Source organism: Aristolochia californica, unplaced genomic scaffold, assembly GCF_029961685.1.
Source record: "Aristolochia californica isolate CCGP_79_NKW_82.1479 unplaced genomic scaffold, dmAriCali1.0.hap1 SCAF_16, whole genome shotgun sequence".
Lineage (NCBI taxonomy): Eukaryota > Viridiplantae > Streptophyta > Magnoliopsida > Piperales > Aristolochiaceae > Aristolochia > Aristolochia californica.
Genome location: NW_027181837.1, coordinates 3,214,271 through 3,325,152, shown reverse-complemented (window position 1 = coordinate 3,325,152; position 110,882 = coordinate 3,214,271). Strand labels below are relative to the sequence as shown.

At 38.9% G+C, this 110,882-nt stretch overlaps 8 protein-coding genes across 15 annotated transcripts in view; 3 read left to right on the top strand and 5 right to left on the bottom strand.

Annotated features, from left to right (window-relative positions):
* LOC137953455 (cyclin-D3-1-like) overlaps window positions 1-569 on the bottom strand; it is a 1,822-nt gene extending 1,253 nt beyond the window's left edge. The window contains exon 1 of the mRNA XM_068800874.1: window positions 1-569. This exon is cut by the window's left edge and continues 114 nt beyond it. Within this exon, the coding sequence (XP_068656975.1) occupies window positions 1-369 (369 nt within the window). The 5' untranslated portion in view covers window positions 370-569.
* Window positions 570-5,971: 5,402 nt separating this feature from the next.
* LOC137953896 (protein DCL, chloroplastic) lies at window positions 5,972-12,426 on the bottom strand. The gene is made up of 3 exons (XM_068801445.1): window positions 12,041-12,426; window positions 8,921-9,035; window positions 5,972-6,425 (listed from the first exon to the last, which is right to left on the bottom strand). Exons 1-3 carry the CDS (start codon window positions 12,358-12,360, stop codon window positions 6,255-6,257), a joined length of 606 nt encoding a protein of 201 aa, XP_068657546.1. The 5' UTR covers window positions 12,361-12,426; the 3' UTR covers window positions 5,972-6,254.
* Window positions 12,427-21,186: 8,760 nt separating this feature from the next.
* On the bottom strand, window positions 21,187-23,677 carry LOC137952771 (probable indole-3-acetic acid-amido synthetase GH3.1). Its single transcript, XM_068799835.1, has 3 exons — window positions 23,325-23,677; window positions 23,116-23,217; window positions 21,187-22,994 (listed from the first exon to the last, which is right to left on the bottom strand). Exons 1-3 carry the CDS (start codon window positions 23,645-23,647, stop codon window positions 21,611-21,613), a joined length of 1,809 nt encoding a protein of 602 aa, XP_068655936.1. The 5' UTR covers window positions 23,648-23,677; the 3' UTR covers window positions 21,187-21,610.
* Window positions 23,678-30,015: 6,338 nt separating this feature from the next.
* On the top strand, window positions 30,016-32,326 carry LOC137952772 (probable indole-3-acetic acid-amido synthetase GH3.1). Its single transcript, XM_068799836.1, has 3 exons — window positions 30,016-30,416; window positions 30,517-30,618; window positions 30,755-32,326. The coding sequence occupies exons 1-3, from the start codon at window positions 30,097-30,099 to the stop codon at window positions 32,139-32,141; spliced, it is 1,809 nt and encodes a 602-aa protein (XP_068655937.1). The 5' UTR covers window positions 30,016-30,096; the 3' UTR covers window positions 32,142-32,326.
* Window positions 32,327-35,526: 3,200 nt separating this feature from the next.
* LOC137952953 (cyclase-like protein 3) lies at window positions 35,527-42,081 on the bottom strand. Of its 3 annotated transcripts, none has more exons than XM_068800090.1 (8): window positions 41,952-42,081; window positions 41,252-41,705; window positions 40,182-40,226; window positions 39,219-39,291; window positions 38,737-38,834; window positions 36,888-36,958; window positions 35,839-35,974; window positions 35,527-35,697 (listed from the first exon to the last, which is right to left on the bottom strand). In XM_068800090.1, exons 1-7 carry the CDS (start codon window positions 41,958-41,960, stop codon window positions 35,849-35,851), a joined length of 876 nt encoding a protein of 291 aa, XP_068656191.1. In that variant the 5' UTR covers window positions 41,961-42,081; the 3' UTR covers window positions 35,527-35,697; window positions 35,839-35,848. The 3 variants fall into 3 exon arrangements, with proteins under 3 accessions (XP_068656191.1, XP_068656193.1, XP_068656192.1); XM_068800092.1 differs by lacking the exon at window positions 41,952-42,081 and adding an exon at window positions 41,884-41,924 and having other exon boundaries at window positions 41,252-41,700; XM_068800091.1 differs by lacking the exon at window positions 41,952-42,081 and adding an exon at window positions 41,832-41,887.
* A 2,873-nt stretch (window positions 42,082-44,954) lies between these two features.
* LOC137953554 (cytochrome P450 734A1-like) lies at window positions 44,955-47,218 on the top strand. The gene is made up of 4 exons (XM_068800984.1): window positions 44,955-45,557; window positions 45,722-45,969; window positions 46,112-46,472; window positions 46,805-47,218. Exons 1-4 carry the CDS (start codon window positions 44,955-44,957, stop codon window positions 47,216-47,218), a joined length of 1,626 nt encoding a protein of 541 aa, XP_068657085.1.
* A 2,427-nt stretch (window positions 47,219-49,645) lies between these two features.
* LOC137952952 (homeobox protein HOX1A) lies at window positions 49,646-103,866 on the bottom strand. 6 transcript variants are annotated; one of them, XM_068800084.1, is made up of 12 exons: window positions 103,727-103,866; window positions 95,746-96,469; window positions 86,742-86,907; window positions 86,528-86,651; window positions 86,301-86,413; window positions 78,058-78,630; window positions 76,099-76,455; window positions 66,633-66,722; window positions 66,370-66,555; window positions 50,728-50,817; window positions 50,144-50,642; window positions 49,646-50,024 (listed from the first exon to the last, which is right to left on the bottom strand). In XM_068800084.1, exons 2-11 carry the CDS (start codon window positions 96,264-96,266, stop codon window positions 50,187-50,189), a joined length of 2,676 nt encoding a protein of 891 aa, XP_068656185.1. In that variant the 5' UTR covers window positions 96,267-96,469; window positions 103,727-103,866; the 3' UTR covers window positions 49,646-50,024; window positions 50,144-50,186. The 6 variants fall into 6 exon arrangements, with proteins under 6 accessions (XP_068656185.1, XP_068656186.1, XP_068656184.1 ...); XM_068800085.1 differs by lacking the exon at window positions 103,727-103,866 and adding an exon at window positions 103,590-103,636; XM_068800083.1 differs by lacking the exon at window positions 103,727-103,866 and adding an exon at window positions 103,280-103,315.
* A 3,294-nt stretch (window positions 103,867-107,160) lies between these two features.
* On the top strand, window positions 107,161-109,786 carry LOC137953121 (putative cyclin-A3-1). The gene is made up of 8 exons (XM_068800354.1): window positions 107,161-107,550; window positions 107,653-107,885; window positions 107,972-108,047; window positions 108,133-108,209; window positions 108,635-108,668; window positions 108,775-108,924; window positions 109,007-109,141; window positions 109,290-109,786. Exons 1-8 carry the CDS (start codon window positions 107,233-107,235, stop codon window positions 109,359-109,361), a joined length of 1,095 nt encoding a protein of 364 aa, XP_068656455.1. The 5' UTR covers window positions 107,161-107,232; the 3' UTR covers window positions 109,362-109,786.
* Window positions 109,787-110,882: the final 1,096 nt, after the last annotated feature.

Sequence of the window (110,882 nt, the reverse complement as noted above, 5' to 3'; positions counted from 1 at the left end):
TGCAAGGAATCGATCGAGGTAGTTCACAGAGAGAACCGCAGTGAGAGTCGAGAAGGAATAATGGGCAGTCACTTTAAGCATCCATTCAACAGCCTCCCTACGGGCAGACACCAGAAAAGGGTCGCCCGCGAGATAGTTCTGGAGGAGCTTGGAAGTAGCTTCGTTCTCTTTGGAGGAAAGCGAGAGCAGGTCCTCATCTTCCCAAAAGAGGTCCTCCTCCGATAAAAGAGAAAAGCTACTGCTTTGGCTCTCCGGTTCCTCTTCCTCTACGTCAGTCCCTCTCTCATGTTCTTCCTCCTCCCAGCTCTCTTCTTCGCAGTAGAGAGCGTCGACGAGGAAGAGGGTGTCCTTGGATCTTTGCTGAGCCATCTTCTTCCGAGAAGAAGAAGGGAAAGGCTTTGTTCATTGTAGGGTGGAGCAGGCTGCGTCCATGGCCTTTTCTCTCAAAAGAGGGAGAGAGGACAGAAAGAGAGAGACAGAGAGAGGGAGAAGCAGGGAAAGTCCTGTTGGAAAGAAATAGAGAATTTTATTTAGAGAGACGAGCGGGATGCTCCTGCAACCTCACTCACACCTGTCTTTCTACATTATAAAGACTAATATTTTACTCCTGTTTGTTTCTCCCTCTCCTCTTTTGTCACAGATTACAGAATCCTTTTTTTCTTAGTTTTAGCTTGCTTTTGGCCTCTTTGAGTTGGCATGGCAGGATTGTAACTTGATGGCACACACACCAAGCTGGACCCATGAAAACAACCCCATGAACAAGAAAATAAAGAGGTCATTTAGTGTTTAGGGTGAAGATAAAAACCTCTTCATGTGTTACACAATGTCGATTCAGTTTGGGAGTTTCTAATCCCTACTTTTTCGTGCTGGATTGGAGAGGGTTGAAAAAAATTATTTCGTGAGAAACATACAAATAATTTTTCGTATTGGATCAGCCCTGTTCGATTGGATTGAAGGCCTTGTTATCATTTTCTAATTTGTCAAAGATGATTTTGGGTAATGGATTTGGCCTCCCTCTCATATTAGGTTTCTTGATCATTTCCTTGAGCCAAGTTTGCTTCTTCACATATTGGCCTTCTAATTTGGTTCAATCTTGCCCGTGTACAAAGACCCTCAATGCTTTCAGTTGCATTTACAACAGAAATGGGCGAGTGGAGCTCATTCACTTAGCCAGACTCGCTTTTGTAACAATCAAAACAGGGAATAGCAGTGAAAGCCTTTCTGTAACAGATGATACGTTTTCCTCAATAAAGAAACTGTGAAGTGCAAGCGAGAGTGCTGCCATGAATTTCCCCATTGAGGTTGCAATTTTGGAGTTTGACATTAAAGAGCTATCGCCCCATTATCTATCCCAGCCGCTTGAAATAAAGAAAAGAAGATCATCCAGATGCTCTAATCCTCGCCTCCCTGTATTTTCACTTGAATGAGGACAGAAACCGACTGATCAGTTCAATCTCCGAAAAGGGTCTTATCTTTAAAGCCATTTTCTTGCATCTGCTCCATTTCTGGGCGCGTCCAGGAGGCCAGGACTGTTCCTTCCCTCCGGTCTTATTTAGTGGAAAGCATGAATTGGTCTAGTAATGGTAGTGGAGTTCAGTTCTGAAACAAACCCAGATTGAAAAATAAATAAAGTCACGAGTATCGCCCTCTTTGATTCGCTCCGGTAAGCCTTTCTGCTTGAAGGTTCCCGTTTCCAGCAACGCTCCACTCCAAGAGAAGATGACAACTCAATACATGGTGTGAAAAAGAGACGATTTCGGATTTGGGGGAGCGAGAGAGATCGAGGGAGGGAAAGGAAAACTGGAAAAGAGATTGGGTTTGTTCATGGGTCCACTCGGTTGCTCTCTCCTCTCATGTCGCCGTCTTGTCTGCCTGTCCCTGCTACAGACATACGACGTACATTGTCTTTCACGTTCCTCTCTCTCTCTCTCTCTCTTCTCAGAAGCTGAATTTTTTCAAAAACCAGAGAGGGAAATTGAAGGGACTGAATCCTTTAAATGAGGAGAAAGAAAAGCTGAAGAAATAGCAACAATAAATCGGGTTGTGTATGGCCTCTGTACCCTCTTGGCCCCCAAAACCATTTTTGTTTTGTTATGTTCTTCTGTGCCCCCCACTACTGCTACCATTAATGGTTGAGCTACCATCCTTCCCACTTTACTTCACTTGCTCAGCTCCAGACACTTCTGATTCTCTTGCATTTATAACCAACGGAGACATTAACTAACCTGATTATAGAATAACCATGAACATTATTCACTAATGGATCAATCATTCCAAACAAAAGTGAAAAATCTACACCCACTGTGGCATTTGTTCAAACACTTGTAAGGACTAATTGGTGGAAAAGATGTCTAGAATGGACAAAGACGTGTCACCTGCTTTATGATTGTTGGCCCTCCTTGTACCCATTCTAAATCTACAACCAGTCCACTATGACATTGAAATCAACTTTTTCTTATGGTTGACCTCTTGAGAGAAACAGTTTTGCATTATGTAACCAAGCTTGGACTTGTTATATATATGATTAATGTCAATAATGTGCTTTCTGAAGAGGCAAAGACACTTTTTCACTGTGCTTATTATGGAGGCAAAGGGATAGCTAGTCCATCAGAGAAATATGTTTATTAGTACTCTTGTTTGTTACAAATGGAACAGTTTTAAGGGAGAGTTATATTTCTTGTTCTTGGTTTAGGGCAGTGTTGCCCATGTTACAGATATAGTTTTGTATTAGGCTTTAGATTTTAGGGGTCCTGCCCCTAATTTAGTCCTCCTTTTTGTGGAAAACTTTACTGATATATAATGTCCCATGGAAATGGGAAGATTAAAGCAAGTCACTGTTAGAATCTGCTAAAAGCCTGAAACAAACTACAGGAGAAAGCAATTATCCATATCTTAAACTTCATTAGACCCCCTTTTAGTAATCAAATCCATTCATTAACCAAGAGAAGTTCAGCAAGCATCAACAGAATAACTCTCCAGCCCCTACTTGTCTCCTCTATCACAATTCTTTACTGCTTTAAAGTGCCGAAGTGAGAGTGAAAGAAAAGAACCTTCAAATGTTTCCATGGAAGCATTAAATGGTGTACTTTGGCTAATGATGTCCAGATTGTTACAGAGAATGATAGGCTCCATTAGTGAGGGTGAACCCAATGCCAAAATGTGTAAATCCTTGCAATTTATGTTGCAGATAGTTGGCATGAATGCCAGTGTTGTTACATGTAATGGAACTGTTGCAGTTCGGATGTAATGGAAGCAGAACTAAAGCTTTTTTAGCATTAATGGAGTTTCAGGCGATAATTATAAATGCTTTCATTTTGTTGCAATATGTTCTCTTCTGTAGCTCTAAACTGCCCAAGTAGGGTATTCTAAGTGTCCTACGCCATAACAGCTGCAGTAATGTCGAAACCATCATGAGCTTCCTGTGCAGTGTTTAATGGCCGTGAATTTAAGGCAGCAATTGTTATAAACTTGTAACTGAACAGATACTTAAAAGCATAACTTTTGATAAACATTTAACTGATCAGAACAGATGTTAAACGGATTTATGACAACAGATTAATATAATTACTCGAAACAGTACACGAAGGTGCACTAAAATGGAGCTTGTAGGTCTGAAGTCACATCTGGAACTCAATATTCTGTAAGCTTATCATGCATCATCTTCTGCATTTGGAGCGTTTCTTTACTGCTCAGAGACTCATAAACTGGGGAATCGGCTCTGATATCTGTTAGCAAGAAAGGGAATCTGGGTAATCCAAATTAATGTTTGTTTTTGAAAGTCATGTTCGAAAGCTCTCCCGCCTGAGTCTCAGAACTCGGCAGCCCGTCAGTGCAGTCAGGCTTTATTTTAACGGAAAGAAGAGTCTGGTTGTTTCTCTGTCTGAATCTGAGTTAGTGGTAACTAGTAGAGTTTTGGGAGGGGTGAGCTCCGATGAGAACGAAAAGAAAGGATATGATTAACAAACAATGGATCTGATCTTTTCGATAGCTTCAGAGAGGGTCACGTTAAAAGCAACAGAAAAAGGCAAGTGTGAGTAAATTTTGTAGAGAAGGAAGTTACAGAAAGTAGAGTGGCATTATTCTTCAGTCTTTTGTAATGCATTTTCCCATGCATCTGCCATTTCCGGATGCTTTGTAATCCAAACTCTGCCTTCTGTCTACAGGGAAAAAGAGACTCAGAGTGAGATGGAGAGCATTGGGAAGGAAAAGAGAGAAAGACTGTGAAAGCAAGAGAGAGAGAGGGAGGGTCATTTACTCTGTCATTGTGAGAGAAGAAAATGGAGCTCTCTCTCTCCATGGCTTTCTCTTTTTATTTTTTCTGGGCTCGAGGTTCCAGGAGGGGGGAGAGAAGTGAAGGAGAAGAAAGCATGGAATGATGAAAAGGAGTGGAATCCAGCCCAGAAGGCAACTTCTTTTGCATCCTTATGCTCAGTCAAAGTGATTCTTTCCTTCTTTTTTTACCTCTCCACTCTCTACACATTAATGCCAAAGTTATCAAACAGAAGCATGCCACACACCTCTTAGCATCATTTGGGTCAAACACTCTTTCAATCCACCACATGCCCATTAATTCTCTCTCTACTTTCGGAGACTTCATTATTAGCAAATTGCCATCATAGGAGCAATCTTCTTCTCTCCCAAGGGAAACCAAACCCTTCAGTCCACCAAATTAGATTGCTGGAGATGTCTTTCTTTCAACCAAAGGATAGGCTCCATTCATGGCGTCAGTGTCATGTAGCTGTGTAAACTCTAAAATAGTTTGCAAGTTTAAATAGAAGCTGGGGTTTCTAATTAGCTCGTAATTGAGATTTGAGCTCATAGTCCTCTGTTTGAGTTAAGGATTGTCAAGAAGAACTTCAGTGAGACACAGATTGCTTTCATTCAATTCTGAATTGAAAGCTTCAGATTACCCGACACAATTAGAATCAAACGAAATAGTTTGAAATCTCCATAGTTGATATTGCTTAGCCTTTACAATCTTCGATTATGACAACTTTTGAAGTATTACACTGTTTCATTTACAGAAAGCCAGAAGCTGCTACGACGAACTTCCTGATCTCTGGTTTGCTTTCCTACGCATCACACGATTCTAATCAAATCCCATTTTCGGCCACTTCATTCCCTTCATGCCCAAGTTATCAGCTGCACGAGTCCATCCAGCCTTTTTGTGTTCTTTTTAGGTATTTCAACGATATCAATCCAACTACTGGATGGAGAGGAACGACAGCAATTCTGCAGGGTGCAATCGATTAATCCATCGCAGGCAGGTCAAGTTGTTGTCATCCACTGCTTTTCGGTTGATCCGAGAGCGTTGGGGTGTCACCATTGTCCCCTCGAAAGCGAGAGCAACAATGATACAGACGGCCTTTTGGGAGGACGCCTGTTTGACAGGGGAGTGAAGACGACGATAGAAGTCTCTCTGGCACAGTAAATTTGACTGGGAACGAGAGCGAAAGCATGCAATGATGCCTCCCCTTTGCTGCTGCTGCTGAGAATGGGATAATTCTTTGTGTGCGTGGCTGTATCATGGGTTCCAGTTCCAATTCCAGAGTTGACTTGTATAGATCGACGAATGAATTTGACTGGAATCGCTGTGGACAGAGAAGATCAGGTTACTTTGGGGCCAGTCAGATTCAACTCTGGAATCATAATGGATTCTCATGTCCCTGGATTGTATAAAGATTTATATCTTCAAGGAGCTTTCAAATAGATTTTTCTAATCAGTTCTTCTGTAACTCTGAAATAAAAAAAACACCCTTCAAGCACTCCATTCAAAATAATGGCAATAACAATTAATAATAGTAGTAATAATATAATTATAATTAGAAGTGTGGACATGATTCCTGTTTCTGATCATACCAAGAAAACTATTATTCAACTGAGCATCTTAATGAGTTATTCTTGTTGGTGATTAAAAGAAAGGTTTTTTTGGTTCATATCCATGCATAAAACAACAAACCTCCCAAATTACTCTAACGAAGCAAAGATGAAACCGAAAACAGGATTTAGTGATTTGCATCTATTCGAGTTGTAGAGCATGTTTCAATTTTCATGAACAGAAATATTACAAAATCCATACACTGAAGCAATTTAACTCGACTACCTTAGCATCACTTTCTTGTAGCCCCAGGGCCAAAGCAGGCACTTCAAGAAAGCTCAGATTCAGTGATGAGCAAACTAGTTGAGAGTAAATTGGACTATCTCAGATGATGATATTCTCAAAATTTAGTCACGAGCTCGATTGGGTGGAGCAATCAGCCACTGCTTCGTTTGAAGTGTTCACGTATGAACCTTTCTGCGTAATTTGGATACTTTTCACGTATGTATGCTCGCAGACACTTCTGGTAGGAAAAGTCTATCCATATGCCGTCGGTTCGTACAACAAAAAGGCATCTTGAGTTCATGAACTGAGGATGACGATCAACCTGTCGTTAAGATTGAATCAAAAGATTAAAATGATGAAGCCGGGGAATTGAGAACCTGGATGTCAGGTCTTAATGCGACAATTAGAACTCAGAAAAAGTAGATACAAAAAAAAAAAAAAAAAAAAAAAAAAACATAATTTGGACCTAGAATTTTTTCCCTGGTTGGGGGTGATCATGGGAGGTTAAGACTAAATTACTACGAACTACCTCAGGGAGAAAAATTTAAAAGACTAACTAGTAAACCAACCACGGATTAAAACAACTCTAGATTTCAGAGAACAATCCTGTATCATTTAATGAAAATACAAGACTCATCTATATATCCTAATCTTGGACTTCTACCCAGTAATTAATTGAATCTTAAAATTTAAAACCTGTTACACCAAATACAATAGTAAAAGATTGAAAATTTACCCAATTTCTCATAGCAATAAATAGGGCCAGTTTCTGGTGGTTGAACAGAAATAGTCCAACAAAATGCAGAATGATGGCCATGTCTAAATCTAGGTGCTGAACAGATCTACTAACCAAAATCATTCTGCATGCTCTTCCAGAAATTGCAGATCACGAGCAAGTGACACCAATTATATTTCACAATGCTCATGCAGGTGCTGCTCTGAAAATAAGAACCAACCACAAGCAGTAGTTGCTATGACATCTCATAAGATACATACTAAATGATGCAAGAGGTCTGAGATATCATGCAAGTATATGACCAACAGCTGGTCCTAGTCTTCCTGCCTTGAAAATGGGGAGCAAATAGGTAATTGCCTTCAACCCATTTATTAAGAAGGGCATGCCCGTGCAGCTTAAGTAGGATATATCACCAGGTAAACTACCATGAATATGCACAGAGTAACACTGTCAGAATAGGTGCATCATCACATACAAAAAGTACACCATTACACAGCACAAGCATCTGACCAATAAACAGCCTTATTGTTAGACTGTTTTCTCAACTCAATATTTCTTACCATTTGAGCCCAGACAGTGAAATTCACAAAATTTCCTTCTCGTAAAGAACGTCCCCGCAAAGTTTTAGTGATAAAGAAAATATTAAAGAAAGGTGAAATATGTTCAGAAGTCACTAAAGAAGAAGCGAGCATGAGAAGGGAAGGGAAGAGGACAGAAACAAAGAACAGTTCAACAGAAGAAAGATTTAAAAGAGTACTGTAGTCAAGTTTTATTTCGTGGGCTGCTAAAAGATATGTAGGACATTCTTGGGAAGAGGTTTTGCCAAAACCAAAAGCTCTCTAAGGTTTATGACTTGTGCTTCGAATTCGTCTCTATGCAAAAAGGGGACAAGTCCATAACTGAGTTTACTGGTGAGATGGATGCTAGGCAGGAATTTGGTATTTATCAACCATTCACTAGGGATGAACGGGAGGTTCTTAGGCTAAGAGAGGAGATAAGTGAAGCTCCATTTCTCTTTAAGAAAATAGCTGCCCCATTGTCCAACTCAATAGGATTAGAGTCATGATACAAGCAAAGAGAAATAGATAACCCCACATTTTTTACTTATTGAAAGTCTGTGTCCGATTGAGTGCTTGTTCTTGGGACACCTTGATGGAGGAGATACTTATTACAACTTATTTTTTTGTTTCAAGCTGGGATTATTGCCATTATTTCCCAGTTTGAGGGGGGAGAATAGAATGAGAAGTATAAAGGATAGGGTAGGTGACAAAATCTACCATGAAGGATTCTACAAGCTGAATAAAGTGAATGAAGTTTTTCTCTTTTCCAGAAATTCAACATAAGCAAATAAACTCAACAAACCATAGGGGGTCAGAATGCAAATATTGGCACTTGTACTCACTCCTTAGATCCGATGCAGAGCAGTCGGAGGATTAGCTATTGTCTGAGGGTTTTTTGGTTGTTGTTTTGGGCTTTAGGGACCTCCTCACTGCTCATGATGTACATAAATACTTATATAAGAAATTAAGCTTATAACCAAGAAAACCAAAAACACCTAAATTTTAAACACTGAAATGTAGAGGAACTGGGAAACCGAGAAAAGTCCAAAAATACATGTGAAAATAAGAGAAAGCCATCAAACTTGTTTGGATATGTCAGATGAGACAACTCTACAGCTGCATCTCCGGGTATGACCTTGAAAATATCAGTTGATGGACTGCAAGAAGCAGAGGAAGGCCGAAATAATATGGCTACACAGGAAAGATTTACAGAAGGCTAAAAAACGGATCTAGTGAATGATACATCCAAATAGAGGAAAGGATTCATCCTGCCAACCCCAACATACTGTGACAAGGTTCTAGTGAGACCAAGTGCTATACTTCTTTATGTTTGCTTTGAGTGTTGTACCTCAGAGAGTGGTGAGGCTTAAACTCAAGACCACAATGTGGCCATTGAGCCAAAGGCTCGATGCACATAACAGTAAGATTACCTCTGAAAGAATTCATAATAAAACAGAAATGAAAACAAAGTAAATAAATGGGACAAAAAGGAGAAAAGAAATTCTTCTAAATGCATCTTACCATGATGTAGTCAAGTCCAGAACCAATTTTATCTTCTGCATGTGGGTGATAGGCAAGAAGATTTTCTAACACAACTTTCTCATCTTCATCTGTTAAACGCTCACCATCCATATACCTGCTATCAAGTTAGCAATAATCAAATACTCTCCCTCAAAAATAGTGTAATAGAAGAAAAATAAAATCTAAAAAAGTGAATTTGTGTGAGACCAGAAACTCACGTCATCCAGTGGAATCCAATATGGTTTTTAACTAACAAACTATTGAATTTTGTTAGGGAATAGTCCCACATGGATTACTGAGTACAAAGATCTTGAGTTTATTAGCTGGAAAAAAGGTTTCCTAAGTTAGTTAATCATTTTGGGATAGGGCCTTTGACCCAATTTAACATGGTATCAAAGCAGGTACTCATATGTGGGCCTGCACTTAAAAACTATCTACTTGTAAAGCCACAAAAGAAGGCCTACACTTAAACTATCCACTTGTAGAGCCACAAAAGAAGGCCTACACCTAAAACTGCCTACTTCTAAATTATCCACTTGTAGAGCCACAAAAGAGGGTCTACACGTGAGGGGGAGTGTTAAGGAATAGTCCCACATGGATTACTGAGTACAAAGATCTTGAGTTTATTAGCTAGAAAAGAGGTTTCCTAAATTGGTCAGTCATTTTGGGATAGACCTTGGAACCAACTTAACAAATTTCACATACAAACAAAACTTTTCTGAATTATTAGAATTTGCTTAAAAACAAACAAGCTACCAAGAAAGCTAAACTCCAACAGTAAAAACAAGGGGAAGCCAGAAAATGCAACAACACATAGTGAAACTATGACACAATTATGTTAGTAATTTGACCCCTTTCTAGCAAGAGGGTAATCTAATGATAGCGCACAAGTTATGATAAGCAATGTATCTCGAAGAGAGTGTGCAATATCTTGAAACTCTTAAAAAAGTCAAGGGGCCAAGGTGGAATTCAGCTATCAACACACCAACCAATATATGCACTTTCGGAAAAACAACACACCAACCAATAACCACCCATAAATCACCTTCCACAAAAGGGGGGAAGGCAAAGGAGCCATTACTATTTGAAGGCTTTGAAATAGGCTGCACCTCCACCCAAACAAAAGTATGGTAAGTAGTTCCTCAATTATACATCCAACTGGTTTATGCTTGGCAACAAATGTTTTCTTTCACCACAAGTAGTAGGCTTGTAGCTTAAGGACAAAGTGGAAATTTCCTGTAGAGCCACACAATGTAGCCACATAACATCACAATATCATTCTTGCACATAAACTGAGAAACATGCCCCAAAAAATCTACTTTTATTGGTTCTCTTCTTCATTGTAATTAATGTGGGCTGTGAAGAAACACTAATTTCACATGCCACTGCGTAGTTTAAGAAAGTAGAATTTTCAGTTAAATTTTGCCTCAAAAGGTTCATTTGCAAGCATGACAAAAAATTGTTTTTTCTGAAAGTTGATTTGACATGCTCACTACACCCCTTTCCCCAATGAGATTTGAACACTAGACCACACACTAGAAACCCCTTATTGTGGCCATTGAACAGAAGTCCCAATCCAACTAGGCATGACCAAAGATATTCTCTTCATAGGCCTGCATGTGAATGGTCCTTAAAACTCTCCATAAATGGAGGAACAACGAGGAAGGATGTGATGAAAGCACAGAGAAAATAAGAGAAAAGTGATTAGGCAAACTCAGTAGTTAGCCAGGGAAGAACTATGTGCTATAGCTCTTGTTTGAATAATACCCTAGAGATTCAGGATCACAATGATCTTGTACTTATCAGTTAGGAAGAGACTTCTTCCTAACTTTGGCTAGTTATCTTGGGAAGGACTTGGGCAGAATATTAACATTGCATCAGAGCCCCTCCACAAAAATTGTCCAAGTATAGACATCATAAAGATGGCTCACACATGCGGGTTAGTGCCAGAATAGTCCCACAAAAGATCTAGGATTACACAAATTTTATGTTTATTAGTTAGGAACAGACCTTCCTAACTACAGCTAGCCATTTTGGGTTAAAACTCAGACAGAACTTTAGCAACTTCCACATGGAAAAACAAAGTTAAGACCTAAAAAAACAAAATTGCTCCTAATTTTATAAGAAATCCTGTTTCTGATGGATGAATGCGCTACGACGAGAAGTTGATCAACCAGCACAGGTCTACGACTCATCATCATCATCAAAGCTTCGTCAGACTTATATCGGTGTAGGGCTTATAATGAGTTGTACAGAATCAGAGTTTGGTATCTTAATTGGATAGTCTAACACTTGCATTTATGACAGACCTTTTGCAAATTCTATCTCTAATGTTTTATAGTTTTTTCCAACATTTTTGAGAATGCAATCTTTTTATGTTCTAAACAAAGCATATGACACTGAAAATTTTCACTTATAGTTAAAAGTGGGTTTCACCTCCCCCATTTGGTAAATCAACCGACCGTTCAGAAGGTCATCAGTTTCTACAAGGTTCGCAGATATCAACACTCACCATTCTAAAAGTAGCTTCAACATGATGCATCAATCATTTCCAGTGCAAGTCACATAGTAAGCTAAGCCTTGCCACCATTTTGTAAAATTGACAACTTATAAAAGAATTGCAACAAGATAGCAGGCTTCCTTCATCTAGGACAGGGGGCTGATTCCATTCTTCTGCGTAGCTAACATGTATCTAGAATTTATACTCCTCCAAGACAGGATTCGAAATATTGAACTATTATGGAAATCAAATTCAACTAATGATGGATAAGCACTCAGTGAAATGTTGCAGAACTTTTCGAATTTAATCATTGAGGTCGACAAATTTTCCTTAACCCCCTCCAGTTTAATAGATGAAAATCAAAAGAGTTTCTTTAGAAAATAAACTAAAAAGTTGATTACTTGAAGATACTCAATTTGTTGAAGAACAATTGTGTGACCCCTATGATTAAAAACCAGAGGAATTTATGCCCTACAAAGTTGGTTTATTGATACTTTTCCAGCACTAATAATCTAACAACCCATTTTTAATTAGAGAACTCTAAAGTGCCAAAATATCAACTTTAAACTATTTAGTAGAAGAGCAACTAAGAATGTCTAAAATAACAGAGTATTCCTTACTTTTTGGAATGGATAATCTCTTTAGCTAGAAAAGTTACGGGCTCGATATCTTTAAGTATTTCCTCCTCTCTATCCTTCCACCGGCGGTAGTCAGGGTGCTCCGACCGTGAGAAATTTAGCGGGTCTTTATCTCCCCAGGTGGCGGCAGAGTCTGCCGTCGCAGCCGCAGGAGCAACATTATCGCGAGGCAAAGATGTTTCGCTTGACGCCCTTCTTGTGGGAGAGAAAAAGAGGAGGATACAGCGAGAAGTGGCGCGTGGGACAGGACAACGGAGAGCGAAGAAGGGAATTTGTTTCAGAAGCGAAAGCGAATAGGCCATTTTTGAGAGAACGACGAGAACCAAACTACTGGTTCAGTTCAAAGGGAGCCAAGTTGCAGAAGCAGTAGAGTGGCCGCAGCAGTCCTCCATTTCCACTTTCCAGCAAATGACTTGACGACAAAGCCCACTCAGCCCATCTAGAGAGGAACCTGAGCCATGGCAGTGGACCGATTATCATATTAGGCCTATGAAAATGGGTGGTTAATTGTCTGGGTCCACGAAGGTCAAGCCCAGAAGCTATAGAGAGAGGGAAACTTTTGTATAGAAATTTTACTCAATTATTTATTTTATTATTTTATCTAGCAATTTAAAAAATAGGAATGGAACAAAAATATTATCCCACATACAGGATTGATTAATAATATATATTTAGAGACAGATAGTTAGTAATTAATAATTCTTTTTATTTTTAAGAATATTTTAAATAAGGATAACTTAATTATACAATTGTATTTGTCCCTTATTCACTCCTGCTAGGGTGAAGGGTACACTTGTAATTTTTTTTATTATTGATATCTATAAATAAAACTTAAGAGGGAGGGTTAGTACACAAGTCCACAACCCTAATCCTTCCTCTTTTTTTTCCTCAGCGTGCTCAACTCTTCTCTCCCTCTTTCTCTTTGTCATCCCCTTCTTTCCTTCTTGCTTCTCTCTTTCGTTACCTTAAAGTTGAAGACCTTAAAAGCTATGGAATCTTGAAAATCAACACAGTATCATATAAGTGATTTCAGGATGCCATGCTTGCTATTGTTCTGTTGAGTACAAGGAGTAAAAAATTTGGTATGGTGGTCTTAATAGAGCAGTTAACCGTGGTAGTTAGATAAGTTTTTTTTTTTTTTTTGGTTATTGACGTATTATCTTTGGAAGACGTGATTCTTTGCTACTATGATGCACATAATCCATATTTTTTTTGTTAATCCCTCAAGATCCAGCCCATGGTAGTGACTGCTCATCACTCGATTTCTATTGTTGATGCCACATATTTTGATTTTTGGTTCATAGCAAGGTATGGCTTGTTGATGATATCAAACTTGACAAACAAGTAGTTTAATCTAGTACTACTGGTTGAAGTGTTGGAATATTGAATGCTGAATTGTTGGAATTTCGTTTCTTCTTGATGCTTCATTGTATGTAGTTTTCTTCTTCATTTTTTGTGCTTTAGAGATCTGGACGAATTCCAAAAAAATGAGTTTCTTTTTCTGAAGCTTCTCTAAATTTGGCATATTGGTATGATATTTCTTCTATTTGGAAACAATTCCATATTCAAAGGTGCTGCTAATTAAGGCAAGATCTATCAGTAGAAAGTTTCTGGTTTAAATCAACAAAATCTGGAAAGTATCCCAGATAAAATATTTTGAAACTTCTATTTCCAGAAACTTTCCTATGATAATCTGATATCTTGATCAAGCTAAAGATACTTCCTACTTCTAAGATATGCACTTACCAAAACAAGACTCATCTTTCCTTTGCTACTTCTTGATATGAGGAAAGTATCTACAGACTGCTCTTGCCTTAAGCTCGGTTTTAGAACTTGTTCTAGTTCTGTAATTATATCTCTAAGACACCAATCAATACAGCAGTAAGGTGGAGCATATTAGAAACAAGAGAGTATTATATTCTATCATTGGTTGCTAATCAATTGGTTTAATGTGGCTAGTTCTTGGTTTCTAGTTCTTGGTTTCGTGTCTAGATTAATCACTGATGCAATAAGTGTGGAAGTAACATTTGTTACTGGTTTACTCACCCTTCTGTTTTTGAGAAATCCTTGTAGCAGCCCTCGGGTCCAATATTCATCACTCAGTTCAATTTTTTTTAGAAGTTAAAGTGTCTTCTCTTGGTTCAACAACACTCAACTATTTTTTTTAGTATGAGAGTAGCCCAAAAGGATGCAATTATTCGCCTTCGGGGTCCAATTTAGTAGTATATAGGGATGTAACATGAACAAAGCAAGTGCACCCAAAGATTTTTAAAGGAAGGGAAAATCTCTCGTCACCTTATTACCAAGAATCGAATAAATTAATCTATTAATGAGAAACAAATGTCATGAGGATGACATGTGGCCAGTAGAAGTGAGGCACAAACATATGGTGCAGAAGAGCCCAGGCAACATCAAGAAGGTGTTTATTCTTTCTTTCAGCACAACATTTTGTTGTGGTGCATAAATACAAGAAGTTTGGAGAAGGAAAAGGATTGGAAGTCTCCTGACATATATTCCTTGGCATTATTTGATCGAAAAACCTTCAAGGTAGTATTGAACTGAGTAGAAACCATAGAAACAAAATATTTGAAAGTAAGTAATACCTCCGGTCTATCTTTAAGTAAGAACAACTATGTAACCCGAGAGAAATCATTAACAAATGTAATAAAGTACTTTGAACGCGAAACATTAGAGATGTTCAAGGGTCCCCACACATCAATATGCCCTAAAGAAAAAAAGGAGCAATACCTTTAGTTTCACATCGAGGGGAGTAAGTACTCCATTAGTGTTTTCTTACTTGACAATCTTCACAATTCAGACTGAAAATGGAATGTAAGAAATAAACCATATGTTTGAGAGACTGCAAGGATGGATGACCTAATCTATTATGCCATTGAAGATCTATATGCTGAGAGTTGGATGTGGCTATGACTGCTAGTGAATTTAGATAGTAGAGCCCCCCACTGTTCACAGTTTCCACCAATCACTTGTTTTGTCTGTATTTCCTAAATAGCACAAGAAGTAGGAGAAAACGTAATGAAAAAGTTAATTTTTTGTTAATTGACGGATAGACAAAAGATTCAAAATAAACTCGGGAAGAGAAAGAACATCTTGTAAGCGAAGGGTAGATGTAGCAAATGTGGACCGCATCCTATGCACCTTGGTTTGGGATCCATTTGCTATAGAAATAAATTTGTCAGTCAAACAAGGAGAGATATAACTCAAGAGGTTACCGTTACCTGTCAAATGCTCAAATGCCCTAAAATCTATAATCCAAGATGGAGAAGGTGAAGTAGACGAGACCATACTGGTTATAGTAGTAGGAAAAGAGGGTGAAGAAACCTTCTTTGGGAAGGTTTGGTTTGTGGAAGGGGGCATCATATGCTTTATCCTTTGAAGTAATTCAAATCCCATTTCAGAAACAATCTTCTTGCGGGTTGACACCGCCATATGCTTTATCTTCTGAATTAATTCAAACTTCTCTATAGAGATAGTCTTCTTACCTTTTGGGTTCTTAAGAGCCATTGTAAAATTTAACTCTTTGAACCAACTGAATCCTTTATAAAAGAGTTTATGTCAAGCCGACAACATAACAATCAACTAATAATGAATTGAGGATAATTAACTGAGGAGTTTCTTCTTCAATAATAATGTCTCAACCAAAGAGATACAATAGTAGTCGTTGTAATGAACCAAGGCCCAAATAGCACTCACGCTGAAATGAGAGTAACAGGAAGCTCCAGAATTAACAACAGATAACAATACATAGTAGCATATAACATGTAAAGAATTAAAGTCCTTAAGGCTCTGTTAGTGCACCAGGAGAGTAAGTGAAAGTGTAAGCGATTACAATCTCACTTACCGAAAACTGTTAGTGCTCACACCTGAAGGAAAATGAAAGTGAATGAACTTCATTCACTTTCACTCAATCCTGTGTAAAGTGAGTGAATCTGGATTCTAACCCAATTCCTGGTTCGTCCACTTGAACTCGTTTGCTCGACGCTTTCTACGTCCTAGACTTTCTTTGCTTTTCAACTTTCTCTCTCGGCCCTCTTTGTCGTCTCTGCTAGTTCGCTCGACCTTCTCTCTCGGTCCTCTCTCGCATCTCACTCTTTGTCGACTGTTGGAACCTCGTCTTGGCCCTCTCTCGTCTCTCTCTCTCTCTCCCTCTCTCCCCTTCTTGCCTCTCACTCTTTGTTTCCGTTTCCCCCTCTCTCCTATTTATTTATATAAGATAATATAGATATTTATTTATAAATTATAAAAATAAACATATTTTTTTATTTTTAATTAAACTAATAATTTTATTTTTACGTAATTATATATTAATTTATACTATATTAAAATCTATCTTATGTTATTAATAAAATAATATATTTATTTGTTTATTATATTCATAATTGTTATTACTATATTAATTTAGTGATTTAAGAGTGATAATTAAAATATTTTTAAAGTAAGCATTTGATCAAGTATTTTCTTTAATTATTCTATTTTATATAATTAATTAAACTAATGATTTTTAATTTTTTAGAAATATATTATTAACTTATACTATGTTAAAATCTATCTTATGTTATTAATAAAATAATTTATTTATTATATTCATTATTGTTATTATTATATTAAATTAGTGATTAAGAGTGATAATTAAAATATTGTTAAAGTAAGAATTTGATCAAGTATCTAGACATTATAAAAGTATACATTTTTTAAGTATTTTATTTTTTATAATTAATTAGTGAACTAGTTAATTTTAACACATAATTATTGTATTAATTTAGATTACATTGCAATCTATCTTAATTTATTAATGAAATATTTTATTTAATTAATTATTATTTTAATATTATATTAAATTACTTATTATAAAAATAACCATGTTTGTTTAGGCTCATTATATGTTTAAGTATATGATCTATTTAGGTATATTATACAAAGTAATTCAGTCTCTTCTTTATACTACATTTTTCATTTTGGGCACTAACAGTGCACTTTACATCTAGCACACTAACGCGAAAAAATGATTCACTTTCCATTTCACTTACACTAGGTAATTCACTTTCACTTTCACCTTCACTTTTGCTCTGCACCTTAAAGTGCACTAACCGCATCTAAGTGTAATAAGGAAGAAAGAGACAATTTGCAACGAGTTCAACTGAGTTGCTTCTTTCTAACTTTCAAAAGTGTGTTGAATGTTACTGAACCGAGAAGGAGAAATAATAATGAAGCTTGATAATTAAACCGATAATGAACTGAACCGAGTGCTGCTAACTTTACAAAAAGATAAGTTGAGTGTTGTGTGCTGGACCTGAGAGCTATTGCAAGGACTTGTCAAAATGTAGAGAAGAAAAACACCCTTTTAATATGATCCTAAATTAGAATCACTTGCCATAGATACTTGTTCAAATTGAACAACGTTAGAACAAAAAACTTTTGTTTGGGAAACCAGCCTTAATCCATAATAAGCAAACCTCTCATTTTGATAAGTTTATGAAAATAAAAGTGATCCTCCTAAGGACCCTTTCTAGATATTGTTAGTAAAAAAAACATAAACTTTCCAAGGATAGATCTTGAAATACTTTCCTAGTTAAGCAAACAATAACAATTTTCCAAGAATAGAATAATAACCTTCTAAACATTGAATATTGCCAATTTATGGTTCCTTTGTCAGCAAACTCAAGAGAGAATTGTTAATTGAGGGAATGAAAGTAAGAAACTTTCCAAGACAAATAATAAACTCAGTTGAGCATGGTGTTGTTCACGTCCTTGGATAATGAATCCTTCTGAATTTTGTTCCAACAAGAACTCAATACCAGTTGAAAATCCAAGAACTCAATTCTGACGAGTGCTAATAATAGCAACTTTGAATATGTCAAGGAAACCTTCCAAGGATCCTCATACCACATGAGAATTCATCGAGTCATCAACAGAAGTTCTCAAAACATCCCTCTCTTACAACTTCATTTTGTTTTCCAGAAACGAAGAAGAAGATCTTTTTGTTGGTTTTAGATTCAATGAGAACCAGACATGAAGTAGATACCCAAGAACAATCTTACCAATATCAAACCAACAAGATCACTAATAAAAACAAATCGGTAAGGGATCAGTTTATCAGGGCCACCAAATCTCTTAGTTTTTTTTTGTTTTGATAGAATGAGAGATTCGTAAAAATAACCTTGAACAAACATGCATGGGCTCACTATCAACCAAACTTTCTAATATATGTGTTGTACATATCCATGAGATATGGAAGATAGAAGAAAAACCAAGAGAAATAACTTATCTTTTTTGAATCAGTTTAGGCAGCTCCTCCAAAATTGAATAACCCACGCAATCTTCACATCTTCAAAGCTGAACAACTCCTTCATATCTCATAAGTCGAGTAGAAAAAAAAATTGGAATCCTAAATCACTATGATACCGTGTTGATTGCAGGATTCTATATTATTAAGTTAATCCCCCCCTTAAGCTTTAGTTATAGATGCTAATAATATGATAATTACAAGTGTACCTTTCACCCTAGTAAGAGTGAATAAGAGACAAAGATCATAGGAAAAATTACATCAATAAGTTACACATTTTCTTTGAGACAACAAAGATACCATGTTATGATATTAATGTTATGCATATTTTTATATTTTTTTTATTTTACTTTATCTCTGTGAGATTGATTCTAGCTAAGCCTTTGCTTGATATGGGGTCTAATTGAGTCAGTCTTACAATCCATAGATTGAAGTTTGAATGCCAATAAACTTAAGTCCTACAAAAAAACATAATTTTTATATCATATTTTAATAAATTATATAAAAACTATATGATGAAATTTTAATTAAATTCTAGGCAACTTCAAACTAGGGTACTAAGAAGATCAAATTTTATATATTTCTTGATACCCCATAATTAGGAAAAATGTTTTAGCTTTTCCTACGATACATGTCCAACCAAGGGCACTAACATGCCCTTAGAGTTACATTAATAACCACAAATTTATGGAAGATTGTTCAAGTATGCTAATATTTTATCATATAAATTAACTTAGACAGATTCACCCTAATCAAGTTGTTCTCTCTCTCTCTCTTAAAAATAGGTAAACTCAAACACAACCTATTTATTAAACTATTTAACATATAGACCCACTTGAACATCTATAACCTAAAAAATTAATCGACTACATATAAAGAAGGAAAATGAGGATTAGACTTAAATTTATTGATAGACAAATTATTTAAAGTAATATAAAATAAGAATAGGTGGTATGGTCTAGTTTGATGTGGTTTAAATCAATTAGGCCAATTGTGTCTCTTAATTGCCATTGTAAACAATTGATAATCTAGGATAGGTTAGAACTTGGTATCAAATCCTAACCTTACCCAATTACTAATCAGGTCAAGTAGATAAACCTAAACCCTACCCGTTTACCACCGAGGTTAGGTTACTATGTTGGGTAATGGAGGTTGGGCTAACCTAAACTAGTAGTTAAATGGATCAATCTAAGCCTGGCCAATGTATTAAGAAAATAGACCTGAACATGGATTAGGTTAAATCAACCCACTCTAGAAATACATATAAACTTTAGAGAAAAATTGCTAGAAAATTTTTTTATTGTTGGGCAAATTGCTATAACTAGTAACCTAAACGAGAATGAGAATATTCAAATCGAGCCGCACTACACATATAAAAAATAAAAAAATATGTAAAATTAATAGAATAAATCGCTAGACAAATTTTTGTTGTTGGACAAATTGGTCTAACTAGTAAAAGTATAAGAACGAGTGCTTTGGTTCAGTTTGGTCTGAAGTTAAGATATCAAACCATGAACGACTCCACTTGAACTCGATTCAACTAGCCAGTTAGGTTCATGTTTTATAACATCTATAATTTTAATCTTAAAATTTCCAATATCATAATATTTTCTCAACATCTTAGTTTTCATTAGTTGAAGTTATCATTATATGAAGCTACTTTTACTAAAGTATTTCCAATCTTATTCTATTAACTTAAAGATACAGTGGGAAATTATCTATTTACAATCATCCAACATTTCATAAATGACTTAAAAGAAAGTAGCAAAATGAAATTTATACATATTTTATAGAATAAAATCTGTGTCCATTAAGATGACAAACTCTAAAGAATCTAAACACTAGAAACAACCCTAATTTATTTCTATCAGTTTACATTAAGCTATTTACATGAGAAAATCCTAATGTATCAACTCTTTTATTCATGTTCGATTACTGCTATTTAACTTAGTTAAAGTTTAATTTATAATCATATACACATGTTATTGATGGGTTATAATCTCGCACACAAAGAGGGGGAGTACCGACACCTTCCTCTCCCTTTTTGGAATGGGAGGAGAACCCTTGCCTAATTATCTCTCTTGTTTACTTATTCTAATTAATATATTTTGTTCCTTGCTCTATCATTGTTTAAAAGAATAGTTGGAAGGATATTCATCTTCTTAAAGGGGAAGTTTTATAGCTTTGCTTTTGATTAATGATACTGAGTAGTTTTCCACTTATTAGTCAAGGATAATTACCTTTTGTTGTTATTGTTGTTGTTGTTGTTATTGTTGTTGTTGTTTTCCTTCCTGTGTTTGATGATATTTGGTTTTCTTGCTTCATATTTTAAACTTTTAAGTCATTATCGGGACTGCTGAGATGGTTTTTAGGTACTTATTTGTTTACGGGTTTATGAAACTTTAGAGATTGAAGACAAACAACAAAATATTTGTTCAATCTATTAGTGTTATGAACAAATGAAGTAAGCAAAGATTAGAACTGGTTTTTCTTTTCGTTTTTGCCTGATGTTTTTTATGGATTATGCTTTTTATCTCTTGGTGTTTTTTTCTTCATCTTTTCTACTCTCCAAAACCTAGAAGATCCAAGTTGACATGAGCATAGATTCAATTTTCACACTCCCAATCTACATTTGCATTTGATTTTGGGCAAAAAAATATAGAGGAAAAGGCCCCATGAAACAACTTGGAAATTGCAGCTTATGTGAAGTCCTCTTTTAAAGTTCAGCCTTTTCTTTTTAAGTTTTAAAATAAATAAATTATATTAAAAGTAAAATATTTTAAAATTGAAATTACTCATTTATCCTCACATTATAAGGAACCCCTTAGCTGGATTCAAAATTCGACTCTAGACAGAATTACGACTGCCTACGTGTAACAAAGGCTGACGTGCGCCCTCACGTGAGGCGCTTCCCTTCTTCCTGTTGCAGGATTTTCCAGGGATCCAGAGCGGCAGCTCCAGATTCCATTTCGATTTCTTCTCACTTATTAATGCAAAAATCCCCCCACTCACCCTCTCGTCATCTCCGGCGGATCACATCAGAGCGCATTTATTTCCACACGAAGAAGATGACATGAACAGCAAACTAAACATTCCATATTTCTCCAAGCCCAAACTTCTAAAGTTACAGTTACAGAAATGGGACTGTTCAGAACCAGAAACTTATTGACACCATGAACACAGATCACAGGCGAAGAGAAGTAGAGCTGTACTTGTATAAGAGAGAAGCGAAGAGATTCCTCCAGGCTCTAGCATTTTCTTTCTGGGGTCCACTGGGGGCATGTCGGGCTGAAATGAGTAGAAACTACTCTGGAGTCCAGAAGCTCCATTATGGGGGTGAAGCTAACGCATCTCGGTACTTTGTACTGGTTAATGGATGCTCCTCTGGATATAGCATAATCCATTAACTCCTCGAAAGTTCCGTTCTTCACCACCCTTATCTCCAGTGGTCCAATCGAGTTATCCGCGACTCTACTCTGTCGGTACACCGAGTTCATGGACTCCTCCATGGCCAAGCAGCACTGCTTCAGCACCTCCTTGCTCGGCCCCTTCGAGGGGTCTTTTATCAGGAGCTCCCAGTAGATAACGTAGTGACCCGGAATGGTCTTTGTGTTCGCGTAGCTGGTGTACTCCACCACGCTCGTCTCGAATTGCTTGATCAGCTTGGACGCGTTTTCCACGGCCTTCTGCAGCTCCGCTTCGTCGGTCTTGTCCGCGTCTATGCTGAGAAGCACGTTCTTCCGCCGGACAAACTGGAACTGCGGAGCCGAGTTGTGGAACCCGGTGACTCTGAGTATGTCTCCCACTCGGTACCTGTTGAGTCCAGCGTATGTCGTGATGACGAGTTCGTACTCCTTGCCGATTTCGACGTCGGCGAGGTCGACAAGGCGTGGAGGTGAGGGCTTGTTGAGGTCAGTGGTTGGGGAGGAGGGGTTGTGGGGGAGGAACTCAAAGTAGCCCATGTTGGGCATGATAGTGTAGGAAACCTCGGAAGGCTTGCACATGGGGTTCAGATTCAGACCGAAGTAGCACTCAGAAGAAGCATACATGGTGCATGCCTTGGGTAATCCTCCGCTATAGTAATCCAGGGTAGGGATGTACTGGGCCATCGTCCCTGTAACGATCACGTCCAGGTACTTGGTGTTAGGCCATATTCTGGTAATGATCCCTTCCCATTTTCCTGTCGAGCACTCGTCGGCGATGAATTGGGCGAGATACGGGTCCTGTTTCTGCAGGAATTTAAGCATCACTTGTCGGATAGACGGGTCAGTGATCTTGTCGGTAAGGACTCCGGTCTGGATATCGTGGGCGAGCTCCTGCCAGTGCAACTGGAGGAAACGAATAGCACGGAGCAGACCGGAGGCGAAGACGGCGCCCACGCGGAGGACCTCTTCTCTCTGGAGGAGGCCGCAGAGCATCTGAGAGTACATACTCTGGAAGGAATCCGTGCAGAGAATGGCTTCGTTGGGGCTGGTGTAGACGTTATAAGCGTCGTAAGGGCGGGTTTTGAAGTGGTTGCTCTTGTAGTAGCTGGTGAGTACCGGCCTTGCGGTGAGACCACCCGGCGTCTTGGCCTCCGATTTGATGAACAGGAAATAGAGACCCTTCCCTTTGTTGAGATCCGGCACGTAACTGTGGAAAATTAATATCCACAAATTAAATTGATTCCACCGTAAAAAACAACCCGACTGATAAACAGATGAAATTAAACGTCTGCTCTCAGCGGAAAAGATCAAAATGAGGGATAGCTTACAGGTTCATAACAGGCATGAGAAGGTTATAGAGCTTTTGTCTTCTATCCAACTCGTCCTCAACGGTGGGCATCAACTTCCTTTCACCGGCGGAAGTTCCAGAGCTGCACAACAGTAGAGAAGTATCCATCTGTCAGTTTTACCCTGTATGGTATCAAAACGACAAAGCCTTCCAAAACAAACCAAATAAAGCGGCTCCAGTTCCAGTCACCTGGTGAGAAATTCAGAGATAGGATGGGAGGAGAGGATGGGGGAACGATCGCCGTTCGCGATGCGCTGGATCTCCCTCTGGAGGTCCTCGTAAGTCACCACAGGGACCCATGCCTTGAAGCTGTCACGATCGGTAGCTCCCCCAAGGTGGTATCGAGTCAGGTACTCAGTCTCGGCATTCCGCGTGAGTATCTCAGCCAGCACCTTCTTCTGGACCTCGTCGGTGCTCCGGGTCATCTGATCTATCAGCTCCAGCGCCTTGGCGTCCTTCTCGCATGCCGGAGCCTTTCCGAGGGAGCTCGTTAGCGTCGTCTCCACCGCCATGGAATCGGAGATAAGAATGAAGAAGTGAGAAGGAAGGGAAGAGAGAGAGACGTGAGAAGGAAGGGAAGCTGGTAAGCTATTTATAGAGCGAAGCTGCAAGAGTGATGATTACCGAAAATACCCTTGCCGTTTCGCGTCGCAAATGATGCGGGGCGTTTCGGGGTGGGGCCGGGGGGAGACATGGGAAGGGAAAGGAGAATTAGGAGCCAGGACGGGGAGTGTTGAATGTCAAGGGGACAGGTAGGCCCCACAAATGGGGTTCTGTTTCTGGCCGTCCCCGACACGAGGGGCCCGGAAGGCGAATACGTGCGGGAACACGGTTGTTTTGAAGCCATGCAACACGAAGACGACGGGCAGCCGGCATCCTTTGGTTAATCCGACCTATGCTTACGTGGCACTTCTTAAAAAAAGATTAGTTGAGATCCAAAGCGTTGCGTACTTTGCTTATGTTTGTTAGCTAGCACAAGGCCTGATCTCCCTCGACGGCAATTCTAGCGGGTCCCAGTGAACAGCCCGGTGGGGACGGTGCTGTCCACCCCATTTCCACACTAGGATCGGGAAACGCAAGTGGGCGGTCACCGGACTTTTGTTGGCCCTTCCCGGGAACTCGACTGTTTACACCATGGCACAGCTTTTAAGCGGGAAAAGCAGCTTGACGTGAAGACTGGAATTAGCTTAGATGCTCTCCTCGAATAATAAGAAGAAGAAGAAATCCGTTTCGAGTAGTTTTCTTTCCCCCGAAAATCATAAATGAGAAGGTGAAAAGAGGGGAGTCAAGGGAGCAGGTGACGCATAAAAGAGGGCCAGTGAGGAAAAGGAAGATTAGGCAGTAGGCGGCACAGCAGACAGGGTAACTTGTCGACTGATTAGAATCACGAAGGAGTGAGAATTAAGCTAAAAATGGCCGACTGGTCTCGTTTTTCACTTTTGAACGGGGAAAAAAACTAAGAAAATTGTTCAGAAAACGGAGACGGGGGGTGGAGCACGAGAGATTTGGTTGATTCAGGGACCCGCAAAGATTACCAGTACTGGAGGTCACAATCATGGAAAGCCGCACGAGGGTTTTAATGTGGTATCGGCGGCGGAAGCGAAAGCGGAACCTCTATTCCTGGTCTTCTCCCTCCCTACGACTGCCGTCCAGCCACCGCCACCGCCACCACAGAGGCCCTTTGTTTTATGGGGCAGTAACGGCCCATAATAAACAAAATGGGCTTTTATTAGTTCATCAAACATAGATCCTCGGCCGATCAAATAAGATTCTACAATTGAGTGGGCCCTCAGCCCGGAAAAAAGGCAGTTCTCTTTTCGCACTGATCGGACCATGAGATAGGGGGAGGTGAGCGCATACAATGAACGGGACAGAGTGGACCAGGCCAAAAGTGCACGATTCTCGTGCTTTATTTGTTAAAAAAAAACGAATGTGTTCAGTGGTCCCACATTCACCTTTCGTGCATCGAATGGAGCCATCTCCGTCATTTGGAGTTCAGCGTAACTCGCAATTATCTCCAGGCGCCCCTAATGTCGTAGCACCGTGCTTTTTCATTAATGTGCTGCGTCTCCTGGGATCCCAAATTCCCGACCTCTTAAATGGCCTCACACTTTGTCCACACGCCATAAATTGGGGCCCCACCTAGATTATCCACACGTGTTTTTAAAGTAGTACTTTTAATTTCTATTTTTCTTTTTTATTATTTACAGTAATTATCATAATAACAATTAAATTAAATTAAATTATTAAAAATTAAGTCCATATAAATACACCCAATTTTAAAATAGAAATAATGTATTATTATACAAATAATTAAATAAATGTCATTCTTCTGAATAATCTGGCTTTTTAACGGAAAAAAAAATTAGGTGTAATACTCAAATGTGAAACTTTTATTTATCGAGTATCACCGATTAGTAATGTTTCTAGTAACATAGATATTGGGTGTATAACATAATACCAATATGTTATGTACATAGCCAATACTATCGACGCGCTTGCTCTGATACCAAATGTTATGTACCTAGCTAATATTATCCAAAAGACCAGTCTATTTGGTAGCGGAAAAACAAGTGCTTGACCTAAGATCATAACACAATATGGTTATATAATACCGATATGGGATTTGATCACTTATGTGAAACATAAAATACAATACACATAGCAATGCAGGGATTGGAACGAATATAATAACAATATCAACAATAACAATAACTAATAATAATTTTAATAATAATAATAATATATAAAAATCCAGTTCTCATGGTTGCTTAATTGTAATTACAGATGAGGAAATGCAATAGAAATATTATGTCGTTAGATATTTAAGCTGTTAAGCAAATCAGTGAAGTGAAAATGTTTGGAATTTGCGAGGCAGATACGAAGAAGACGACGTAAAATTTAGATCAATAATAATGCAGGTGAAGACGAAGAGAATCCAGAACCTTTTTCTTCATTTGAAGCACCCATGTTTGAAGTTGCTCTTCTGTGCACGTCGCAATTTTTGCCAGTTATGTACAGAAGAAATCTGTTTCGCAAAGAATGAACAGTCCCATTTGATGCAGGAAAGGGAGATGGAATTGAATGCATGCAATGAATCCATTTTCCGCATCTCATCGAGGGTCCATCTTGTGCCCAAATATGGAAGCATCCGTCGTCCCACCATGAAAATTGAGGAGCCAGTGAGAGGTGTTCTTCCTTTGCCGATTTAACGATCCTTGGAGTAATTAAGAAGCGTGGCATGCATCTCCTGTTTCAGCAACCTCTGTCAGTCCCGTCCTCAATATCGATATCAGACCCAACAGAGAGAGGGAATTTTCCACTGTCTGGACTTTTCAGCACAGATGAGGCAAAAGTGACGAGTCGCCTTGCAGGGAGAGGAAAAAGCAAGGGAAGAGAGGGGGAAAAAGGGAGGTGAAAGGGAGAGGGAAGTTGACAGGAGAGTGAAGGGAAACTTCCCAGAAAAATTTATCAAGAAAAGTGGAAAAAAAGTAGGTGAACCCCTTCAAAATTTAACCAAAAAAAAAAAAAAAAAGGTTCATGGGAAGAATCGGGAAAGAGAAGACGTGACTTGTTAGTGTAAGCAACGCTGTCGTTTTTGGACTGAAATATTTGTCACTCTTTGTGCCATCCTCGCGTGATCGAGCTTATCCAGCTATTCCTTCGTGGGGTTCCTTTCAGGTACCGGCCGTGTCTCTGGTTCTCGGGACCACGCAGCTTCTTTATCAATCATCTGATCACTGATTAACCCCTCCAAACGCCATTACTCTTCATTCTTGTTAACCTAGATATTCAACACTGATCATTCTGTAGAAAGCAGCCGCTGCTGAGGAAGATCAGGGCGACACAGGGGACCACTTTCTCTGTGTTTCATGGGTTAGAAGGAGATGTATGTCGGGTGTTGAATCAGATTTTATTTGCTTCTTCAAAGAGAGAGAAAAGGTGGTCAAAGGGAGAAGAAGAAAACCGCAGAGGATTTCAGATTGTGCGTACCTGTCGACTTTGTCGATGAAAGAATCGCAGTAGAACCAGCCGAGAAAGAGAGAGACGTGGAAACCTGGGGCGAGCCCCACAGGACGATGGGGAAACAATAATTGAAAGCCCCTTACATTTTGGTCCAATTTCTGCGTTGCCCACGGAGGAAAATTAAAAAAAAAAAAAAAAAACATGTTTCAACACGATTACAGACAATTTCTGTCCCACTTTTATGACTGTTTGATGAAATGCGCAAAAGGGATTTGTTCAAAATTTTCAGTTTTAACTGATCACGAGAAGAACTGAAAAGGAATGATAAATTCGATATATATTCACACCGTGTCAATGCGGTTTTTTGTTAGGAATCCATTAGTTGACTCGCCAAGTCAATCAAAGTTTGGAATTTCTTGAGTTTGAATGAATTTACTGGAATCGTTAAAGCTTTGCCGTTCAATTTTGACTTGTTAATTGCATTTTGAAACTCCATTGCGTCCCGTCTCTGCAAAATCTTCAACGTTACGTAACGTAAGAAGAGAGTACCGTCATGGAAAGCTTTGACTTGAGATCTTCATAGAAGTTCTTGACGAAAAGCAAAGTCGATGAGGAAAAAAGAAGCAAACGAACAAAACTGGGGGCGGCAAGTCCACCATTATCTGATAACCGGTGCTGACTTCCATTGTTGAGCGTCATGGTGGAATTGTTCCAACGAACACAAACGAGAGAATCACCTTTCTCTCTCTCCCTCTCTACAGAAAAATAAAAATAAAAATCTACACGATAACGATTGTAACGTATGGATTCAGATATTGCGGCAGCGATATGTTCGGTTAACTGCACTACTCAGATCTTTTGAAAGCTGAAAAGTTTGATGATCGATCAAGAAGAGCTCAAAAACCCGGTAGGTGAAGCTGAAGTTGTCTTCTCCGATTAGGCAGAATCTTAGGTTAACGCCATTGTCACAACACAAACAGTCAGAGACCGTAACTTGTTTTCTTTAAACAATTCAGTTGCAGAGTTTAAAGCATCTCCTCTGAAACAAAAACAAAAAAACAAAAAGGAAATTTGTTAGATCAGTTGGAGAAGAAACGCATCTCATTAATGTTGCTCTCTTCGTCATTGTGGTGGCGTGCTCACACTGTATATGGAAAGCCCTTATCTCACCATTGCGTGCCAAAACTCCATTTATGAGTTTGGCAAACGTCTGATCAGTTTCGCTACCTCTTGCCGACCATAAAAAGGAAGAAATGAACCGACCATGTTGAATGGAAGCCATTTTGATTCATTATAGGACTGACGTGATATTATTTTTGGTTTCTCTCGCTTTCTCTTCCCATCATTTTGTGGTTTACAGAGGTGCAGTTGGCCTAACCTAAACCAAAGGGTGGGTATTCTCAGATCCCTTTCCTATTTTTCTTCTTCTTCTTCTTCTTCATCTTCATCGATATAAATTTTGAGAGAATCATGAAGATAACATCATTCTTTGCGTCACACTAAGAGTAGTTGTTGGTTCTTACTATATAAACGATATATATATAGATATATATGTTCGATTGGAGGTTAGGCTAGGAGTCGTCTATTAGTCGATGACCCAACTACTAGTACCCTAGCGGAATATTATGACGAAACTAGGCTAATTTTATATCTTATTTATGTGTATGTTTTCACTAAACTTGCTTATGTTCTTTTATTTGGAAACATGTCACAAGATTATATAATAATACCTCGAGTCACATTGTTTAAAGTCTATATATATATATATATATATATATATTCAAGTCATCGATTGTGTTCATTTTCCTAATGTAGCATGAGAAGCGCGACATGGAGCTTTCGTCTCTACATGGATTTCGATATGTTGGAGGGGGAAAAAAGAGTGTTACTTCGTAATGACACATAGTCATTGGTCATATGAATGCGACCCATTTTTTTATTTTCTTAATGAAGGATAGTGGGGATACACCGATAATTGAGGGAGAGAGTGAATAAAATTACATAAAATACCCCAATTCTATTAAAAAAAAACCCGCGAAAATCGTACTTTAATTTTTGTAACGAACACGCGGTGTCTCACCATTGGTGCTTTCCTTTACAATGAGTATCAACACCTTCCTTTTTCTCCTCATTATCCTCTCTCCTAACTACCAAATAAAAAAAAAACACACACACCTGAAAAATCCTGCAATTGGAGCTGAATGTTGAGGCTAAAGAGAAAGGCTTCATTGTTAATTACTTGTATATTCACTAAATTACAAAGTGATTAGTTGAGATGTAGTAGTCGAGAGTAGTTAAAGCAAGCCCTGGTCGCCTTCCATTATTCTGACCACTGCTCGAAGCTCATCGGTCGTGCCCTAGATTATCCTTTTCATTAAAAAATTAATCGTGATTAGACAAGCATTATTGTCTGCACTACAGAGCCTGTACTTGTTGTACTCTCGTGTGAGTGAGAGTAGAGGAAAGAGAGCGGGAAAGGGTGATCGTGATAAATGCGTGCGACCATGTCAGCGAGTACAACGAGTAAAAAGCTGTTAATCGGGTATTTGAAGCGGTTACCGTCTGCGTGGCCGTCAAAAGCGACGGCAGGCCGTCGCTAAGGCGAGGGCGCGTGGCTTTCTTCATGCCGTCAGAGGTAGGCCCACCTGTCGGGGGAATGTAACCAATTGCTGACTTGTGGGTGGCCCACCGTGTTGTTACATGGGGCGACATTTAAATTTCCTGTCCCTTGACTTTGCATGGCTCCAGCAGAGTCGTGCCAAAGCCTCTCGTCGGTGTTCTGGTCTTGCCAAGTGGCTTCGGACCCACTGACTACGTGTCTTCTTTGTGGGCCCGTCGCTGAACGTGGCTATAAAAAGCCTTCCACGGTTCAGAGCTCTCTTCACAAATCTCCTCCCCTCGGAAGTCTCTCTCTTCCTCTCTCCCGCTCTCCCGCTCTCCCCTTCGTCTCACTGAGAATTTGGCTTTTCTTTCACTGCGGCGATTGCAGATAACTATGGCCGTTGAGTCGACGCTCTCGAGTCCACTCGGTCCAGCTGCCTGTGAGAAGGATGCGAAGGCGTTGCAGTTCATCGAGGAGATGACCCGGAACACGGATGAGGTGCAGCAGAAGGTGCTGGCGGAGATCCTCTCCCAGAACGCCGAGACTGAGTACCTCAAAAGGTACGGTCTCGCCGGGACCACCGACCGGGAGACTTTCAAGTCGAAGGTCCCCGTCGTCACCTACGAAGATCTTCAGCCGGAGATCCAGCGTATCGCCAACGGCGACCGCTCTCCCATCCTTTCTTCTCATCCCATCTCCGAATTTCTCACCAGGTGAGGCATTTGCTTGTTTACATTAGTTAGTCTTTCGGATATTCATTAAAGACGGTAGCGTTGACATGATTGTGGCTTTTTATTTCTTTTTTTTCTGCAGCTCCGGAACATCCGCCGGCGAAAGAAAGCTGATGCCTACCATTAAGGAGGAACTCAGCAGGAGGCAGCTTCTCTATAGCCTTCTCATGCCTGTAATGAACCTGTAAGTAATCCCCATCTTCCCACCACCATGTCTTCGTTAAGAATATTTTTTTCCATTTGCGCTTATTAAAATATTATGTTTTATGACTATTTTAGCGCGAGAATTATTAAAAGGGTTCCTGAATTTGTTATGACAGTTATGTGCCGGGTTTGGACAAAGGAAAAGGTCTTTACTTCTTGTTCGTGAAGTCTGAAACAAAAACACCAGGAGGTCTGACCGCGAGACCCGTGCTCACCAGCTACTACAAGAGCGACATCTTCAAGACCCGCCCTTACGACCCCTACAACGTCTACACCAGCCCCAACGAAGCCATTCTCTGCTCCGATTCCTTCCAGAGCATGTACACCCAGATGCTGTGCGGCCTCCTCCAGCGGCAGGAGGTCCTTCGTGTAGGAGCCGTCTTCGCCTCCGGCCTCCTTCGAGCAATCCGCTTCCTCCAGCTTCACTGGCGGCAGCTCGCCCTCGACATCCAGACTGGCGTCATCAGCGACAAGATCACCGATCCTTGCATCCGGCAGGTCGTGCCCAACTATCTCCAGAAACCGGACCCGCAACTCGCCCAATTCATCATCGACGAGTGTTCCACGGGAAACTGGGAGGGAATCATTACCAGGATATGGCCGAAGACAAAGTACCTGGACGTGATCGTGACAGGGGCGATGGCCCAATACATCCCCACCCTGGACTACTACAGCGGGGGACTACCCAAGGCTTGCACCATGTATGCGTCTTCGGAATGCTACTTCGGTCTGAACCTAAACCCGATGTGCAAGCCCTCCGAGGTTTCGTACACCATCATGCCCAACATGGGCTACTTCGAGTTCCTACCCCAAAACCCCTCCTCCCCGGCGACCGACCTGGTGGGCCTGGCGGAGGTGGAAATCGGCAAAGAGTACGAACTGGTGATCACGACCTACGCGGGACTGAACAGGTACCGAGTGGGAGACATACTCAGAGTGACAGGGTTCCACAATTCGGCGCCCCGGTTCCAGTTCGTGCGGCGGAAGAACGTGCTTCTGAGCATAGATTCGGACAAGACGGACGAAGCGGAGCTGCAGAAGGCAGTGGAGAATGCGTCGAAGCTGCTGAAGGAGTTGGAGACAAGGGTGGTGGAGTACACGAGCTACGCAGAGGCGAAGACGATCCCGGGGCACTACGTCATCTACTGGGAGCTGCTGATGAAGGACCCGTCAAGGGGACCGAGCAAGGAGGTGCTGGAGCAGTGCTGTTTGGAGATGGAGGAGTCGTTGAACTCGGTTTACAGACAGTGTCGAGTGGCGGACAACTCGATAGGGGCGCTGGAGATAAGGGTTGTGAGGAGCGGAACTTTTGAGGAATTGATGGATTATGCGATATCGAGGGGAGCATCGATCAACCAGTACAAGGTCCCCAGGTGCGTTAGCTTCACACCGATCATGGAGCTTCTGGATTCCAGAGTCCTCTCCGCGCACTTTAGCCCCACATACCCCACATGGACCCCACATCCAACTGACAGAGCCACCGCTCGTCGGCCGTCAATATAATTACAAATTTCTTTTTCTTTCTTTTTTTTTGGTGGGCCCTGCTAACGGGTTAGATCAAGATGCGCATTAATTAAATTTGAAGGGTTATTGATGGCAGAAAAGATGGAAAATCACGGAATTCAATTCAGATATCATTAGCTGGGCTTCTCGGGCCCACTATCATTTACACGTGAATCATACCTAAATCGATTCTTTCACTGGATGCCCTCAGCTCCGTCATTCGCCAACCAAGCGGAGATTTTTTTTTTTTTTTTTTTTTAGAATTTTTGAAAAAAAATGATTAAACGAGTTCTTGCAAAAAATTTGATCAGGATGAGAGAGTCGCAGAGATGATCATTTAAAAGTGTCCAAATAAGAATTTAGATGGGGAGAGGAGGTTGGCTCCTTCCCTGCCTTTTGTCCAAGACTGTGGGAGGTGCCCTTGTTCCAACGGAAAGAAGAGGGAGAAGTGGAGAAGACGAGTACCCCTCAACCCCTCTCCTCCCTCATCCTTTTGCATGGGTAAGAGAGGACTTTATCCCAGTTATTTTTCAACAAGAAGGTTTTCTGGCTTAGATCTCTACTGTACAGAAATGACGAAATACGACAGAAGACTTGTTAGACATAGTGGAATTTCATTTGAAGAAGAAGGCTAGGATAGACTATAGGGCAGTGATAAGAGAAAGGCGGGATTCTTAAAGGAAAGGAGCAAAACATATTAGCTTTTAAGGGGATCTTCCAAAAAGTTTGTGGAAAAACTGTAATCATTTGATTTTGATTAACGTAACCATAAAACGGGTGTTCCGATAAGATTTCTAGGCATCTCAAGGAGAACGTACATGTAAAGATTATCTAGTTTGAAATGCGTCCTGGTCTGGATGAGTTCATTTTATCCGTTTCAAAGAGGACAAAGAAAACAAAGAAAAAAAAAGTTCTTCTCTTTCAATGATCTTAGGAGGACTCGGCAACATGAATTGCTTCCAGCTTGCAAAAGCTGAAAATTAAGGTTCAGAGAGGAAGTGCTGGTCATTTCTAAACAAAGCTAGAATTATTTGAAGCTACCTAATGATCTAAAAAGTGTAGCAGTTGTGAAGTCTGATTTCCTCCTCTGTGTGAAGATTGAAGTCTACGTTAAATTGTCCCATAGGCATGTGCTTCCTGTACCCTCTTTTCTGGACATACAGGAGATGAACACAAGGGATTATCAAACAACAGTCATGGGCAAGTGAGGACCTTCCCCTCATTTTCAGGAAGATTTGAGGTTAGGACTTGATTTCATGGATAAAGCCTATCATTATTGAATTCTAAGGTAGAACCAAGCACCTGAATGCTGGCCTCACCACTCAGTTTTTGTTTTTCATTTAGGCGTGTAGGTGGGGAATTAGGCTCTTGTCATTATGGATAGTCGATGATTGATATATTCTCTTTCTTGTTATTGTTCTTGTTAGATCCCCACTTATGGGAAATAACCCACTTGAATTTCAATAAAGGAGATTGTTGAAATTCAGGTCTCGTTACTGTGAGTTTGATGGCGATTTACAGCTTATCTAATAAATTAGTAGTGTCTCTTCAATGTAAAGTCCCGTGACACAGTTCATTGTATCCACCGGATAAGGGATTCCCTAATCTATGTTCTAGCTTTGGGTTATCATCTTTTGAATCATTCGTCGAGGGTGGATGAGACCTGTTTTTACTCCTGTAAATCGGTCCCATCCACCTTTTCTTGGTGATTTGAAGGAACGAGCCCAGATGCTAGTTTACGGATTACGATCAAACATGGAATATAATTTCGGGATCTTTTCGCAAAATGTATTGCGGCGACACTGCAAACGCCGGATGTTATTTGAGAACAGACTAATCTAAGAACGGAAGAATAACGGAGTGAAAATTGATAAAGATGATTAATTACAGTAAAGACTGTAGGATAATATCTCTTCTTACTTTTTTAAATGGTTCTTCTCAACAGTGGCGAGGAAATAATGAAGGGAAGAACATTTGCTTCAATGGACATCTCTGCAAATTTGGATGGTTGTATTGATTTCCATTGATTTCTCCCATCTGGGTTTATGTGCATGCCCCACGCTGTTTTCAATTTTCATCATCTTCTTCTTCCGATGTGCGGAGAGAAGATGATACCAAAACCAGTACGTATTCATCTTCTTCGCCTGTTAGCGAATGGAAGGTGATGACGAAACCAGTAGTTAGTAATCACTAGAATGATGCTTCTTTTTGGATGGCTAAGTGTTTGAGGAATTTGGCCTAAACTGATACCTAACTTTAACCCGTCAATGACACATGTGTACAATCAATAGTGACACATCAACTTTGACCGCTTACATGCTACAATGCCATCACACCAAATCAGCTTACATGGCACATTATGATGTGGCATACAACATGGATAATGACAAGGTTGTCGATGATGATGTGTTATTAGGTTCTTTGGGAGTTGATGTGGCATGATAAAATGGCTCTATGGTTGAAACTTACATGTCACCTTTGACTGTACGCATGTGTAATTAACCTATCAGAGTTGGCTATTTGGGAAATTAAATTGAAAAGTTGGTTATTTATGCTATTATTTTAAAAAATTCTCTAATAGAAACTTATTGCAGCTATTCTGTAACAAAACCTTGTCAAGGCTTAAAAGATCACCTTTTGAGGAATGATAGTGAAGTGGAAATGATCAAACATGCATCCAAAAAGTGGAGATAGAGAAAGAAGAGCTATTTCATCCAATCCAAGGACAAGGTAAGTAGTAAGTCAAAGTGCTACTCTTAAAGCCTGATTTCCCAAGACAAAGGGCTGCTATGAGGCTTGCCTTTCCCCAATGGAGTGGCATTAGCCTTTCTCGCGGAACCCTCTCGCCATCTCAACTCCTCTCTTTCTTCCCCTTCTCGACGTTTAAACCCTCTTCCTCCTTTCAGTTCATTATCAAACATTTTTTTTAATAAATTATTTTATCATGGCTTTAAAAGTATTAACCTAAATACTCTCTATCAGAGTTTTTTTATTTGTTATAATTATTTGAACTAATAATTTTATTTTATTTTTAGTTTTATTATTAATTTATACTACACTAAAATCTATCTTATGTTATTAATAAAATATATTTTTTATTATATTCATTACTATTAATACTATATAAAATTACTAATTTAAGAGTCATAATTAAGATATTGTTAAAGTAAGAATTTGATCAAGTATCTAGACATTATAAAAATAAATATTTTGTTTGAGTATTCTATATTTTATAATTAATAAAATTCATTATTTAATTTTAACTCTTAATTATTATATTAATTTAGACATAATTACAATCTATCTTAATTTATTAATAAAATACCTTATTTAATTATTTATTACGTTAATACATTTTAATATTACATTAAATACAAGAAAGTACTTGATAATTATTATTATTATTGTAATCATTGTCATAGTAGTTTTCAGAGCAGGAAAATCTACAAGAATAGTCTACCATACAGTTGAAAAGGATTATAAACCTTTCCTCGGTATAGATCAGCATCATATCAAAGTGACTATTATTGACAATCCGCCAGTTTGATCACAGCACCTGTGGAAAGTTCATCTCGATCAAGATTTAAGTTAACAGCTATGAGGAAACTAACTGAGCTTGACAGAAATCAAGAATCAATGGTGATACAGAGTTGAGATTGTTCCAGCAGAATAACTTTTGAGAAGTTCTGAAACTTACAGTAGGTTTATCATTTGATAAGGATGCATCTAGTTGGTGACCCTTCAGCTCCGAGTAACCTAAGAGGCAAGCAATGCAAAGAGTATATTCCTGGCTTTATGTTATCCAGTTTGAGAGCTTCAACTAAGATGATCTCCTGTAGAAAGTGTTGTAGCAACGAACTTTGATCAGTCAAATCATGAATTCTGAGACCTCTGAAGGCCAGAAAATCTCTATGAAGACAAGCAATACCAGATGATCCCTTTTGGTAGAATTAAAGCATCTTGGAGGATGATGCAGAAAATTGAAGAAGTTTTAAAAGAAAAAAGTTAAATGCACTGAAAGAGTACTCAATCAGAAACTAAGATGCAGGTGTCTCATGCAAAGTGCTTAATACCAGTAATTTAACATCAGACTGCAAGATAATTCTGGAGAATATTTCTGGGATACAGTTAAACTTCCAAATATGATAGAAATAAAAAATTGATCATGAAGCCAATTTCATTATGAATCATAGTGGAAAGAATATCCATGCAGAGATAAAATTCTCAGATAATTTCAGTCCACATTGATTTTCATTGACTTAAAACATGCAAGTCCAAGGAGAATCTAGTAGTTTTTTTTTTAAAAAAATATTAATCTAGTTTGTTTTATAACGGGGACAATTTTGAAAGGAAGAGAAATATTTACACCCTTTTTATTTGGTTAGCATAGTCAAAGACTTCCTGAAGGCCGTGTGATCTGATGGTATTCTCTTTACAACCAGAGCGTCAGGTCGCGACTTCAAATCGCGCCACGCCCTCTCAAAAAAAAAAAAAAAAAAAAAAAAGACTTCCTGAAGGTAAATGTCCTTTAGAGTTTCAGACCAAAGCTACCTCTAGATTGACCTGAGACAGACTTAAAATTGAATTTAATGTCAAAATATTTAAATTTCTTTTTATGAGGAAATCCCCAAAGAGGGGTGAGTTCTAGTACAAACAGACTTGCATATACTGTCATATTTTGAGAAAAAAATATTGTTAATAATGTATGAATAAATAAAACAAGATTTGCAAAGACAGGCTTCTTACCCTATTCTTCAGAAAAACCAGATGTGAAGGAATCAAATCATCATATGCAGCAACTGATAAGTAATCTACTCCTGTAAATTCCATGGCAGAAGATATTTCAATATGGTGATTGGTTAATTGGCACAATAAGTAGGGAGTATTTTTTTTTTTAAATGTTAGAAGGAAGTAAATTGAGTAGAAGAAAGTTAAAATAAGAAAAATAAAGAAGGTTGAGAAAGAACATGTTTAAATTACACTATACTGTAAAAATTTCGGAACAAGGAGATCTTATGGTCTTTTTGGTAGGAGATCCAAAAGGGGTAATTCACCCACTACAATCCTCATATTTCTATTCTTAATGAGTTTCATGAATGCTTTTTTGCACAACTTCTAGTACTGATCCATGTTTTACTAATTCTTGTTTGTGCAATTTCTAGTGCACATCTATTTTTTTGTAGAATTTATGTATGCATTCATCCATGGCTTCTTGTCTGATGCAAATCCTGATTCTACTTTGCCTTTATAAATTGATGCATAGCCATCTTACCAATCTGGTGACAAAAGAAATTGCAACAGCTCCTTCCACGTCTCCTTTCAGAATGAAATGCTTATATCTCAGGGTACACATGATCGAAGGATTCCACAAGCTGGACTTCTATAGTGTTGCAAAGGGGATTCAAACCCTGCCATGGAGGCAGTGTGAAGGAAAAAAAAACAGGGATATCCCATTCGGGTTCATTAGGATGCACCCACATTGCAGAGGATAAGCTGATCTCAATGACTCAAGAATTCACAAAAAATCTGTCACATGACCTCAGAGTTTGAAGGGCCTCAACAGTAATTCATGAGTTGAGCTTAAGAAGTTCTTCCTTCTGGTGGAAATTAGAGCACTATTTCAAGAATAATCAGGATCACTTATCCGTCTATTGACGGGTTGCAGACTCCCAACTCTGCAAATTCTATTGCAAAGTCACTAGCAAGAAGTAGAGCTATCCTCCAATATCTGCTCATAAATAACTTCCCATTTTTGTTATCTTTGCAGTGGTTTTCTGCTTCCACCACAATGTTTCATCAAGGAGTATGACATTCAAAAGAAGGAAAAGAACAAGGATAATAACATAAACAAAAAGAAGAAGAATATATTCATCTCTTGGTATTCAACCTCATTCACTTTTACTAGTCACAGCAAGTATTTATATAAAATAAACAAAGATGCAAAATATGATCCATGATTGTCTAAACCAATGGAATTATCAGAACTGCAGATTTTGCAAGAACATACTGAACATAAAAGACTACTTAAGATATTGGGTAAGGTACAGAAATCTTAAGCTCAATAAGGATTTGAGGGTTTTATAATCATATAGTATTCTAAATGAATCTAAATGGGAGAGATTACAGTTAATTCTCTGTCAATTGCCATTCGAATAAAAAAGAAAGAAAGAAAATCTCCACCACTCAACAAAAAAATTTAGCCACTATACTGGAGTTGTAGGAGGTCTGAATCTGACTGGCAACATAGGATTCTCAATTTAGTGCCCGCCATGGTCACTAGAAACTCTTATGGGTTAAGATATCTGTTTAGGAAATTAATGAAACTTTACTTTTAGAAACAAATTTGTAAATTTCAAGAGAGCAGGTCAGGACATCACATGTGGAATCTATACTGAAAGCTTACTAAAGAAGTTCCTACAATTTTTGTCACCTCATATTTAAGTTACAATTCTTAGTCACCATAAATTCTTTCCAATATCAACAAAATAATTCATATTATAACAGTTATTGCTAAAAGGGGGTTAAAATATTGACAGATCATTTCTTGTCCAATAAATGAAACCTCCCAAGTACACAACAACAACAAGCAACTTACCGACAAGCTTGATATCTGTGTTTTCTACCAGCCATTGAGCACCATCCTCCGTAAACCCCACATAGCTTGTATCAAATTCTCTTTTTTTCATAAGCTTCCTGAAGAAAAAAAAAAAAAAAACAGAGAACTTATCTTCTTTGAAATGTCTGATCTATACACACTCCACCGCAAAGCCCCTGTGAGACTTGAGACCAAATCCCTTGTGTGGTTGTAAAGCTGAAGGCCCAATCCACAACTTATACTCTCAAGCATCCCAAACAAACTCATACCAAAACAGGAACCATATTCTGTGCTTATCAATATTCCATATTGACATTAACAGCATCAAAAACACTTTTTGCTCATAAGATACTTATACATAAATTGAAGACAAACACCCTGAAAAAAAAATGAATCTCAATACAACATAAAAAGTTCAAGAGTATTCCAAAAATAAATAAGTGAAAACTTGTAGTTCTCAGAAATAATCCAACAAGTTATACCTGTCTGTGTTTAATGTTCTGAATAGAACCCTCCTTACTCCTTTGGGAATATTCAGAGACTTCATAACTTCAGCTGCATAAATGCAAGTACTAAATGTTAGAATATAAGCCAGAGAAAAGAGAAAATATTTTAAATAAAATTACATCTGTATAGGATTTCATTTCCAACAACACTCTTACATCAGTATGTTGAAATAGTCTTCATCTTTATAACCTGCAATTACAGTGACTGAACATCCCTACTTCACTGCAAATGATGATTATATTTGAAGTGATTACTACGTCTTTCCAATAGAAAAACTCTGAAAGTTCTCAAATCTATGACATCAGGAAAGTGCTTCCTTCAAGTAGCACAACTTCCATAAGCATATAGAATGTTTATAAACAGTTCCTCCTTATCCAGAGCCCAACATTAGTTGGATGTAGTTTTTTCTTTTTCTGAAAGCTCATCTTTCAGCAGTCCAACTCCAAGGTCTCCAAGATTATAATTTTATGGTTGCACTCTCTTAACACTGGTTTGGAGAATCCCATCTCTTCTGTTGATCGTGTTCTCGTTTCCTCTGAGTTTAGGAGTATCTCTTTGGTTCAGGTGTGTCATAGACATTGTAATTGGCCAATTTCTGCATAGTGAATCAGTTTAACTGGGGCCATTTATATCGTTGTTCATGAGAGAGATAGAGGATGCATATAACTATTATCGGTATGAAGATAAATGAGAAATTCTACTCAATATTCTAAAGAAATGGCAGCTTTAACTTCTCTGAGTTTAAACAACTGCCACCACTTGAAAACCTAACTTATATACCTGATAAAGAGACATGGGGAGATAATAGCATATGAACCTGCTCCCATCCCTCATATGGTAATATGAAAGAAAAAAGACTTCATGATAGCCAAATAAAGTTCAAGATCAAATCCTTGCAGATCTCAAATATACATATGAAAGAAAATTAGAGAACTTACCAGTTATGTTCTTATCTCTTGGAACATCTACTAGGAGTGCAACACCTGTAAAGATCAATTAGGTTCAGTAGCTAATATTCAGTATTCTGAATCAACAGAAAACGCAGTATAGTTTGCCTGAGAGAAAAACCCATCTTCCTCTGAGACAAACAAGGTGCCATCCACAGAAAGGATTACCAGATGACTGATCTAGTAAACCCATCACCGTTTTCTTATTAGAGGATTAGCACCGACTGATCAAACAGGGTAAACACCGACTAATTAATAATTAAATTCATTTTTATTTTTATGTTACGTATTTAAAATAATTCATAAATATTAAATTATTTAATATATAATAACTTAGTTAATTCTAAATTTATAATCATAACCTTTTAAAGTGAGTTAATTAGAATTTATGAAATGAAATAAGTTTGTCTTCATAAAATATTATTTTAAATAGTAATTTTATTTACTTAAAATAAATGTATTAATAAATTTATTAAATTATTAAATTACTTAAGAATTGATTTTGTATAGATAAGTAACTAAATAAAAATTATTTTCATTAATAAAATAATTTTACTCCTTAGTAGAAATCACATTAAACTAAAAACAAAGGTAGAAGAAGAAGAAACCTCCTGCCAAAGGTAGGAGGAAGGGCAAGGGAGCCCCTTCCCATCCCCTTGTCCCCTTCCTGTTCTGACGACGAGAAGCTGACAACGGGAAAAGGAGGCCCTTCCCGTCCCCTTGTCGCCTTCCTGTTCTGACGACGAGAAGCTGGCAAAGGGAGAGGGAGCACCTTCTCATTGTCGTAGAAAAAAAAAAAAAAAAAACCGAAGAGAAGGAAGGTGGGAGATCGGTTCGCACAAACGATCAAATAAATTCTATGGCAAAAGTTATGAAGAAACAGGGTAGTTCCCTTTGGTGAATTTCAACCCAACATTCTGGGTATATTAACGTATTTTTGTCACTCACTCCATGGATTCTACATCCCCCTCTTAACTTTCCAAGAACATGAACAGTAAAGAGTCTAAAGATTAAACACTACTGAACAGAGTTAAGAAAAAAAAAAAGGGGAATTTAAATACCATTCAGGACTTCGAGGTCTAGAGTATCAACATCGAAGCCAGCTTCAAAATAATGCTGGAAGACATGTCCAGGAGAGTCAACGTGCGTGCCACAGTGTGCAGGCAACTTGAACTCGGAAGAGTAGAAAAGAGAACCGTTTTTCATGCTTTGAAGAAGCCAGAGGAACTGGCCGAGACCGTCGGATGAGTCCCATCTGGGCATGTCCTCCGTGTAACGGTGCGTGATGTCGAGAATCCTCCCACCATCATACTCCTCGCGCCTGACAACGAGAGCCTCGCCGGCGGCATCTCCATAGGCTGACGGGTAAGCTTCGGAAGCTAGAGTAAACGGGAAGAGGTGATGATGGAGGAGATAAAGAGCGAAGATCAACGACAGCTTCATTTTTGCGACGAATGTCTGAAATCTTGGAAACTGGAATAGGCTCTCGTTGGTGCTGTGGAGACGATGGCTTTCCTAAAAACGATGATAAACATGAAAACCAGTAAAATAAACAAGAAATATGTCACATATGGGAAACACTTTTGGGTGGTGTGGTAGATGTTTTAACAATTTTTAATCGCCTTGCTAAAATAAAATTACATCTATGGTTGACAACGGAGGCCAGCCCGTAGAAATGTGACAGTAGACAAACCCATAATCGGCGCAGCAGTCAGCACTGATGTCATTCAAAAGAAAAGAAAACCTTATTCGTGATCTCACTTCTGTCATGGACGTCAATCCAAGTACAGCGTTTTTGGAGAAAAGTTGAGGTCGAGAGGCCGCCCAGTCTCGAGATGGAAACGCGGCAGGTGATCGGCACTTTTAATCATGGGTAAAGAGAATTCAGCCATTTCTTCACAGTAGTTGCAGTGTTTTGCTCTTCGCTTCTTTCTCATTATTGTATTTATTGCCCTGGATTTGGAGGAGGGAGATGGCGGAGAGGGCTGCATCACCAAGAGCCTCCCAAACAAGGCACCAAGCCTTTAATCACAAAGGTTCACCAAGAACCTCCAATCAAGGCATCAAAATATCTAATTAGCCATTATTTGCAAGTTGAGAAGCAATAAAAAACTCAAGTATGAGTCAAATAGCTTAAAAGTTCTTGACACTTTGGATTGACCCAAATACTTACAATAACTTCTTGGAATTTACGAGGTGCAACCAAAAGATGTGGGTTGACCCAAATAACTTCAATGAGCAAAAAAAAAAAGTATTTGTATTTTTGCCAATTTTGGGTAAAAAAATGTTAACTTGACCTTGGCATAAAATGACTCTTTAAACACTTGATGGTCTTCCACTTAAACTCGTCTTCTTCACTACATCAATTCTTCCATCTTTAACTCTAGGGTCTGCAACCTTCAAGTTACACATTTTGTGTTATCATCAAAATAATGATGCCCAACATGCGAAAAAAAAAATTCCCGAAAAAAATAGTTTTTACTGGTAATCAATGTTCTTTAACTAATGAAAACAAGTTCCACTAATAAATTATTTGGCTTATCAACAAACTCTAATTTTTGTCGAGAAAGTCTTAGTCGACAACTTCCTATTAATGTTTTTTACCAATGAATATTGTCATTAGGAGAAGTATGTGTTTTTCCAACAAAAGCTTTCATCAATAAGATTGGCTTTTTGTTATAGTGCTTGCAACTGTATACTGGAAAACAATATTGAAGTAATGACAAAATTTGGACAAGTAAATAAATTACTTTCTTTCAACCTATCTGTATTTCACAATGAACCCACTTATAAACCAACATCATTTATCCTCAGGTATGACGAGGGTCATTACAACCCAAATTATTTTGCATTGAACTTTATAACTAGCCAAGCATATAGTATAAAATCACAGTGTGATATCTATCATGTATTCAATAAATGACTACAAGTATTAGTGTTAAAACCAATCTATAATTTATCATAGATTCCAAAAATAATTTTATTCTTCTAAATTTTTTAATGAAAGATATTAAAAGTCATTATTTGAACAATATTTTTTTTTTTTTTTGCCTTCAATGGTTTCTATAATAACTTGAAATTCACCACAACCTATTTTCTTAGTGCTATATATACCTCTACTTTCGATTAGTTTAAGAGTAGGAATATTTGATTCTAATACACTCTGAAGTTATCTTTGAATGTTACAAATAATAATACCAATAAAGTTCCCTTGGAATCTATTCTATAATGGAAATATTCTCTACTGTCGTTCCTTAGTTGGCTAAAATTAGAATCAATAACTTATCATTGGGTGTTAGATGGGCCACTCCTAAATCTTTTTAGAATTCAAAGTAGCTATCAAATCAAAAGACAATAGTCATACAAAATTAATGAAAAGAATTTATCCGCCAAACAAACAACTAAACTTGAACTAATTTGAAGAACAAAACATCCAACAAAATACTTGATGTATTCAACCATGAGATAATATTGTAACTAAAGGGTAAAAAGTTACCTACTAATGTTGCATTTTTGTGGCTTCTTGATGAGAATGTTGATTAAAATTCTAATCCAATTCTGTATAAAAAAAAACCTTAATTATTGTCTAATTTTTCTTGAAAAGAAAGTTTTTTCATGAATATTCTTTATGAATGTCTAAACAAATAATTTCCTTTAAGATCAAACATTTTTTTCACATCTATTGAGTACAAAAGTTGGTTGATTGATGAAGAGATGTGACTATAACTATAGTGAAATAAACTATATAAAAAAACATATTTGTAGGGTCCAATTATCTAAATTCATTCCTCTACGCCAAGTTCTACAACAATCTGTGTTGGTCCTACGACTAAACCAACAACTAACGTGATCCCCTTGATCGACTAGTGGCTTACACTAATTGATCCTCGCTTTGTGATATTTGATGTAGAAATTTTGATATCAATTACAATTAGCAACTTGTAAAAAGCACAATAGGGTTTCAGTAAAGTCTCTCTTGTTGTTATGAAAAAAAAAAATTGTAAAACTTTGAGTAGGCCTTCTACGATTGTTAATTCAAACAACATTAGTTGAATTGATCAACTTCCTACTTTGGTTGCCAAATTGACTTGTTACTAAGCATTGTATGACATTTGACAAGAGGAATTTGGTCCCATACAACTTTCAATAGCTTCAAAGAAAAACAATTGTTACAAGCTCTATATCAAAATTTTGAGAAATTTTCAATTTTTGGGGGGATTTGGAGTCCTAACGGCTCCAACAAATCTTCTTTCCTTCTAACACATCATTTTTTAATAAACTAACATGTCGTCTATTTCATAATAGTAGGGCCTAGTTTTAGTTGTCCTGATCTAGACTTTCTGCTATGGTCCAAATGTTCGAAGTAGTTATCTAATATGACTCTTTGTAATGGTCTCTCACCTTTGGCTCGATCATGACCATCGATCAAACTTTTGATTCGATTGTTTTCTTCTTTTTGTTCTTACGTCTACAACATCACTCTCGATGATAATCCTAATCAAATTTTGAATTACTGAGCCACACTTATGCAGTACCCAACAACTCTTTTTTTAAATCATCCTAAAATTTGACTTATCCTAGTGACTTATGGGGATAATTATTACTAACATACAAAAGCAAACATCACCGGCTCCATTAAAGAACATTAACAACAAGAAGATTCATGATTTCTGCTAAAACAATAAGAGATGATGGCAAGTAAGGAACAGTAAATGAAAATCAAGAGAGTGATTTTCTCTTTCAAATCTTACATGGGACCTATTAATGTACAGTAACTTTTTCTTGGAGAATCAAAGCTTCTCCCGGGTTTCCCTTATATTTTATCGTCTCATAGGGAACCACAGCCACTCTCTGGTTCTCCCTCTTCCTGACTACTCAATGCTTCCTTCGCTTCTCTCAGTTATCTTCCTCTGTTTCCTCGTCTTCCTCGTCAAATCCCTGTACTATCTCATCTGGGTGCCATGGAGGCTTCACATCCACTTTAGTCGGGAAGGCCTGAAAGGACCCCCTCGCATGCTGATCGTCGGGAACTCCAGAGAAATCCGGCAGATGAATGTTAAGGCTCAGGCGACGACCTTGCCATTTCACCACAAAATATTACCGAGAGCAGATCCGCTCTACCATGAATGGTCGATCGACTACGGGAGGACTTTCATTTACTGGTTCTGGTCGACGCCGAGGATCGCACTGGGTGAACCGGAGCTGATAAAGGAGGTGTTGCTGAACCCGAGCGGCGCGTTTGGGAGGGTGAATTACAATCCGCTCTCTAAGCTGCTTTTCGGCCAAGGACTCGTGGCCTTGACCGGGGAGAAATGGACCCGTCACAGGAGGATTGCCAATTCGGCTTTCAGAATGGAGCGAGTCAAGGTGAGTTGGCCACTCGTGGCACTTTGATTCAACTTTACAATGACGAGTCAAACGGTCTCCACTAGGGGTGGAGACCCAATGAGTTGTGGACGCCAGCATGTTTTAAACCAGGAGCATAGAACGAAGCTTTACCAGTGGAATGTTTTCTTAATCGTCTTCTCCAGGACTTGATACCGGAAATTGTTGCAAGCACTGCAAAGATGTTAGAGAGGTGGGAGGGGAGAAGCAAAGAAAGGAGTGAGCCATTTGAAATCGAGGTGCACAAAGAGCTCCATTATCTCACAGCAGATATCATCTCTCGCTCGGCATTCGGAAGCTCCTACGAAGAGGGAAAGCGTATCTTCCAGCTGCAAGACCAGCAGATAGAACTGGCATTGGAGGCACTACGAAGCATATATATCCCTGGCTTCAGGTCAGTAATTGATATTCTCAACTTCCATATTTTCCGGATCCTTCGTCTCTTATTGGTCAATTCAGCAGCACTTCTCGAATCAATATATACACGAATTTCATAGTTCCTGGTCTGAAACAATGAAGTTTGGTAAAAAATTTAGGTTTCTGCTGACGAGCAAGAACAGGAAGAGGTGGAGAATAGAGAAAGAAATTCGAGAAGCCATCCGAAAGCTAATACTTGCCAATGGAGAAGCAAGCGAAAATTCCAAAAACTTGCTTGGGCAGCTGATCTCCACAAACAAGAATCAGGAGAAAGAAGACAGAATTGGAGTAGAAGATATAATAGATGAGTGTAAGACATTCTACTTTGCAGGGAAAGAAACCAGTGCCAATCTGCTCACTTGGGCTCTCCTTCTACTAACAAATCATCAGGAATGGCAGACTAAAGCTCGTGAAGAAGTCATTCGAGTGTGTGGGCGGAACGGAGTTCCTACTTCAGAGGGATTGACTCAGTTGAAAACTGTGAGTAGCATGCAAGCTTCTTATGAACTTCTAAAACATAATGAAATTTCCGAGATGATCGTCGATGGAAACGTCGAATAACCTCTCTGTTAGACCAGATCATTTACTTAAACTTTTATTTTCATAAAAGTACCTGTTACAAACGACGACTACCACCACCATCCAGGGAAACTACCTGAGATGGTAATATTCATCTTTAACATTTTAATACAATCATTTTCTTCTTCTCGTTATTAGTTAAAAATGGATAAAAATTCTGTAAAATTTATAATTCTTAGAAGCAAAAAGGGGACCCTCTTGATCTAACTTAAGAGTGGTGGCTGCAAATGTAGGTAACCATGGTGCTTGATGAAACACTTCGGCTGTACAGTCCAGCAGTGATGCTGAAGAGGCAGGCATACAGGGACGTGAAGCTGGGCAACTTCAACATTCCATCAGGCACTCAATTCTACATTCCAACCATCTCCCTTCATCGTGACACTCGGCTGTGGGGAGAAGACTCTGAAGAATTTAATCCCCAAAGATTTGAAGAACCAAGAAAGCACTTGGCTGCATTCTTTCCTTTCGGTCTTGGTTCAAGGATCTGTGTGGGTCAAAATCTAGCCATGGTGGAGGCCAAAGTTGTTGTGGCCATGGTCTTGCAGCGATTTATCTTGAGTGTTGCACCCACTTATGTCCATGCCCCCACGCAGCTTGTCACCTTGCAACCTCAATATGGTGCTCACATTCTCTTCCAAAATATATGAGTAACAAGTGTAGTCTTTGAGGTTGATACAATTATGTGTACCCGGATATCGTTTATTAAATTGAATAGATACCGGTATAGGTTATTTTGTTTATGATTAATCGATGATCCGAACAAATTAAACCCCCCATTTAGGGTAAGAAAAAACCTCTTTATATAGAGAATATTTAGTTAAAGAGACTTAATTATATGTTTTAAGCAATATTTTTATATGTTTTATAGTATTTTTTTGTTATTTTATATTTCTTCATTATTTTTATACTAGGTTTATTTATCCATTTACCTAAAATAGGAAGAATAATGGGATGTTACCCTACCCCTCTTGTATTCTTCTACAAAAGAGAGTTGTCTTTCACTAGTAACAGGAGCCAAAGAAGAGATAAGACTTCTCTTTTTTTCTATCATGTGTCGGAGAAGCAATGCTACCGCTAACTAGGCCGTCTTTATGTTGGCCCAAGTGGCTTCTCAAGAAGAGTGAATTGAAGATTACAAGTTAAAAATTTACTTAAGGTGTGGAAATAAAAATTATGCAGACATGCAGATGTTGATTGATCATTCCAATACCAGTTCATCTAATGTACTTCTAAAGCATGAGAATGAATGATCCTAAGTGCTTCTAACATGTTTGGAAATGTGTATATGGTAGATTTAAAACATGTTTAGATGCATGTTATGTCTTAAAGCTCCAAGTTTGTATTGTACCTCAAGTTGGAAAGAGTTAAACAACTTTTTTTTACAAATATTGAGTTTTGACATTTCTTAGTAGGTCCTAAAACTCTAGTCTTCAATGTCTGACGGTGCTTCTTCAAGATTTCTTGATTTTTCATTATGTTTAAGGTATTTGGGAAGCTTAATTCGTTTTGATGCTTTAAATCTTAAAATGAATGTCTTTTGAAGAAAACGTATATGAAATACTAAATTTACAAATGTAAGCTCTATTAAGTTTTATTATCATCAAAATCAAGAAGAAAGTCAGTATACCTTCTAAATAATGGAAAAAGGAAAGAAAATTCCCTTCACTTTTCCATCATATGGAAACGAGGTGCACCAATATTACCCTTAGAATTTATTCCCTACCATTTACAGGAGGGAACCCTTCTAATTGTTCTATCATATATTATGAAAAAAATAATTAAAATACTGGTTAGGCTTATTCTTGCATGCCTTCTAATAAATAAAAATGTGCTCATTTTTAAGAGTACAATTTATTGTAGTGTACAATAGTGTGAACATAGAAATAATATCATAAAAAAGAAAACTTTGACCGAATGATCAAAGTCAAACACTCAATGGTCAAAGCAAATAGGTTTCATCAAATAATCAATCAATTGTCAAAATTAGAGTTTCATTCAAACAATCTGGATCAATTGTTGACATTAAATCTTAATCAATGATCAAGATGAAGTCGATTGTATAAAGCGACCATCAAAATTGAATTAGGAGAGAATAACAGGTAAGCATTACTTAAGCAAATGAGGTCGCACATAGTTGGCATATAGCATTTCAAGAGAGAGACACATCAATGGCACTTGCTCTATAAGAAAGCTCCACCTAAAGAAAAGAAATTGCACTAGTTTAAAATGGATAATGTGAGGTGTCATGCTCTCATGGGAAAAAGGGAAAAAAGTCTTGCCAAGTGTGATTCTACCCTTACATATCTAGTTGGTCAAGTGGAGGGAGAAAATAGGGGAGAGAAGAAATGAGGTGTTTGAAACATCCCTAAGAACTTTTTTTTTTGAGGAGAGATTTTCAAATGGAAAAGTGTTGGAGAAATATAAGAGATCCAAATCTCAGACTCTGCCTAAAATCCTCATAGAACCTACAACAAGTAGAAATCCTATTGTACTTTGTCATATCTCCTAAAGTAGAAACCCTTTTGCAACTCTATCAAAATCCTTTTAAAGTTGTCATGGAGCTTGCACCTAAGCAAACACTTTTTTGGAATTCTATCATCCCTAACGTCTTAAAATTCAAGTTAGCCTGAAACTCAGACCAAATTCTCTACAATAAAGGTAGTAACAAATAATTATCTTTGTCACTACTTTATGACCATCATTGGATCTATCAGACGCAATTGATACAATGAATTTTGGTTTTGGTTTAGAAAGAATTGATTATTCAAGAACATAGTTGACTGGCAATTGGTTTGATCGATTCATAACAGAGCATTTTATGAAAGAGTAATTGTCAAATAGGGTCCTCTAGATGTCATAAATTTAAATAGCCATCTACAATAATGAAAACTAAAAACAAAATTAAGAAGAGAAACCGCCATTTTTTGTTACTTCACCCCTTTTAAACAAGTCCTGTTGGAAAACCAGTCTGGTTCCACAGTCATCACACTGCATTATATAGATCTAAAACAGTTCACAGAAAATGAAAAAATAAAAATAAAACAAAGACAATAAATTTAGAACAATGCAGCGAATTGCAGTATCTGCAAGTGGGGTGATTATAATTTTTTTAAAATCCTTTCCGAGGCTTTCAAAATTATTCACCAAAAATGGCAACATAATTCGTTCTTGTCAACGCAACAGAAGGTTGTAGTTTGTAAAATATATCTAGACGGCCTCTTTTTTCTGACATATCTATTGAAGCCTCCCCCCACTAGCCTGCTGTTTCTTTTATGGCACGGCATGATCTGCCAAATTGTAGCAAAATTTACCAGCACTGCTGGTATTTTACACTTGCAGAGGTTTAGAACCTGGACTCAATGGTGGAGTGTCTCCACCACGCCTTGCTTCAAGGTTTAATAAATTTCCGCAGCCTGTCAGTCTAGGCATTTTGCTACCACACAGGACTGCAAGCTGCAAGCACAACATGAATATCAAGATCAAACACCAGCAGCAGAGGGTACAATAACATTTATTGACCATAATAAAGTACACAATAAGAATATTCTTAATTATTTTTGTCATGACTTTACCAATATATAGCTGCTATTTGTAAATAGGTTGCAAATGAGTCGGTCAAGACACTGATTTTCTACTTCTAGTCTGTCTACGCAGCTGTGTTGAGCCTGCACTATCATTTTTCCCATTCTCCTGAGGTAGCTGAACATTTCTGTCAGTTTCTGTATCCTTCAATGGATTAGCAACAGCAGCCTCCTGGTCACTGGATTTACCCTTTCTTTTTCTCAATGCATGTCTTGTCACACTCCCTCTGTTGATACATCCAGATTCATTTCTCCCACCCTCCACAGGCAAGCAGCTTTCAAGCAAATCTATTGCATTATCACCTTTAGCTGATTCCTTCTCACCATCTTGCTTGCAAGTGGGCGTCTCACTAGCCATTTCTCCTAAGTCGTTCTTTCTATTGGCTTCATACGGTGTAATCTCCCCTGGACCAGAACTTTCTGTTCCAGTTGCCTCATTTGTTGAATGCCGCCTCAAGCCTCTACGAGCATGTTCAAACCATTTACTAACCTGAATTTAACAAAAGACACAAACAAATGATTAGTCACAAATTGCCCTTCAATTTCATAAGGGGTCAAATCATAGAGTGGCCCACCTGCGGAACTGTGATTCCGAGTTCTTCTGACAGTTGTTCCTTTGTCTCCCTGGACGGATACATATTTTCCTTCAAGGATTGGCAGAGTTTCTGCACAGAGATCAGTCCCGTGAAAATAAAAGCACATTTTTATAGTAATTTTTGAATTCAAAAAGAACAAGCACATTCTAATTTGTTGGTGGGTAGAAAAGTCTCTCAGTTTATGGTTGTAGACGTGTTCCACGTATAAACTTAGTTGTTTGGATGTGAGAGTTACGATATTTCGGAAAATAGTCCCACATTGGCATGGGCTTGAAATGATCTTATTAGTTGAGAAGAGGTCTCCAAACTTTGGCTACTCATTTTAGGAGAAACCTGTCCAAATTTAATATGATATCTAACCCACCTCGTGTTTATGTTGTATGTGACCTCTGATTGTATGCTTGCTCACCATGTCATGAGCCAGGTTGCCAGTTTATGCAAATTTGATGGGCTAAAAAATCCACCTATCTTAGTTATAGACATGCCCCATGTGAGAAGTAACTTGGGAACTGTGCACGAATTCCCTAGACTTCTTAAAAAGGTGTTTTGATTTAAAATTACAAAAATGCCCCTATACACTTAATAAACCTTAATCTCCTTATATCTCCCAAACTACAAATCCTATGTACATGAAAATTTAACCACTGATATAATTTAACATGTAGAACAAGATTAAATAAATAAAATTAACCATTGAAGTGGTAAAAAGACCAAAATACCCCCTGGAGGGTAAATGACCAAACTACCCCTGGTTGTATTTTCTAACACTCCCCCTCAAGCTGGAGCATATATATCCAGGAGTCCCAACTTGTTGCAGAATTATATAAATTCTCGTTTGCCCCGCTCCCAACTGATCTCTAGACCAAACAAACGGAGTCACTACCGCCTTTTTCATCACCGCATTTCGAACGAAGTGGCAATCCACTTCTATATGTTTAGTTCTCTCATGGAAAACTAGGTTACTTGCAATAAAAATCGTAGCCTGATTATCATAAAACATGCTCACCAGCTCATCTTGGTTGAAACCCAACTCTCGTGAGATTAACCTAACCCACATCAACTTGCTCACTATGTGAGCCATCGCCTTTTATTCAACTTCTGCACAAGACCGTAGGAAGGCACAATATCCAAAGGTTGATATTTTGTCCAGTTTGGACCCTGCATAGTCTGCATCAGAGAAAACCTCTATCTTCCATATGATTGTTAGGTCTAAAGAAAAGAACTTTTCCTGGTGCTCCTTTCAAATACCTCAAAACTGTGTAAATTCTAAGTGTACTTACTGAGGACATTCCATAAACTGGCTCACTACACTTACTGCAAAAGATATGGCAGGTCTAGTCACTGTTGCATAAATTAACTTTCTCACTAACTTCTGATACTGTGTTAAGTCATTTAATTCATCACTCTGCTCATCATGGAGATCATGTCCCACTTCCATTGGAGTATTAGCTGGCTTGACTCCCAACAAACCATACTCTTGAAGTATATTTGTGACATACTTATGTTGTGTCATCACAACGCCTTCTTTATTGTTCGCTACTTCAATGCCCAGAAAGTATTTCAACGATCCCAAGTCTTTAGTATGAAAATGTGCAAACAAATGAGATTTGGTATTCTCTATACTAGATAATATAATGTCATCTACTTAACCCAAAAGCACCACAATTCCGAAGGACCTCTTCATCACAAACAAGGAGTGCTCACAATGATTCCTAGAGAGAATCCAATAATTACCACAACATGGCTGAAATTTTCAAATCAAGCACGTGGATTCTGCTTCAGCCCATAAATCGCCTTCTTAAGTTTGCATACTTTATGTGTCTCCCCCCTGAGCAACATATCATGAATGTTGCTCCATATATACCTCTTCTTCTATATTACCATACAAGAAGCCATTTTTAATGTCCAGTTGACGTAGGGACCACCCCTGATTCACTACAACTGAGAGCAAAATACAAACAGACGACAAACAAACAACATGCAAAAAGGTTTCAAACACATCAATACCAAAGGTTTGAGTATACCTCTTCGCAACCAACCGAGCTTTATACCGCTAAATAGAACCGTCTGTGTTATACTTGATAGTATAAACCCAGTGGCAACCAACATCTTTGGCCCCATATGGTAGATCACACAATTGCCAAGTGCACATATCTATCAAAGTATCCAATTCAACATCCATAACTTGCTTCCAATGAGGAGACGAGAAGGCCTCCTACACTGAAGAAGGGATAGTGCAGGTAGAAATGGACAGAACAAAAAATTTGTAGGAGTCAAATAAGGAACAAAAAGACACATACTGAGATAACAAATATCACGTACATTTACCTTTCCTAACACCCTTCCTGAGTGCAATAGGAAGAAGTAGATCATTACCTCTAGGATCTTGAGACGAAGTAGAGTCATGGTCCGGTAAGAGTGTCGGTAGTGATACTTCTTTCCGGTGTTTATATACCTGTAATGGTTTCTCGACAGTGACAGTCATCAACTGGTATAGGGATAACTGATGCTTGTTCAAGTGAAACAACAGGATCAAAAGGTACAGACACAGATGAAAAGAACTGTATATCCACAAAGAAAGTAATATCAGCAGATACAAATGTTCTTCTAGTGGACGGGAAAAAACCTTTGTACCCCTTCTGCATGCAAGAATACCCCAAAAATACACACTTGACTGCTCAAGGAGACAACTTATCCCTAGAAGACCCAAATACATGAGCAAAGCAGACACATCCAATCACACGGGGAGAAATAGCAAATAATGGCACGGACAACAAAAGAATATGCATAGGAATTTTTCCTTCTAACACAGACGAATGCATTCTATTAACCAAGAAACAGGTTGTAAGAACAACATCACCCCAATAAGGCTTAGGCACATGCATACAACATTGTCCTAGCTACCTCCAGTAAATGGCGATTCTTCCGTTCAGCTACGCCATTTTGTTGAATATCTGATGAATAATTCCTTGTTCTTGACAAAAGACTTGAAATTTATGACTCGTGAACTTGAAGCCATTATCAGTATGCAAGATATGAAATGAAGCAGCAAACTAATTTTTTATTTCATTGAAGAAAAGTTTTAATACATTCAAAGCCACAGATTTTCCCTTAAGAAGGTAAATCCAAGTACACCTACTAAAATCATCGATAAAGGAAATAAAATACCTATGACCAATTTGACTAGTCGCAGGACAAGGACGCTTGCCTAGTTGACACGACTCGCACTAAAAAGAACTAGACAGAAAGTCTAGAAAAACTTGAGTCAGTTTTGCTGCAAACGGATGACCTAACCGTAAGTGCCATTGTAAAGGAGAATATGTGGTATGTAACGCCTGAATACTATCCTGCCGATGGTTCTCCAAGTAGTATAGCCCATCTCAATCACAGGCGGAACCAATCGTCTTCCTCGTCGCGAAATCCTTAAAAACACAATCAGTAGGATAAAATGTGAGGGAACAACTCATTGACTTGGCTAACTGACTAATCGACAACACATTTAGAGGAAACTAGGGAACAAAAAGCGCCGACTGAGGAGACAAAAAGGAAGCAAAAGTAATATTACCTACTCCTTGAACAGGAGAGGTAGAACCATCTACAAGATTAACATGTTTGACACACAGAATCTCTTTTAAATCATAAAACAATGACAACATACCTAACATGTGTCTGGAGGCTCCTGAGTCAAGAACCCAGGATGGTAACGAGTGAACATGATAAACTGCCATACCTGAGTCAACACTGGTAGAACTAGGAACTGGGATGGAAGTATGAGCTACAGATGTGAGGTCGAAGCAACCGAGATCTGGGCCATGCACTAAGCAATCTATTGTTGTTGTTGTTGTATCAATTGTTGCATCTCATGTAGAGCACCTGGTGTAACCGACATAGGAGAATCTTAACTCCCACTTCCACTATCAGGAGTTGTAGAATTAGCCCATGCAGGCTTCCCACGCTTAACCCAACATCTATTATAATAATTATTATTTCTGCGACAATGAATACACTTCCTTTCTAACTTACCATCACCACGTCCTCTACCTCTGCTTGGGCCCTCTCTACCTTGGCCTCTATCTCTACCTCTAGAAAAAACTGTAAGGGTTGATGTAGCGTTAGAAGCATTAAGAGCAATGGCTTCTATTATCTTACATCTTTTACCTGTTCTAGGTACAATAGTCTTTTCAGCCCTCATAATCCGATTAAAAGTGGTAGAGAGAGTAGAGATTTCATCTGAAGCTAACACCTGGGCTTTAATAACATCAAATTCAACATCCAAACCACCCAAAATTTTGACAACAAGTAGCTGATTTTGTTGTTTTCTCAACTCATTTTCTTCATTAGTAAATGGATAATATACATTGATCTCCTGCCATAAGCCAAGGAACGCACTATAATATTCTGTAACAATTCGATTTCCTCTTTTTAACCCAAAAAAATCTCGAGAGAGATTACTCTCTTGTGCATATAAAGATTTTAGAGATAGCCACATAGCCTTTGTTGTCTCACAGTTCATCACATTATTTCTAAGAGTAGAATCAATACTATTGACAATCCAGGTCATAACCTAACTATCATCTGCCTCCTGATCATCATCATCTGGAAGCACTGGAGGATCATCTCGGATAAACTTCAACTTCTTTCTACCCTAAAGATACATTTTGACAAACTTCGCCCAATTAAGATAATTAGGCTCTAACAATTTTTCCAACATAATCATGATGATATCCTTTCCATCAAACCCAAATTTTACTTAAGTTGGGGGTATAAACTTCTCCTGTTTCAGCCATAATACTGATATTTGATCACAAAATAACCAATTTAAGCTTTCAGGCAATTTCCAGATTTATCACCAAGGGGGTCCCCACTCACAAAATTAGGGTTAGGGCACAAAAACAAAATATACGCACTTCAACAATCTAATAATTAGTAAATCACAACTATTTTAACCAATATCATGCAAAAGTGGTAGAAATTAGGGCTGACATCATCAATTGGATGATAACAAGTGACGCAAATCTCAAAAAACCCAATTAGGGCAATCATAATATATAAATCGATGCCACCTACACCAGGAAAGAAATTGATTCTGCAGACAGCACGATCGAGGAAAAAAAAGCTGAATATCAATCGAAGAATCAAGGGTAATTGCAGTAATGGCATCTACGAGTATCGTGAAACTCAACGCGTCATCCTCTCAATGGATCGGACAACAATCCTTCAATCGTAACTGTTAAATTGGGTCCAAGGCCCTATCCCAAAATTACTGGTCACCTTAGGAAGCCTCTTTCCCAACTAATAAACTCAAGATCTTTGTACTCACTAATTCATGTGGGACTATTCCTTAACACTCCCCCTCACGTGTAGACCCTCTTTTTTGTGGCTCTACAAGTGGATAATTTAGGAGTAGGCAGTTTAGGTGTAGGCCCTCTTTTGTGGCTCTACAAGTGGATAGTTTTAAGTGTAGGCCTCTTTTGTGGCTCTACAAGTAGATAGTTTAGGTGCAGGCCCAAATATGAGTACCTACTCTAATACCATGTTAAATTGGGTCCAAAGCCCTATCCCAAAATGACTAGTCACCTTAGAAAGCCTCTTTCCCAACTAATAAATTCAAGATCTTTGTACTCACTAATCCATGTGGGACTCGGTTTCCCATCGAGTTGATGTTCGATCTGTGTTGGAGCTTACACCGATGTGCTCGTCCAGACCGCGAAATCTATAGCTTCTCCTGGACGTGGCATCCTTGCACTCAAGGGGAGTCTTCTGCTGGTATGATGATGTTCTGCCAAGTCAACTCGTCTCAACTCGGATATGAGAGGAAGAAAGAAGACAGTAGTGTAATATTTTGCAGCAAGAGAAAAACGACCAATTAATTCGGCAGCAGATGTGCTTGCCAAGGAGGGAGCTTTCCTGCAATCTCTCGTTGTAAAGGATTTGTACCCTCCGCTTTTGTAGTTTTCTCTTCCTTCTTTTTAATAATAATACATCTTCATAAAAATAAAAATAAAAGAGAATAATGACCAATAAAATAAAAAAACTAATTTTCAATAACTAAGAAAAATGAACCATTAATATGAGAGATAAAAAAATAAAAAATAGGTTTCTAGAATCCTAAAAACCATAGATGTGATTCCTACAAATCAATGCTCTGATAACATCTTGATTTCAGGACTCCATGGATTCAGCACATAGAGAAAAAAAAAAAAGACACCCATTGGGTGAAAAAAGGAGGAAGAAGAGGTTATGGACTTGTGTCCTAACCCTTCCCTTGAAGCTCAATTTATAGATTAATGAAACTATAATATTATAATTATGCTCCTAGAACATAAACTAATTACATCAATGTCATCTCAATGAGATGACTCTTTATTTACCATCTTGCCATCATTGTATGGGCATGTGGGCCTTCTCCTTGGTTTGTGGGCCTTGGGCTCATCTTCCACATCTCTTGGATGTGTGGGCCTTCATTGGTCATATGGGTTTGAGCCCATCTTCTAACACACTTGGATGTGTGGGCCTTCCTTGGTCGTGTGGGTTTGGGCCCATCTTCCAACAAAAATGTAGAGAATCTTTCAATGATTCATAAAGACCAGTAACCCTAAGGTCAGGGCAGAGAAAAGAAAAAAAACTTAATGAACTAGCATCAAAACCCTATAGGTTATCTCCTGCCAGCAAGTCGTCCTCTTCAAAAATGGCTAGAATCTACAATAGAATGCTCCTAGCAACGATCTACTACTCTGATATCATGTAAAAATCCAGATTTGGGTAAAGGAAGAGGAAAAGGAGAAAGGAGAAAAAGAAATTTCTGAAGAACCTGAAAGGCTTCGTTGGGAACTGTGCACGAATTCCCAAACTTCTTAAATAGATGTTTTAAGTTACAAATTAAAAAAATGCCCCTATACACTTAATAAACCTCCCTAACTACACATCCTATGTACAACTGATATAATTTCACATACAGAACAATATTACATAAAAGAAAATTAACCACTGAAGTGGTGAAATTACCAAAATACCCCTGGATGTATTTTCTAACACTCTTGTTCTCTGCTTTCATTCTCTCAAATCCTAATCTACTTCTATCATAAACAGCTCTTCCTCCACATAAACTTCTCATTAAAACTTCAGCATTCTTAAAACTTTCATGGTATTAGAGTAGTGAATAAAATTCTGGGGGCTGCTGCCGTGTTTCCAAAGTGGTAGAGAGCTGTTCATGGTCACGCATTTTCCACTAAACCAGCAGGTTTCGATCTTTTTGCTTGTCGCTGCTGAGGGAGCTTTAAAGGACTCATTTTCTCCTCTTTCCTTTCCATTTTTGTGATGTGTTAAGATTCCAAACAAGGCCATTGATACCTGGGCTCAAACTCCATGTGTTTTGACGTGAGTTTTAGTTGAAACTCAAAAGAAAAGCTCGCTTACCAGAGTGCACATATGCTGGTGAGCCCCCATCAAAATCTTATGATCATGTAGGCTGCTCAGAATTGTTATTGTTGGTGCTGGGTCTATGAGAAAATCTGCCTTGACATCGATCTGGGAGGAGTTCCGTACTTGCTTGGCTGCTTTGTGTAAAAACAGCGACTTATTGTGTTAGTTTTAAAGAGACTGAGCAATTTCCTGGAGTACCACATTTGTCCTTGTTTGAGTAGTCAAAGCCTTGAGGAGTAAGTGGAGCATCACTTGATTTTGGTCTTCTTCTCTTAAGGTTATCATAGAAGAAGGTCTGGAGGCAGTGAGATTGTTTTCCCAGTAGCGGAGTCGGACAGGTCTCATGAAAAAGATCATTATGGTCCAATCACTATGGTTAAGTAGAATGCAAAGAATTTCTATGTGATCTCATGCTGTGGAAATCTATGTTAGGGCAAGAAAGAAAGAAAATTTTCTTTCTGATAGACCACCATCTAGTTAGACAGCTGCTTGGAAATCCGACAACTTTTGTCATGTCTTGGCTCATCAACAGCATGGAGCCTAATATACAAAGTCAAGTCATTACTATAAGAATGCACATGACATATGGCAAGGTCTCAAGAAGCTTATGTCTCAATAACAAAATATATCATGATTGTATGATCTTTACACCTGCTATTTCACTATTTTTTTTTTATGAAATGTGATTTTATTAAGAGAACAAAAAAGAGGAGCTAACTCCTAACAACAAGAGATTGCAAGGAGGTTCCTTACTTGGCTAAAGCATCAGCCACAGAATTAGCTGATCACGGAATGAGAGACCAAAAACAGTCAAAAAGATTGACAATATTCAAAATTTCAAAAAAGGCGTCCCAATGGTCCCACGGAGGCGCAGAGGCATTCTCACACCAACCAATCACCACCTTGGAGTCTCCCTCAATCAGGATAGGCCCGGAGCAATGATCGTGAAAAACATGAAACCCATTAAGAAGGCTTTGAAGCTCGGCTGTCATGGAGTCCGCAATACTGAGAGGGCCGGAGAAGGAGACGATCTGGATTCCAAGAGAATCACGAATCACACCGCCAAAACCCGCTAAGCTAGGGTTACCGAAAGAAGATCCGTCAAAATTCAACTTAAGGACACCAGCAAGCGGCGGGTTCCACTCACAAATAACTAGGGGCTTCAAAGAAGTGTGGAGTTGGGCAAGACACTTCCAATTATTTCTGATGGAAGATCTCGAGAAGGGGGGCAAAGGCTTTTCGAGAGTGAAGCCAAGTAGCAATATTGCCTGAGATGGTTCCAATGACTCTATCTTTGAGTGCTGAACTTGGCATTGAATCTCCTTTGATTGCGCTCTAGCCAAAGACCCCGGGGGATAAATGCGGAGAGGGCAGAGATCAATTTTCCAAGACCAGGAACAGGGGTCCCTACAAGCATTCAGTAGGCAGCGGCCAAGTATTCTAGGAAGCAAAGATGGAGCCCAATTCTGCGAATAATTGACATCCAAATCTCCCAAGAGAAAGGACACAAGAGAAGCAGGTGGCTAACAGTTTCTTCATTTGCATGGCAGAAAGGGCTAATGGGGTCAACCCCGAGCTGGCCATGAATTCTGAGATTATCAACTGAGAGAATCTTGTTGCGACATGCACTCCACATGAAAAATTTTACTTTAGGGGGGGCACTGAGATGCCATGTGAACTCCACTGCATGCTTGGGACCACGAATAATCCCGCCTCGAATAACAAGGTAAGCGGACGAGACTGAGAAGGACTCACTTTTATCTGGCCACCAGATTAATTTATCTGATTTATTAGCTTGAATTCTGGTTGGTTGTAAAGCGTCCAAAAGGCGATTCGCTTCAAGACCTTCAAGCTCTGATAGACCACGACAAGATTGAATGTTCCATCCCCCATTATCGGCGACTTCAACAATGGTAATATTCCTTAATCTTGAAATTCTGAAAAGGCTAGGGAAGGTGTTATGAAGAGGCATATCACCCAATCACCAGTCTTCTTAGAATCTGATACGATGGCCATCACCCACAGAGAATCGGACTGCCGATGAGAAAATTGGAGTAAGGAGATAGAGAGATCTCCATATAGAAGATAATTGCCTTTTGTTTCCCCCTTCGGTCTACCAATTCAAAGAAATGTCAAGCTTTGATAGCACCATATTTTTCCAGAGGTTTAGAGCAGATGAATTGAGTCTCCAAATCCATTTAAGGAGCAAGGCACGGTTCATGTCTTTGGAAAGCCGGATTCCGAGACCTCCAAGGCTCTTTGAGAGGCAGACTTCCTCCCAACTGACCAAATGGTACTTGAAATCAAGGTTGCTTCCTCTCCAAAGAAAACGCTTCTTCATCTTATCCAGTTGCTGACAAACAGAAGTTGGGCAAGGTAGGAAGGATAAATAATGGTTTGGAATGCCAGCAATACATGATTTTAAAATAGTCAACCTTCCAGCCTTGCTAAATAACCGACCCCTCCATGAAGCAAACAGCAATTCTATCTTCTCAATAACTGGAGCCCAGAGGTCTTTGCAAATACGGCCGTGAACAGAGGAAGACCAAGGTAAGTACAAGGGGTGGATGACATTGAGCAACCAAGTTCTTCCACCATTTCTGAGGGGGAGTTTGGGTTGATATTGAACCCAATCAAGGAATGTTTACCCCAATTTACTTTTTGACCTGAGCAGATTTCGAAAAGTCCCAAAATTGCCTTTACTTTTTTTATGTTGGCCATTGTTCCTGCTTCGAAGATCAAAGTGTCATCCGCATATTGGAGGATAGAAATATTGAAGGTCGAGGAGCTGCTGGTTGGATGAAGCCATCCACATTCTTTGGCCAAAAATAGCATAGCAGAGAGGAATTCCGCCACAATGTTGAAGAGGAGAGGAGAGAGAGAATCTTCCTGTCTCAATCACCTCAAGCCATTAAAGCATCCGCAAGTTGTACCATGCAAGACTAGAGAATACGTTGCGAAGGACAGGCAGCTCCTAATCCAATATCTCCAATGATCTCTGAAGCCCATGCGGGTCATGATGTCATCCAAAAGGACCCAATTTACCCGATCGAAAGCCTTTTCTAAATTCAGCTTAAGTGTAAACGTTGGATCCTTCAAACGGGAAAAATGGTCAAACAACTCATGCGCCGCCATAGTGGAGTCCAAAATGTTTCTAACCTTCAAGAAAGCACTCTGACCATGATTTATAACAAGAGAGAGTACCGTTTTGAGCCTGTTTGCAAAGAGTCTAGCAATAATCTTGTAAGTGCTCAAGATCAGACTGATAGGACAAAAGTCACCAGGGGTCTCAACATTTCTCTTCTTGGGGATCAGGGAGATAAAAGAGGCCCCCGTGCTGCGAAAGGTGATACCAGTCTTGAAAAAACCCTCAACCATCTTATAAATATCTCCCTTGATAATCGGCCAAGCACAGTGGTAGAATTCACCGTTGAATCCATCTGAGCCCGGTGCCTAGTCACAAGCCATGCCCGAGACTGCCTTTTCAATTTCCTTCTGGGAGAAAAGAGCTTCGAGAATAGATGAAGCAAAGTGAGGGAGATGCCCAAAATGAAGCTGCTAGACTTTGGGTCGATTAATATAATCATAGTGTATAAATATATGAAAAAATTGAGCAGCTCATTCGTAATTTGGATCCTATCTAACGTTACCTCATTATTGATGCATAAAGAGGTAATTCGGTTGGATCTCTTCCTCATCGATGCAAGGGAGTGGAAAAATTTTGTATTCGCATCTCCATCAGTTAGCCATTTAAAACGGGCTCTTTACTTCCAGCTAATTCTTTCCTCAATTAGAAGAGTTTGCAACTCCGTTTGAAGCGAAAGGTGAGTGAAAAATTCAGATTGAGTTAGATACCTTTGCTCTTCCGAAGAATCCAGCTCGGCGATGCGGTCGAGGAGAGAGCAATTTTTTTCTCTAGCAATTTGACAATGCCAAAAGGACCATTCCTTAAGATTCTTTTTGAGTTTGAGCTTTATCGGAAGAGACCACTCTAGTCTACCCCAAGCCAGTAAATTAGACCACCAGTTTTTCCTGCTATTTCACTATTTAGAGGGGTGACAGAGATGTCACAGAGTATGTTGGTGAACTTGAGAGAGTTTGGCAAGAAATTGTTAATAATCACCATTTGACTTCATATGAGACAGTCATGGAGGTTCAAAGGGAAGACTTGAAGGTTACTAGATTTTTTTCATGGCCTAGGATTTGAATATAAAGTAATCCAGGCTCAAATCTTAGCAAGCAAAGAAAAAATAATATTTGAAGATGCGGTTCTCAAGTGGTTAGAGCTGAACCAGCCATCCTCTCTACTAAATTCAAAGGTGAGACTTCTGCCTTTCCCACCAATTCTACCACTTGTTATGTGCCAAAATTTTATGGCAAGAATCTTGAACAAGGAGGCCAAAGAAGAGGTCAAGGACGGAAGCCATGTTTTCACTGTGGCCAAAATAATCATGTCTTGGAGAAGTTGGGATAAGTTTGGAAAACCACCTAGAGCTCACAATGTTGAAAAAGAGAAGGGTGGCAACCAACCCACAGTGGACCAGAGATGATGATGATGAGCAAAGATGATCTAAACAGACTCATGCAACAATGTATAGCAGCAACTACACCTCAGACCCAACAAGGACAGCCAAGCACCTCATCAGTCAGTGCTTCATTGGTGACACCAAGCATTCTATTTGACCCCTTCTACCTCTTGGGTTATTGACTCAGGAGCCTCAACTCATATATCAGGTAATTCTACTCTTTTTCAATCCCTGGACAAATAAAAAATATTTGGACATGTCACTTTAACTGATGGTTCCCCTTCTAAGATTCTTGGAGAAGGAAATATTCAAGCCTCTGCTTTTGTACCACTTCATCCTGCTTTATATGTTCCCAAGTTTCCAATTAATTTACTTTCGGTTAGTCAACTCACAAAAACCCTAAATTTTTCAGTAAATTTTTTTTCCTTGCATTTGTGTTTTTCAAGACCTCTGAACAAGGAGGATGATTGGTGAAGGGCCTGAAAGAGGAGGGTAGAATTACATAACTGATCAACCAAATACAGTCCCAAGGCAGTCACATCAATAACTACAGCAACGGATTGGCATGTGAGGCCGGAACACCCTTCCTTTTTTGAAATCTAGTTCTCCTCTTTTATTATGAGTCGTGAGCTGGGCAAAAATCATAGTAGTTTTCCTCGAAAGAAGTGTTTTAATAGTTCAGGTTTGGTCAATTAGTTCATTCTGATGTGTGGGATCATGTAAGGTTTCAATGAGTTTGGGTATTAGTACTTTATTACTTTTATTGATGATTTAAGTAGAGTTACTTGAATGTTTTTGTTAAAAGATCGATCAAAAGTCTTATATGTATTTCAAAACCTCCATCCAGAAATAAAGAGTCAATTTGGTGTGTCTACTCAAACTTTGCATACGAATAGCGCTCTTGAATATATGGTTGGCTTGTTTACTCAATTTTGTACCACCAATCATATAGTCCATCAAAGATCTTGTGTGGACACACCACCACAAAATGGTGCTGCTGAATGGAAAAATCATCATCTTTTGGATACCACTAGAATATTATTATTTCATATGCATGTTCCTAGACATTCCTAGGGTCATGCTATAATAACAATTTGTTTTCTTATAAACAGGATGCTCTCATCCCCTTTGCATGGAAAAACTCCCATCAAGGGTTCTTTATCCCCCTCAGCCACTTCTTCACATTTCCCTCTGTGTATTTAGGTCTACATGTTTTCTTCAAGCTCTTGGGCCTCTCGAAGATAAGTTTACTTCCCAATCTATCTAGTGCATCTTTCTGGGGCACTCTAAAATTCAGAAACGGTACAAGTGTTTCAAGCCATCTACTCAAAAAGTTTGTGTCGGCAGATCTTACCTTTTTGGAATTGACTCCTTATTTTATATCTGAAAATTCTAATACAATGGTGAAGCAGCACCCCCACCAATGCCAATCTCACAAGACAGCTTCACAAAGATTGATCCTCCACAGCAAAGAGATCTGCCTTCCCCCTCAGCCGATCCTCCATCTAGACAGAGGTCAGTCACATTTGCCTCTTCCCTCATCTGATCTTGATCTGGCCATAGCTTTGACAAAAGGAGTGTGATCATGTACTGAACATCACGTGTCTAAATTTGTTTCTTTTGAACATCTATCTCCTACATTTTGAGCCTTTGCCTTGTCTTTTACCTCTATTAGTATCCTCAAGTCACAACACAAGCAATGGAAGTTCCTCAATAAAAGGCTGCTATGCATGAGGAGATGGATGCTCTTCTCTCAAGAGACATGGGTCTTGGTGGACCCTCCTGGGGCTGTCATGGTTGGGTGTAGATGGGCCCATGCTGTTAAATACAATGCTGATGGATCACTTGAGAGGTACAAGAATGATATATCCAAACTTTTGGGCATACAATTTTGAGACATTTTCCCCGGTTGCTAGATGGAGTTTAGACTGCATTCTATAGTCAATAGCTGTAAATATTGGGTGACCTATCTTCCAATTTGACGTTAAAAATGCATTCTCATATGGGGATTACAAGATGAGATCTACATGGAGCAACCAATAGGTTTTGTTGCACAAGGGGAGACTGGTAAGGTGTGTCGATTAAAAAAGGCCATCTATGGCCTTAAACAAAAGTCCTTAAGCACGGTCTAATAAATTTAGCCAGATCATTATGGCTTTTGGTTTTGTTAGATTAAGTTGAGATCACATGGTGTTTATTCTGCAAAGACAGTGATGAACCATGGTTTTGATTGCGTATGTGGATGAGAATAATTTCTAGTGATGGTTGTAATGGATTTGAAGATGTCAAAACTCATATCTTGCAACACTTTCAAAGCAAGGACTTGGTACCCTTGAAATATGTTCTTGGCATAGAGGTGGCTAGAAGCAAGGAAGGAATCTGTTCTCAACATAAAGTATGTGATGGATTTACTTGCTGAAATTGAGCTATTAGGAGCCAAACCAGCCAAGACTCCTATTCAGGTTCATAGTGACATGTACAATCAATCAAGTCCAACACTAAAAGACAGGACTCAATATAGGCACAGGTGAAGGACCTTACATATGCTACTGTGACACGACCAGATATTACGTTTGTTGTAGGTGTTATAAGTCAATTTATGGAGAGACCTCAGAAAATTCAATGTGTTTTAAGATGCTTACTATGCAGGCTCTCGATCAGACAGAAGGTGTACAAGTGGATATTGTACTTCTCTTGGAAATAATCTGGTTTCTTAGAAACGTAAGAAACAAATAGTGGTGGCTAGATCATGCAAAGGTGGAGTATAGGACCATGGCACAAACAACATGTGAGATGATGTGGGTCAAGTCTATGCTTGCTGAATTTGGCTTTCCTACATTGAAGCCTATGGAGATGGCATGTGACAATCAAGCAGCTATTTACATTGCTAGCAACCCAATCTTCTTTCATAAGAGAATGAAACCTATCAAGGTTAATTGTCATTTTATTAGAGATGCAGTGATGAAAATGCTGATTGTCACTCCACATGTTTGATCTGTGAGTCAACTTGGTGAGTTCTTCACTAAAGCAATTTCAAAAAAGAAATGATAATTTTTGTAACAAACTAGGCCTCGGTAATATATGTGCTCCAGCTTGAGGGAGAGTGTGAAAAGTTAACTTTAGGTGTCTTTGTAGTAAGTTAAATGTTTTACTTAGTTTCTTTGAGGTGTGCATGTGAGGCCATGATTCCCCTAGAGTAGGGGTATTGATGTAATTTTACACTCTTGAGCTCATTAATAAAAGAGGAGAGGATGAGCATGGTGAAGGAATACACTTTACTCAATGAACCCCACTTTCATACTTCCTCTTCCTTCTTCCTCGGTTCTCTCCTTTCTCTCAAACTCTCATCTACTTCATCATAAACAGCTCTTCCTCCACGTAAACTTCTTTCACCCCACATCTTAGGCTAGGGATATTTGTTATGTGTGAGAGAATAGTCCCACAACGGTTTGAGTTTGAAAAAATCTTATACTTATTAAATGGAAAGAAGGCTCCAAACTTCAACCAATCATTTTAGGAGGAACCAACCCTATTTTACCATAGCTGACTCTGTAAAAATAAAAGAATGAGATATCTACTACAAAATTATATTGGACGAATAGAGAAAAAAAAATTAAAACACTGTCTTATCACATAACCGCATGATCAAAGACAAACTAGCAGTGGAACTCACATAATCAGGATAGATTATGCAGGTCCTACTACCAGGCACTTGCTCACCAACCATTTCTGCTGCCATGTCCTTTATTTGTGCTTTCACAGGAGAGGTCTCTTTTGAAGCAGTATCATCTATTTCACTTGCTTCCTTCTCAGTTGAACGGCGCAAGTTTCTTCTAGCATTCTCAAACCATTTACTAACCTGAAAATCAACAAGGGAAAGAAATAACTGAATTGTTCTTCACCAATAAGTAAGATGTGAATGTTGAAGGGGCTCACTTGTTGAACTGTGATTCCTAGTTCCTTTGACAGATTTTCTTTTCTCTCTCTAGAAGGATATATATTTTCCTTCAAGGATAAGTGTAGTCTCTGCATCGATGTCAACTTATTAAGCTAAAAATAACAATGCCGTAAATGAAGTAAAAATATGAGATCGGTATATCATCCATAAGAAAAAACATGAAAAGCCTACAGTCTTCACGGGAACCTTATATAAATTTTCATTAGTTTTATTGGACAAAGCATGAGCTCTATTATTTTTTGGAAAATGAATTAAATAAAGAATAATTTTCCAATATGGCCTCCTGCATGCCATAGTTTCAAGTACAGCCTTCTACATGCCATAGTTCTAAACACAGCCAAATTCCAAATACAGCCTTCTTATCTCTAACAGAACTGTCACAAAAGGATACAAATGTCTTTTAATTATAACACGATATTTTATAATTTTATTTTAAAAATAAAAAATTGATGACAGAACCCACTGAAAAAGGCAGTGAGAGAGGAGAGAGAATCGACCAGGGCCTCTTGCTCCTTTCCAGTGGTGAATGGAGTGGGGGGTTGGGGAGGCATTGCCTTCTTTCCATCCCTTTCTTTTCCGCACTAGGAGAACAGGGAGATCATCTTTTTAAATGTTTTAATGTATTTGATCATACAACTTATTTTTATTAGAAGTCTCTTAGAAGGGAAAATTATTATTTTTCATGACATTTAATGTCTCAACAAACTATCTGAAAAAATCAAAGATTAAGAGAGAATGAGAGAGAAGCTCAAAAAAAGAGCTGTGTTGGGGGTCATGCACAACCCCCAATCTATATAATTAAGTGAATTTGGTATAATTACATAAATGCCCTTCACTTAAGTTAAGTTGTGCATGGCTGCAATTTTTTGTTGTTTGAAGCTCTTCTAATAGGTTGGATACCAGCTGCACCTCTTGTTCGTTAACCTCCTTCTGAATTGAAAATTCCAGGTATTAGACGACATGGTTTCAGCCACGGTAGCAGCTTGACCATTGTTTAATCTCATCAGCGAGTCAACTCTATCACAGAGAGGCCCCTTATCAGTCTGCCAATCAGTTCAAAAATGGAGGTTTGTCCCGTTTCCAGAATATTATCGCACACTTTTCAAAGATTGGGAGGAGAGAGAGAACACCAAAGGGGTAAGAGTTTTTTACATCTTCCACCCGCAGTCCATCCAAGTTTGTTTGCTACCATGGGTCTACAGATAGTGTTTAGGGAGAAATTGAACTTCCATATCCACTTAAGCAGGAGCGTCTTATTTATGTCCTGAGTAAGCCGAATCCTTAAGCCACCATGGGATTTAGATTTACAAACATCATTCCAGCCAACTAGGTGGTATTTAAAGACCCCACCCAAACCAAGCCACATGAATCTCCTTCTTAATGATTCAATTCTTTGACAAACAGCAGTAGGGCAAGCTTAAAGGACAGAAAATAGTTTGGTACACCTACTATACATGAGTTGAGAAGTACGAGCTTACCAGCTTTGGAGAGAAGCCGCCCTCTCCAAATGGCAAGGCATTGTTCCAATTTTTCAGTCAATGGCACCCAGAATTGATGATTCGGGCAGCAATCAAATAGGGGCAATCCAAGGTATGAGGTTGGAAGAGAGGCCACAGTACATCCCAGGTGGGAGGCCAAGCCGCATAGCATGTCTTCCTCAATGTGGTATCCTATCAGAGCAGATTTTTGCCAATTTATTTTCTGCCCAGAAGATGTTTCAAATAGGCCAAGAATAGCTTTAATTTTCAGAGTTTCTAGTGATCCTGCCCTAAAGATGAGTATGTCATCAGCAAATAGAAGGATACGTATACCATATTCCAATTGAGTTGACACAGGCCTAAGCCACCCAATATCCTTTGGAGAGAAGCCGCCCTCTCCAAATGGCAAGGCATTGTTCCAATTTTTCAGTCAATGGCACCCAGAATTGATGATTCGGGCAGCAATCAAATAGGGGCAATCCAAGGTATGAGGTTGGAAGAGAGGCCACAGTACATCCCAGGTGGGAGGCCAAGCCGCATAGCATGTCTTCCTCAATGTGGTATCCTATCAGAGCAGATTTTTGCCAATTTATTTTCTGCCCAGAAGATGTTTCAAATAGGCCAAGAATAGCTTTAATTTTCAGAGTTTCTAGTGATCCTGCCCTAAAGATGAGTATGTCATCAGCAAATAGAAGGATACGTATATCATATTCCAATTGAGTTGACACAGGCCTAAGCCACCCAATATCCTTTGGAGAGAAGCCGCCCTCTCCAAATGGCAAGGCATTGTTCCAATTTTTCAGTCAATGGCACCCAGAATTGATGATTCGGGCAGCAATCAAATAGGGGCAATCCAAGGTATGAGGTTGGAAGAGAGGCCACAGTACATCCCAGGTGGGAGGCCAAGCCGCATAGCATGTCTTCCTCAATGTGGTATCCTATCAGAGCAGATTTTTGCCAATTTATTTTCTGCCCAGAAGATGTTTCAAATAGGCCAAGAATAGCTTTAATTTTCAGAGTTTCTAGTGATCCTGCCCTAAAGATGAGTATGTCATCAGCAAATAGAAGGATACGTATATCATATTCCAATTGAGTTGACACAGGCCTAAGCCACCCAATATCCTTTGCTGAGTAGATATGAGATGATAGATACTCAGCAATGATACTGAATAACGAAGGGGAGAGGGGTCACCTTGTCTGATCCCACGGGAGCTGCCAAAGTACCCACAAACAGTGTCGTTGATAATCAGGGAGTATGAAGCTGAAAATATGCAGCTCTGAATCCAAAAATCTTCATCTTTCCTTGAATCCCATTCTAGGGAGCAAGTCATCAAGAAGTCTCCATTTGACTCGATCAAATGCTTTTTCGAGATCAAGTTTAAGAATAGAGCTTGGTTTCTTGACTGCTTGAAGTGGTCTAAAATTTCATGGGCGGTCATAGCAGAAACGAGAATGGTTCTCCCCTTAATGAAGGCTGATTGTTCGATGGGTATCATCATAGGCAAGGTGACCTTGAATCGATTAGCAAGGAGGCAGGCAATGGCCTTTTAGGGGCTGGATACAAGACTCATAGGTCTAAAGTCTCAAGGGTGCTCTGCCCTTTCTTTCATAGGAATTAGACACTGAAGGAATCCCAAATGCTTCGATTCTTGATGCCAAAATGAAACATGGAATTCACATCCTCACGAATTATTGTCTAGCATCTCTTATAAAATTCCCCATGAAACAGTCAGGACCAGGTGCCATATCATTTGTGATACCCAAGGTAGCAATCTCAATTTCCTTAGCCGAGAAGAGGAGCTCCAATAAGGTGGTGACTGTGGCAGTAATTTTGGATAATCGAAGGCACTGAATAATTGGTCGGTCAAAGCATTCTTCTAAGTATAAACCAGCAAAGCTACTAAGGTGAATGTTGTCCTTCTTTGTCAGTAGCTAGGCGGAGACGACCAGCAATGGTTTCTGCAAGCACCTCAATAGGAGAGGTTTTGAATTGGAATTTCTGGTTATTCCTCTCTTTCCAGAGAGCCCAGTGGATGTGACCCACACAACTTGATATGAGCATCTTTCCAAGCTTCGGAAGACGGGAGTTGGTAGGGAGCAAGAGGAAGATTTTCTTCCAAATAGGAAACACATGATAGCGCCGGCCACCTTCGGTCCACCATCTATTCGACTTATTAGCTTTGGCAGCAACAAGGGCCCTCCAAATCAAGTTTGATGATGAGTTGAATCGCCAAATTCACTTCATGAGGTAGACTGAGTTGGTCTTAGCAATGTCTTTGACATCGAGGGCTGACACACATCAGCTCACCTAACAAGATGATATTTTCTCTCACCATTAGGCCCGCCCCAAACAAATCTCCTTTTGAGATCTTCAAGGCGGTTTCTCACAGAAGCGGGCAAGGAAAAAGGGATAGGTAATAATTGGGTATGCCATGTAGGCATGATTTTATGAGGGTGAGTTTACCAGCTTTCGAGAGGAATTTATCCCGCCAAGTGGCCAAACAACCCAAGTAGTCAGACAGTGCAGTCAGGACATTCTAGTTGATGTTAAACCCGAAGAAGGAGGACTTGGCCCAGCTCATTTTTGCCCAAAGGAGTGTTCAAAAACATTGAGAAGAGCTTTTATGTGGGTAACTCAGTCCATCGTGTTGTCGCCGAAGAGAATGTGCCATCTACATATTGCAAAATAGCAATGTCCTAGTTGGGATCAGCAGAGATGACACTAAGCCATTTAAAGTCTTTGGCACAGCGAACCATGGAGGACAGGTACTTGGCAATGAGAATGAAGAGAAAGGGGAGCAATGGGTCACCCTATCTGATTCCCCACGTATCGCTGAAGTGTCTGCACGATTTCCATTAATCAGGAGGGAGAATGAAGAATTCAAGATGCAACTTCGCATCCAAAAACGCCAACGAGTGCCAAATCCCATTTGGCCGAAGAGGTGATCAAGCAGCTTCTAGTTAACTCAGTCAAAAGCCTTTTCAAAATCGAGATTGATGACGATTCTAAAAAAAGATTGGATCTCTTGAAGGAATCCAATAGCTCACAAGTTGTCATTGCCGAATCCAGGATATTACAACCTTTGATAAAAGCATTTTGACAAGGGTTAATGATTTGTAGTGGATAGTACAGAGGTAGTTGGCAAGAATACGAGTGATAATCTTGTATGAGCTGGTAGTGAGGCTAATGGGCCTGATGTCTTGAGGTTGAACCGAGTTAGTTTTCTTGAGAAACAAAGCAATGAAGGATGCCCCAATGGCTCGATGCGTGATTCCACATTGATGGAAGTTATTGAAGAAGGCATAGACATCATTCCAGATGATCTCCCAGTAGTGCTTTTAGAACTCGCCATTAAAGTCATCTGGCCCCTAGGCCCGGTCGTTTGGCATCTCGAGCGCAACCTGGTCGATTTCGGAGTGGTGAAAGGGCACTCCAGACGATCGGTATCCAAGCTAACAATGCGGCGGAACTAGAGTTGGTGAAGAATAGGTCGGTTCAAAGACTCCTCATTGTAGACATCTGTGAAATATTTAACAAGAACATTAGAAATAGAGAGGTTATTCGTGATCACTTGATCTCCACTACTGAGGGAGGTGATACGGTTAGCTCTCCGTCTAGCCGAGGTGATGGCATGGAAAAAATTGGTATTTCCATCACCATCGATCAGCCAACAGAATCTGGCCCGCTGCTTCCAATGAATAGTCTCATTGTGCATTAAATTATAAAATCCCAATTTAATTGATTTCGAAGAATTAGTTTAGGGGGAGAAAGAGACCTTTGCTCCTCAAGCATATCGAGCTCAGAGATCCGGTAGCAAACAGAGTCTTTCCAATGAGCAGCAGCAGCACTGCGGTTGCTGGACCAGTTGCGAATCTTGGCTTTCAGAGCCTTCAACTTCATCGAAAGAGACCAACCCAGGTTAAGATTATTTGAAGTTTCTTGCCACTAGCAAACGAGATTAGTAGCAAAACTACCATCTTATAGCCATGAGTTCTCAAATGGAAAGGGGGATCAGCCCCAAGCTAGAGTGTGAGTGTTTATTTGAATTGGCCAATGGTCCGATCAGGTATGATTGAGGATTTGCCCAGAAGTGTTGCCATATAGTTGGAGCCAGTCAGGGTTAGCAAGGAATTTGTCTAGCTTGGTGAGAATCGGCGGAGACTTTCAATTGGACTAGGGGAAACTCTTTTGCCAGATAGGGAAATTACCGAGAGCTCGAGGCTTCCAATGAGGTCAGAGAAGGCATGCATGGTGGAGGTAATTTTTCTGGAGGGGGGGATTTTTCTAGGCATAGGCAGATGGCATTGAAGCCTCCAGCAAAGAGCCAGGGTAAATTCCAAAGTTGAACAAGAAGAAGAATTTCCTCCCAAGAATTTGCACGGTCTCATGGGCGAGTTGGGCTGCATATGCCCGCAAGGGCCCAAGAGTGCCCCAACGACCTATCCCGAAAATGGATCCCAATGGAGAACGAGGTCGGGATAGAGAGGATGGCTTCAACAAAATTAAGGTTCCAAATGACAAGGATACCGCCGGAATGGCCGACAGCATCCACAATAGCCCATTATGGGTCCGAAGAGTACTAGAGATCACAGATGACAGAAACATCATGGGATTGCAGTTTAGTTTCATGGAAAATTACAAATAGTTGCTTTATATTCAAAAAGAATTGCTTTGAGCGCGAACCAATTCCCATAATATTTCATGACAAGATGACCATATTAAGGAGAGGGGAGAGATTTTCTCCAGCTCTTCATCGTAGCATAGTTGGCCGTCATAATATTTGCATAAGTCTAAAGCCATCTCCACCATCATGTCCCATTCATGGGGGGATGGTTGTGGCGCTCAGGCTCAAAGGCCGCGATGAATCGTCTGGTGCTCTCACTGTGGGACAGAATTGGGCACCGGCGGACAGGGGAAGGTCGAGGAGCAGAGGGGAGATTTGTTGATTCGCAAGACTCGGCTGAGGTGTTTGCTTTGGCTTAAATTTGTTTCGGCGACGGGAGTAAGTGAACTTGATTGGGGTGGTGGTAGGTCGGTTGGAGGACTCGGCATCGGAGATGTGGGATGTGGGATTTGGGATGGCTGATCCGGCTCCTTGAGATTCCATCAAATACGTGAATCAAATCTTACAATCGAGTCATCAATTACCTAGCCAAAATCCAGGTAATCAGACAGCAGGGTGTCTCGAACGGGTTGAGTTTTCTCTCGGGGACTGACAAATGGCAAGGGGGATAGCATACATTGCTCCTCATTTTCATTAGGAATGCCAATTTGATCTAATAGGGAAGCTTTCTCAGTGGTGGCAATAGCACGCTAGGCCGAGGACCAAGTACCTCTTCAAGCATCTTATTTTAGAATCCCATTTGTATCTTGTCAATCCATCAATTGGCATCCACAAGGTCTTACCTACCCAGTGGTGCATACTTGGTCTCCATTGGACATGTCCAAGCAATCTAGCTTACTTACTTTTCTTATGTGTGGTGACAATCTTACGTATTCTCTAATATGTTAATTAATATTTTGATCTTTTTTTTAAAAGGTACTAATTTGATTTTTAATTGCTCCTTTACGGCCCTATCCAACTAATTAAGCATCAGTCATCATGCAAAATTTTTGTCTTATCCATTTTGTGTGCACCTAACCATAGCACTCCAGATGCTATTCTCCCCTTTAAACATGGCTTTTATTTGGCGCACTTCCACATCAAACTCCATTTACTTTCATGAAGCCATAGTTGGCAATCTCTACTGCACTTTCATTTTCCTAAATTGGTCACTAGACTTGCTCTTCGAGCACTCTCGTCTTATCTCCCTCAACAAGTCTGTGTGTTTGGAATAAAATACGGAGTTACAACTCATATATTCAGTTTTAGATCACTTACTCAACCCTTTGTTCCAAAGGCCTGTCAGCATGTAACATGTTTATGTATTGTTACCAGTAGATTCATCAATCTGACACTAGATTAGCTGCTAAAACGTACATCATAGATCTCTACTGTATTGGAGAACTTAGTTCGTCAAAGATCAATCATCTTCAGATTATCAAGCACTGAATTACAAAGCTTTCCAGATACTTAACAAATACCTGAAAAAAAAATAATCCATGGGCAACCTTGAACTGTTGACTTGAGCCTTCGGCTCAACGGCCACATGGCAGGAGGTTTCTAGTATGAGTTCTTAGGTTCAAGTCTCACCAGGAGTTAAGCTGGGGGGACTCATCCAATACCATAGTCAGACAGGCCAGCACACTTCAATCATTAGTTTCTCTGACACAGCAGTAAGTTGATTTTCCCTTAACCTATTCTGGAATAGAAAAAACCCATGGGGAGAAAAAACTGGCTAGTCCAGCAGGTTCGACCATGAAACAACCAGTTTGTGCCTTCTTCTTTTGAGATGACAACAGAGCATGTTAAACAGGAAACATGCCTCGCCCCACCCTCCCTAACACAGAAATGGCAAAGCCATTCCACCTTACCTATTTTCAGCATTCAACCCTGCCACAAAGGACACAGAGAAGTCCTCCCTATAAACACAAATACGAGGAGCTCCTCCTTGCTGCACACAGAGATGATAGAGGCGAGAAGCCCCTCTTTAAAAATGCACAGACACGAAAGGAGTGGGAAGGAGAAGGGGGAGGCCCGTCCCCTTCTCTGTGTACTAACTCATTTTTGCATCGTACAAAGACGGGGCGGAACATGGGGTAGGACGTAAAAAGCAAGAACGGAGATGACTGGTGGAAGGGATAGCACAGGAGGATTTTCAAAAACTTGAACAGACTCGCTCTGCTACCATACCTAGCACAGAGGTAATGGCAAGAGAGCAGGGGGGCCTTCCCTGTCAGTGAGAAAGATGGCAAAGAGAGGTGCCACCCCATCTCTGACAGTGACTTGGGAAAGCAGGGGCACTCCCCAACCTGCAATCAGTAAGATGGTGAGGATGGCAGGGGCTCCTCCCTGCATTAGTTCCACATAACAGTGAAAAGAATAGCAGCCTCAGCCCTATGCCCAGACTAAATGAGGAGGAAGCTTTACTTTCCAGCTTTTTAGTTATAAAATTTTATTCTTATTTATGGTATCATCCTGGTTCAACCCTCGGTTTACTTTAATTGAATTGGATTCAACCATCTTTCTCAGTTGATGGCCAGTCTAACTCTGAGACAATTGTTCTCATCCCTGATATCACTTCTCATTGCAGATTAATGATTTTGATAGAGCTACAAAGCATTTTACTTGGAAGGCAATCCTCACCTCCTCCAACATTCCAACACAGAATTATCTAACTACAGTTTTGTCTTTTCAATTTGGTTAAATAAGACCAGTTTGTTATGGAATTTTATATCCTACAACAATGTTAGCTGGTAAATGAATTTATAGTGAAAAAGGAACAATGACTAAGAGAAAATTTGAAGAAGAAGCAAATGAATGAAAGACAAAATCAGTTTTATAAAACCCAGACCAGATCCCCTGTCCAGTCATGTGTTTGTAAAAACTGGAGGGCTTAAAACCCAGCCGGGTAGCTGTTATGCAAGGGACTTCCTCCACATGATGCAGCAAGCAGGGAGGGGGCAAACAACCCCCTCCCCTCTGTTTCCACAAAGATGGGAGAGGAGCTGCCACTCTCCCAGTCATCAACAACTGGGAGAGCAGTGGCCAACCCTCCAACAACACCAGAACAGGGGGGAGGGAGCCACCAAGCCTTCTCTTCCCTCCCCTCGCCTCCCTTTTTCCCTTTTTCTTACAGAGGATGGGGGACCCTTCCCTGTCACAGTAAATGCACAGGGGAAGGACAGTACATGCACAGGGGAAGGGGGGCGGACCTTGGCTGGCAGGAGAAGCGGAGAGGGGCAATACTTAGATAACATTAGATGAAAAAATACTTAATTCATTTCTTTTGAATGGAAAACATCTTACAAATTAGGTAAACAAAGTAGGAATTTGCTGGAACCAAATTCAAATGCCTTAAGTACCTTAGATATAGATTCTCCAAAAACTTTAGATCCTGATGACTTGGCTGTGCTTCCGATAGAATCAAACTCGGTGTTACCTTTATGTAGTTCACCTGACCAACAATTTGAATCTTCATATGTCAGGTTTTTTTTAGTCTTCCCCTTCAGAGAATTTTCAGTCTTTCCCATGTCAGTATCTGGAGTAGCTTCTTTATGGTTCAACATAAGATATGAAGTTGAGTTATTATTCCTATCCTGATTATTTTCATTATCCTCAGGTGAACCACCTATTCCATCATTTCTCTTTCTTTTTGGTGTGTTCGTCTCAGTCCAGTCTTCATCATCACTTGAATCAGAAGACCTATCTCCATACTCCTCCTACGCAAACCAAAAGGTAGAAAGGGAATGAATTATCAAGCTGCAAGAACATGAAATTATGAAATATTGAAGAAAATGGGAAGTAAATGTTAGAATATAAAACTTGATCCCAAACACAACAAGAATGTAAAACAATTATAAAGGAGGCACTTAATGCCTCTAACAAGATGATGACAATTTTAAAAACCAATGGTAACCCTTGAACCAAAATCACAGAAATTTAAGGCATGACTATGTTTTGTTTTGCAACATTCACTGCTACCAAACCACCATATATAGACTCTGTGCTATTGTGCACACCTCAGAACTGAATATGATAATTTCCTTTTTTTTCTCTTACTTTGTCACCTCAAGTCTTAGCACATAATTCACCTAAAAGAATATAATTCTCTAAAACAGTAACCTCTCACTTATAGGAACAAGTGTTCTAACTAGCACTAAGTGCTACAACAGTCCAGTCAGTGGCTCCCAATGGAAGTTTGTCACAGACCAGTTCCACAAATAACTGCCATGATCAAATAGTAGAAGTGGTAGCATTTTGTGAGTTCTACCCTCTCTTTTTCAAAAACCACCCAATCTTTCATTGTTAGGGATCCATCATCCTACCTTTGCTTTGTGACTTTTGCCTTCAAGTTTAATAAGAACACTCATTTTCAAAAAAGGGGAAAAAAAGTGGGACTCCTGCCCAGTTACCTACAGAGTACAATCACATTTTATTTGACAATCATACCAACTATGTCTACTACAGAGCTGGAAATCACCAAGGATTATAGTTTCTATCACAAAACTTGAGCCTGGAATGTGCTAGAGTAGAGGATGCCAGAGACAGAGAGGTTACACTTTCAAAAAGTAAAATCTCAACTCTCACCATTCTAAAAAAGTAAAATAAAAATGTTAGTGTGGGTAAAAGTATAATATCTAGCATGGGTTCGGATCTTGTTGGTCTATAAGTTGATAAGCATCCCGTGGAGATAGAACTAAGCCAACTTATCATGATATAAGAGTTAGGTCCAAGCCTAGTCAGTGCCCCACTCTTAGCATGATATAAGAGTTTTTATTGGCACTGAATGTGAGGGGCAGTATTAGTATGGCTAAAAGTCTCACATCTAATATGAACCATCATGACCTTGTTAGGTTAATGATGTAGGAAATACGCTTCCTAAATTGATTTCTTTTCCTTCAGTCATTCTTTTCCCCTCTTCTAGTTTAATTAATAACAAAAGGAATTCTTCAGATGTACAAAATAAAAATTCCAATGGCTTTTGCTACAATGACCCAAGCCAGGCTTATTATTTTATTTTATTTTTTATTCAATTATTTATTATATTAGAAAAATATATATTAGAAATTTGATATATATTTATATTAATTTCATATTTTCACTTTCTGTTAATTGGGAGGGAGCACCCCCAACTTATCAAAAAAAAATTGAGTTGTAATCGAGTGCCACTAGTACATATTGAAGAATTATGGTAGCAAATCCCTACAGTCAAAAACAATAACCAGCTAAGCAACCCAAGCCATATTTGATCACGTCACCCAGATTTTTATGGGTGATTAGCTTCCATACTTTCTATGTATATCCTGTGAAGGGAAACTTACGTCATGCAACTTCTTATAGTCTAGCCGTTCATGGAGCCTTTTCCTGGAAGGAACTGGACCACTATGAAGCCCACTTGGATCCTCTTCCAATAATGATTGCACCTCAGAATTTGTAGAATGTTTTCTCTTGCCCTCAGGTTTAAGATTGGAAGGACCAGGTGACATCAACACAAGAACATCATCTTGCACAGCATCTCCATCATCTTCTAGTATACTCAAATCATCAGTATCAGATGAGAAGTCAGATCCATAGCTGCTTGAGCCATCTTCTTGAATATTTTTATCAGGATCCTGACCATCAGGGTCATAATCATCATCATCCGAATCATCAGAAGAAAATCCTGTGGGCACATGTACCTTGTGATTACTTGTAGTGCCTGATCCATCAGATGCCGTTGTAAAATCAGACGAATTAGTGGAACTTGAATCTTCTCCAGTCTCATCTTCATTCTTATCCTTCACTTCTAGATCCGGACCATCAGGGTCATAATTATAATCCTCTGAGCTATCTGATGGCAAGTCATCATATGACTTATCTGCAGCTGCAACAGAAGCTGCCTCAGGGAAAACTTTCTGCACATTAGGAAAGAAGTTTAGATTTGGAAAAAATAATTGTATACCAATATGCACAAGCAAATGAATGGGAATAGTTCAAAGAATACTAATTATACCAATATTTCTGAGATGTGAAGAAAACAAGAAATTTTACTTATAAAAATATTAAGCAGGAAACTCGAACCCTCTTCTTCTCCTTGACAACTCATTCACTCTCTCTCTCTCTTCTTCTCACCTGCTTCTTACTCAAAGGCTTCTTAAGATTGAAATAACAGAATCTTAACGGACATCAAGAGGAATATTGGTGGGTAAAGAAGTGCACCAATCTATAGTTGTATATATGCTCCTCATGGCAAGCTAGTCATTTGAGAGTAAGAGTTGTATATGAGGAATAGTCTCACAATGGTTTGTATTTGAAAAGATCCTATGCTTACTAATTGGGATGAGGCATCCTAACTTTGGCTAGTCATTAAGGGAGGAACTAGCCCAACTTTGACATGGCATCAGAGTCAACATAAACCCATGTTTTTGTTCTCTATGGCCCTTTGTGAATGTTTTCCATGTCTTGAGCCAACTTATTGAATTAGGCCAAGGCATGAAGGAATCTTGGGGATAAAAAAGTCCAACAGTCCATAGTTGTACATGTAGTCCACATCTCAGGCAAGTTGTGTACATCAAAGTTATGAGAAGACAGATTTTTCTCTTGTTAATATAAATACGGCTTTATAAAAAATTAAAAAAAAAGTTATGAGAAGACAGTCATAATTGGTTTGAGCTTAAGATGATATGCTTATTAGTTGGGAAGATGTCCCTTAACTTCAGCTAGGCATTTTCAGTGGCAACAAAATTCAAGCTCAGAAACCCATATTAATGTTTGAGAATCAAAGAAGCTTTGACCTAATATGAAGCTTAAGTTTTTCTTTTTTTGGAACTCAGAAGCTTAAGAGTATTAGTGCAATTAAGTTAAATATAAAATCCTAGTACAAATAAATCTTAATGTAATCTCAGTTATAAATAATTCTAAGTTGGAGACAAGAGGTATGCTCTTTTTGCTGTCCAAAGCTTTGAGATTTAGTCTCCCTTAGATATTTGATACTTTTTTTTTTGAGAAATTTACCAATTTCCGAAAGATTTTGGGAAGTTACAATGGTCACAGTAACCGAGCAACGCTGATATTTTGTTGGTTGTCCATAAAGAAGATATCAAAAATCAAACCCCATCCTTCTCGTTTTTTGTATCGGTCAAGAAGAACAGGTATTTCACTCTAGTTTTCAAGTCATGGAACCCTACAAGCCTGTTGAGAGGTTAAAAACAAGACTTAGGTTTTTGTCTCGTTGGTTTTTCCCTAGATTTGTGTTTCTAAGAACTCTATTTCAAGAGACAAGAGTCTTAGCATATCAATAATCAAGTTTCTAGGAAACTAATATCTATAACAGGTTACCTAGAAATCTCTTTCCAGAAATAAGTTTTGAGATTTGTTAAAAGGTCCCTATACTTCGATTGAATCAGGGAAAAATCCCCAAATTTTCATCAACTTAGGAAAAACCCAAAAAGTTATGAAAAAAAAGGAGGAAAATTCAGGACCATTACAGGAAAAATTGTACGTTCATTTTCTTTCCCATCATTGATCCAACCATCTCATCCTTGACAGAAATCAAGTCTGAAAAATTAAAATCAGACACTATACCCCTGAAAGGTGTCACAAATTACTTTGGTTGGACCAAAGTTGTTAACAGATTCCTCATTATTCAAGATATTGTTTTTAAAATAATGCTGAGTTATATTAAAAGGCTCAAATGAGCAAGATTACAAGGAGGGGGAACCATCCCAAACAATGAGAGATTGTTGGGATGTTCCAAATTTAGCTAGCCTATCAGCCAAAGAAATGGCAGATCTAAAAATGTGATTCCATGTACAAGTAATTGAGGTTACAATATCTGCAATAGAGGAAATAATTGGCCAAAGCTGCCAAGGGGGGAGGCTGAACTGGAGCACCAGCTGATGACCACTTTAAAGCCCCCCTCAATCGGTAGCTTCCCTTGAAGACGGTCTTTGAAAATCTTCAATCCAAAATGAAGAGCATTCACATCCGCAATGCCAACTGGCCCAGCATAGGAAAGAATAGTCTCACCTCTATGGTTCTTGAAGACCTCCACCCCCCCACCAGCCGGTCCGGGGCACCTCAGAAGCACTTCCGTTGAAGTTCACCTTAATCACTAGGGGGAGGCTCCCACTCTACCATGACCGGAATCTTCTGAGAGCCCATCATATGGGCCAAAAGACACCAATTCCATTGAAGGGAAACATGGGCCTGGGGGGGGGGGGGGGGGGGGAGGCAAATTCCTTTCTGGTGTGGAGCCAGCTAGAAATCATACCAACGACACAAGAGACCGTACCACCTAGATTGCTGAACTTGGAATTGAATCTCCAATTGTTTCGCTCGAGCCAAAGAGACCATGGGATGTGAGCAAGGCATGCAGAGAGAAAAAGTTTGCCAATTGTAGGTAGACGAGTCCCCAACACCATCTAGAAAGTACCGAATAGATCTTGATGAAGGCCCAATTTGAATGCCAATTGTCATCCAAACTCTCTATGAAAAGCCACAATGCAATAAAATGTGCTGAATTGACTCCTCACATATGCCACGAAGGGGGCAGGTACTATCCTGGGCGATGAAGCCTCTCTTGTGAAGGTTGTCTGTAGTGAGGATTTGCTCTTTGATGGTTGTCCAAATAAAAAAAATTATCTTGCTAGGCGTTGAGAGTCTCCAGGCGAGATTCGCCTTGTGCTCTGGCAGACTAGGGTCATCCTCCTTGATTTTGGAATAGGCTGAATCGACTGTGAAGATACCACTGATGTTAGACTTCCAAATCAATTTATCTTGCACTCTCTTCTGAATGATGGTACTACTGAGACTGGATAGAAGCGACCAGAAGGCTATAACTTCATCGTCGTTCAGGCTTTGGCGGAAGAGGAGACTCCAAGATTCGACTACCGAGCACAATAGGTCCATAACATTCCTAGAAAGCTCCAGGTACTCCTCAAAAAAGGGTCGGGAACCGCACCACTCATCAGCCCAGAAAAGAAGAGTCTTCCCATTTCCAGGGTAGAAGGAGGTCACGGCCTTGAAGGTTGGAAGCAACTTATAAACGGATTTCTATATCGGGGATAGATGGTGGGGAGCGCCTCCCTCTCTCCACCAATGCATTGGTATCTAAAGATAGTAGTATACCATATTTCTCCACAAATTTCTAAGGTTGGCATTAAGATTCCAAATCCACTTAAGCAGGAGGGCATTATTCATGTCCATTGTAGCTCTTATACCCTAGCCCGAGGCTAACAGATCCCCTTCCAACTGACCAAATGATATTTGAATGTGTCTTTTGAACCTTTTCATAGGAAGCGACGGCGAATAGCATCATCCTTTGAACACACAAAGGCCAAACACCAAATAAAAGACAAGAGGTAATTGGGCAAGCCAGCCAAACAAGACTTTAATAGAGTGGGTCGACCCGCTATGGATAGGAATTTGCCCTGCCAAGTGGCAAGTCGCTTCTCAAATTTCTCGATAAGAGAGGACCAAAGCGTTACCGTGGGTTGAGAATCACACAGGAGAAGACACAAATATGTAGCTGGCGTGTTCTCTAGAGTGCACCCCATGAAATCAGGCATGTCTCTAAGCTCTGCTCCATCAATGTAGTATCCCAAAAGAGTGGTTTTCCTCTAGTTTATATTCTGACTCGAAGCCAACTCAAATAGACCAAGAACAACTCTCAACTTCTTGATCTGATCCATGGTGCCCACATTGAAGCAAATGGTGTCCTCCGCAAACTAAAGAATTGGAATATCAAATGCCGCAGCATCTGCCATGGGGAGGAGCCACCCTAAGTTCTTGGCCGAATAAATTAAAGAGGAAAGATATTCCACCACCACATTGAAAAATAAAGGGGACGGAGGGTCCCCCTAACAGATGCCCCGAGTGCCTTTAAAATAGCCACACATTGTACCAATCAGAAGAACCGAATAACTGGCCGAGGAAATGCAGCTTTGAATCTAGAACCTCTATTTGACACCAAATCCCATTCTTTCCAGAAGTATATCTAGAAGCTTCCAATTGACTTTGTCAAATGCTTTCTCAAAATCTAGCTTGAGAACAAATCTGGAAAGCTTCAAGGTCTTGAAATGATAAAGAAGTTCATGACAAGCCATAGCTGAGTCCAGAATGTTCCTCACTTTGATGAAGGCACTCTGCCCCTGATGAATGGCAATCAGAAGAATCACTCGGAGACGGTTGGCAAGGAGATGCACAATTACTTTATAAGTGTTGGTGGTGAAGCTAATAGGCCCAAAGTTTGAAGGAAGCTTTGCCCCGTCTTTTTTGGGAATAAGGGCGATGAATGAAGCCCCTATACTCTTGAAAGCAATGCCACGGTGGTGGAACGAGTGAACCATATGGGCTATGTCTTCACCAATGAGCGGCCAGCAGTGACAGTAGAATTCTCCATTGAATTCATCCGGGCCCAGAGCATGATCCAGAGGGAGCCCCATAGTTGTTTTCTCAATTTCTCAACTGGAAAAGGGGAGCTCAATAAGATTGGTGGCTACGGTAGGGATCGCCATAAGATTGACCCTTTGAAAGACGGGTCGAACTGACTGACCTTCAGTGTAAAGATCTGCAAAAAAAGCTCACCAAATTGTTAGAGAAAGGGATTTGTCCAAGGTAATCCCACCATTGACACAGAGTGATGTAATACAAGTGGCTTTTAGAGAGGGATGCTAACACTAAATTTTTTCATGTCGTGGGCATTGTCTACGGTAGGGATCGCCATAAGATTGACCCTTTGAAAGAAGGGACGAACTAACTAACCATCAGTGTAAAGATCTGCAAAAATGCTCACCAAATTGTTAGAGAAAGGGATCTACCTGAGGTAATCCCACCATTGACACAGAGTGATGTCATACAATTGGCTTTTCTTTTGGCAGTGGCCATGACATGAAAATATTTAGTGTTAGCATCTCTCTCTAAAGCCACTTGAATCGGGCCCTTTGCTTCCAATGCACAAGATTGCAATGAGTGAAGGCTTGCAGTTGCCCCTAGAGAGCATAGCACTGAGCCAATTCAGCAGAGATCAGGCTTCTAGACTCCTCAACAGTGTCAATGATAGCCACTAGTGCAAGGGCAGAGGCTTTCTTAGCCGAATGAGTGGACTGGCCCTCAAGGGCCCAAGAGTGCAAAAGGGGCATGAGAAGCTTGAGTTTCACTGAGAGGGACCACTCGCTTGGGCCGATAGCAACAATCCTCCTCCAAAAGGACTTGACCGAAGAATCAAAAGTGGGGTCATTAATCCAAGCATTGTTGAATCTGAATGGCGGGGGGGCCAACTACCGAAGTGAGTATCCACCATGATCGGCCAGTGATCCGAAACTGAGCGGCTAAGGACTTTGCCAGTAGCATTGTTATAGAACCGCAGTCAATCCTCGTTGGCGAGAAATCTATCAAGCTTTGATAATACAGGGGGTTGCCTACTGTTGGACAAAGCAATTTCATCAAGCTCCTAGCATCCAATGAAGTCAGCAAAGAGCCTTGTGGAGGTATTGCTCCTCCTAGACGGCGGGGACTTCTCATGGCATAACTGAATCACATTGAAGTCTACAGCGAGTAACAAAGGGATAAGCCATCTCTGGTAGATCGACAGGAGGTCGTCCCAGAAAAAGTGTCTCTCGCTATGTCTGGTAGGCCCATAGACCCCCACGAGACACCAATGTTCCCCGAGCACTTGTCCTGCAACTTAACGGCAAGCGAGTAGCTTCCCCAAAAGCTACCAATCACCTCAATGATGCCCGTGTCCCTGATAAGAAGAATGTCTCCCGCGGAGACAACAGCATCCACAGTGATCCAGCCAAGCTCCCTCAGAGGCCAAATATCACAAACGAAGCCGAGCGGGAGAGAAGGCACCAGTCCACTTTTTCAGCAAGTTCTAGTGGTAGTTCTTGTGTAACTGAATTAGGACACTCAAATGCTTTGTTTTATTTATGATTTTAGTAGAGTTACGTGGGTATATCTCCTGAGGGAGAAAACCGAAGTCTTAGATGTATTCCTGAAATTTTTCCATGAAATAAAACATCTATTTCAATACATTTATTACGTACAGATAATAGTCTTTTGAGCAATTGGGAAACATTTTTACTAAACCATTTGTGAAGTGTGAGCATATAATAATCAGTGAGAAGCTGAGATTGTTAGATATTTATGGCGCGGCTTGAGGGGCAGTGTTAAAAAATATATTTTAGAAACATTTTGGTAATTGTACCTATATATTATTACCCTTGGTGGTCAGCTAGTATGTTAGGACACTAATTACTAGGTCAGATATGCTTTTCTTTTCATTTTTCATCGGATATTGAGTGTATTAAGAGATCGTATATTAGGAGATTGTGTACTATAGGGGCATTTTTGTCCTGTTATCTGTTTTTTACTTAGTGACATATGAGATGTTAGGGGTCGAGTCGAGTTTAATCCCTAACGAGCAGCCTCCCTGATGCTGCTTTGATTGCCCCCTTCTTCTCTCTTTCTCTTTTATCTCTTCTCTTCTTATTAATTTAATTTTATGTTTCCTCACAGTTATTAAAAAAAAAGAAATGTAATGTTAAACAATTAAAGGACCGATGGATAACCCATTTTTCGCGAGTGAATCAAACATATTGTAGTAGATTGTCAGTTCTTACTAAATAAGGTGCAAAGTCACATTATTTCTACTCAGTCAATTTCAACAAAAAAACAATTTCACCAAGGCTTTGTCATCAGCACAATTGCATTTACTTTGAAGCTGAGACATCTAATACTTATATGCTTCAGTTGGGGGCAGTCCGAGTATATGAAGGAGTCATACACTGATAGTAAACTAAGTTTTAATCCAACCGAGTTAGGTAATAAAGAGTCCTAATAAGAAGAACTCTCTACATAATCTCAGTTATAAATTAATGGATTTAGAGATCAGGGGTATACGCAATCTCCAATTTTCTCTTTTCTCTTTTTCTCTTCTCTCTCTCATACTATCTTTTGTTACTTTTGCTCTTTGCATCATGAGGCTCCAAAATTCAAGTATAAAAAGGTGTTAGCATATTCCAAGAGTATATTTTCTTGTATTAATTTCAATAAAGTAATTCTTCAATTTTTCCGAGACAGGTCTTTTTTTTCAATAAAGCTCTCATCCCATGGACTAGAAGATCTTTTTTTCTACAAGCACCATGTTACTTTGGTCTCTCTCTTTATCCCTTTTTTTGTTCCCCAAATTAAGCCTGCTAACTATCTCACTGGTGGGGGTGGATTATTAAAGTAATTATCCCAAGGGGTATCGCTGTTCTATAGGACTGACTCCATGTGTGCATGTCTATAAATACTAGTAAAAAGTTTGCCCCGTTATCTTGCACATGAACCACAACTACAACAGATTTTACTATTAGTTTCTACTAGTGATTCTTAAACAAAGCCAATTAAGAAAGAAAAATATTTTACATAGAGACACTTTTCCAATTTCAAATAACACTGAACTACTATATCTTCTTCTATAGTTTATACTTTTCAGGAATTCTCCTTATAAAGAGGAACAAAAGACCAACTCTTTTTGGAGAAATAGAGAGGATAAGATTTTACAAAAACTACATGAGATCAGAAGCAGCCCACTCACCTCCCAGCTGTCACTGATAGAAAGATCACAACCCAGAACATCATTAAGCAGGTCAATGCAGTCTACTTTACAATCACATCCAGGGCAAAGCCAACCTTCATCTTCAGGAGGGACTGCAGAATGTGAATTAAAAATTTTAACATAACATATCCCTCTATCAAAAAATAATTAGAATTGAGTTTTAAATTATCAATGAAATTGAAGCAAAAACTGTGAAAATGCTTTACATTGTTCCTTCAATAATGGGGGTTCCAGACACATCTGGTGAAAGCCTCGTTCACAAACCCCATCACAGAGTATAATATCGTTATCAGCAGACAACTCTTTGGACCCACATTTGGCACAAAAAATCTGAAACACGAGTAATAAGTTACTATTTGGAGAAGATAAGCACAGGAAAAAATATATAAACAAATAACAGACTTATGTAGTTGCACATACATCCTCACTGTCAATTTGTCCCTCGGAATCAAAAAGAGATTCCTGAAACCTCCCCTTGGCACAGGAATCATCGAGATGTTGAACTAAATTGCGTATTTTTAATTTGCACTGTACAATTTCAGATGAAGCACGTTGGAGCTCTTTCTCTGGCCTTATTTTGTCCAAGCTGCAAAGAGAAACACAAATCAAAAAAAGGAATGCAACAGTAACCGAACCCTCAAATCTGTTAAATAACACATGAATTTGGCAGACTCCCCTGACACTAGGAAAAAATTTTGTGCAACTGTTACACATAAAGTTGATCTCAGTATCTTTAAAATGAATAAAAAAGAAGATATGTTTGCTAGGGAGGGAGCTAACCTACAATCGCTGGTTGTAAGAGAATTGCTCCCCCAAATTTTGTAATTTTCTCTCATTTTATTAATACATCTAATTCAAAAAAAAATGAATAAAAAAGAAATTGAAAAGCACCAAGAAGCTTTGCTAGTTGCATGGTTACTTCAAGCCATAGGACCCAAATATGAAGCTTCTAGAGCTCAACTGTTGGCCAGTTGTAAAGCCCCATCATTTGAAGAGACCTGTGCTAACTACTAAGAGCTGAAGCAGCAGTATCATTTTCCTTAGCTCTATCCCCAACATTGATATAGCTTCACTCAACACTAATACCAATACTAATCAGTTGTGCGGCATTGTAAAGGACATCAAAGAGGAAGAGATAGAAATCATGGGGGAGGACATGGACAAGGCCGAGGTGGTCAACCTTGTATTCACCGTGGTAGAACTAATCATATGTCAAATAAATGCTAGGACAAATTCGAGAAGCCTAACTGGGCATATCAAGTCACTCAACTGCTCAGTTACATTATTTCCATCTATCTACATTCTTCAAAACCTTTAAACAATAAAAACAATTGCCGGAGGTCATGAGAATGACTTATACTATTTGGATGGTGTAGAAGACCGGGGCCTACGAGCCTTTCAAAAACTTCAATTTTGTAAAATAGTTACTTGAGGTCAGGTCATCCATCACCAGCAAAGTTGCATCAACTTCTTTCTTATCTAGGTCCTACAGTGTGTTTTGAGTATAACGCTTGTCAAATGGGGAAGCATTCTAGAAGTGTTTTTCCTCAAAGAGTCAATAAAAAGAGTTCAACTGCATTTGCAATAATTCATACAGACATTTGGGGTACAGTTTTTGTCAAAAGTTTGTTTAGTCATTAGAATCTTGCTTCTCTTATCAATGATTTCAGTAGGGTTACATGGTTATTCCTTTTTAAAGGAAAGGTCAGGAATTAAAATGTACCCAAACAAATTTACAATGAAATAAAAGTACGGTTTTCTTCTAATATTTGTGTGCTCGATCAAACCACGTGGGCGAATTCTATAGTAACAGGAAGAGAGACCACAGTGTATGCTAGCCCACTAGACAAAATACAGTGGTTACTTCAAAGGTTAGGGCAGTTGACTTCAACACCCACCACCTCTATCTCCAAGAAAGCCGAATCCTCATCCAATGTAAGTGCCATTATGGCAAGCACAAGTATGTCAGCACTGAAAGTGTTACATTCTCCCAACTGGATCATTGATTCAGGAGCATTCACTCTAACAATGCAAAAGAGTATTTTGAGTCCATCCTTTCAATATTTTGTGCCTCAAATGGCGCATCAAATGAAGGTCCCGTAGATTTACGAGGGAGATGTATTACTTACAACTTCATTTAGTAAACAGAGTATCTTCTAGTGTTTTGGAAGGTAAAATCTATATAATTCCAAACAACCATTGTTTTTTGTCCCAGCTTGTTTTTGGATGTATATCGTCCATGTTTTTCATCCAATTTTGGATATATTGCCCCACATGTTATCAAATGTATATTCTTGACTTCTCTCAAGTTCAAATAGGATATAAGGATTTCAGTCCAAGTGCTAAGAAAGTGTCTCTATTGAGAAGTGTCTCTATTGAGATACCACCATTTTTCACAATGTTATATATGTCTCCAAATCAGTCTAATGCCTTCATTGAGTCTCCCTCGTCTGCAATTACCTACCCATTCTGACATATGTTATGCCACAAGTGGAAAGTGAAGTGTTGAAACTATTACAAATGTACGAAAGAAGACATAAAAACTCAATTACAAAGCCACCCACAAATCCACCTCAAGTAATGCAGAATAAGCCTGATCATCAATCTTTGCTAGTAGCTCCTTCACCATCATCTGACTCATCTTAGGATCCATCTGCCGTTATTCCTTATTTTGATCATCTTAATGCACTTGTTTTGTTTCCTTTGATCATTTATATCCTTCCTATACAAAATTTATGTCCTTGCTGTCCTCTTCTTGTTCTTCCCAAATCTTATTAGGAAGCTATGGATGATTCCAAACGGATCTATGCTATGGAAAAGGAATGCAAGGATTGCAATCACAGCAAACTTGGAAATTATGTGATCCTCCACCAGTGGTAGAAACTGTTGGGTGTAGGCAAACTTGGAAATTATGTGATCCTCCACCAGTGGTAGAAACTGTTGGGTGTAGTTTGGGTGTTTATTATTAAATACATGTTAATGAGTCCATTGAAAGGTAAAATCTAGTGGTGGCAAGGGTCATACACAAGAGATATGAGGTGGATTACTTTGACACCTTCTCACCTGTTGCAAGATTGAGCTCAATTTGGATTCTTTTTTCTTTTTTTTGAAATGATGCTGAATTTTATTAAAAGAGCTCAAACGAGCAGATTACAAGAGGGGAAGTCTTCCCAAACAATGATAGATTGCTGGGAGGTTCTGAATTTTGCCAATTTATTAGCCAAAGAATTAGTTGATCTAGGAACGAGGTTCCAATTACAATGAATGGATGACACAATGTCAACAATACAATCAGTGATTGGTCAGTGGCGCCAAGGGGGGGAGCTATCTTTTGAACTAGGGGTGGCATCGAGCCAAACCAAGCCGAGCCCGAACCTGCCTATGTTCGAGCCGATCTTGATTTAAATATTTCGAACTCGAGCTCAAGCCTAAAATTGTTATCGAGCTTGAGCCTAATAATTTTAACCGAGTTCGAGCCGAGCTTGAGCTTCAACATTCATTTAAAACTTTTCAAAAAATACATGTCTCGAGTTCGTGCTCCAACATACATTTAAAAATTTTTAAATAATACATGTCAAATAAATTGTATATAAAATTATGCATACATTTTACATAAAATTGGGAATGACCTCTACTTAAAATTGGGTATAAGGGTGGCATCGAATCCAGCTGAATCTAAACCTTGTTCAAGCCGAGCTTGATTTAAATATTTCGAACTAAAGCTCGAGCCACTTAAAATTGTAATCGAACTCACGCCTAATAATTTTAACTGAGTTCGAGCTTGAGCTCTAGCCGTGTTCGAGCTTAACCTACATTTAATACTCTATATAAAATATAAGTCAAATAAATTATATATAAAATTATGCATCCATTTTAAAAAAAGAATGATAGGGGAGGTTCAGGATTGAATTCAATAATGGATTAAAACGCACCAATATTAATCTTTTTACTCCAAATGTTGTCTAGCATGTTTTGTAATTTTTGAATCTGGCCATAAATTTACTATGGCCTCCTTAGTGCCCCTCGTTGAAAATTTATATTCTAGGAAAAACTAGAAATGTTTTTCCTATCATACATATTTCCAAAAAAACCTTTAAATAAAATCCTATTACTATTAGTGACTTATTAGAAAATTACAAGAAATATTTTAAAATTTTCTTAGAAAAGTTAAATGGACCTCTTATTGCCTTTTCTAGGGAAATAAATAAAAATTAATAATCAATCTAATATATTACTATACTTATCGATAAATTTTTAATCAAATAAAATGTCAAACACAAAATTGCAATGAAAATTGCCTCATGCTAAAAGTATTACAGCATCAACAGTTAAATACTTATTCAAAAAATTTCTATACGGTTTTTCTAGCCTAAATTTTCAAAAAACTTAGGGGATAAATTATTTCTCCCATGGTTATGGTTTTCCGCCGAGACGACGCAGAGGGAAAGGGGTTACGGCGCCGATGAGGACCTGTTGTTGAGGATGACGGCTGCGACGGAGGCAGCGGTGACGGAAACAGAGGCGAAGGCGAGGGGAGAAAGAAATCGAAAGGACAGCTAAAGAAGCGGTCGGCGACAGCTGTCAACGGCGAAAGAGGCGGCGACAACAGCGGACGGGAGGGGCTCGGAGGTGACGAGGGGAGGAAGAATCCCCCCCCCCCCCCCCCCGCTCTCGCTCCCGGTTCCGTCTCGACCCGTTAACAAGTCGTCGAGCCAAACCTGGATTCAGTCGAGCTCGGCTCGTTAATTTAAACGAGCCGATCCCGATCTCGAAATCCAGGGATACCGAGCCGAGCTCAAGCCGCTCGCGAACCGGCTCGATTTGAAGCCACCCCAATTTTGAACACCAACTGATGATAGTCTTTGAGTCTCCTTCGATAAGTAACTTGCCATGAAACCGCTCTTTAAAGATTTGGAGGGCGAATAGAAGAGCACTCACTTCAACAGTATTTGAATCAGCAATACCCACCGGCCCAGCATATAGAATAGGGCCTCCACTGCTGTCTCTGAAAACACCACCAACTCTAGCCGGCCCAAGACAGCCTAAAGCACTGCCATCAAAATTGAGTTTGATGCAGTCATAAGGGTGAGGATCTCAGGTGGCCATAACCGGATTCCTACAAGGGCCCACCATATGCGCAATCAAACCCCAATTTTTTCGCAGGGAAACGCCCGATAGAGAAGCAAACTCTTTCCTAGAATGTTACCAAAGCTCAATTTGGATTTTTATTTCCACTATCATGATTCAAGAATGGAATTTGCACCAACTGGACATTAAAAATGCATTTTCACATAAGGATTTGCATGAAGAAGTGTATATAAAGCAACCTCTTAAATTTGTTAGACAAAGAGAAGCATAAAGTGTGCTAGTTGAAAAAGACCATTTGTAGGTCTGAAGCAATGCCGAGAGTACGTTTGAAAAGTCAGCAAAGTAAAAAATGATTTTGCTTCAATCAAAATCATTCTAATCATTTTATGTGTTCGAAGACGAAAGACAGGGGTTCTAAATTTGATTGTGTGTGGATAACATTGTCACCTCTTGCAGTGACAAGGTGGGAATTGAAGACAGTAAGGCTTGCCTCAAACAAAATTTTCAAATAAAAGACAGGCAAATTAAGGTACATACTTGGAATCGAAATGGCACAAAACAAACAAGGGACAATCCTATCACAAAGAAAGATATCACAGATTTACTCACACATGCAAGGATATTAGGTGTCAAACTTGTAGCTAAGGACTCAATTTTGGAACTGCAAGATGTCATCCAAAACCTAGGCTAGTCCATTATGAGTTAGTAACTAGGATTTTGAAGTGTCTAAAAGGCGCACCAAGGACAGGACTAAACTGTAAGCCACGTCAATATCTAGATCTAGTTGGTTATTCTTTTTTTTGAGAAAGTGATGATTTCATTAAAACAAAAACAAAAACAAGATTAGACAGGCCTCCTCCTTACAAGAGGAACAAGGAGCGAGGCCCCCTGCTTAGCACAACCGTCTACAACAGAATTCGCAGAACGGGGAACATGGGACCAAATACAAGTAATAAAGGGGAGAATGTCCAAAATGAAATAGTAAACATCCTAGTGACATCTAGTTGGTTATTCTAATGCAAATTAATCAAAATCCAAGTTAGAAAAAAGGTCCAGTAGTGACTATTGTACATTTGATGACGGATACTTGGTAACATTGAAGTGCAAAAAGATCCCGGTTAAGCAACCTACCTCGGTATGCCACTATTCAATGGGCGTATATGTAAGAGTCTCCGGAATCCGGTGGTGGAGAAAATTGAAGCCCAGCTTGCATCCTGAAAGGGACGTCTGCTTAGTAAAGCGGGTAGGCTCATCCATCTCAAGTCTTGCATTGCAGGAATTCCTAACTATGCACTATCTTTTATGCCCTGTCCTATCTCCATCTGTAAGGCTATGGATAGACTCAAAAAAAGATTCCTATGGAGGGGTTCGAGCGATACCTTCAAGTATCATTTGGTTAGATGGGATGATGTTTGTTTGCCAAAGAATATGGGTGGCCTGGGAATTCGGAAATCCAAGAATATGAATCAAGCGTTGCCTCTAAAATGGTTATGGAAGTTCAATACCCATTCTTCAAACTTCTGGAAGGATATGGTTCTCACTAAGCTTGGTGGGAACATTCATTGGTGGATGTCAGGTGGTAATCGTAGAGGTTTATCCTCAATATGGAGAGCACTATACCTCCTGCTTCCAAAATTTTATTCCGCAAGTAGATTCTATGTTGGCAACGGTAGATCACTCAAGTTTAGGGAAGATTTGTGGATAGGGCAGGTGCCATTGTAGGATGCTTTCAAAAGTTTATTTCTCCTCACATCTCATAGAGACATATCAATAGTAGAAACTTTTGAGGAGGGTGGTATGAACTTTCATCCTTCTATCGGATAACGAGGCCCTAAAGGCTAGTCGCCTGATGGATTTTGTTGCATCAGTTAAAATTCGCCCTATAGAGGCTGACAAACTCATTTGGTGGCCAGATAAAAGGGGCAAATTCACTGTTTCATCTGCATATGGCTTCTTAAATGGCTGGAATTCATCTTGGAGGGAGTATGAAATTAACTTCGTATGGCGTATTTGTGCTCCCCCAAAGATAAAGTTCTTCATGTGGAGCGCCTGTTAAGGCAAAATTCTCTCGGCAGACGTTCTTAGAAGAAGAGGTCATCCCTTAATTGACCCCCTGTGCCCATTCTGCAACTCTGAAGATGAAACCACAAGTCACATTCTTCTTCAATGCATATTCTCTTGGAAGGTGTGGAGCCTCATTCTTAGTAAGTTTGGGTTACAATTTTGCATGGCGGTTGATCTTCTCTCATTCAGTAAGTCACTCACTAGTACCCCTCTGCCTGGCCTTGGAAAAATGATGCTCTCTGCTTGCGTTAGTTTCATCTCGTGGGAGCTTTGGAACAAGCGCAATAGAAGACGATTTGACAGAAAATGTGAATCTGCAAATCGGGTAGCGGATTGAGTGGTGGGTCATATATCTACTTGGCTTCTGACTAAGAAAGCCTTCTCTTCCTTTTTGGGCACCCCTATCCGTGACAACTGGAGAAATATGGCTATGATGCATTCTGGGACAAAGATCCCGGTTTTGCAAGAATGGTCTCCTCCTGCTTCTGATTACCTTAAGTTAAACTTTGATGGCTTGTGTCTCGGTAATCCAGAGATTTCGGGTTTCGGAGGAGTCATTTCAGACCATTTCGGCAATCAGCTTTTCTCTTATGCCGGCCCTCTGGGCATATCTGACTCTACGTCTGCAGAGCTACATGGCCTCCTCTCCGGTCTCTGTGTCTTCAGAGACAATTGCAACGGCCCTCTTCATATCGAAGGTGACTCAAAAGTGGTTATCGGATGGTGTGAGAATGCTTCTCCTCCCCCGTGGCAGCATTGGGATACTTTTCGGGAAATTTTAGATATTACCTCAATTGTTTCTTGTATTTGGACTCACATTCCGAGATCCGCTAATTCGGTAGCAAATGTGCTTGTTAAGCAGGGAGCTAACCTACAATTGCTGGTTTAAGAGATTTGCTCCCCCAAATTTTGTAAATTTTGTTTTTCTCTCTTTTATTAATACATCTTTTTCAAAAAAAAAAAAAAAAATTGAAGTGCAAAAAGCAAACAATAGTAGCTAGCTCGAGCGCAAAAGCAAAGTATCAAGCTATTGCTCACACCATGTGAGTTGATGTGGATAAAATCCCTGGTAATTGAGTATGGATTTGTAACTGATAAGCCTATGAAGATGCTTTGTAACAATCAAGTCTCGATTCTTACAGCCAATAATCCAATGTTTCATGAGCGTACAAAGCAAAAAGAAGTGTATTGTCACTTTATCAGAGATGTAGTTTTTTTTTTTAAATGATATCAGAGATGTAGTTATAAGTGGGAAAATTTCTAAACCTCCTATACAACCTTCTAATATACTTGCTAATTTGTTTACTAAAGCCTTTCCAAGAAAAAATTTCTCGTGTTATGTAACTAGGACTATTAAATATATATGCCCAATGGACATATCAGTTCTCAAATACTTATGGGACACCTTGATATGCAATATGTATCAGCCAATATGCTCAGCTATATCAGGTGATGCACCCTCCATATTGGTTATATCCCCTAGAGCAAAATCCAATATATGTAAGCTGATAGCAATATGTATGGGCAATCTGCCACCCCCGTATATGCCTCAGCTTAAGGGAGAGGGTCAGGATGCATAAGATCAAGACACTTAGGAGGCTTACACTCACCACTCCCTCTCATGTCAAGGCCACAAACTCACAGTGAAGCATAAACTAAGGTTGATCCCAAGAAGACCAATTGCTCTAACACCATTGTTGGATCAAGCCCGGTTCCAACCCAAAATGACCAACCACTTAGGAGGCTGGGATGCTTCCCATGCAACACGTTTTATTTCAATAAGGGTATTTCAGTATTTTGCGATGTAAGCTGTACTTAATAGAGAGAGAGGACATTTTTTGCCCCATCTCTAAGATTAATGAATTGACAAGTTGTTCTCTAGCTACTCTGTTTTGACGCAAGTCTTTAACCCCAGAATTTCAAATTTTACGAGCCCAAAACAAGGCATTAACAGGAAATATCCCTTTGGGCCCAGCTATCAAGATAATCAGTGGAATCATCAGCAATACTACATGATTTGTGTCAAAGACATAGCCTTTCTACTCATGACAAGAAATAAAAAAAAAAAGACAGCATTTCCAAGTAAGAAACATGAAATACAATTTGCCAACAAGTTCTTATAAATGCTATCAATTGCCTGTGCCACCAATTACACAAAACTGCAGTAAAATAAATAAATACTTCAGTACCAACAGGGGTAAAAACAATTACTTTAAATATTTTGAAAAGCAAAAAGGAAAGATAAGTGATAAAAGAGTAATAGTCCACAAACCTAAGACCTTTCCAGCCTTCACTAGCATATGCATCCAGCAGACTCTGCTCATAGTTGATACGGCTCACTAAATACCTAATATGTTTTCTGAGTTTAGAAAACTCATCATCAACCACTTTTCTTCTACCTTTCCTTTTCCTTTTGTTTTTCTTTTGTTCAGTGCATACATCAACTGGTCTGACACCTTTTTGGATAGAAACATTATTGCCCTGAGATCTTGACCTAAGAACCCTGGAACTATTTGCAGATGATCTGAGGCTATATTTCCTGTGGCCAATTTTTGACAACGCTTTCTTCCCTTTGCATCTCAACCTGCCAGAGTTATGCCCTTTGACTTTCCCTGCTTTCAACTTAGCTTTCCCGGCAACTCCAAGTGAAGATTCTACATCAACAATACCAGCTGAGTCCAACCTAGAATTCCTACTTCCCACATCTTCTGTTCTTTCCAATTCATTATTGCATTTTTGTTGATTCCAGATTTTTTGAGGGCTCAAAGCATTATTTGCCTCTCCATTCTCCATTGAGGGGCAAAAAGCATCCGTCTTGGAAATAAGTACCAAATCAAAAGCAGCAGATAAACAAGTAACAGTATTTACATAGGGCGTTATTTTAGGTGACTAAATGAAATCCCTAACATCCTGCTTTTTTAGTTTCTTGAAAGATACTTAAGGTCCCAGTGTTCAGCAGTAGAATCAGATGAATCCAAATGAGAACTAGCTAGAACCTGCAATATCAGCATAAGTACTCATTAAGTACATATTTTGAAATATGTAGAGGAACACACATATAACAAGAAATGCATCTTAAACCATCCCCAAATTCTCTTAAGAGGTAAGTTAGAAAAAAAAAATGTAGTAAAAAGTGGGTAGATGGGTGTTCTGCAAAAGAAGTGTACCAACAGCTCATTTTGGGATTCAAAATGGTTATCAGTTAATTTTTCATTTTCAGTAGGAGGACCCCACTTTTAGGCCAAAACCAAAAGTTTGATCCCTTACATATACAACTATTTGTCTAAAGATTCTCAATGTAGCTTATGCACCAAAAAAAATCATGAGCTTCAATTACTTGGCTTTAGATTTTTTTTTCTTTTTTTTTTAATTTTGATCATTATTATTTCATTAGAAAGCTATGCAAAAAATTCATCCAAGCATAAAATGATCATTTTCTGCCAAAAGCAGCATCCTCAAATTGTGACCTAACCAAAAGTTAGTCACCTATCAATCCAGTTCAAAGAACTTGAAATCTACCAAAATGATGCAGACAATGCAACAAGAGATAAGTCTATAACTGACTGTATTAGGGAGATAGATGAAGTTTGTTAGGAAACCATTTTCTATCATCGATTCACGACAGATGGGGAAAAAAATACGAAGAAAAGCGGTAAAGGTGCTATATGCACTAGCGTCATACTATGAACTATTCATGCTCAGGTGTAGGCGAATACAAACAAATCCTCTGTGAAAGATACAATTGCTAGGGTTTTGAGGGTTGAACCATTGACCAGTTCTACTTAAGGGAACAAAGGTGAAGCCTCAACTCTCAATAAAAGTCCAACCCAATATTCAAAAGCAAGGTGAGGTAGTGAAAAAGGTTGAGAGAATAGATAATGTGTCCGTTAGTGGCCACAATAATGACATCTATAATAAAAAATTTAATAAATTTGGGAAACCTGCAAGAGCCAATCAGGTTGTGAAGGAAGGTGGCAACTCTTTCACGATACTGACTCGAAGATGATGACAATAAGGATGACTTCATAAGTTGTTGCAATAGTTTATGCAAGTAATCACAAAGTCCACTAAGTTGCAGTATGAGAAAAACAAGTTGTGATACCTTAATGGTGCAATTAATTGGAAACACAACAAATTCTTATTATGAGTGGCATCTACAACTTAGACATCTTTTGATCAAAAAAGCTCCAACAATTATTTCCTCCCTTCAGTCTTATGACGTGTTCTAATTGTGAAACCTGCCAGCTTAGGAAGCATCATAGGACAATTTCTCCATAGAGTCAACAACAAAAGTTCTACTCCTTTTGCTGGCTTCACTCTCGTCGAGAATTCTCTGCCCTCAAGGGGGTGTTGCTTCGCATCAACTAGCGTATCCTCGCCCACATGGTGGGCCCATCAAAGACACCTAGCATGGTTGAATGCCCCCCCCCCCCTCCTCTAGACAGCATCAAACTGAACTTTGACGGTAGTGCCTTCGGTTGCCCGGGTCTGGCTGGATTTGGAGGCGTATTCCGCAACACATTGAGTGAGGCCATTTTATCTTATGCAAGACCATTGGGTCTTGCTGACTCTACGACCGCTGAAGTCTCTGTTGTCCTCCACGGTCTAAATATTTTCAAGGAACAGCTCTCTGAGCATTTACTCATTGAAGGGGACTCGAGATCGACTTCCCCCCCTTGGCACCACTGGTCTACCATGCATTCCATTCTGGATATTGTATCCGCTATTTCATGCTCTTGGAACCATATAATCCAATCGGAAAATTATTTTGCCGACAAATTAGCTAAGTCTAGGACCTCCATCCAATCTCTCTCTCCTTTTTCTCATTCTTGTTTTCCACTTCTTCTTGCCCTCTCATTCTCAAAAACTCACAAATGGCACAATTGTCGATGTCAACAAGTTTGTGATTGGCCTATTCTCTATTGTGGGGAAGATTGTGGATAAAATCAGCAGGCACCATTAGTGGTTTGGAAGATGTATATGGCCAGCAGATAGGCAAGGAGCTGATTTCTGGGAGGAATTGACTGAGGTGATGCAATCATCCAAAAACCCCTAGCTATTTGCTAGTGACTTCAATGCAGCCAAATTCCCCAATGAGAAGAGCCCTCTTGTAACCAAGTCACATCCACAATGAGAAATTGCCTGAGAACTAGATGAAATCCCAATTGCGGGTGACTTGGAAGGGATTCTGCAAAGCTGCAGCACCATTGGCTACTAACATGTGACTTCAACTCAATCAAATTCTGCAGTGAGAAATCCCCCCAACAAATCAAATTAACTCTTCATTGAGGGGATTCACGTATTTTATTGAAAGTTATGACTTGGAGGAAATCAACCTATCAAGCAAATCCTTCACTTGGTCAAAAGGCAGCAGACCCCTATCCTTTCAAAATTGGATAGGTTTTTGGTCAATAGTGACATGTTGAGAATTTATGAGATTGCGACTGGAAGAGTTCTTGATCGTGTTGGCTCTGATCATTAGTTGATCCTGCTTGATACTTGTTTAGGCGATGGGACCCGACTCCATCCAGATTCAAAAACTCATGGTTGAAGGAAAAGGTGTTTGACAACATCATGGTTGATTGGTGGCCTAGAATCAATGTGTCTGGCTCTACTAATTGGATTTTCCCCCTAAAGCTTAAACTGCTAAAGAACAAGCTGAAACATTGGTTCTCAGAATGCCACTCCGCTAGTACTACTGAAAAAGCCTCTCTCTTGTCACAGATTGTTGACCTTATTGTTGGCGAAGAACAAACATGTCTTTCTTCCACTAAATTCTTTAACAGCATTTCACTTCAAAACAAATTCCAAACTCTAGCTCATAATGAAAGGACGCATTGGAAGCAACACGCAAGCTTTAAATGGCTTGCCAAGGGAGACGCAAACACAAAATTCTTCCATGTAGTAGCTTTAGCGGGGAGGGCTAACCGAATTACCTCATTATATATTAATAATGAGGTACCGTCGGATAAAGTCTCTATTACTGATACTTTGATTAGATTATTTGCAGCACTTTACTCGGAAGATTATTTCAACAAACCAAAGCTTTAGGACATCTGTCTCTCAAGGATCTCCCCCTCGGTAACCTTGTTACTCGAGCTTCCATTCTCTGTTGTGGAGGTTGAGAAAGTTGTTTTGGGTATGCCATGTGATCGAGCACCTGGTCCTGATGGCTATAATGACGAGTTTTATAAGAGAAGTTGGTTGATCATTAAGGAGGATATTCTCGCTATGGTGCATGATTTCCACCGTTGAGGCATCTAAAGGTCTCTACCAAGCAAATGTCGAACAAATGAAAGGGTTAAAGTTCCACACCCAGGGCAAAGAATATATTGGTCAAAGACTACCCTGTATGGGATTCACATTGATCAAGGGAAAATGGCTGAGATGGAGGAAATTTTGGGCTATTGAATGTCGAAGCTCCCACCACCTTATCTAGGATTTCCTCTTTCCATAAAGGTAACAAGAACCCTTGAAGCCCAATAGTTAAGAGTTGGAAAACCAGCTCTCTTTGGAAAGGCAGGTTGTTTTCCAAAGCCGGTAGACAAATTTTCTCAAATTCCTCTATTGTGAGGATCCCAATATTTCCTTTGTTTCCTCTAATGTCCAGCTAGTATTGTTAGCAAAAAGGTGCTAATTAAGGCTTCAAATTTCATTTAATAAAGTGGAATTACATCTTCCAACAAAAAGCTTTGGGGGTCAAGGGTGAAGACCATTACGGTAATGAGCAAAGCTCTATAGATGAAGTGATATAGAAATTGGTGAAAAATTGAAGCTTCCAAAGACTAATTATCAGCTTGCCTGGAGGAAAAATTAAGGGTTAAGCAAAATAGAAGAAAATATTTTTTATCAAAAAAATAAAAAATAGTTGTCTCCCTCTTGTCTGCTTCCTTTATTTACAAAATCCATATATGGTTCAAAAATTCAAGTATATCCTCACTAAAGGAAGCAAACGAATAATAGAAAACAAGCAAGTCAACTAACCTAATAAGATTCTAACTTTCTCACGACTAAATCACCCAATTACACCCAAAGGTAACTTGCTAAATAAAATAAATAAAATGTGAAGAAATGAGAAATAGAAGAGTGAGAGAAGAGAAGAAGAAAAAAGGGAAGAAAGTGGCTAAAAGAACGTTGGCGAGAGCTCTCGGTACGGTCAAAAATTTACTCCTCTTCCTTCTTATTACCTAAGTGATTTTGAGAAACAATTACATATTTACCCCTCTTACACATAACTCTTTATAACTTCCTAACCACACCTCTAAACAGATTAAAATCTGGACCATAGAGACACCTTAACATCCTAAACATGACAGTATACTCACCGAATATTACGAAAAATATAAAATGACCGAACTGTCCATTACACTACATTTTGCACTCCCCCTCAAGCTAAAACATATATGTCTAGAAGCCCTAGTTTGTTACAAAATGCCCCAAATTCACATCTACCCAAGGCTTTAGTAATAATGTCACCAACTTGATCGCTAGACTAAATACAAAGGGTAACCTGCAGAGAAATTGAGGACCTCTCAGGAGGCCAAGTCAGTCGTTGGAAACTAATTTCCAGCATGTTACGTCCTTCTATGTCTACATCTCGAATAAAGTAGCAATCAACTTCAATATGTTGGGTCATTTCATGAAACATTGAATTGCTTGCAATAAAGATAGTTATTTGGTTATCACAATACATGGTCAACACAAGTTTAACTCCTAAAGAAAATACCTCACCAACATCAAGTGTTGTTTTTTGTCCTCTTTTCAGTAGCTTATCACTCAACTAAGCTCTGATACCAATTGATACAAGCCTAGACCTCTACACGGATGAGAGGTGAATAAAGTGGAAGAGGATGTGTTACAGGCTGGGTCGTAAGAAGGATTGCATGAATTAGGGTTTTAATGCACTACTCTACAATTTAACAAAGCAAAAAAACAAAAAAAAAAAAGATAATTTCGGGCAAACAGGACCCACCCCAATAGAAAAAATAATTACATCGTTATAATAGAAGAAAAACTCCTCATCCAAAGCCTAAACTAACTAGGACCTCTAAACTAGGAAACTACTAGGAAGCTACTACATTCTTAAAGAGGAATGAGGATTTTCCTAAAGGAGGAAAGAAGAAGCTAGGAAGAAATCTCTTTTCCAATTAAGGAAGATGGAAGGAGAGGTGGCACCAAGATAAGGCTGGCACTCCCCTTTCTTCCCAATCCACCCCTCCTTTAAGAAAAAGTATTTCGGCCATGTCCTTCAGCCCCCTTTTACACTTTGCAACTCCTTCTACATAGAATTCAGTTTTCTAACACGCACTACTGGGTAGACTTCTCTGGAAGGCCCACGTAATCTACATCCCTTACGTAGTTCAAATGAACGAAAAAATTTCAATGAAATATCAGAGCCAGTGGAGAGACTAATTGCCAATATCAGCTAGCAGGTAATTTCCTCAGCTTGCACCTGCAGAGAAATTGAGGACCTCTCAGGAGGCCAAGTCAGTCGTTGGAAACTAATTTCCAGCATGTCAGGTCAGGTCCTTCTATGACTGCTGGTGTGAGTAGGAAGAATTAGGCTCAGTAGTGCTCTAACTGCAACCCAGGGCAGTCCAGATTTGGAGAAGGTTTCAGAAACTATGAAGGTGCTATTCTGCTCTCTTTCACTTGTTGGGGATTTCAAATTCAACAAATGTTGAAGTCCAAGCTGTCCTCCAAAATTTGAAGATCAGCATGGTCTTGAATGTCAAAGGTAACTCCCTCTCGGCATCTGTTGGTGTAAAAAGTCAAAGAAGCCTTCATGGCAGCACTGGTGCAATTTTGATGATTTTCTCTTGGTATTATTTGATCAGATTTGTAAGCAGTTTAGCAAATAAGCTGGCAACTGAGGGGCTAGGCTGCAATCTCTCATTGTTTCAGCACTCCCCACCCCCATTTCCTAATGTATTTCATCTGCCTTTTGGCTTCTAATGCATCATAATTCATAGCTTTTATGACAAAAAAAAGGTGCTTGCTGACAAATAATTTCAAGGGGTTTGAGAACCAAGACCAATAATGGAATTAGCTTCCAATCGCGGAAAGAATGTTGGTTAATGCTCCTCTCACCAATGTCTCATTAAAGCTCCTGAAGATTGCTTGAATCAAATACTTTTAATGAAAATCCAAACATTGGCTCGTAATAAGTGGTGACTGGTTGATCAAGAAAGGCATGGAAATTATGATCCAGCTAGCGCAGAAAGGAAGTTGAGGAATAATTAAATTCACTAAAGAAAGTGCCTAAAATACATTATTGGACATGGGCTATTTGGATGGAATTCCTATTACTTACATAAAGTGAACCCTCTATATGAATAGTAAGAGAAAAAGGTAAAATTCACCTTAGAGGTTGGATTTTCACTTTCCCTATAGAATGTTCAAGTAAGATGATGTACGATGATGCCATTATCTATCTCAACCACATAAATAAAATTAATAGTCAAGTGTCCCAACCGTTTGTTTCACATTTTTCATTTACAAATCCTAACACAGAAAAACACATTCACGAAGGATGGCGGACACACTGGTGTGCTTTATGAGGGAAGATCATAAACGTAGACAATCTTGCAAGAAGAGGTGTACAAGCCCTTAAACCTCTTTGCAAGTTTTAAAATTTCATCAAATTGGATATTTACATAACTTATTGTCAAATGAATTGAAACACATGCTTAAATATTCTCTTTCATGCACAAAATTAATCATCCTCATATCTTCTCCAAGTCCCACTTTTTGCCAAACTGAAGAGGTAAATTGCATGCCAAGACATAAACACCACGTCATTATACCGTATAGAAGTTCGGCAACTAAAAGTGATCCCGTCTTCAATTTTTCATTAAAATTCAAACTCCATATATGCTCTGTTTGCTGACTTGAACCACCCTTCATATGCTAGAATGAAACAATGCCCCCACGACCAACTCCAAACGACCTCCTTGTTTTACCCTGAGAATTCTAATAAAAGTCCAGACGGGGATAGAATCTTTAACAAGATGCCAAACCCACAAAAAAATTAAAAAAAACCCTAAGAAAAGACTTTCGGCAAGTTGTCTCACAAAAACCAGAAACTAACTTAGAGAAAAACAAGGAAAATCTTACGCAAAGTGATATACATCTCGCGTTCTGGCATCATTTTATCGAGTATGAATTCTGAAATGAATTGACATTGGCAAATCCTCTATCAAACACACATTAGGAACGAGGTGATTAGGTCTTGAAAGGATAAGAAAGCTCACCCTTCTCTTGTTTTCAGCGCCGTCGTTTGTTGGGAAGAAAGCTAAGAGGAACGAAAGTTTCTCTGGAGGTCGTCAGACGCAGGTTCCGATAGAGAGGAAGGCGGGGAGGAGCGGTGGAAGGGAGGAGTGAACAGAACTCGATGTTTTCCCGCCTATTTCTCCGTTGATGTCCGAGTGCAGATCCGGGCCACTATAATCGATGCGTCGAGCGTGGAGCCCGTCCAGACATGAGGTGTACTATGAATGCTTCCTTGTTTCCCCTGTCTCGAATTAATTTTTAAATAAAAGTAATTGTCAAAAGTGAAAGTGAAAAAAAAAAAATTTGTCGGTTCATAATAAAAATGCAGTATAAAATGATTTTTTGTGTTAGTTTTAAAATTAATGAAAAAAATTACAATTTAAAAATAACAAATAATAAGTTAATTAAATAAATATAATAATATAACTAAACAAACATTTTTACTTTTATAATGTTTAGATACTTAATCAAATTCTTATTGTTACGGTATCTAAATTATCACTCTTAAATTATTAATTTGATATAATATTAAAATTCATAAATATAATAAATAAATAAACAAGGTATTTTATTATATACAAATACTTTGGCAGATTAAATTTCATAAGATGGTTTTATTTAATTTTTTATTAGTAAATAAGATAGATAGTTTAGTCTAAATTGATAAAATCATTACAAGGTAAAACATTATGTATTAATTTAATTAATTATAACAAAAATAAATACCTAAACAGATATGATAGGGTTTTGAGATAAGGGGGATAAGGGGCGGCAAGAGGATGAATGGAGAGGGGAACGGATCAAAAGGGCGAGAAACGTGACTGAGACGAACAAAGGGCGGCTAAGACGAAGGCGTCAAGGGCAAGTCCAAGCATGGTAGCAAGGGAGCAAGCCTAGGTGTGGCATCGAGCCGAGTCGAGCCGAGCCTGAACCTACCTATATTCGAGCCAAGTTTGATTTAAATATTTTGAACTCGAGCTCGAGCCAAACCTAGCCTCGAGCCTAAAATTATTATCGAGCTCAAACCCAATAAATTTAACCGAGTTCAAGCTTCAACATTCATTTAAAACTTTTCAAAAATTACATGTCTCGAGTTCGAGCTCCAACATACATTTAAAACTTTTCAAAAAATTTATGTCAAATAAATTGTAATAAAATTATACATACATTTTACATCAAATTGGGCATTAGGGTGGCATCAAATCCAACTGAGTCTAAACTTTCTTATGTTCGAGCCGAGTTTGATTTAAAGATTTTGAACTCGAGCTCGAGCCAACCTAGCCTTGAGCCTAAAATTGTAATCGTGTTTAACCCTAATAATTTTAACTGAGTTTGAGCTCGAGCTCTAGCTGAGTTCGAGGTTAACCTACATTTAATACTTTACATAAAATATATGTCAAATAAATTATTTATAAAATTATGCATACATTTTTAAAAAAATACGATAGAGGAGCATCATGCTAAAAGTATTATAGCATCAACTGTCAAATACTTATTCAAAAAATTTCTATACTGTATTCTAGCCCATCTTGGCAACAAAATTTTACTTAGAAAATTATACTATTTTTTAATAAGAATTTATAATTAGAAAAATATTTCCAAAAAACATGGGGCACTAATAGTCCCTCTATTTTTACTAAAAATATATTTTCAACATTTATTGAAAAAAACCACTAATAGTCTCTAGAAACGTATTTCTAGTACAATGTCTTTTCAATTTATTTAAGAGCCATAAGGAAGAGACAAAGTGTTTTTTTTTTTTACTTATTTATGATCTCGCACGTATGAAATTCGCATAGGTTTCACTAGTTCATGATTGCGCACGTGTGAAATCATCATTCACATGGTGGGTAATTAGGTGGGGGGTGGTAACTCTCTCTATACTTTAGTTTTTCGCCGAAGACCTATCGTCGGCAACGAAAACAAAGGCGAAAAAATTGGAGGAAGAGGAAGAAATCGAAGGGAAGGGGATGTAGTGGCCAACGAGGAGTTGTCGATGACAACAAAGGTGGACAAGGGGGGCTCGGTGTTCCCCCTCTTCCCCGCTCCAACTCCCGATCCCATGACTCACTAGCCCGTTAACGAGCTGGCTCGCGAGCTTACGAGGTTTTGGTTTTTTTTTAAAAAGAGGTTTCTTTAAACAAATATATTTGTTCAAACATAGAGTGCAACAAATAATTTGTATTTATCATATTTTTACACAATTTAAGTGCAATTTAGTTATTTCAAAGTTTTAGAGCAATCTCACTTATTCACTCATTTCACATTATTGTCGGATTTGAGTGTACACATAAAAGAAAGACAACATAACATTCATCGATAACACATAAAAGGCAAGTACACACAAAAGTGGTATTCAAGCATATTATTCATTACATCCCAAAATGAGTCTCATTATAATTAAAGGCAAGAGGAAGACGCTTGACTAGACTAGCCCATGCCTTAAGGTTGTATTTATAGTCATGGAAAGTTGTTTACAATGCCCTTAGGACTATATACTTAAATAAAAAAATACATAAGAGGACATACACCACCTTGCATAATTACAATTTAATGTCATCTATATGAAAGTTCTCCTTATTTACTAGTCATGCCACCCCTATACGTATAAGAAATTGACAAAATTGAGGTAAAGAATGATTGAGAAAAATAGAGAAGACGAGAGTTGGTGCAAAAAGAGGGAATGAGAGAGTTCATTTCTCTCTTCCCCTTATGCTTTATATTAAGTTATGTCACGATTATTACAAGAATGCCTTATAGGTTAAAAACTCGTAATAACCTTCAATATTAAAGTGTAATAGTTAAATATTTTATATTTAGATTATTAATAAACTTTAGTTAGTAATAATGAAATAATTGAAGTTTTAAATTAAGTTAGATAATTGCAATAATTAAATGAACAAAATAAAAATTAATTTAAATTTGAACTTACTAATTTAATTTAAAATAATAATACGAATTATATTAAATTATAATTATTTAATAATATATTATTAAATTGTAGTGTAATGAATTTAAACAATCTAACCTTATATTTAAATAATTAAATATACATAAAGTGAGTTCAAAATATTATATTTATTATTAAACAATAATGCATTTTAATGTTACAATAACGATTATTATATGATAATAAAAAATTTATTATTATTTGAACTCATTAAAATTTATGCAAATGGTGGTGCGCGCGTACACCGTTTGATTTCACTCCCACCGAGCAAATTGCGAGCGCGTGAAATTCGAAACATTTCGAAATCGTCAAACTCAAAAAACACCAAAGACCAAATTACGGCGTCTGCCAAAACTTCCCAAACCAAAACGAAACCATTCCAAATCGCGCGCAAAAGCAATTTTTCGAACACCCAAAATGGCGGCATCACTCCTTGGTAAAAGCCCGCCTCTCCTCACTCCCATTTCCACCTTCTTCCATCCTCACCTCTGCCTCTTCTTTCTCGCGCCTTAATCCGTAAACTTGGATCCGATTCCCATGGCTGACAAGGAGAACTGCGTCCGCCTTACACGCGCAGCAAAGAAGAGAGCGGCCGCGGCCGCCGCTGGTGCAGGAGAAAGGTCCCCCTTCGAAGTCCTTCAGCCGGCCACGAAGAAACGCGTCGTGCTGGGCAACCTGTCTAACGTCTCCAATGTAGGGTCTCGTCTAGCTCCCGGAGCGGAGAAGCCCCAGGCCAGATTGAGGAAGAGGGATAAGAAACCAGAAGAATTGGTGCACATCGATGCCAACACAGAAGACCCGCAGATGTGCGGGCCTTATGCGTCCGCAATTTATGAGTATTTGCGTTCAATGGAGGTAAGACTGATTTGATTCCTCGCTTGGGATTTCTTCTCATTCCTCCCAATGTTTTGGGTTTTGGGTTGCGGTTTGGTTGATGGTGGTTGGTATGTACTCTAGAAGGAGGAGAAGAGAAGGCCTTTGCCGAATTTCATTGAAGCGGTACAAAATGATGTGACGGCGAACATGAGGGGGATTTTGGTGGATTGGTTAGTTGACGTAGCTGAGGAATATAAGCTAGTTCCAGATACTTTTTATCTTACGGTCTCATATGTTGATCGCTATCTCTCTTTACATCCCATCAATCGGCAGAAGCTCCAATTGCTTGGAGTCACTTGCATGCTTATTGCTTCGTAAGCTCCCTGCAGCAATTGCTTCCTGCACTTTTGGTCTGAGGGTTTATCTGTTTCTTGGATTCATTTCTTTTCATTGGCTGCAGGAAATACGAGGAGATTAGTGCACCGCATGTGGAAGACTTCTGTTATATTACGGATAATACTTACACAAAAGAAGAGGTGCCTTCTGTTCTTTGGTTTTTTACCCCTGTGTGTGTGTTGGATTAGCTGTAGCGTTCTGATGAAGGTGGGTATGGCCTTGTAGGTCGTCCAGATGGAGACTTCCGTGCTCAAGTTGCTCAACTTTGAAATGGGGAATCCAACAATAAAGACATTTCTCAGGTGAGCCTTTTTGTGAGTTTTTTTCCTTGTACTTTTTTTTTTTGTGGAAGAGGCACTCCTTTCTGTGTTGATTTTCTGTTCAATTGTTTCGATGATATTGTGTTTCATGTAAGTTCATCTAAGTTGGTTAAATGGTCAGGGTCGTCATTTTATGAAGCATATTTTAGATTTGTGGAGATCCATTAATTGATTTGGTTGAGAGAGCGGCCATTTCCTCTATATGTGGAGATTATGTGTCTGGAATTTGGCTCTACCAAATCCATGACTTGGTTGTCTCATGTGCTTTCATTGAATATCTTTCAAATGATATATGATGATTCATTGCCCTAATAAACTAAGAATTGATTAATTTAAAATTACATTATCTTATGCTTTCATCTTAACTTTATGTACTGATCATTACTTAAATTGTGCTAAATTTACAGGAGGTTCACAATGGAAGCCCAAGAAAACTCCAAGGTAGGTTTCACTGTACAAATTAATTTATTCTTGATTAGCACTTTTATATGCACCCAGTGTAAGTTTCACTTCTTAATCAATTACTGACTTATGGACCTCATAACAGTCAACGAATTTGCAACTGGAGTTCCTGAGCTATTACTTGGCAGAGTTAAGCTTAATTGATTATGGCTGTGTGAAGTTCTTGCCATCTGTCATTGCTGCTTCAGTTATATTTGTTTCAAAGTTTACACTTAATCCAAAGATACATCCCTGGGTAAGTGCTGGTGTATGTAATTTTACTTCTTTTTAAGCTATTCTCCATCATCCACTTAGTAGCTTAGCTGTTTTGTTTTCAGAATGCAACTCTTCAATGTTATACGGGCTACAAACCATCAGAGCTGAAAGATTGCATCCTTGCCATACATGATTTGCAACTAAATAAAAAGGGTCTGAATTTGGAGGCAATCAGAGGGAAATACAAGCAGCACAAGGTTGGTTGTCTCCTGCATGGACGTTTTGTCTAAAAAGCTTTAATTTTTTATCTTTTATTTTCCTTTCCGAAGAAAAAAGTTTGATATTGCTTCCCATTTTGTGGCCAGTGTCTTCTAATATGATCTAATTCATGTTTATTTGGAACAGTTCAAGTGTGTTTCATCTTTGACATCCCTATCAGAGATTCCTCCAAAATATTTTGAAGACATCAAAATGTAGCCACTGGTTGGGACTTAGGTAGCTTTAAGAAGTGGTATTAGAGTCTGCAGTTCCTATGTCTTGATTCGGGGCTTAGTTGGATTTCAGGAGATACCTAACTGTTCTGGCTGCTCTTCCCGCTTAGATGTGGTGCAAGTCAAGTTACAAGAAACTAACTGAGATACACTCCTACTCTTCATACAAAAGAGAGAACAATGGAGACTGATGGACTGGGAACAGTGACTTGTAACATTATTCCTTCTCACGGACCATGACTGGTCTGGCTGATACTGGAAGTTTTGTGCATTTGTGCCTTCATGAAGCTTCACTTTCCCTGTATTTCCTGTTTAATGATGAAGTTGCCAGGAATTAGTGTACATTGCCTTTCAATTCATTGTAGAGAGATTCTTTGACGTGTCAGTAAATTTCAATACTAAATCAGTTTACTGCATGTCTCTTATTTTAAGCAAGCTGCCACCATTCCCTTGCAAAAACTGTTTGGCATCATAAATTTCTGATAAGTTGGAAGTGTAAGATTCTCTCCAATGATTTTTTTTCCAAAGCAAATGGATTGACACATGCTATTCCCAAAGTGTGAAAAGAATTTTCTTAGTATAAAATGTATGGTTTAAAACGTAAGATCACATAAAGTAAAAGTTAAAACAAAGTATAAAGAAAATGCAAAAAAATGGTTTTAATAAATAAGAGAGCCAACAATTTTGAGATGACATGGTAGGCATACTATAACACTGGTTGTAGATATACTAGCAGGATTGGTGGAAGACTCATACTTTTTAGACATAAGACATGCATTAACAACAAATAAGGAAGTTTTTAGAGAAGAAATTGCAAACTTTTGTTGCCCTTCTCACATCACACATCCTAGAGAAAACCAAGACTCTTCAATGTTCTTAAATGAGGAAGAGGATTCTTGGGCAAGGAAGGAAACTTGGGTTGTAAATTGTCGCTCAGCTTAATTAGGACTCTTCAAGGCTTTGCAGCCAAATAGGAAATTAGCACATTATTACTATTCTTCTTCCTTTTTTTCCTTCTTTGAGGAGTTAGACTAAAGTTGAAAGAGAAGTTATAGTGAAGAAGACAGTTTGAGAAGGCCAGATTTTTCACTTAAAAAATTCTATTTAGCTAATTCTTCAAGTTTATATGGACATTCCCATGGAGCACATAGCTAATTCTCCAAGTTTATTCACTTGACTCAACCCTCTTCTTGAATGCCAATTGGGAAACGGGGATCTGCCCCCAAAATTTTCCTTACTGAGAATAGTTACTCTGTTATGTTTGTGGATGATTTCACTACGTATTCCTTTATGAGAATAGTTATTATGTTATGTTTGTGGATGATTTCACTAAGTATACCTCGATAAACTTGATGAAACTGTTACTATAAAATGGTTAAAAAACAAGGTTTAACACTAACAGTCTTACAAAGTGATTGAGAGGGAGGAACCTCTTGAAATTCTATTAGAGGATAACTACTCACCAGATAATCTCCTAGTAACTCCCAAGAAATCCACAATTTAGATC

Excerpts from the sequence above, each read along its gene's own strand:
- LOC137953896 (XM_068801445.1), bottom strand. The coding sequence starts at position 12,360 with ATGGCCTATTCGCTTTCGCTTCTGAAACAAATTCCCTTCTTCGCTCTC. Across the intron at positions 9,036-12,040 it reads GAGATTATCCATTCCAAAAA|GTATATGGATGGTGAGCGTT; the intron begins GTAAGGAATACT and ends ACTTGATAGCAG. Across the intron at positions 6,426-8,920 it reads CTGGACTTGACTACATCATG|GTTGATCGTCATCCTCAGTT; the intron begins GTAAGATGCATT and ends TCTTAACGACAG.
- LOC137952771 (XM_068799835.1), bottom strand. The coding sequence starts at position 23,647 with ATGGCGGTGGAGACGACGCTAACGAGCTCCCTCGGAAAGGCTCCGGCA. Across the intron at positions 23,218-23,324 it reads ATCTCTGAATTTCTCACCAG|CTCTGGAACTTCCGCCGGTG; the intron begins GTGACTGGAACT and ends ACTGTTGTGCAG. Across the intron at positions 22,995-23,115 it reads CTCATGCCTGTTATGAACCT|TTACGTGCCGGATCTCAACA; the intron begins GTAAGCTATCCC and ends AATTTTCCACAG.
- LOC137952772 (XM_068799836.1), top strand. The coding sequence starts at position 30,097 with ATGGCCGTTGAGTCGACGCTCTCGAGTCCACTCGGTCCAGCTGCCTGT. Across the intron at positions 30,417-30,516 it reads ATCTCCGAATTTCTCACCAG|CTCCGGAACATCCGCCGGCG; the intron begins GTGAGGCATTTG and ends TTTTTTCTGCAG. Across the intron at positions 30,619-30,754 it reads CTCATGCCTGTAATGAACCT|TTATGTGCCGGGTTTGGACA; the intron begins GTAAGTAATCCC and ends TTGTTATGACAG.
- LOC137952953 (XM_068800090.1), bottom strand. Across the intron at positions 39,292-40,181 it reads AAGAGATAAGAACATAACTG|CTGAAGTTATGAAGTCTCTG; the intron begins GTAAGTTCTCTA and ends GCATTTATGCAG. Across the intron at positions 35,975-36,887 it reads TGGTTTTTCTGAAGAATAGG|GAGATCATCTTAGTTGAAGC; the intron begins GTAAGAAGCCTG and ends CACTTTCTACAG.
- LOC137953554 (XM_068800984.1), top strand. The coding sequence starts at position 44,955 with ATGTACAGTAACTTTTTCTTGGAGAATCAAAGCTTCTCCCGGGTTTCC. Across the intron at positions 45,558-45,721 it reads TCAGAATGGAGCGAGTCAAG|GACTTGATACCGGAAATTGT; the intron begins GTGAGTTGGCCA and ends CGTCTTCTCCAG. Across the intron at positions 46,473-46,804 it reads GATTGACTCAGTTGAAAACT|GTAACCATGGTGCTTGATGA; the intron begins GTGAGTAGCATG and ends CTGCAAATGTAG.
- LOC137952952 (XM_068800084.1), bottom strand. The coding sequence starts at position 96,266 with ATGGAGAATGGAGAGGCAAATAATGCTTTGAGCCCTCAAAAAATCTGG. Across the intron at positions 76,456-78,057 it reads ACTATAAGAAGTTGCATGAC|GAGGAGTATGGAGATAGGTC; the intron begins GTAAGTTTCCCT and ends TGGTTTGCGTAG. Across the intron at positions 66,723-76,098 it reads TTGGAGAATCTATATCTAAG|AGACTACACTTATCCTTGAA; the intron begins GTACTTAAGGCA and ends ACATCGATGCAG.
- LOC137953121 (XM_068800354.1), top strand. The coding sequence starts at position 107,233 with ATGGCTGACAAGGAGAACTGCGTCCGCCTTACACGCGCAGCAAAGAAG. Across the intron at positions 107,886-107,971 it reads ACTTGCATGCTTATTGCTTC|GAAATACGAGGAGATTAGTG; the intron begins GTAAGCTCCCTG and ends CATTGGCTGCAG. Across the intron at positions 108,210-108,634 it reads ACAATAAAGACATTTCTCAG|GAGGTTCACAATGGAAGCCC; the intron begins GTGAGCCTTTTT and ends CTAAATTTACAG.